The following is a 138,595-nucleotide window of genomic DNA, read 5'->3' as shown; positions in this document are numbered from 1 at the left end:
ACTTCAGCCCCCGGCTCCTCAGACCGGGCTGGGGGTCCCTGTGACCGTGCAGCAAACGTGTTACAGGGCAGCCTGTGCTCTGCTCCAGGGAGACTGTAGAACAGACGTACCGCTTGTCAGCCAAAATGTAGTTACTGCCAGGCTATATAAAATAAAGCAGCACTTTATTAATATTTCTGGTGCAAAAATCATGATTCGTGGTTGCTGACCTATGCAAATGTCTGTAGGACCTGGAGCACCAGCTCCCGGAGGTCCTCAGTTCTTGGGTGAAACAGGACATCCTAAATGGCAGCCGCAAGGTTGCAGTTCCAATTTCTGACCATATTTCATGGTGGAGGCTCCAGGTAGGATGTGACTGTGCAGATTTGAGAGCTATGAGCTGAAAAGCGCTGCCAGCAGCGCGTGTCAAACCAGGAGGAGGCAGGACGGGGGCAGGACGGGGGCAGGATGGGCAGGACGAGGGCAGGACGGGGGCAGGATGGGCAGGACGAGGGCAGGATGGGCAGGACGGGGGCAGAACGGGCAGGACGGGGCAGGATGGGCAGGACGGGGGCAGGACGCACAGGACGGGGGCAGGATGGGGCAGGATGGGCAGGACAGGGGCAGGATGGGCAGGACGGGGGCAGAATGGGCAGGATGGGCAGGACGGGGGCAGGATGGGCAGGACGGGGGCAGGACAGGGCAGGACGGGGCAGGAAGGACGAGGCGGGTCCGCCCCACACGCAGGTTGGCTTGGGTCAGACCCGTTGGGTTCTCCCTGTCTGCTTCCTCCTGTGAATGGGGTTGATGCCTTTGCTTGTCTTCATAATGTCTGTCAGACTTTGACATGCTGATCTGGGCAGAGCTGTATAAGCGTATATTAACGTATGGGATGTTTGCATTTGGTAATCCATTTGTATCAGGAATTTCTGTGGGTTTTACACAGACTTGCGTTCAAGTGTTACTTCTTCTTTCACATATACCAAGCCAGTGTTTGGTATTCGTGGGTCACTGCGTGGGTTCTGTGTCAGTTTGCCCATGTGTGGCTGTTAGAAGCCTGTCACAGGTTGCTGTGCCCTCACTGCCAACACTTACAACACTCCATGGCTTTTTTATTTTTTAATGCTGCTGATCCCCTATTTTTGTGGTACAGGCTGATCAATGGGCGTCTCCTTCGGCAGACAGAAATTGTTTGGTGAAGATGAATGTATAGTATATACAATATAAAGTAACTTTTCTAGCAATCTAAATTTACTGTGAGCAGATATGGATGAATATGTAATCTTAAAGCAATTAACGCCTCAAGAGCGTGTCCCTTCAACTGCCACGTGCAGGCGTTCCTGTGCAGGGGATCCAGAACCGTGTGTCACCACAGAAAAAGCGGATAATGGTGTGGGTTTCCGGAGCGCAGCGCTCGAGCTGTTCGCGGCTGTGTCTTCCTTTTCCGTGTGTCTGCTGTCCTGAGCAGGGTAAGTCCTTCAAGAAGCTTGTAATGCAAAGTACCATCCCTCTGCTCCTTCTCACGTCAGTAAAACAGTTCCGCGGGCAGTTAAGGCGGAGTGACTGGCTGCGGCTGAGCCCCAGGGCCAGTTGCTGTGAGCTGTTTCCCGTCCATCACTGTTCTGATGGAAAAGCCACGTTTATTGATAAGATCCACTGTTGGAGGTTGTGCTGGTTTGACTGAAAACAAGTTAATTTTCTTCATGCTTGGCTGCAGTTGATGGTGGAGAGAGTCAGCAGTAAGAGGAGGGTTTGGAAATGGGCTCATTCCAACCCTGTTTCGTGTCTCGTGGAGCAGCAGGCAGTTTTCCCCAGCGCTTCAGATTCTGCATCGCTCGTAGAACTGAAGTAACATCGTTGTAGCCGTGGCCGCGTGGAGCTGCCCGCACGGGGCCCGCGGGGACAGCCGGGCACCGAGGTTACCGCGGTGGTAGATCCCCTCTCGATCCGCTCTCGATCCCGTCTCCGCGGCCGGTGCTGCCCCATGGGACGGGCTGCAGGCCGCTCCCCGTCCCCAGGCCGTCCCGGCACAGCTCGCTGGCGTCGGGCAGGGGCTGGCCCGCCCCCGGCGCACGGGCCGTGGTGGGAGCTTCCCGTGGCCCTGCGGGCAGCGGGTGTGCTGCGGCGGGCCGGTCTGGGTGCTGGTCTGGGTGCTCAGCCGCGGGCGGGCCGGCCGCAGCATCCACGTGTGACCGATCACAGTGTGGAGCACAGACACTGCGTGAGGTTTGCGGGGCAGAGGGCTTGTTAAACAAGGCTGAGAGGTGGCGGGGTGTAAGTAGGTGTCCAGCCGTTGCTGGCCATGTTCGTGTTGAGTGATGGAGTCCTGGCAATGATTGAAAACATTATGAATTTTCTAGGCAAGATGGGACCCTCAGGAAGGGTATGGGCTTCCATTGCATCCTCTTACTTGGAGGAACACGTGGGAAAATGTTGCAGAGATATCACCTTCATCTTGCAAAAGGAAAAGGAGCTTCTGACACTTTTAAGAAGTAGGAGTAACAGGTTTCATGGGGAGTTTGCGCTGTCTCAGTGTACCAGCTTCATAAATGCCCTGGCAGTGTGGAAGCGAGATGGACTTGAAGCAGTTTCCCACGTTGGTGATGACCAGGGTGCGTGAGCCCACAGCTGCACGGACCCAAGCGGCGGGACCAGGGACCGCTCCTGGGAAACATGGCTGATAATCCAGAGCTCTCCCGGGACGCGCCGCCCGGGGCCTGGGGAAGGCGCGGCGGCTCATTGCCAGGAGACTGCTGATGTTAGAAGGCGTAAACGCAGGCGGCAGGTGGAATGCAGCTTACATAAGTGCAGCTTTCCTTTTAATAACGGAATTCCACAGCTCATGGCAGTTTGCTCTGCAGAATATCGTTAGACTGTATAATAGGTACTGACATGGGGCTGGAGAGCAATAACGATTGGAATTTCCTACCAGCGTTACGGGTGCTGTCATCTTCACTCTGAGTCACTCACCTTCGGGGCTCCTCTGGAGATCTGGGCTGCTCTGGTCTTTGCCCCCTCCCCAGTTCCCGGATGAACCACGCAGACTCGTCCTCAGCCACGGCTTCTTCAGAGCCAGAGAGTTTGATCTCCTTTTGCAAATCTTTCTGTTGTATATGTATATGTATACGTATATGTATATGTATACTAGGTCCTCTTCAGAAAGGACAGAAAAGCATTTACACGGCAGGAAGGCGTCAGAAGTTTAGGGGAAAGGAAATAACAGGAGCAAGAGAACTTGAGTTTGTTGCAGCGTTCACGTGACATCCCGTTTGGGTTTCCCTGTCTTGACAAGGGGTACAACAGTGACTCTCCTCAGAGGTGAGTTGTGAGCAGCGGTGAGCAGAGGCGCGGTGCTGGGGTTCCCGTGGGGGGCCGTGGCTGTTGGGCGGGTGGGGTGCCCCGGCTGTCCACCGAGGGCCCTCGCTGCCGTCCCGCTCTGCCAGTCCCGCCTGCACCCGAGCCCCCGCCTTCAACAGTCAGAGTTCTACAACAGCCTTTCACACCATGAGTGTCATATTTGGGATTATATTTGAGATAAGCGGCAGGTAATAGGGCTCCTCCATGAGTTCCCTCTCCATTAAACTGGGTTCTGCCTGTGGGGCCGTTCTTCAGTCTCCCTCAAGGTAAGCGTGGTCTTTGTTTCCAGAGAAGGATGCTCAGCACCGTGTGGTTTTGAACGTAGATTGATTCCCCCTGCCCCTTGCCCTTTTTGCTAGGGCATTCAAAGGACACAAACTTGGCAAGGATGGAATCCAAGATCACTGGAGTGCAAACCGTAGAGTGATGCTGCAAGGGATTTTTTTCCTTTGAGCACTGTTAGTAAACAGTCAACTGCAGGAAAATACTTGTCCGTGTCATCCTGTGGTCATCATGCTGAACTCTCAGAAGCCTGTGAGCGCTGGTGTCATGTTTGGGAGATCGGTACCCGGAGGGAGGCTCAGCTGTAGGGTCGCTGGCTGCCCCGCGGGACGCTGAGCCGCCCGAGCCGCCCGAGCCGCCCGAGCCAGCGGCGCAGCGGGACGTCGCTGGGGGGCGCGGGAGCCTGCTGGGGGAGCGAGAGCTTACAGGGAAGAATATTTCTCTGGTCAGAAATGCGTTGTTTCAGCCCGCTGCCGTTGGCAACAGGGCCGTGGGAGCGCAAGAGCCGGTGCGCGGGGGCTGTTCCACCGCGCCGGTCGCAGCGCCTGGGCAGTGTTCCTGCAGGATCCGCGCTGGCACTGCGGCTTTGCGGCAGGACTACAGCTTCTGACAGCCCTCTCCATTTAAATCAGCTTTTCCTTGGGGTGCGTGTGTTCTTTCTTTCGGTGAAACGCAGGTTGCTGTTCTCTTTATGCTAAAGGCAACCTCCCACACCCCAAAAAATGAAACGACCAAGAGGAGAGGCATCCTGTGCTTCTCGCGGAGTTAGCAGCTGGGCATGCCTTGGGAACCAGCCCCACTGACCTCAGAACTAACGGAGCGTTGCAGAGGCGTGGAGACTCGGGGACCTGGAGTTGGGTAGGGAAATCATGTCTTAGTCATAGTTATTATGTGGTAGCATAAAGTGCTATAAATCTAAAGACCTGCAGATTTGGAGCTATTCTTGCTCTTGTTGAGTACGTTCAATATTAATGCTCTGAATAAAATAGTTGCTTAATTAAGGTAATGTATTGGCAATACTCTAACTTGATCTGTTCTATCCTTCAGTCTTGTCACTGGGTTACATATGAGCTAATTTAATTGAGAATTTATTTCTTTTTCCTCAAATGCTGTTTAATAGCAGCTGCAGGAGTTCAAGGGTATGCTGTAGCCTCCATACATTGTGTAAATATTATCCTTTTTGTACCATAATGGAGCTGAAGAGTGAACAGCGTTTGTACATAGACTGCTAGAAATGAAAGGTTGCATAAAACGACATCTCAAGCACTCAGAACGAGACGTTTCAGAGGTTGCTGGTCACCGAGCAGGTGGAGAATGTCGTGGTCTTTCTAAACAGTTTAGCTAATCAGTGATGAGGAAATGAGTCTTTAAGCACGGGGGAGATGTCCCAGCCTGGCCCGTGGATGGTGCTGCAGTGACCACCCACATCTGGACCTGCACTGGTGCTGCAGTGACCACCCACATCTGGATCTGCACTGGTGCTGCAGTGCAGATTTACACCTACTTGTTACTTTCAAAGTACAGTATTTGGTGTTTCTACTGGAATCCTCTGAGCTTTTCTGCCCACCAAAATGAAGACAGGATTCTAAGTAGTCTAGTCAGTAACAGCCAAAGACAGAGGGACTGCCGTTTCATTTATGCAGGAGAGGCTCGGTCCGTACTGGCACACGCTGACTTCTGGCGGGATCCGACCGATTTCAGCTGAAGCTGGAATAGGTCACCTGTCTTCATTATGCCATGTAGATAAACTATTCACATTCAGTGACTTGTATCATAGGTACCTAAGAGGCTTTGGAGCTGGTTGGTTTATGGTAAGAGTAGAGATGAAGAGGAAAACACTGCTTTTTGTGGCAGCAGTGAGCGAAAAAGCTGAAGACTGTGCAAAGAAATCCGTGTACCATTTTAGACTTGAAATGGTTGGGTCTAAAAGGCCAAGGAGCTCTGGTTGACTGCCGCCGCGGTTCCCGCGATGAGCCTGCACCACTGTTTGCGGGGTGCCGCGCACACGTTGTCGTGCCGGGCAGCGTTGGGAGCTCGGGGACCCGGGGACGCGGCAGCGCCGGCGCTTGTGGCCTCGGTGTCACAGGTTTCTCAGCACAAGCGCTGGTGGCGTGGCTGCTGGCAGCAGTGGCCGGCCGGCTCTGCGGGGTTGAGTTCCAGAAGCCATCAGCTATCGTTCAGCTGTTTTCCACGCTGAACGTAGTGTAAACATCTGCTTTACAACAAATCCTTCCTCCATGAAGGGCTCGGCGGCAGGTCCGGCTGGGCACCTTCGCAGAGCTAGCGAGATGTGTTTGTCTTTTCTAGGTCTTCACTAACTACTTAATTTCCACATATTCTTCCAGAGTTTTCTTGTGTAAAGTACCATGAGAAGGTGTGGGAAGATTTTTTGTGGTGAACTGAGGGACAGAAGGTCAGGTTTATCATTTTATTGTCAGTCTGTACTGTTGGTTTTATCGTATGTCTGTACTGATGCAGGAGAATTGTGAAGGTTCGCTACTTTTTCAGGAGTGAAATTAATTGTGAAGTGTGAAGCAGTGATCTCGCTGCCCGGGCTGATCCCATGGCCCAGTGATCCCGCTGCCCAGCTGATCCCATGGCCCGGTGATCCCGCTGCCCGGGCTGATCCCACGGCCTGGTGATCCCACAGCCTGGCTGATCCCACGGCCCAGCCTGATCCCACTGCCCGGCTGATCCCATGGCCCGGTGATCCCACAGCCTGGCTGATCCCACGGCCCAGCCTGATCCTGCTGGCCAGCTGATCCCATGGCCCGGTGATCCCACAGCCTGGCTGATCCCAGGTCCCGGCTCGGGGTGCAGCCTGGGCCACTCGCTGCAGAGCTCGGGGAGCCCCGCAGGAGAAACGTTGTGCTGCTGGTGTTTGCTTGGCTTTGGTTTTAATCTTCAAAGAGTCTCTTATGCATCCTTCATAACTTCACAGTGAACAGCTTCAGCGCAGACTAATCTTGTGAGATTAAACTTAAACTTGTGTTTTAAACTCTCCTTTCAGGACTTCAACCTTCTTTGGAAATTCTAACTGATTTAATGCTGTAACCCAGGGATCCCGTTGCTCTGAGACTTTGAGGAAGCGAATTCTGATGGTAACGGGTTGCCGGGAAGATGCGGAGCCGTGTGTCCGCGTGGGCAGCCGTGTGTCCGCGTGGGCAGCCGTGTGTCCGCGTGGGCTGCAGCGGCCACCCGGCAGGGCGGGATCCCGCGCTCCGTGCGCGCCGCTGGGAACGCGGCTCCGGGAACAGGCGCCGGTGCCTCGTGTCGGATGCTCCGGTTGGTGTGTGAAAGGCGGCCGTTTTCTGAATTTCTCTAAATAGAGATGAAATTCTAGGAAGATTTTAAAAGAAAAGCTCAATTATTTGAAATAGAAGCAGTTTGTGCAGTATGCGGGGTCTGAGTTACTGTGAAATCGCGTTTCACTCGTAGCTCTTTTTTGAAGCGTACGTGTACTTTCTGAAGCAAGCTCGGCGCCTCGGCTGCGGTGTCCCTGCGTCTCACCGCGGCTGCGGTTACTGCACATTGCCAGCCCCGAGCTCCTCGGCTTCCTTCTGCTGAACGTGATGGCGAGATCGCATGACCACCCTGTCCCAGGACCTGAGAGGCTGAATCACTTGTGTGTACAGAGCGGTGCCGATGCCTCGGCAGCTTTGGTAGTGGTTCAGCTAGTTGCTGCACAGTACTATAAACCTTCTTTCTATTAATTTAATTGCTGAAAAATTAGTGAACAGTATTTATATCATGTTTTACAGAAAGGGCAGTAAATTGCACTAGATCCTTTGTTATGCCATGGAGAAGCAACAATTATTCCAGCGGCTCGGTGGATATTTTGGCTGAAACTCTATCTGCCAAAGCAGAAATCAGTTCTGTATCTAACAAGGTGAGGCACTCTTGTGCAGTTGTTCAGCAGAGCTGCTCGGAGAGGGTGTTTCCATGCGCTACTCCTGCCGGCCCCTGGGCTGCTCCGTGCATCTGTGTGCGCTCTTTGTTGTCTCACAACAAAGCTGAGCTGTCTTCAGCTCGTCAATGACAGTTTTCAGTAGAAATGTGTGGAAAACCTCCCCTCGGGAAGCAGAAAACAACTGGGTACTTTCAGAAAAGTTCTATTGTGCGCTGAGAGGGCAGGTTTGTGAATGGGGAGGGCGGTGGAGCGGTTGGGGTTGGTACGGAGAGGGCTGGCGAGCCCTGGCTGCGCGCGGCCGCGGGGAACAGACGGCGCTTCTGCTGGAGTTGGCCCCGGAACCTCAACCCTCCTCTTGTAAAAGCTGCCGAGCGTCCGTCCCGATGAGCTGCGCTGACGCTAAACACTCTGCTGTCGCTGCTCAGTGGGCGGCGTGATGGTGCCGGGGGTCGGTGGGGGACGCCGTGAGCAGACGGTGTCACCGCCGGGGCAGGCAGAGCGCGCGGCTCGGGGGACGCTGCCTTCGCCGCTGCGTTCCCAACCTACTGATTGAAAGTCACGCAAGTTTAAGAGTTTATCTGAGCTGACTGCCACAGTCTGGGGTTTCAGAAGTGGTGTCCCCATGGGGCGGTGGTGTCCCCGTGGGGCGGTGGTGTCCCCGTGAGGCTGTACTGGCGTGGCACGGCCGTGCAGCTGCAAACACGACTTGCCAGCGGTTTGAGAGGTGACCTGAGCTGTGTGCTCGTTGTGACCCAGGTGGGACCTTATTGTCCGTCTGAGCAGTCACCCTACTGAATCCCAGTCAGAGCCTGTACAGCAAATTGAGAGTAAGAATGAATTAATTTGTATTAGGATCAATGCATCATTACAGTAAACCTTAGAAATGTACCCACCTGAGCTGGGACAAGGTTCCCGTTACAAACCGATGGCAGTTGCCGCTCGGTGGCAGGGGCCGCTGTGGGTGCGCTTGCTGGCTAAACCTGAAGCGCATTTATTTCCGAAAACTGTAAACCCAAGTGAGTTAAGTCAGAAAAACAAGCTTGCGTTTCCATGTGAGAGGAGCAGGAGGAGCACAAGTCGTCGTTTTTAGGCCCATCTTTTGTCGTGACCAGATTTCTGCGGGTTTCCGTCCCGGCGGGCAGCGCTGGCGCTGGTGCTGGCGCTGCAGACGGGCCCCTGCCCGCGCCTGCTGCGGGCCCAGGGAGCGCACCGCGTCTGGGACCCGGGAAACCGGAGATGCGCGGGGAGGTGTCTCTCAGACTGAGTATAGATGAGTGTGGTACAGACAGCCAGGCTGATTAGCAATTAACAGAACATAATCCATGTGAAAACATGCCTTGTGGATCAATTAACATCTCTTTAAAATAACTTTCTTTTTAAGAATGGATCTGTTATGAATAGATGGCAAACAGTTGTCTGGCTGCAGAGCACCAAGCTGTGAAGGAGCTTTTCTCGCTTCTCCTTCCCTGGAAGAGTAAATTACCCCCAGCCAACAGCTTCCCAGAACATACAGGGTGTGCTTGCCGTGCTTGCTCAAGGCCTAAAACCAGAGCCTAGTCCTGGAGCGTTTCCCCAGAGGGCCCGTTCCTGCCGTCACAGTCGCTCGGGCCGCGTTCTGCCCGTGGTGCTTGGTGAGCGGACCGGCTCCCCCGCTGCCCGGCAGGCCCGCTGCCCGGGGGGACGCACCGGGTAAACGGCGCCTTTTAGCCGTGTCTGCAGTCCGGCAGCTCCCTCTGCTCCCCCCTGGGCTCCCTAAAGCTCGCGGGGCACGGGCCGGGTGACGGGCGTTGCGTTTGTCTCCCTGGGACTGTGCAATGCGGGGCAGGTTTGGAATGGACCTGCAGGGACCTCCTGAGCTCGTGCGGGAGGCTGAGCCAGCTCCGTCCCAGAGGAGCAGATCTGAGGCCGCATCCTGCCCGGAGCTCTGCGTGTCGCTCACTCGCCCGCGCTCCTGCTGGAAGAAAATGAGCGGTGCTTTTCTATTCCAGACTGTGTCGGGGTTTTCTTTGTTTCTGTGTTTGTTTTAAATAAACTTCTGAGGCCATTGACAGCAGATGTATTTTGCTTTTTGGTTTTATTCTCCTCCAGAAAACAAGACTTTCAATTCAGGTGTGTTCCCGACAGGGTCAGCGGTGCTGTATTTCTAGCAGGCTGGGTGGCTGTTGTGCAGCGCACTCTTGCCGTGCTCGTTCGGAGCTGCAGTTGCTTTCTCAGACACACATTTGGGGCTCCTGCCAAGGCACCCAGGGTGCTGCTGCCTCACGTTACGGGGTCCTGCTGCGTGCGCGCGGTGCCGCGGTGCCGCGGTGCAGCCTGCCGGGCTGGCGGAGCGCTGCCGGCTGGCCCTGCCCGCGCCGCCATGGACGGCTCGCTGCCGGCCTCCCAGCGCGTACGTCTCGGGCTTCCTCTGCTCTCGTGCCGGGCTGTGCGTGCGCTGCTTTGCTGGGAGGGACCTGGGTCACCCGCGAGTGCCCAGGCTCAGCAGTTCTGCTCGCTGCTGCTGCTCAGGTTTGCTGGTTAGAAATCAGTCTGCCAGCTGCTGCCTATTGCGACGCCGAAGGGGTGAGATGCACTGTCTCCTGTCTGTCCTCTCGAGACCGGGCTAGATTTGTTTCCCTGCTGTTGCTCTATAGTGGGCAATATCCGTGGCCCAGCTTGGGCTCGGTATTAGAAGAAGGAAAATGCTTGCACTGCTGAACTGTTGTTTGTCCTTTAAGTGTTTGAACTGGTCTTGCTGTGAGGGGAAAGGTTTTGTGTTGGGACATTCCCTGTGGACTCAAAGAACCTGATTGGAGTGATTCAGTGATGAGAAGAGATTTCTAATACCAGAGGTCCGTGTCCTTTGGGCGCCGATTCGAGCCCCGGCGGTCGTGGTGGCTGCTCCGCGGGAGCCGCGAGCCGGGCTTCCTGCGGGCTCCGCTCTGCAGAGGGTGCTGGAGCTGTCCCGGGCAGCACGGAAGGGAGAGAACTCGTCAGCGGGTGCTGTGTACCGGCTTAGAAAACAGCAAGGAGCGTGAACAGCAGAGGAAGCGTGGCTGAGATCAGCTTTTAATGTTGTTTGGAATCTCTCTAGCATTTAACGATTGTATTTTATCAGGACAGTAAGGCAGTTTGATGAAACTCCCTGTTACTCAAGACAGAAATGCACGTTTTTGAAAATCTGCCTGCACGTCCTAGTTTCGCTGTAACTATTTTGGTTGACTTTAAAATCAGGTACTTCATTAAGAAAACGGTGGTGAACCGCACAGCGGTCCCTGCCCTTGATCCGGGCGAACCCCGTCGGTGCGGGGCTGCTGGTGGCGCTGGCGCTGTGGGACTCCTGCCCTGTGCCGGCCGGGATCTGCTCCAGGTTCTGCTCCAGGTTCTGCTCCCGGGACCTTCCCTGCGGGCACGGACCCACAGGGTGACATCCTGTGCCGTGCCGGGTGACGTCCTGTGCCAGGTGACGTCTCGTGCCGGGTGACGTCCCGTACCGGGTGACGTCCCGTGCCGGGTGACGTCCTGTGCCGGGTGAGTCCTGTGCCGGGTGAGTCCTGTGCCGGGTGAGTCCTGTGCCGTGCCGGCTGCACACGCGTGTTCCCAGAGGACAGAGCTGCATTGTTGGGACAGGGAAAAGTAAAATACCAAAAGCATTCAGGCTATCTTCGTTTCACGTGGGGAGCCGTTGGTGCTGCGGGCCGTGCTGAGCAGCGGCCAGCACGAGCGCCGCTGACGGAGGCTCAAGGTGAGCTGAGTACAGAGAGATCCTGGATCTACGGGCTTTGCTGTTTCGCAGCTCACGGGAAGGGGGGTTATATTTTGTATGAGGCATTATCACAGCTGGGCGGAGGCGCCCGCAGGACCGGTACAAACGGTAAGTGACGACTGATCTACTTAAAAGGAGAAAGTATTTTTAGTCAATCTGTGGTACATATTCCACTTCAATGACTAATACTTTGGGATTTAAAAATTCCGCTTTCTCGTGTCGTCAGTTTGGCTGCAGTTATCTGGGTCTTCAGAACCTCTCCACAAAGCCAGGGAAGATCAGATTTTCAGCTGTTCCTATTCCTGCAGTTGAAGGAAATGTGGGTTAAAGGGAAGGGACATGTTCAGTGTGTTCTTTTATAAGCTGTCAGTGGAAAAAATAGCACAGTGCTACATGTTTAAAAATGTTTTTGTACGTCATCTGCAAGGCAGATTTACATATTTGTTGTTGAAAACAATTTTGAGTTGTGGGAGCTTCTCTTTTTGTAACACAGAATAAGGGGTTTTTGGGGTTTTCTGGGTTGTTTGTTTTCTTTGGGTTTTCTTTTGTTTTTCCTGCTGCTCTGACATTCTGCTTTCACCAGCAAGTACCAACCCAGACGAGCATTCAGAAGCAAAGAAACAGAAAAGGAAAGCATTCTGCTTTCCAGAAGAGTACATGAGCACATCTGGGAGGGACTGTGGACGTGAAGCTCCCTCAGAAATCAAGAAGCTTGTTCTGAGAGGATCTTTCCCTTGGGAGCTGAGCGCAGAGCTGTCAGGTTCCCTGTGTCCCAGCAGTTTTAGTGAGTTAACAAACGAGCCGGTGTCAGCCCCGCTGAGCTGACCCGTCCTGCCCGGCGCTCGCTGCGCGCTCAGAGCCCGTTGAGAGGCGGGGAGCGGCGCCTTAAACCTCCACCCACGTGCTGCCTCGCGATTCGGGGCGCGGACTCTCCTGCTGGAGCTGCTGAGGGGAGCGCAGGGTGATGGAGGGTCCTGAGGGGAGCCCAGGGCGAAGGAGGGTCCCGAGGGAAGCGCAGGGCGAAGGAGGGTCCCGAGGGAAGCGCAGGGCGATGGAGGGTCCCCAGGGGAGCGCAGGGCGAAGGAGCGTCCCGAGGGGAGCGCAGGGCGAAGGAGGGTCCCGAGGGGAGCGCAGGGCGAAGGAGGGTCCCGAGGGGAGCGCAGGGCGAAGGAGGGTCCCGAGGGAAGCGCAGGGCGATGGAGGGTCCTGAGGGGAGCCCAGGGCGAAGGAGGGTCCCGAGGGGAGCGCAGGGTGATGGAGGGTCCCGAGGGGAGCGCAGGGAATGTCCCATTTCATCACTCTGCAGTTTTTAGGTTGCACTTTATTGGTAAACTTAATCCTTTAGGCGGACTGGGCACTTTGCCTGGATCGTGGCTTCTGCTGAACCAGAGGGGTGTTGCACAGTATGCTAAAAGTATTTATTTTGTATTTTACCATGTTTGGAAGATGGAAGATACTTTTTTCACATGGAGGTTTCTAATAGGTTAACCAATTATTGCTTATTTAAACAAAAGAAAAAGACTGGAACCACTGAAGACCATCACCTTCCTCTTGCTCCTTCCGTCTCGCGTTCAGCGCTGCAGAAACGTTCCGAATGTCGTAGGAAAAGTGCTTGGGGAAGGGAAGGGCTGCTTTGCTTGCCATGGTTGAAACTGAGGCAAGAAACTGAACAGTAATGAGGGGAGCAAGTCCTGTACAGAGCATCCTGGAGCGAAACCTTCCGAAGGCAAATACAGTGGAAAGTGACTTTATCCCGGTGGTATACAGAGGAGGGCAGCTCTGGTCTGTGCGGCGACTCTGAACTCTAGGAGCTTAAATTAGAAGGTAAATGTTAAATAATGCATTATCTTTAAGTGCTTCTGATCCAAATGGTACCCTATGCCATTAGGTTATAGCAGCTTTTATCATTTTTGGCTTGTATATGCCAGCAAGAATGTTGAGGTGGCTTCAGCCCATCCCTGGGCAGTGAGCACAGGGACAGTGTCGGGTCCCCAGCTGGGGCTGGTGGGGAGCAGGAGCAGGAGCAGGAGCAGGGCCATGGAGCAGGAGCAGGGCCGTGGAGCAGGAGCAGGGCCGTGGAGCAGGAGCAGGGCCATGGAGCAGGAGCAGGGCCGTGGAGCAGGAGCAGGGCTGTGGAGCAGGAGCAGGGCCGTGGAGCAGGAGCAGAGCCGTGGAGCAGGAGCAGGAGCAGGGCCGTGGAGCAGGAGCAGGGCCATGAAGCAGGAGCAGAGCCGTGGAGCAGGAGCAGGGCCATGGAGCAGGAGCAGGGCCGTGGAGCAGGAGCAGGGCCATGGAGCAGGAGCAGGGCCGTGGAGCAGGAGCAGGGCCGTGGAGCAGGAGCAGGAGCAGGGCCGTGGAGCAGGAGCAGGGCCATGGAGCAGGAGCAGGGCCGTGGAGCAGGAGCAGGGCTGTGGAGCAGGAGCAGGGCTGTGGAGCAGGAGCAGGGCCGTGGAGCAGGAGCAGAGCCGTGGAGCAGGAGCAGGAGCAGGGCCGTGGAGCAGGAGCAGGGCCTTGGAGCAGGAGCAGAGCCGTGGAGCAGGAGCAGAGCCGTGGAGCAGGAGCAGAGCCGTGGAGCAGGAGCAGGAGCAGGGCCATGGAGCAGGAGCAGGGCCGTGGAGCAGGAGCAGGGCCGTGGAGCAGGAGCAGGAGCAGGAGCAGGAGCAGGGCCGTGGAGCAGGAGCAGGGCCGTGGAGCAGGAGCAGAGCCGTGGAGCAGGAGCAGGGCCGTGGAGCAGGAGCAGGAGCAGGGCCGTGGAGCAGGAGCAGAGCCGTGGAGCAGGAGCAGAGCCGTGGAGCAGGAGCAGGAGCAGGGCCGTGGAGCAGGAGCAGGGCCGTGGAGCAGGAGCAGGGCTGTGGAGCAGGAGCAGGGCCATGGAGCAGGAGCAGGAGCAGGGCCATGGAGCAGGAGCAGGGCCGTGGAGCAGGAGCAGGGCTGTGGAGCAGGAGCAGGAGCAGGGCCGTGGAGCAGGAGCAGGGCCATGGAGCAGGAGCAGGGCCATGGAGCAGGAGCAGGGCCGTGGAGCAGGAGCAGGGCCGTGGAGCAGGAGCAGAGCCGTGGAGCAGGAGCAGGGCTGTGGAGCAGGAGCAGGAGCAGGGCCGTGGAGCAGGAGCAGGGCCATGGAGCAGGAGCAGGGCCATGGAGCAGGAGCAGGGCCGTGGAGCAGGAGCAGGGCCATGGAGCAGGAGCAGGGCCATGGAGCAGGAGCAGGGCCATGGAGCAGGAGCAGGGCCGTGGAGCAGGAGCAGGGCTGTGGAGCAGGAGCAGGGCCGTGGAGCAGGAGCAGGGCCGTGGAGCAGGAGCAGGAGCAGGAGCAGGGCCGTGGAGCAGGAGCAGGGCCGTGGAGCAGGAGCAGGGCTGTGGAGCAGGAGCAGGGCCATGGAGCAGGAGCAGGAGCAGGGCCATGGAGCAGGAGCAGGGCCATGGAGCAGGAGCAGGGCCGTGGAGCAGGAACAGGGCTGTGGAGCAGGAGCAGGGCCGTGGAGAAGGAGCAGAGGCTTTCCCATCTGTTTGCTTATGCCAACCATTGTAAATTAATTTACTGTCTAGATACCATTACATCTTGTTAATATACATTGTTAAGTTTAGAGGATATAAATCTCGTTACTAAGTGTTGCCCTTCCTAAGGGATCTGTAGAAATTTAGCGAAATTATGAATTCAGAGTTAACTATAACCAATTTCTGTATCTGGACAAAACTTAGACCTGAACATGGAGATCTTTGAGAGCTCTTAAATATTTAATATCACTTATTGGAGAAACAGATGCAAAGATTCAACTAGGTTTTTTAACACAATTATTGTGAAACTTCCTTAGTTCCTTCCGATACCTGCCAAAGTCCGATCTCATGGTTTTCCGTGTTCACCGGGGCAGGGAGGACATCCATAAGTGCGCTGTGCAGCAGGTGTCCTGTACTGCTCGTGTCAAAATACAGCCCTTTGGGATTTATCTAGGGGAGATTTCCTAGTTCAGTTGGGAGAAAGCTGAGCCTGTTACGTGTCAAGCAGATCAGGAGAATTATGAATTCCGTGGAGTTGAGAAGGAATGTCGGCTGGTGAGGCGCGGTCCCGCTGGGCTGGCGGCGCCGGCCGCCTCGGCGGGTCGGGCTGGGTCCGCGTGCCGGTGCTGGCGCGGCTGCCCGGCTGAGCCGGCGGGAAACCACACCAGACAATGAAGATTATTAATCAGAGAACTACGATGACATTTGCAATAATTTGACTATTTTACAATTGCAGGTGGATAAAACTAATGTGTACACTGTACAGGTCACATGCGTTGTGATAAATACTCACATTATGTCCATTATGTCTAGCTTGGATATGAAAAAGTATTTACAATGTACAACCACAGATTTAGTCAGGCACAAAAAGTGCATGATGGAGAAAGTGTTTTAACTTACAAAGCTTTCACTGCTGTGAGCATCAAGAGTTAAGAAAACGAAAACTTAACATACATATCCCTGCATGGATGGGACACCTGTGTTTTATCCCTAAACTTCTTGGTTTTAAGGGGTCTTGGAAAGAGTTCTCGTCTTGTTGTAAGGGTCATATGAGCATCTAATCGCTAAGTTTTTAAGCTGCATCAAAGCTCATTTGCCTTCCCGCTCCGTCCCTCCTCTCTGCGCTTTCACCAAGTGTTGCAGGAAGGCGGTGCAGCGGGAACCCGCCGGGCTGCCGCGTCCCCTCCCGGCCCTTCTCAGCTGCGCTGCCTGGGAGGCTTTTTCTGCGCCGGACTGGCACACCTGGGAACACCTGTGCGCCCCGGGCACTGCGGCTCGATCCCGGGGCCGGCTCTGCGGGGCCGGCTCTGCGGGGCCGGCTCTGGGGGCGGCAGCACCGCGTCGTCGCAGCGCTGGGACCCGCACAGCCCACGGCTGGGCCGCCACTGCCTGAGCTGGGATTCTGTTTGCACAGAAGAGTTGCTGTCAGTGTTTTCTGGTGGTGTTTCTGTCCATTTGTGAGTATAGAAGTCTACTTTTAAGAGCACCAGTGCCAGTCGCTGCGCTTTGCGAGTGTCACACACTCTGCTGAAGAATACATGCGTTCCTCTTCGGTGAGGAGCGGAGCTGGTTTCTGTTAATGGAGGTGATATTCAGCCTGGTAGGTTGGTTTTGGTCTTAATACTTTATAAAGCTTGTGAAGGCTATATGACTATATTAAATATAAAAATTAACATGTTTTCATGGATTTGTTTGTTGCTTTAAATGGTGAAACGGTCTGTCTGAACAGCAGTAGAGTTCCCACGAGTCATGCTACGTTGTGTCCATCATAAACTGCTTCCTAAATACGGCTAATGACGTTTGTGCAAGAAATTTCCCTTCCCTTTCACCTCTGTCAGATGGGATCTGCTGTCATCATAGGTAAAGGTCTTGCAAATCTGCAGGTTTCTCAGTATATATACTGTTTTTTCAAAAGCAAAATCTGCCGTAAGAACGTAAACCAATTCCTTGAAAAAGTGAATTGTGACCCTATTTTTAAAATGTCTTGTCGTTGTGTTAGATTGTGATGCAGAATCTAGCGTGTGCCCTGAACTCGCACAGTTACAGAAGTAGTTTCAGTTTCTGTATTTAGCCTGGACAGGCTTTTTTAGTGGAGCTTTCTCACTGGACTCTTGCAGCAGGGCGGACGCCTTTGGGCCTGGGTCTTGCTGCTGCCTGGCTGGGGCAGAGCCGGTGGAGTCCGGAGCTGTTGGCTGGGGAGCCGCGGCGGGCAGTGCTGCACTGGGCAGTGCTGCGTTGGACGGTGTCACAGCGGGCAGTGCTGCACTGGGCAGTGCTGCGTTGGACGGTGCCGCAGCGGGCAGTGCTGCACTGGGCAGTGCTGCGTTGGATGGTGTCACGGCGGGCAGTGCTGCATTGGGCAGTGCTGCGTTGGACGGTGCCGCAGCGGGCAGTGCTGCACTGGGCAGTGCTGCGTTGGACGGTGCCGCAGCGGGCAGTGCTACATTGGGCAGTGCTGCGTTGGACAGTGCTGCGGCAGGCAGTGCTGCACTGGGCAGTGCTGCGTTGGATGGAGCCGCGGCGGGCAGTGCTGCACTGGGCAGTGCTGCGTTGGACGGTGTCACAGCGGGCAGTGCTGCACTGGGCAGTGCTGCGTTGGACGGTGCTGCGGCAGGCAGTGCTGCACTGGGCAGTGCTGCGTTGGATGGAGCCGCGGCGGGCAGTGCTGCATTGGGCAGTGCTGCGTTGGACGGTGTCACAGCGGGCAGTGCTGCATTAGGCAGTGCTGCGTTGGACGGTGCCTCACGTGGCTGCCAAACTCTTCTGTGTGCCCAAAGTGTCTGGCTGTCTCGGAGATTTTGCAGGTGTGGGGTGGATCCTCATGTGGTAGCTTTGCTGGGTTGAATTCCGTGTGCCGTTTGCTAGAGCAGTGCTCTCATGATCAGAGAATCTCAGCATCTAATAGTCCCACGTGGTAATCAGATTTTGGAGACTTACCATTTAACGCTGAGAATATCTATGGAGAACTGGTAATACGAATGTCAGCTGAATTAGAGTTCCTGTAATTTCTGGGTTTTGCAGTCATTTTCGTGGCACTACCTTGCGGTTTTGAGTAGATGTCAGTATGGTCAAGTTACATTGTTTTCATTTTTATTCATTCTGTGCATGTTTCCACCTCAGCCCCTGTGGTGCTTGGGGTCCCTGCCGACACGGCTGCTGAACAGGACCGGCTGCGGGGCGGCTGTGCCGCAGCAGTGGTACCGGCCGGGTTCGGAGCCGCTGCCGCGGGCACAGCCGCACCGGGGCCTGTTGTGCGCGCCGGCGCGAGGCGGAGCGGCAGCCGCGGCCGGCAGAGCCCGGCGCCGTGCCAGGCGGGGTTTGGTGCTGCAGAGCCGCACCGTGAGCCCAACTCCTGCCTGTCACTGTCCCTCCGCGTCCTGCTCGCTGGCGTCACACAGCGCTCCTGTGGACGCGTTCGGTATCCGCACACAGCGTGCCTTGCCTTCTGCGTGAATCTGACTGCATTTTCATGCTCAGTGTAACGTTTTCATTCTCAATTCCTGCTGTACCTGCCCCTTACCATGTACCTGCTCTATCAACATAAAGCTTTTCCAGAAATGCCATCTGACATCCTAGTATAATTTAAGACAGTGGGGTTTTTAGCTGTTTTTCCTCTAATCCTGGTTCCTGCAAAGCACATTTTCAGGTTTTAATTCCTCTTTTTTGTATTTTCTAATGAAAGCTGAATTTTGCTTAGTAATATTTTCTTCCAAGCTGCCAAGTTAGTCAAGAGTTTCTGTGCCAGTGAAAGGGACAGGGAGCTCGAGGGGGGCAGTTCGGAGGTGCTGAGCTTTCGTCCTGCGCCAGTGGCGGCTGTGGTTAAATGGTGTTGCTGCCTCTGTCTTATCCAGATCCTTCCGAGACAGTTTCAGCTTTCCAGGCAATCACATTAATCACTGAACATTTTATTTAGTGATTATTGAATAGCCGTGTGTCAGTCATGCTACAAACAGAGCAAGTAGTTTATAGGTGATGCGTCTTTCACTCTCCATTTTCGACTCTGAATCTCGGCACTGCGTCCGTTCAGTGCGTCTGAGGAACGCGGGTCACAGCAGTGCGGCCGGTTCACTCGCAGTGCGGCCGGTTCACTCGCGGTGCGGCCGGTTCACTCGCGGTGCGGCCGGTTCACCGGCAGTGCAGCCAGCCCGGATGGCGGTGCGGTCGGTTCGATCGCGGTGCAGCCGGTCCGCCGGCGGTGCGGCTGGCCCGGATCGTGGTGCAGCTGGTTCGCTGGCTGTGCGGCCGGTTCGCTGGCGGTGCAGCCAGCCCGGATGGCGGTGAGGCCGGTTCGCCGGTGGTGCGGCCGGTTCGCCGGGGCTGCGGCCGGTTCGCCGGCGGTGTGGCCGGTTCGCCGGGGCTGCGGCCGGTTCGCCGATGGTGCGGCCGGTTCGCCGGCGGTGTGGCCGGTTCGCCGGCAATGCGGCCGGTTCGCCGGGGCTGCGGCCGGCCCGGCTCGCGGGCCGCACTTGTGGCTGGACGGTGCGGGTTTTGCAGCAGCGTCATGCGCTGCAGGAAGGAGAAGCCGTGTGGCTTTAAATGCCGCGGGCCCGGAGCTGCGCGGGGCGGGCGGCGGAGCCCGGGGCGGGCCGGGCCGGCGGGCGGATGGAGCCGGGCGTGCGGCGGAGGGAACCGGGGGCGGCCGGGCCCGCGGGCGGCGGGACGCGGAGGGCGGCCCCGGCGGAGGGCGGTCCCGGCGGCCCCGGCGCGGGGCGCTGCCCCGGGCCCCGGCATGTTCCTGTGCTGCTGCACCTGCGTGTGCTGCCCGCGGGACTGGGGCGAGCGCGGCAAGGTGAGGCTGCCGGCGGCCGCTGCCCGGGGCGCTGCGCTGTCCGCTCGTGTCTGGGAGGTCTCGGCCCGTCCTGTGGCATCGGCCCCGGGAACGCTGCGTTTGCCCCCGACGCTGCTGTTGCATTTCTGGGGTGGTTATTTATATGGCTTTTCTTCACTTCGCAAGCTGGGAAGTATGGAAGAGGCTCCTGTCTGAGTGAGTGCTGCGAACCGTAAACAAGATGAAACGTGGTGCTGTTTTGGGGGCTTTCTGTTTGTGTTATTTTGGAATTTGGCTTGTACGATACAATGAACAATGACAAGTAAATGCAGCCCCATGTCAGACAGAGATGTTTGGATTAGTAGCTCTTTAAATGTGGCCTCTTGTTTTGCTGTTTTAGCTGTGCAAAATGTGTGGCCAGCAAGTAGTAAGCAAACTGCAGAATCATATTTTTCCTCCAGGTAAAAAAATAGTAAGTGTCCTGTTTCCGTGGGCTGGTGACCTTCAGGCGTGAATAAGTACTTTTCCTTGGTTTCCTTTGGCTGTATAGCTGGGCACTGCCCTTTCACAAGTCCGAGTTAATAATAAGCTGTATTTTCCCCACATTTTTTAAATATTGAAGAGGGACAGTAAGGGCTTTGACACTCTGATGGCCAATGCAGAGTAGGAGATATTTCTCTGTGGGTTGTTGCCGTCACCTCTCAGGGCGTTGTGGCTCAGTGTCTGGGGAAAAAAGAAACATGGGATCCAGACTTATTTTTGCTATTTGCCATAGCTGAAAGTTTGCCCAGGGTCTGTTATCATTTGCAGAAGGTTTGGTTGAGAAATAGCACAGCGTTACCATTGTTTTTGAAGCATATATGTCTAATCACGTTTATTTAAGAGACTCATCATTTTCTGCTGGGAAGACCTGGATCTCAAGTCCGCTTTCTCTCCCCACGTTCCTCGGTGCCCACGATAGAAGTGGCACAGGCGGCTCTTGGGAGCAGCTCTGCGGTGCCGAAGGGGAGGAGGTGTGATTCAGAGTCCACGTTCCAGGCTGACAGACGCGTACATGTAACGTGAGGCTAAAGCCTCCCCTCTTGCAGCCGGGGAGCGCGGTGGCGCTGCCGCCGTGTCTGTGCCGCTGTGCGCAGGGCGCCCGGCAGCTCCCGCTGGTGCCGCGGGGACACTGCTGCGGGAACGGGGCCTCGGGATGGGGTGCTGCGGGAACGGGGCCTCCGGAGGGGGTGCTGCGGGGACTTCTCACTTTTTGCAAGAACACTGAAAGCAACGTAGTGACTTCAGTGTTCAGTGACGGCAGTGCTTGCGGTGGGTGTCCGGAGCAGTGCCCTGTCGCCTCACCCTGCTGGTGTACGCCGAGCGCACCTTTCCCTTGCATGCTCGCTGTTGAGAGTTTGCAGGTCGTGCAGGCACACGCGTGCGTGTCCCCGCGCCGCACTGCTCCCGCGTGTCCGCGGCGGCGCAGCCTGCCCCGTGGGAGGGCTGGGGTTCGGCAGGGCTGCGGGCGCCCGGCGCAGCTCCCACACAGCTTGCTGCAGGTGGCAGACGAGCTGCTGCGCTGGGTGAATGTTGTATGAGAAAGGCTTTAGGTAAGGGAACAATATGTCGAGAAATGCTATATGGGAATGGCGAGGAATTTGTTCACAGGAAATGTGAACCGTGCTGGTTTGAAATATTTCTCTTTTTGTGTAAACTTTGATTGGATCAGCTGCTCCCAGGATGAATTTCGGTTGCAGTCACTCTGGGTTCTACTGCAGAAAATCCCACAACTGAAAATAAATGCAATGACATGAAGTAATTGTAGCAGTGCAGCTGCTGCGCTCGTGTGCAGGTGCGGTGCCCTTTGGGCAGGCGCCCGCAGACGCTTGCGCGTGGAGCCGCGGCGGGGGAGGCCCGGAGCCCTCGCTCCCAGGCGGCTGCTCTGCGCAGAGGCGTTTTCTCCCAGACCAGGTTGGTTCCAGTGCCTTGCACGCCAAATTTAATGTGCAATCTGAGGATTAAACTCTGTTCTTTACAAACGAATATGTAAGAGGTAATAATAATCTGTGTTTATCAGATAGCAGCTCAAAGTGTAAAAAACCCTCAAAACTGCTCTCTGGGAAGCATTAACCATCATTTTGCATCTGAGGCAGTAAGATGTGACTCACATGTATTGGGGAAACCAGAATGAATTTTAAAAAAAAGGGCAAAAAATCCTTTTCTTTTACAGTCACTTTCCAATAGAAACTTGTATAATTTGTTTCCCAATCCACCCTCTCCGCCCAGTTCCTATACTTAGCTTCTGCTCAGCTTTACCTCATTTCCTGTCCTTATTATTGTAGCTTCTGTCCTGATTGGCAATCCCCTCTTGACTAAAAGTCTTCAGCTGCTAAGATATACATCAGTGAATGTTATTTTGGCCGTATCTTTTGCTGTGTCATCCTTTTTCACCTCAGAAATCAGGTTCCTGTGAGCCCTTGTGTGTAATTCAGTTCTTTCCCGTTTTTCCGCTCGCTCCTGTCGTGCCTGACCCGTAGCGGTGCTGTCGCTGCCCAGCCTGCTCAGCGCCACCGCCGTTTTCCTCTTGACGGGTCTGTAGCTTTGCCAAACCATTTCTGAATAGGTTAACGTTAACCAAGCCTTGCTCTCTTGCATTCAAAACCATCTTTTCTCAGGGTTTCAGAAGTTTGGGGTCAAGAAGGCGACGGTCCTGACCCGACGGGCTGTCCGGCAGCTCGAGTGGGGGTGTGCGGCGTGGAACCGCCGCCTGCGGTTCTTGCTGGTGCAGCCACGCGGTGTCACCTGGCGGCAGCACCGGCCACCGGTCCCTCCGCCCCGGCGGCCCCTGAGCTCGGGCGTTGCTGGCAGACAGGAGGAAAATACAACTGTCTGCTGTATAGGTAAACTCTGTTTCTGCCCCTGGAAGAAGCAGCACATGGAGTCACATCTTCGTTTCCTATTGAGCTGGGTGACAGGGTCGTGGCAGTCAGGCTGCGACTGGCTTCACCAGATTGACTTTGGGGCCCGCCGTCGGTTTTGCAATGGGCCAGTTTTGAGGACACTGCCCGCCCGGTGGGGCCGGTGCCACCGCGGCTCGGGTGTCGAAAGGTGGCACACGGGGACGTGACTGCTGGCCGATGACTGCGTTTGTCTGAATACATTGAAGGTACCTCATGGTAATTAGTCATCTTTAAATATCTCAGTTGTACCTCACGAGATTCTGTACCTGGCGTCACACAAACATGCGTTTAGATGGTTTAATGCAGATCTGTAGCGGTACTGGGGCTGAAGGGCCTCAGCATGTTTTGCATTGTACAAGTGCTGAGAGAGAGAAATGAGGAAGAGCAGAGCAATGAGAAACTACAGCGTCGTCACGGGACGCGGTGGCTGACGGGCCCGTCCCGTGTCCGGCGCTGGGGGCTCCTGCAGCCGCTCGGCTGCGTTCCCGTGGAGGCGGCTCTTCCCGACGTGCGCCTGAGGAGCCAGCGGGAGTCTGGGGCTCTGGCAGCGCAGCGGAAGCCGCAGCAGCACCCGGGACTCCCCGTGCTCTGGCGCGGGCCCTGTTGAGCAGGTGCTTGTGTCCGCGCCACCTCTGCGGGAGAGCCGTGGAACGCGTTCTGCTTCGGCCTCCTTTGACTCCTCAAATAAGAAATATTACCAAGTTCTCAGTGGGATGGAAACAAGAAAATTGAAGCTAAATCTGAGAACTGTGCATTCTAATTAATCTCAGGTTCCCCCTTTCTATGGATATCTTCCTGCTCACAAAATTAATTGAATCTAAAGGGACTTGATCCTTAATATTGCCCAAATATACTTTCTGTAAACCTTCTACTTGGTGCAATTTGCAATCTTCTTTGTTTTAGAGGGAAAAACAATACACGGTGTTCCACGCTGACATCCAGGAATAAGTGGGTTGGACACGGGGGGGATCGCCAGGCCCGCGCGCCCGGCTGCGGTTCGCAGCGCAGCAGCAAGGGAGAGTGCAGCATTTCCCTGGCACCCGGTTCCTGCGTCGGCAGCAGAACACGGCACCTCGTCACGGAAAGCACCTCCCGAAAGAACTCTGCGCCTGCCTCTGTGGTGCTGCTGGCTGCTTTCAGAACTCGCTGTTCTGTTTCTGCAAAGAACTTTCTCAGGCACTTTTAATTTTCACTGTTCTGTTCGTTTGCGTTATTTTATGGTGGGTTTCTCCCCCCTCCCTAAAAATTTCATGTAAAGATGCGTTAAACAGTTTGTCAGCGTGGCGTTGAGGCGCAGCTCAGCACACGGGGCAGGAGGTAAATAACTCTGTGTGCAGCTGCAGTGTGCAGGGCTGCGGAGCCGGGAATGATCCCCTCTATGGAGCGTTCGGGTCACAGCCGCGGCGACCGCGCGGCACGGCTGGGGACACGGAGCACGCGAGGCCGTGGTGCGAGGGACGAGGCCACGAGGGATGCCCTTTTTTCTCCTCTACTGCTTATTCCACGTGAGGTGTCGAGATCTTGCTGATTCTCGCACCGGCTGCCAGGCACTGCAGCTGCCCGGCGGGTGCCGGTCCCTGCTCCTCACATCCCGGCAGCCGCGCCAACCATGCTGTTAATGAGGTTAATGAGGGCGTTTCCTCGCAGGAAGCCCCAAGTGCGTGACTCGCTGTGAGGCCCCAGACGTCTCCGCGTGTCGCGGTGCTGCCTTCAGCCCCCGCGTGAAGGAGCTGAGCAACCGGTGGGTGTTTGGGTGGTGAGTGCTCTGGCACGGGGTGTGCAGTCAGAGGTGTGATTAATCACCTGATTAATCCCCCCCGGGCTGCTCTGCACGGGCGTCGCCCTCCGCTCCCGCCTGTCCTTGCCCTTGTGCAGGGTGGCGCGTTCCGGTCACGTTCCGGGAGCTCGGGACGGGAGGGCAGCGGGAGCCGAGCGGTCTGCGCAGCGGGCCTGCCCCGAGCCCGCCGGTTCAAACCCACGGCGTCCTGGTGCATGACTGCGGTGTGCGCCTTTGCTGGAGCGGTTTTAATAGAAGGACGAAACACCTTTAAAGGAGCTGTTGTGTTTAACCTGCAGCAATGCCAGAAGGCTGTGTGTCGCAGAATAGATGTTATACATAGAAAAACTCGTACAGGAGGGAAAGCCTGATGGTGTTGCAAGTGCTGGGGATGTGATGGGATCTTGAGGGGAGAAAGCACGAGGTCCTCACGGGATTTCACTGGCCTCCTGGCAAAGCCGGCGCGGGTTCGGGCCGGCGGGCCGAGCGGTCCGTGCGGTCTGCCCCGCGTGCGGGAGCTGCGGTGCCGCCGGAGGGACTCACTGAATCGGTACAAACATGGGCCATCACGGGATTTGATTTACCAGCATCGCCTCAGGACAGCTGCCAGTTTCCTTACGTTAATAATATCACCGCCATTTCCCAAGGACCCGGATTGTGCTGAGTCTTCCCCTTCTACAGCCTTGTCAATATGGAGAAAGTACTTACGTTATCTCAGTTCTGTTCCAGAACAGCACTGTAGCTATTCAGTTTATCTTCTGTCACAGATGCGGGAAGATGACCTGAGGAGGTAAGCTGAAGTCAATTTAAAAGAGGAGAAGATAAAGTTTATACAAAGTTTTTCTGCCACAAAACTCATGTCTGAGAAGAAGAGTGTACTATTTGTGTAATTGATAGTAATTACACACACAAACACGCTAATCAGACCCAAGTGGGAGTACATCAGGCTGATAGGAGCTCCTTATTGCTCGTGTTGAACCGCGGGAGCTGGTTTTCACTCCGCGTGGGCATCCCTGTGCCCACGGGATCTGCGTCCTTCAACACCACACGGAAAAGCCGGGTCCGGCAATCCTAGGAGAGTCTTAGTGAAACTGCAGCTGTGGGGAAGGGGCACCTTACCGAACCTGCGCCGCTTCCAAACACACGTCCCTGGATCTCAGAGGCAATGTGTTCTCTGTGCAGTACTGATGTCGTGCATGTTGTTGGTCCCAGTGATTAATATGAATTCTCGGCACTGACTTTCCATTAAACTATCCAGAGATATCCAGGGTTTCTAGAAATAAACCCGCTTAAGAGAGCAGTTGATATTTCTGCAGTCGCTACAGACTGGAAACTGATATTCTGTGGTTTCCAGCAACTGAACTCCTCCAGAAACTGGATCAGTCGGGTTTTCTGTGTGTCTGCTTGGTTTTCCCATGGTGTGATGGGGGCGCGGGGCAGGACTGTGCTGTGTCTGTGTTAAACCAGAACTGTGGAGCGTTGAAACTAGAGAAGGGGTGCAGTTAACTCTAATAGCATTTTTTTGTTTTGTAAAGTATATGTTCACAAGACAAATATGGAAACGTGTTCTGCGTTTGGGGAGCGAGCTGTGCATTGGCTGGTGGTGGTGTAAATGACACAACATGGGATGCCGCCCGGTGTGTAAGTCACGGTGTTGGTTCTGCGAGGATTAGAAATGAGTACCACGGAAGCTCGTTTGCTAAATGCGTAGGACGTGAATCACAACCTGTTTATCCATCGTGCTCTAGGGCTGTTTTCTGCATCTAGAGAAGCCAAGATGTGTATCTGGTTTTGCGTGGCTGAAACGCGGTTGAAACAACGGTGGTTTTTGATAATGTAAATGGCGGCAGCACCGGGCGTCGCTGCGGGACTTCGCCGTTCGGAACAGCGGCAGGGCTCGGGAACCGAACCGCGGTGCGGGAGACGCGACGGGGCCTGAAGGGGCGTCTCGCCGGCCGGGGACCGAGGGGACCTTAAGGGGCGGGGCTCCGAGGGGGCGGGGCTGAGGGCGGGGCTCCGAGGGGGCGGGGCCGGGCCAGGGCCAGGCGGCGCGCGGCGGAGCAGCCATGCCGGAGCCATGCGCGGGGAGCGCGCGCTGCTGCCAGGCCGGGCCCAGGAACCGCGGGTACGGCCGGGCCGGGACGGGCTGGGCCGGGACGGGCTGGGCCGGGCCGGGACGGGCCTGGCTGGACCGGGCTGGGCTGGGCCGGTCCGGGGGCGCCGCGGGGTCCCCGCGGCCGCAGGAGCGGGGTCGGTACCGCGCCCGGCCCGCCCAGCGCGGGGTCGGTTCCGCGTTGGCGCCGCTGCCCCCTCCCGGGGCGGCCGCTGTCGGGCTCTCTCCGCGCTGTCCCGGGAGGGAGCGTCGCGGGGCGGCCGCGCTGCCGGGTTCGGCTTGGCGCTGGTGTGCGCTGACGGCGTTTGACCTGTCCTGGCCGAAACGGGGCTTGTCCTTTGGACCCCGCTTGTGCTCCCGGAGCAGCTGCCGCGGGTTGCGGGAGGGCGCTTTGGCAGGGCTGAGCGGCTCTTTGTGCCGGGTCTGTGCGGTACCGGGCAGATCTCTGGTTTTCTGGTGGGTTTTGTCACTGCTGGCTGTCACACGAGCAGGGGAAGCACTGGGAATAACTCGGGTTTGCTGTATACTTGATCTGCGTGGTTTCTGTTACCTTCTCTGTCTTCTTACTCGCCAGTTGATAGAACTGCTGACTTTGTACCAGAACTTGAGAGCTCAGCCTGCCAAACCTGAGCGCCCGGTTGCGCTCTGTGCTGGAGTTTTTGGTTGTTTGAAGCCGTTAAGTTGGCTTAAGTATGAGAGGTTTGCCCTTTCCTCAGTTTTTACAGATGTTTTTAAAGCACGTGAAGCTCAGTTTATGGATACTGTACTCTGGCCAGCTGAAAAAGATGCAGAATTGCATCAACTTGTCAAGCTGATTGGCATAAAGAAGGGGGTTTCTGTTGGGGAAGCCGGTGCTGAGCACTGACGCCTCTCTCTGTCCTTGCCCAGATCGAGCGGCTGGAAGTCAGCAGCCTAGCGCAGACCTCCAGTGCGGTGGCCTCCAGCACGGACGGCAGCATCAACGCAGACTCTGTGGATGGGACCCCGGACCCGCAGCGCACTAAAGTGGCCATCACGCACCTGCAGCAGAAGATACTGAAGTTGACCGAGCAGATCAAAATCGAACAAACAGCCCGTGATGACAACGTGGCAGAGTACCTGAAACTGGCCAACAATGCAGACAAGCAGCAGAGTGCCCGCATTAAACAAGTGTTTGAGAAGAAGAATCAAAAGTCAGCACAGACCATCTTGCAGCTGCAGAAGAAACTAGAACACTACCATCGAAAGCTGCGAGAGATTGAACAGAACGGGATCCCTCGGCAGCCGAAGGATGTCTTCAGGGATATGCACCAGGGCTTGAAAGATGTTGGAGCAAAAGTCACTGGCTTCAGTGAGGGAGTAGTGGACAGCGTGAAAGGTGGGCTGTCCAGTTTCTCCCAGGCCACGCATTCAGCAGCAGGAGCTGTGGTTTCCAAACCCCGGGAGATTGCCTCCCTCATAAGGAACAAGTTTGGGAGTGCAGACAACATTGCTAATCTGAAAGACTCCTTAGAAGAAGGCCAGGAAGATGGGACAGGAGGCAAGGCTCTAGGTGTTATTCAGAACTTTCAGTCAAGCCCAAAGTATGGCAGTGAAGAGGATTGCTCCAGTGCCACATCAGGCTCCGTGGGGGCCAACAGCACGACAGGGGGCCCTGTGGGAGCTTCCAGCTCCAAAACAAACACTCTGGATATGCAGAGCTCAGGGTTTGATGCAATACTGCATGAGATTCAAGAAATTCGAGAGACACAGGCAAGACTGGAAGAATCGTTTGAGGATCTTAAGGTTCGCTATCAGAGGGATTACTCGTTGATAATGCAGACTCTGCAGGAGGAGCGGTACAGGTACGTGCTCTTGTACTTTGTGTCAATACTAAGTCCCCGGGCCGCGGCGCCCGGCCGTGCTGCTCGGCAGCCGGTCCCGCAGCCTGATTCGGACGGGGTTTGCAGCTGCCTCAGGATTTTGCCCTCCCAGCTCTGTTGTTTGTAAATATTGGTATTTTGCTGCTTGTCTCCTTTTCTGCACAAGAAAAAAATAGCAAGGAAAAGTTATTTTGGAGCGTTTTCAAAACAAAAGGTTGAGCCAAAATGTTTAGAAAGATGTATCAAAAGACCAGGAGTACATTGATGCAGTTACTGCTATCCAGCCAGTGCTTTGCCCCGCAAAAATCCTGTGGAGGTTTGGGCCAAGCAGGAGACAGGGGACATGTGGGCAGTATCCTGACCCCTCGAGTCCATATCTGCCAGAGAAAGAAATATCCAGCTTTCTTGGGGCTCTTCAAGAAGACATGATCTTGCCATGCGCCAAAAGTAGGATCTGCCCTTCCCTTCTCTGCTCAGCCCCACAGGGGCAGGGTTTGGTGAAATGAAGTGAAATTAAATGTCAGATATTGGCAGTGCTCTTGTCCTGGGGACCGTGTGGCCCCGGGGGTGAGACCCCTGGTTCCAGCGCCCTTGCCCTCGCTGCGCCCGGGAGAGGCGCAGGGGTCGCGGCAGCGCGGCCTGTCCCTGCCCCCAGGCCCGGCGACAGCTGCTGGGGCCTGTCCCCTTCCCCTCCCTCCGCAGGCTGCCCCTAGGACACCGTGTCCCGTCCCGCGCCGGCGCAGGGGCTCGGCCGCTCCGGGCACCGCAGTCCTAACCCACAGGACTGTTCAGCTCTGCTCTTTAAACTTGATGTAGCGAATCCGGGGCCCCGCTCGTGGTGTGGTGGGGACAGCAGGCTCGTGTGACGCGGGCGCTCGTGGTCGGCGTGCGCGCTGGGGCCCGGCGCGCTGGCCGTGGACAGCGTGCTGAAGCGCCGTGTGCCGCGTACTGCCGCGGTTTGCCCTGCAGCTCTTCAGACACGCTGGTGCCAGATCACTGGAAAAACAAGTGAAAAGGCCTGACCTGCTAGGATCTGGTAGAGACAACAAGCTTTCTGTGCGCTTCGCAGAACTTGGGCAGACAAAGCCAGACAAACGCCACTTTCTAATCCTGCTTTGCAACAATCAGCGATTTGACTGAAAACAGAGCCCAGCGCAGCAGATTTGGTTCCCCGTGCCTCATTGTCATGAAGTCACACAACAAAGCGGTGTCGAGTTTGGTGTCCTGCTCCCCAGCAGAGGGGCTCCTGCTGTGTGGGGTTGGTCCCACACGTACAGCGCCGGGTGTGAGCGCAGGACAGCGCCCGTTCTCGGCGCAGCGCTGGCTGTGAGCGCAGGACAGCGCCCGTTCCCGGCAGAGCGCGGGGTGTGAGCGCAGGACAGCGCCCGTTCCTGGCGCAGCGCCGGCTGTGAGCGCAGGACAGCGCCCGTTCCCGGCAGAGCGCTGGGTGTGAGCGCAGGACAGCGCCCGTTCCTGGCCCAGCGCCGGGTGTGAGCGCAGAGCAGCTGAAGGAGCGGGCTGCGTGCGGCCTGGGGACTGATGTGTGCATGAGTTCAAGCGGCCAGTTGTTCCCTGGGGCTGCGGAGTGCCCAGCCAGGCTCACAGGTCCTGCCACCGCTGCAGCACGAGGTCAGGCCTGTCCTGCGCCATCAGCCGCTGCCGAGCGCTCCCCGGGGCGACCCCAGAGCCCGGCCACTGACCGGGGCAGCCTGGAGCAGGAAGGTCCTGGGACGGTCTGTATTGGGCTTATTAATGCTTAAAAGGGTAGTAGTTTAGACCTGCCACTTGGAACGTTGATGTGAGTTAATTACAGAGGCCCGTTAAAGCCCATGGAGTGCCATTGTCTCTGCAGGCCTGCGGAGCCGAGCAGGGAACTGCACAGTCCACAGGGAGCTCAGGGGTTAATCACAGCCAGATTAATATCTTTTTCTACAAAATGGGTTCTTGTTGGAGAGCTTCTGTGTTTTAGAACACGAAGGAGATGAAAGGCACGTGGCCCCGCGCGGGGCGGGCTCCGCGGCGCCCGAGGGCCGAGCGGCTGCGGGAGCAGGGGCTGTGCGCCTCGGCCCCGCAGGAGCGGTGGGAGCGGAGCTTGTGGTTTGAAGCTGGGGGTGCAAGTTAATCATAATTAGCTTTTAAAACCGTAAATGCCTCATAACTCCACTCTGTTTCTGGGAAGCTTTCAAAAACAAGCACTGAGTTCAGTTAGAACTTAAAAAAATAAGTATTTTGGAGAAGCCTTTGCTTGTAGGGCAGCGCTGAGTATTTGTGCCTGGAAGCTGGAACAAAGCACACTCGTGACATTTGCTCAGCTGGTCTTGGTCCATTTCCCCTTTTGTAGATGTTCTACTTTTTTGCGGGTTCTGATAGTTTTTCCTTGTGTGTTTGTGCAGATTCTGTGTGTCGGCTGCGGTGTGTCCGTGGCCGCCTCAGTCTCCTCCTCTCCCCGCTCCCAGTCTCGCCTGTCGCCGGAGCTGCTGGTTGGGAACCAGCGCCGGGGCAGGGACTCACTGGTGCAGTCGCTCCGGTTCTCCCGCCCGGCGGCACCTGGCGAGGCCGGGGTGGGCAGCGCTGCCCGTCCCATCCTCAGCCTGTTCCCCGCCCGTCCCCTGCCCGTTCCCCGCCCGTCCCCTGCCCGTCCCCCGCCTGTCCCCTGCCCGCAGCCCGTGCCAGCCAGGGCACCACGCGGCTGTGCCGGGGCCGAGCTGCTGAGCAGGGCAGGTCCTGTTGGCCTCTTGGCCATGGCGTGTTCCTCCCGCAGCCGGAGCAGCCACTGAAACATCCCGGTGCTTATCTCATCGCCTGGGAGGTGGTGGTTGTTTACTGATGGGAGTGGGGACTTTCTGTGCTATCGAGACCGAAATAAAGTTCCTGCTGAGTATTTTCATCTTGTGTGTCCCCTCAGGAACCCGTTTGTACGCGGTGAATCATGAGCTCACGTATTTGGAGCATGGCCAGCCCGGCGGTTTGGGTTTCTTCCCTGGCCCAGCAGCCTCGGAAGGGGCATTTAGGTCTCTCACACTCCTGTCAGGAGAAACCCATCGGCCAAAATACCAGACGCCGGTGCCTTCGTTTATCTGATTTTTGCTCCAGTCTAATTGTTGGACTCCAGTCTGTTCTTGTGGTTTATTTTAAATAGATCAGACGTGCGGTCTTTGAGCTGTGGATGCGCTGAAGAGGCGTTTGTGGAGCACACGGGCCAGGGCTGAACCAGCACCGACCCCCTGTGCCCGCCGGAGCATCCTGCTCATAGATCCTGCCCGTAGCTGTTCCTCCTACTGAAACCGGTGCGCTCGGGAGCATAACAGGTGTATTTGGATGACAAATAAAGATCAGGCAAAATGTTGTATGCCATAGCTAGAAGAAGAAGGTCCATCTTGAGCGATGCTTGAACAGAGGCGTTGGACTCGGTTCACAGTGCCGCGTCAGCATCAGTTTGGCCAGAGCACTTACGGAGTGCAGCTAAAACGCCTTTCTCATCCCATCTTCCCTCACACACGCTGTATGAGCCGCATATTTTGCAGCCATTACTTTAAAATATTGTAAAGCTCTTAAAAAACAAAACAAAAGAGATGGCCACAGTTGTGTTGTGTGGCCTGTTTCCTTTTTCCAGTCTGTTCCCTGATGCCGCGAGTCACAGAAAACGTGTGGAAATCTGACAGGGCTTTTTCAAGTGAAGTGTCCCCGTCCCTGTCCCTCGTGTTCTCGATGCCTTGGGGGCGGTGGGAGCAGGACATCCCTGCTTTGGGCCCCCGGGTCACATAAACCTCTCCGGGCTTTTCAGATTTGGACACCAGTAGAAAACAGTAGGGAAAAAGAAATGTTTCCTAAATTGCAGATAGTGGGACAAAGAGTAAAAAGGAGATAAATTGAGGAAGTGTAATTTCAAAAATAGGTCTGGGTAGGTTGTAGGGGAGGGGTTTTTGGGTTTTGGTGTTGCTTTTTTGTTGGGGCGTTTGTGTGTGTTTGTTTTAAATAACACAATTGCAGCAGTTGCCCAGCAGCGGTTTCTGACAGCGCAGGCGATCCCGGGGGCAGCCGCAGGAGCTGCGGGGACGCGGGGTGTGCGGGGACACGGGGTGCGCAGGGACACGGGGTGTGCGGGGACACGGGGTGCGCAGGGACATGGGGTGTGCGGGGACGTGGGGTGTGCGGGGACACGGGGTGCGCAGGGACACGGGGTGCGCGGGGACGCGGGGTGTGCGGGGACACGGGGTGCGCGGGGACATGGGGTGCGCGGGGACGCGGGGTGCGCGGGGACACGGGGTGTGCGGGGACACGGGGTGCGCAGGGACATGGGGTGTGCGGGGACACGGGGTGCGCAGGGACGCGGGGTGTGCGGGGACACGGGGTGTGCGGGGACACGAGGCGTGCGGGGACACGGGGCGTGCGGGGACACGGGGCGTGCGGGGACACGGGGCGTGTGGGGACACGAGGTGTGTGAGAGTGATGGGAACGCGGGGTGTGCGGGGACGTGGGGTGTGCAGGGCTGGTGGGGACATGGGGTGTCCGGGAACACGAGGTGTGCAGGGACGCGGGGTGTGTGGGGACGCGGGGTGTGCGGGGACACGGGGAGTATGGGGACGCGGGGTGTGTGGGGACGCGGGGTGTGCGGGGATGCGAGGTGTGCGGGCCGAGCCTGCCCCGCTGCTGATGGTATCGTGCCGCAGCCCTGACTGCCCGCGTTTGCAGCCTTTCCTTATGTTTCCTGTAGATTGAGATAGTTTTGACGTTATTAAAATACAATTGTTTCTTGTTAGAGAACAGGATTTAAGCTGCCTGGCAACAGCTGTTTTATCAAGGGCGTTTATGTGGGAGTAGGTTAAAGGATCATGATATTTTCAGAAATGCTTAAGTCCCTTTTTGTGTAATAAACTCACTGGAGAATGTTGTAATATATTAACAAGCTGAATATATTTCAAGTAATTGATGCTGCCGTTGGGACTCAGAGTGGGGTTAGTTGGGATTTCTTGGTTGTTGGCAAGTGGGTTTAAGTAGTGTGGGAACAAATGGCAATGTTAATTATCTGGGCTCCTTCTTCATTAGCTGGTCCTCACATGGCCATTCCATTCCCTGTCTGCAGCCCGTCCTTCCTGGGAAACCCGTTCTGCCGCGGGTGGGAGCGGCTGGCCAGGCTGAACTGGGTGCTGAGCTGGGTGCTGAGCTGGGTGCTGAGCTGGGTGCCGGGCTGAGCTGGGTGCCGGGCTGAGCTGGGTGCTGGGCTGAGCTGGGTGCTGAGCTGGGTGCTGGGCTGAGCTGGGTGCTGAGCTGGGTGCTGGGCTGAGCTGGGTGCTGGGCTGGGTGCTGGGCTGGGTGCTGGGCTGGGTGCTGAGCTGGGTGCTGGGCTGAGCTGGGTGCTGGGCTGGGTGCTGAGCTGGGTGCTGAGCTGGGTGCTGAGCTGGGTGCCGGGCTGAGCTGGGTGCTGGGCTGAGCTGGGTGCTGGGCTGAGCTGGGTGCTGAGCTGGGTGCTGGGCTGAGCTGGGTGCTGGGCTGGGTGCTGGGCTGAGCTGGGCGCTGGGCTGGGCGCTGGGCTGAGCTGGGCGCTGGGCTGAGCTGGGCGCTGGGCTGGGTGCTGGGCTGAGCTGGGCGCTGGGCTGGGTGCCGGGCTGAGCTGGGTGCCGGGCTGAGCTGGGCGCTGGGCTCAGCTGGGTGCTGGCCTGAGCTGGGTGCCGGGCTGAGCTGGGTGCTGAGCTGGGTGCTGGGCTCAACTGGGTGCTGAGCTGGGTGCTGGGCTGGGCTGGGCGCCGCCCGCTGGGCCTGGCTGCAGAGATAACGCCCGCGGTGCCCCGGGATGGGACGAAAACCCTCCTCGGACTTTTCACTTAAAAACAAAACCCCAGAACTGTTTTGAAAGTCTGGCTTTTGCCTTCAGATTCTGAATATTTAGCTTGAGAAGCACCAAAAAAACCTTGGAAAAAAAAACCAACAACCCAGAAGCAGGACTTTTACCTTAGTTTCAGAACTTGTAATTAAATTCTTTGTTCTGGGTAAATATTGTTTATTAATTTGGTGTGTATGTATGAAATAAATTCAGATGGAGTCAGAGGGAAGCTGAAATGAGACCGAGCAGTCCTCTCCGGCCGAGTCCCCTGCGGTTTCCCGGTGGCCAGTATGAAGGGTTGGGTACCGAGAGCCGCGGTCCAGCCGCACCCGCGGCGCCGCTCGTGCCGGTCGCGGGGCAGAGCCCGGCGGACTCGGGGGCGCGGAGCCGGCGCCCAGCTCAGCGCTCCCTGGGGCTGGCGGCCTCGCTCTCTGCCCACTTACCTTTGGGCAGCAGCAGAAATACCTGCCTGGCTTTGAAAGGGCATTGGAGCATGAGTTTCCTGTGAATTTGGACTGGAAAATCCGAAAATGAAGTGCTACGTACAAATGCAAAGTATCCCTAGCGTATTTTAAAAGCGCTCAATTAACGTCAGGGAGTTACCATTGAAGTCAATTGAAAACTCCTTCAACGAGAAACAAACCTGTGTGTCTCAGAACTGCCATCCCTCTTTTTTGGGCAGTCCTCCCCTCGCTGCTCCCGGCCCGCTCACCGGTGGCAAACTGGAAGGTAAGCCTGCAGGTTAATGATTCGCGTGCCCTCCAGATAAATAATATGATGATCTTTGCTTAGTTGAGCTGAATCATGAAGATAAAGAAAAAGTAAGTCAAAGATACCCATGTGACCGCACATGTAAAGGAGACATGGGTCCCATTTGATCACTGTGCCATTTTTATGTCCGTTACTATTCCAAGTGTGGGTGAAAATGTGTAAGAGCTTATGGTATTAGAAGGGAACTAGTTTAAACAAAAGTTTGGGTAATAACGCATTGTATTCTAATTCTGTCCTTGATCGCATGACTTGGCAGTTGCCATTTAACCGGTCTGTGTGTTTTCCTCGGGACAGGAGGAGGATTAACGTGACCTCACCTGGCAGAAAGGGTGTCCGTGGTCCCGGCGAGGGGCCCCAGCGCTGCGGCGCGAGCTGCTGGGAGGGCTGGGGCAGCCACGCCAGTTCGCACTGAAATGTCCGTCGTGCTCACTGGGGTGATTTTGCCATCCTCGTTAAAGCTGCTGTGCCGTGTGTGTCACTTGTAGATGTGAACGACTGGAGGAGCAGCTCAATGACCTGACTGAGCTCCACCAGAACGAGATCCTCAACCTGAAGCAGGAGCTGGCCAGCATGGAGGAGAAGATCGCCTACCAGTCCTACGAGCGCGCGCGGGACATCCAGGTGGGTGACAGGGACAGGGGCTCTCGATCCCGCCTTCCCCCGGCTCTTTCTTAACTCCTCCGCTTTTGAAATGCTTCTGTGATGCAATGTTTGGCTTTCACCCTTGTAGCTTTATTGCTAAACTGCATATTGGAGACTTCTGCAAGGGCCTGTTCCCCACTTGGGCCGGTGCCCGCGCCGCGGCGGCTGCCGGGGCCGTGCCGCTCGCCCGCGGGGCCGCCCGCTCGCTCCGCAGCCGATGCCGGCGGACGGCAGACTGGAAACCTGCATCCGCTTTGTGTGCAGGGTTTGTAGCGGATTAGAAACGAACAGGCCACGACCCGAGGACATTTTTACAGTAGCGTTCCCAGAAAGTGACCCTAGGGTGTGTTTCTGTGTCGCTAATTTTAGAGCCATGGCCACATATGTCTAAGGAAAAATGCTTTGTGCGTCCACTGCATTGAGTCGGGAAACAATTTCTGTTGGTTTTGCCCAAATAAGGAGGTGTGATTTAAAAGATAAGTTTCCTTCAGTATGTAAAAGACCAAAGCTATGGTAACAGAAATGATGAGGTTGGAGGGTCTTCCGCAGAGCAGAAGACCTGGGAAATGATGTGAGCAGCCTCTAAACGTTGCAAAGAAAGGCCTGTTTCAGACAGGAAGATTGTCCGTTTTGAACACTTGTGCTGGTTTTAGCAGGCGTCTCGGTTTCGGGTGCTGACGTGAGGTGTCCGTGGCGTGAGCAGAGGGCGGTGGGTCGGGGACGCTCAGACGCAGCCGCGAGTCGGGGGCGCGCGTCCCCCTCCGCCGGTGCGGCCGCTGAGGGGCTGCACCCGGACTCCGAGGGGCTGTGACTGAAGAGGAGCCGTCGTGTGTCAGTGACCTCCCCAGATATGATGCAATGGCAGAGAAATGTAACAGGAGACAATGACCTTTAAGTTAGTTAAAATAAATCAGAGTCTGTGGACAGGGGTGCCGTGGCCTCTGACACAGTAAACAGGAGGCTCTCCCTTGGGGCAGTGTTACAATATTCGAGTTTTGTTCTCCTCTAATTTCACACAGCAGGCAGAAGTTAGGTTGAAAACTTAAATTGAAATGGGGATTTCTTAATAGTTTTTTTGAATCTTCATGATTCAGCACTTTCAGTGTAAACTTGCAAATTGGGACAGGCGATTCCTCAGCATTGCCGTGGAAGAAGCAAGGGTTTTCTTGCATACGGAGCTGGTGGGGAGCGGTGGGGCGCCGCGGGGGACAGACAGCTCAGTCTGGAGGCAGGAGCTGTGATCGCTGCGTGTTACCCCAAGGTGGCCTCCAGGTCTCAGGCCTTTAGGGCTGAGAAAAGCAGCTCTGAGGAGGATTAATGGAGATTGTAACTTTGTATCTCCAAGAGCAGAAGTGTCCCATTGCATTAATTACCTTAAAAACCCTGCTCCTCGTCCCCCGCCCACCTGTGCGTGTGGCCGGTGGTGTGCTGCCGGTGGGCCGGTCGGCTGGAGGTCCAGCGTGGTGAAAAGGCCTGAGAACCTTCACCCCTGGGTCAGTGGCGCTTTAGAGGTGTTTGTACAGGGTAGTCCTCTCCTCCCACGTACTTCTGCTTTGCCTCTTCCTAGAGGCAGTTCCACAGACCTCCCTCTCCTTACCCTCCTCCAGGCCGTCTCCTTCCTGCAGCCCTCGCGGTGTCTCCAGGGGTGGTGCTGGTGCGGTTCACAGCTGTGCAGGCTGGGGACAGCGCTGTGTGTCCCTCAGGCCGTCCCTGAGCCTGCAGCTCGGTGCCGTTCACAGCTGTGCAGGCTGGGGACAGCGCTGTGTGTCCCTCAGGCTGTCCCTGAGCCTGCAGCTCGGTGCCGTTCACAGCTGTGCAGGCTGGGGACAGCGCTGTGTGTCCCTCGGGCCGTCCCCGAGCCTGCAGCCCGCGGGCTCCTCGCCCTGTCCCGGCGACGGCTCCGTCTGTGCGCCCACACCCGGGCTGGGGCCGCGGGGCTGCTGGAGTGCGAGGAGCACGGCCCCTCCAGCCCAGCCGAGGGGCAGCCCGGGCTGTCCGCAGCCTGTCCCCAGCCTGTCCCCTGGCTGTCCCCCTGGCTGTCCCCACGCTGTCCCCTGCCTGTCCCCAGCCTGTCCCCATGCTGTCCCCGTACTGTCCCCGTACTGTCCCCATGCCTGTCCCTGGGCTGTCCCCATGCCTGTCCCAATGCTGTCCCCGTGCTGTCCCCATGCCTGTCCCCATGCTGTCCCCATGCCTGTCCCAATGCTGTCCCCATGCTGTCCCCATACCTGTCCCCATGCCCATCCCCATGCCCGTCCTCCATGCTGTCCCTGTACTGTCCCTGTGCCTGTCCCCATGCCTGTCCCCGGGCTGTTCCCATGCCTGTCCCCGTGCTGTCCCCGTGCTGTCCCCGTGCTGTCCCCGGTGGGCAGGCGTGCCGGCCGCCCAGCGCTGTGCTCTCGCGACAGGAGGCACTGGAAGCCTGCCAGACGCGCATCTCCAAGATGGAGCTGCAGCAGCAGCAGCAGCAGGTGGTGCAGCTGGAGGGGCTGGAGAACGCCACGGCCCGCAACCTGCTGGGGAAGCTCATCAACATCCTCCTGGCCGTCATGGCCGTGCTCCTCGTCTTCGTCTCCACCGTGGCCAACTGCGTCGTGCCCCTCATGAAGACTCGCAATAGGACGTTCAGCACTTTATTTATCGTGGTTTTCATTGCCTTTTTGTGGAAGCACTGGGATGCCATCACCGGCTACTTGGAACGGTTCTTGTCTCCCCCCAGATGATGGCAGCGGGAATGGGCTGCGGCGCCCTCCTCCCGGCGCCCTCGGTGAGCAAGCGTGGCAAAGATTAGTCAGCAGCTCCTCTGCTGAAGTTTTAAGTGTCCGAGTGAATTTGTTTACATTTAGAATAACGTTTTTTCTCTGCGAGATGCATTGCAATAGTATTTTTTAGATTTTATTCAAGAACTCTTTTTGGCGAGAATCCTGGATAATTTTTATGTAGCATGGTTCTCTTTGAATGCAAATCTTAAGAGTCTTTAAAGTGTACAAAAGAAATAAAATACAGAAATTTGGAGCATACCAATGGGCAGTTTAAATTGTGGCTCGAACTACTGTACTAAACCTGTCAGGAGGAGGAGAACGTGATTAGCGTAAGACGAGCAAAGCTAAATCTAGTGCACAGCCTCAAACGATGGTACCACAGCAAACCTGTAACACTAAACCCGTACTGTGAAGTCTGCTCACATTCCGTGTCCAAACGTGTGCGCTCGAGTGGTGTCTGTCCCCGACACGAGGACGACAGCGTGCGGGTCTCTGCCCCAGCGCCGCGCCCGGGTGGCCGGTCCCGCTGCCCCGGCTCGCGGTGACGTTTCCAGGCGTGGGGATCGAAGCCTCTTGCGCACGCAGCAACTGCACGGTCGTGCTACAGTATTTTGAAGTAGTCCTTGACATACTTACCTTTAAGCAGAAGCCCTTGGTCGCACTTTTAAGGTTTTTTTAATATATGTATATTCACAGATTAAAGAAAAATCCAAACAGCATACTTGAAGAGTGTAATACTCAAACTCTCAGTGCTTCCTTATTGTTTCTAATAGGATTTTTTATTATAATTATTATTATTATTGGGGTATTTTTTTTGGAGGGCGTTGGGAGGGTCATTGCTTTTTTTTTTCTTTTAAATAAAGAAGTGATTTTTTAAATGAAGAAACGCGTGAATAGTTGTGAGCTGTCTTGTCCCGAAGCAGTCTGAGGAGGGCAGAGGTTTCCAGTGCCAGCCTGTGCAGCGCAGCGCCATTCGTCCGCCATCGTCTGTCCCCCGGGCGTACAGATGCAGCGTCGTGAAGAACATCTGTCTTCTCCACACCTCTTTGTCGTGCAGGGTTTTTTTCTGTTTCCAGATGTGAAGGAGAGTGTGTTTATATCTCTCATTTCCGTGTCGTCTCTCACTCCCGGCCTCAGGATAAGAATAAGAAATTTCTCTCCATTTCTTCCCAGCCAAGGCAGGTTCTTTCAAGGAAAGAAATTCCAAATCAACAGTTCACTTACGAATTCTTGTCTCAGAAATATCTTTGATTTAATTTTTAAATAAATCCCTACAAAGTGAAACCAAAGTTTTCCTCCTGTCGGGCTCCGGCAAGATCATCTGTGTGTCTGTTCCACAGTCTCTGTGCACCGCGTCTGTGCCATGGGAGCCTCCTCATCCCCGGCTTTGGAACACTCCTCGTCCCCGGCTTTGGGAACATCCTCGTCCCAGCTTTGGGAACATCCTTGTCCCCGGCTTTGGGAACATCCTCGTCCCAGCTTTGGGAACACCCTCGTCCCAGCTTTGGGAACACCCTCGTCCCAGCTTTGGGAACACCCTCGTCCCTGGCTTCAGGACCCTCCTCCCGCACGGGCGCACTCGCCGCGGGTCCCTTTGGCGTCGGGTGGAACCGGGTCCCAGCCCCAGGCTCCTGCTGGGGACCCGCTGGTGCGGGCAGGTCCATCCGTGTCCTGTACCTGGTGTCCCGCTCACCACAACAGCGCCGAGAGTCAGCTTCCTTCCCCATGAAATCCAAAACCGCTCCAGGATTCTCTTTCAAAACCAGTGATGGTATTCAGTTACATCTTATGTTTTCCTTCCTTCCAGGCTTAAGCTCCATGTGGGAGCCAGTTGTTGCCCAGGTGACCTAAACCAGCTGGAATCAGACATGGATGTATGTGGAACGTGTGCACCAAATACACCCATGTGAGCCCTGGGGCGCAGGTTGGGGTTGCTGCGTTGCCGCGGCTGGGTCAGCAGCCCCGGGCTGTCTGGGGCCGGCGCAGGTGAGCGCTCAGCTGTGCCTGCTCCAGTCCGCCTGGCTTCCCGTGGAGCAGGAGCCTCAGGGACCCGCCAGGGATCCAGCTCGTCCCATCACACGTGCACTGATCTGCCGTCCTGCTTGAAACACAGATTGCCAATTGCAACTGACTTGAGCCAAGAATGATTCCGCTTTCCAGAGCTGGACAGCAGAGGCTGTGTAGACCTTCCCTCCCCAGACCGCGCTCCTGGCTCCAGCAGAGCCCTGTTCTGTTCACCACCCTTCTCTGGCTGATCCAAGTCACAGGGGCAACCATCGCCTTCCCATTACATGTGTTTTGTCAGAAACAAAGGTGTGAATAACAGTAAGAACTGATTTGGCTTATAACTGAACAGCTTGCGTGCCTTTATTTCTGAAAAACGACCCTCGTGCTCTGCTGTTCTGCGCTTTGATCGCAGTAGAGCTGCCCGTGGTAGGTTTAGTGTGGTGGAAGCAGGAAGGAGTTGAAAGCCGGTGGTCTGGGCACTCGGTGCCGCTGTCTGTAGTGCTGGAAGGACGTGCGTCCCTCGTCTTTATGTCCCGGTTTCATTCAGTGTCTCAGCTCTGTGTTGTCCTCAGTAAACACCATTCACTCATTTGCCGGGAGGCGCAGGCTCTGTAGAGCGATCACCTCGGGGCTGTGTGGTGAAGGTTCTGGACAGTGTCTGTCTGTCTGTCTCTTTCTCTCTTGACAGTTTCTTCCATTCCAGAAAGTCGTCTGCAGTAACACCATCTTGTGATGCTGCATCATATCCCAACACAACTGTGTGCTTTGCCTTTTGCATTAGCAGAACATTCTGGGGTTTCCTCCCTCTTCTCTTGGAAGGTCTGTGATGGTCTCTGGTAGCTCCATGATGATGTGGTTGGAAACGTGACTCTAGCTGCACAGCTCCCTTCCTCCCGAGCGGCGGTTGCTCTGGGGGACCCGCAGGGGGCCCCCGTCGCCCCGTCCTGCCAGCCTGGCCATGACCACGAGTTGCAGAACGTTTCCCAGTCAGAGCTCAAACGGCTCTGAAATTGCTTAGATATGACTGGCACGTATCAACCTGGTATATGGAAAGGGAAGAATGTAATGGACTGTGTTAGTTCAGAAAGCAGCAGCTCTTCATTGAAACTCTGTGGTTCAAATGAAGTTCATCTGTTTTCCCAATTCGCTTTCTCAGTGTAAAGAACGAAAATCTTGATGCAAAAAACCCAAACCCATTTGGGATTTCAGAAGTTCTCTTTTCTCTCAGCCTCATTAGTTCAGTTTGATGATACTCGACATGCTCACAGCCGTTACTTCAGTGGTTTATGCCAATCCGTGGACTCTTAGGGTCTGGTCAGATTAAATGTGGGGTTCTGTACGTGTTGCACTGGGACTGAAAAGCACTGTCTGTCAGCTTTGAAAATATGCATTTTTTAAATGAAAAAGCAGCATTATAACAAAAGAAGCCAAGCTACAAAGGGGTTCGAGATTGGGTAATTCTGCCAGTTTTTAAAGTGAATTCTGAATGTGGCTAAAGAGTTAAAACCCTGTGTGTCTGTGTCGTGTGTGCCAGGTGGTATAGTAGTAGGCTGTTGACTTAGCTGTAAGTGTGGTTGAAAAGTGTAAAAATTAAACAGAAAAACTCACTTGCACGGGTTGAAAAGTAAGAAATGACACTTGTGAACGTAACACTGTAGTTTATAGATCTTAAGCTGCTAATTGTTGAGAGAGATTTACATTTGTCTTGTCTGATTGTCGCAGTTTTATCTGCGACACTTTTACTGTATATAAAAAAACTTTAAATAAAGACCTCAGCTATTAACACTGGCCTAATTTGGATGTTTCCACAGGGCTGGGGGCACGGGTGGGTCAGGAAAGAAAAGAAGGGTATATTAAAGCTGTGCTGGGCCCTAAAAGCTTGAAATTTGAGCTAGTTCTCCATAGATCTGACCATCAAACCGCATCCTGTGATCAGCCACGCAGCACCTGGGCACAGTGGGAACGAACGGGCTGCTGCGCTTGGTCTCAGGCAGAGGAGACGGAACAGCCGCAGGAGCAGGAACAGCCGCAGCAGCAGCAGGAGCAGGAACAGCCGCAGGAGCAGGAACAGCCGCAGGAGCAGGAACAGCCGCAGGAGCAGGAACAGCACGAACAGCCGCAGCAGCAGGAACAGCCGCAGGAACAGCAGCAGCAGCCGCAGGAGCAGCAGCAGCCGCAGGAGCAGCAGCAGCCGCAGGGGTCCCACAGGTGGGGCCCTTCCTGGAGGAAAACACCTTCAAGGAAATACCACAGCGCTGATGCTCCTGCTCCTCCCGTGCATCCCGAGGCGCTGACAGAGCGTGGTGTGGGCACAACAGCACTTGCCCAGGCTGCTCAGCAACTTCGGCCGTTTCCGTTTTCCTTCCAAAAACGTTCTTTTTGAAAGATCTTCCACTTATTGCAAATCGACTGCTCCTGCGGTGCTCACATCAGCATTTCGCCCCCTCTTTGGAAACAGACTGTGAGGCAGGTACCTGCTGGTGCTTGTGTGTCCCGTCCCCCGTGTCCGGCACGGCCCGGGGGTGGCGGGTCTGGACCCTCGTGTCTGCAGCGCAGGGGCCGAGCGGACGCGCCCGGGCTGCGCGCAGCTGGGCGGGAGGCGGAGGCCGCGCCCGGGACACCGGGGAGGTGAGCTGAACCGCTCTCTTCCAAAGCCTTTTAATTACAGGGGATTCATTACATTTTAATGGTTCTAATCTGATTTACACTGATCTGAACAACGCGAGACCTTCCCCAGCAAAACCCTCCTGGAGCCCCCGGGGCGGCAGCGCCGGGTCCTCCGCTCGGCCCCCCCAGCGCCGGCCGCCGGGGCTGCTCCGGGCAGCGGCACCGAGCGGCCCCGCCCCGCTGCGGCCACGCCCACTCGGCCACGCCCCTCCCGGTCTCCGCCGCCTGGCGGTGCCGGCTGGGACTGCGCGCTCGCGCCGCGCGCCTCGCCCGCGGTCTGTGGCGCCCCCTGGCGGCCGCCGCGCACGCCCTGGGCGGGACCCCCGGGCCCGTCGGTGCCGCAGCGGCTGCGCCGTTCGCCGGTTCCGCCCCGGCCCTCGCGCCCCGGCTGCGCAGCCGTGCGGGAACGGGCGGGGGCACCCTGGGCCCGCACTGCCCGGCTCGCTCCGCGTGCGGGCAGAACCGCCGCGTTCCGCGGCACAACCGTCCTCTGGGTTTGTCGTTGCTGTTTCCCCCAGGGCAGCACTGGGGAGCCAGAGGTGACACAGAGACCTTGCCCGCTCAGTTAAACAAACACCGCGTCGCGGTTGCCCCGGGCCGCAGACAACCGAGTCCCTACACAACGTCCCGGCCCGTCACCGGGCCACGGGCGGCACATCAGGGACCCCGAGCTGCTCCTGTTGCACGGGAACCCCGTGCTCAGCGTCACCACGAGTAACTGTGGTTGTCACTGCTTGCGTCCGCTCCTGTACCCGCTGTGACAGGTGAGGAACAGCACCTCGGTGCGCAGGGATTCCCCTCCCGGTCCCGCGTGTGCCAGCACAGCATCCCGGCCAGCGCCCAGCTCTGCTGCTGGCGCGGAAAGGGATCGTGCGGCCGGGGCTGGGGCTCTGCAAAGCGCCATTGCCCCAGCTCTGCAGGGGGCTATTCCAGCGCGTAATTGTTTATGGCGCATGCTGATGGCTCCCAAACCAGCTCTCGGGTCAGGCTGACTGCTCAGCTGCTGCGTTAAGCATGGCTGACTCTGATTACAGCGCAGATCAGTCATCCATCTGATCTGGAGCTTCCCACTCCCCTCCTCACAGTGGGGCTGGAGTCACATGAACTTCATGGCGTGCGCCTTCCCGCTCCAAGCGCCGCAGCCGGAGAGCTGGGCACACAGGCCTGGTCCCGCTCCCGGTTCCGGCTGCGGTGGCGCGTCTGCCCGCGGTCCTGGTGCCTGCGCGTGGTGTCTCCCACAGCTCCTGGCCAGCACGGTGTCCTCTTGCTGACTTGCCCAGTGGCCCAGGGGAACCGCGGGACCCGGGGCTCCCCGGGGCCTCAGCCCTGCGCTGGTGCGGTTGTGTGCCCAGGAGCAGGGGTCACACACAAAGGCGCCTTTTCTCAGATGCAGGGTAGGCTCCTAATGGAAAAAGAGATTTGGAGGTTCTCTGGGGACAGGACAGAGAGCACAGGAGCAACAGCCACATTGATGAATCCCCCACTGCCCGGTGCCGGTCAGGGAAGGAGGGACCTCGGCAGTGGCAGCGCTGCAGAGCGCTGGGGCTGGAGTGGCAGCAGTGGGGAGACGTCCCACGAGGGGATGTCCCACTGGGAGACATCCCACAAGGAGACGTCCCACAGGGAGATGTCCCACAGGGAAGTGTTCCACGGAGCGTGCAGGCACGGGCACCGCAGGCAGAGCTGGCAGCGATGAGCTGCCTGCTGCCCTGGGGCGAGATACGGCTGCGGAGGTTCAGCCTGAAGATGCTCTCTCCTGTTAGCAAAATGCCGTTGTCATTCTGCCACATCCCTCCCAAGCACGGCTCACAGCCAGCGCCTTCTGCCAAGTGCTAATAGTGCGGTTAATTACCAGGGATGGGAGGCGGACACAGGTGGCCCTGGGCCGGGCACGGTGAGCAGGCCCAGGGCTGCCCGCGGTGCGGAACAGGGCACGGCTGCGAGCGGGGAAATGGCTTTTAACGGGGCTGCTAAAAATCCTTCCCCCTCTCCCCGTTAGCGAAAGGAAACCTGGGCCTCCCCTGCCCTGGGCACTCGTTCTGCTCTGGCGCACCGACAGTCGCGGGAGCTGCTCAGGGACCCCACACAGGAGTTCACCGGCTCAAAAAGCGAGTGAGCCAGGACGTCCCATTGACCCCCGGACAACTCACGTCCTTCTGTGGGGCTGTGTGAGGACAGCCCGGCCCCACGGCGCGTGCCCCAGAAAGCCGATGAGCAGAGGCTTGAGTCTGGGGCTGAACTCGGTGGCTCTGGGGACGGCGGCGTGCCGGGGCAGCTGCTGGCAGAGCCGGCACGCACCAGGCGCCGGGCGGTGCAGCCGCTGCTGCCACGGGCACTGCGGGAGCTGGAGCCGGCGGCCACCACGCGCGGTGCCCGCGGAGCATCTGCTCTTCCTCTGCCGGCTGACGAGCACACAGTGCGTGAGGAGAGGCCAAGATGGACTTGCCCAGTCGCCACGTCTGATACAGAAACACGGCAAGGCTCGGTTTGTAGGTCAAGATAATAGCTATTGCCAGGCTAAACTAAACACGTTTTACACACAGACGGAGCAATCAGCAGGAGTGATAATGGCAGCAGAGTGGATAGTGCTACTATCTGGGTTACAAAAGGGCTTTTATTTAATTATGCTCAATTCGCTGCCTCTGGATTCCTGCACTGCCTGCGAGGCCGGGGTGCCCGGGGACCCGCTGGGGTGGCCGAGCAGCCTCGCGCGGTGCCACGCCCTGCCGCGCCAGCTCCGCGGGCTGTGCGGGGTGACGCCCGCGCTCCTCCCGGCCCGCTTGGCGCGAACCCCGCGCTGGTTTATTGCGGCTGTGGCACCTGGCAGAGCTGGCGCTCGCTCCACTGCCTGCTATTTTTAGTCTTCCCTTGGAGCGTGTGTGTGTGGCAGCTGCTGTCCCGCGGATCTCGCCGGGGTGAGGGGCGGCGCAGCTGGCGGGAGGCGCTGCCCCGGGCAGGAGCAGCCGGCAGCCGCGGGTCTGCCCCGCAGGCAGCCGGGACCCCGCAGGCTCCCCCGGCCGCGCCACCCGGGCCAGGAGGCTTCACGCTGGGGTTTCCCTTGCTGAGGCGTCACCCTGACGGGGTGCGGGATGGGGCGGGGGGTCTGTGCCCCTGCGTAGTCAGTGGCCCTGCCGAGGGCCCCGGCGCTGCAACAGCTCATGGAGCCCGCGGGGGACTGGGGACACAGCGCTGGTGCCTCCCGCAGTGACACCGGGCAGCCACCCAGGCTGAAGGTGCAGATGGGACCAGGACGGTCCCGCGACCCGGGGCTCTCTGCCCACCGGACGAACCCCGGGTTTGCGCCCCGAGCTGTGGGGCTGGGTCCCAGCCAGGGTCTCATCCCGGGGGCTTTGGAGCGGGGGCTGCGGGGAGCACGGAATCACTTTATTTCTCGCCTTTCTGTTTCCTCTGCGCCTGGCCATCCCTGCAGTCCAAAGCCAGACCGCGGCTTTCAAAGGTGCTGTTTTCTTCCCTGCAGCTCTGACTCACTTCCTTTCCCACCGCCGCCGCCTGCAGCAGCTGGAGGAGCTGAAGGAGGCTCCTCCGTCGCTCCGCGGGGTCCGTGCAGGAGGCCGGGAGCAGCTCCCGTGTGCTCTGCTCCGCTCCCCTGCAGCTCCGACACCCGGCCTGGGTTCAGGATGTGCCTGCGCTCCCCTGCGCCCTGTCCGACACCCACAGCCGCCTTAGGAGGAGCAAGCCAACACTCATCAGTGCTCATGTTCCTTTGCTTGCTCTTATTGTTGGCTTTGAGCTTCTAGGCTCTCACTCAGACTGTTTGATATTTTGTCTGGAGCATCTGGAAACCCTGAGAATTGCAGACAGTGCAGGTAGTTGTCACGACACACAAGTAATCCATCTCTGCCCTTTCAAAGGAGGATCTGGGGAGGGCTGAAGTTGTTCACCAAGGAGGCTTATAACAGATGCTTGAAGCTTTGGCTGAGGATGCACTAATTAATCTCAGGGCCTCCTGCCAAGCAGCCCGGCAGAGCAGCGTGCCCAGCCGGGCACAGGCGGGTGCGCTGACATCCGCGGGGTCACCGCCGGCAGGGTGGCAGGTCTGGGGATGGGAGTCTTGAGCCCTCGGGGCCACTGGCACGAAGCTGGGCTGCTGGTGGGCGGGTGCGCAGGGGACCACGGGCGCCGGGGCTCTCACAACGTGCCCGGGCCACATACTGGGTGCTCCTGCTCCAGCGTGGGCAGGGGGTGCCCGGAGCCCCCACATCCCTCTGGTGCGGGGATGGGCACCCCCTGGCCCCAGTCACGTCCGTCTCCAGCCGCTGCCTGAAGTCTCCTTGAAAGGCCGCAGAGGTTCTGAGCCACCCACCAGCACACCCTGTGCCCCACGAGCCGCGGAAAACAATCACGTGAAGCCTGGTTGCTTTTCCACCTTGATTTACTATCAGCTTTGACAAGCACTGTCTCTTGGCTCCTCTGATACTGCCAGCCGTGTCTAATGCTGTTGATTTGATAATACATCTAATCTGGCTCTCTTGGAAACGCCCAGTATCTCCGAGCTGCTGTTCTTCTACTGGAACCATCTTCCTTCCTTGCCTTCATTCTATCTTTCCCAGCTGGGGCCAATCTGTCCGGGAAATAGTCCAATTTGCTTCCATCTGATGGGAGCGGATCCCAGCTCCGTTCCCTTCATCTCCTCTGGAGTGGAAATCAGCCTGGGTCATTATTTTGAAATCCTTCATTTTCCTCCTCTGCATTTTTGCTGCTGCTTTTCTCCCTCAGCAGAGGCACTGGTGACAATACCTATAGATACCGCTTCCTTCAGGGTGTTCCGAGAGCAACCACCACCCACTTGGTGCAACACGGATATTTGAGAGCTAGACAAGATATTCCCCACTTTTTAGAACCTCCCGTGGTTTGAGGGGGAGCACCAGCGTCCTGTGTTAGATGCAGCTTAAACTAGTGGGTCTGAGCCAGGCCTAAATCTCTCTGCAGGCATTCTCCAAGGGCTGGGGGCAACTGACATGCACGGAGCCCCTCAGCCCGGCACGCGGTGCCCTCTGCCATGCACCCCGGCTGCCAGCGCTGCGCGGGGGCCGGGGTCTCGTCACATTGCAGAGTGTTGCTAAGGGACCTCTTGCCCCCCCGGCTCCGTCGCACTCTCTGGACAGGGCCAGGAGGGTCTATCTGTGCTCGCTGTCGTGCTGGGTGCAGGTTTGGTGCTGGGTGCAGGTTTGGTGCTGGGTATGACAGGCCTTAACGACCTGAGCAGCCGCAGCTGGGGCCCCCACCCGCCCCCAGGCAGGGCCCGGGAGCTCATTTAAGCCCAGGGCTGGGCCTTGGTCTGGCTTAGGCAGAACTGTGTGAGCTGCTCTCTGGATATCCCGTAGGCACCTTGTCCCTGGGCTGGGTCCACTGACGGAGGGCTCAGCTTGCCTGCAGTCTTATCCTTAGCCTTGTCTCCCAGATGGGCTTTGGACCTGTGCTGTGGGCTTGTCTCTGGTCCTGTCTTCTTCCCTTGGATGGACCCTGGACCTGATGCTCTCCAGTGCTCAGGATGGGGAGAAAGGCTCACTGCTTCTGCATCGCTGGCATCCTTCCACCTTCCCTGGTGCTCAGCTGGGGCTGCAATCGCTTGGCTTGACTCTCCCCCCAGACAGTGACTTAAGTGGAGCCATTAACTCAGCCCGTGCCAGGTACCCAGGGTCTCTGCTGTAACTTCAGGCTGAAGCAGGTGCCATCTGTGGTGTAAGAGACCTTGGTGCTCTGAGTGCCTGGGGTGGAGTCCCCCAGATGGAAACACTGCAGGTGTTACAGCCACACGGGAGCCGCACCCGGAGCGTGCCCTTTGCTGCGAGACCTGGGTGTCCCCTGCCGCTGCTCAGTGCCCTGCTGGGCTGCGTCCGTGGATCCACAGTCAACCGGTTGATCTGTCAGCCCTGAGAAGCATCGTCAATGAGATCAAGGGAAACTCCCTGTACCTGGCTCTGAAACACAGCTCCACGGGTCGGGGACGGGGCCGGCTGAGGAGCGCGGAGCCCCAGGGCCGTCGGCGGGGGAGCTGGACACGGCCCCGGAGCGGCGGGAGCTGCAGGTGAGGGGCGCGTGAACGCTCGAGCGGCTGCAGGGACGTCCTTCCCTTGCCGGGTGGGTCTCCAGGCGCCCCAGCACCGCTGGTCACCGGTCCCTCTGCCGCCTGGGGAACTGAAACCGGCACAGTCCCTGAGGAAGTGCTCCCAGCGTGTGCCGCGGTTTCCTGAGGCTGCTGGGCACCGTGAGGTCCTGCTGACACAGCTGCGGTCAGGGCTGTGCCCCGAAACCTGGTACAAGCCTTGTGTGAGGGTCATCCAGGCAGCGAGGCTCCCAGCACCCTCATCTGGGCGCGGGGGGGTGTGGGGAGCCCAGCCTGGCCCCTGCTTTGGGCACTGAGTTCAGAATGATCCTGGCAGCACGTGTGCGTCGGTGTTGTGGAAATGAGGAGTGGGCAGCGCAGCTGCCCGGGCGTGAGGGTGACTGGTGTCCGTCTGTCCTGCACCAGGAGAGCCTCAGGCTGGTAGGCAGAGGAACGCAAGCATGCCGCAGAGCCCGGCCCTGCTGGAGGAGCGGGGTGGCGGGGCCAAAGGCGGGGAGAGCCCCACGCCACGTGCGTGTCCCCGCGCGGCTGGAACGTCCCCTGCAGCATGGGGGTCCCTGCGCTGCGGCTGCTGCGCCCTGAGGATGGGCTGGCGCGTCCCGAGCGGGCACCGAGCTCTTTCTGACCTGGTGGTGAAAAAAGAATTGCAGCGTAATTGGCTAGTTTATAGATCCACCAAGTTAATTAACCGTGATTGATAAGCCACTGCCAAAATGCACCATGCTGCAGGCTTGTCTGTGTAATCCTTGTTTGTGTGTTTAAAGACTGATAGAGCCAAAAAAAAAAAAGCAGACAAAAAGATAGGGCTGAACATGCATGGTGGTGTCTTGGAAATTTAATTTAGCAGGGAAAATATCCCTTTTAAAACGACATTATTAACTGCTACCGTGACCGCCGCTCGGCCGTCCCGTGCTGCGGGTGAGCCCAGCCGAGCCGCGTCAGACCCGCGCTGCTCGCCCAGCCCCGGCCCCGGCGCGGCGCGGGACCCGCGCGATGGCTCTGCCGTGGGCTGCGCGGCTGTGAATCACTGCGGTTTGTCTGCGAGCCGCCTTCGCACCCGCATCTCTGGAGGGAAAGTGCTGGGGGGCGGGCGGAGAGGGGATGTCGGACGTGACCCCCACCCCGGTTCTTGATGGAAATATTTCTCCCTCTCCCGCAGCTAATGACTTGTCCTAGTTTAATAGAAGGGGGTGAATTGGCCAACATGAAACGTGTGTTTTGTTTTCACGTTGGAGTCTAACATGGCCGCGAGTCACAGTCTGAAATGATTGGGGGTGTTATCAGTCACACAATCTGACATTTTGCCAAAAGGTCTCTTTTGTCTCTTCTCTGAAGTGTGAAAACAAGGGATGCTGTTTCTTGTGTTCCGCAAAGAAAAATGTGGGTTGCAGGGTTTTAAGGAGCCATTAGATGGAGGAAACCAAAGGAGGAAATAAAACCCAAGACTTTGTCCTTCCAATAATCACACAAATACTGGCCCTCCAGGGACACTTAATGGAAAACATTTTTAGGAAGCACCTGAAAAACTGCCATGGAAATTCCCAGCCCAGCCATCATATTGTGTCCTGCATCCTTTACCAGGACAATATTGAGAAAAATCAAAGAATCAGGTCATCACTTGATTTTTTTTTTTAATATTTATTTATTCAGTTGCCATTAATAACAATAAAACCAAAATTACCCACCCTGGCTCTGGGCTCCCTTGACACTTAAGGTACACAATCCTGCAGAACAGGCAGAGTCCCACTGCGGGTTATCCCAAGCAGCAAAAGCACGAGCCAGACATGAGCCCCTCCACAGAGACAAATTACTCACCCGTCACAAGAATTACTCACTGTGGACAAGTAGACTTTTACGAGGTTGATTTTTAAGTGTGCAGATGAATGTTACAGCTGGTAGGAATTCATTAGTCAATGAGTCTGCAGCAAAGGGAAAGATGAGGAGACATCGATTTGTTTTTCCTAAGTGAAAAGGGTCTTACACTGTGCCCCTCCAAACTGAAATGCCCTGTTCTCTCCCTTTCTCAAACCGGGAAGGTGTTGAAGCACGTGTTTAGCTTTAAGTTCAAAATTAGCCCTCCTGGAATGGAAAGAGCAGTTTTCTTCAATATAGTTGCATTGTAGACGCCTTGCGAAGACAAGAGCTCCCTGCCAGTGGGGCGATGAGCACAGAGGGATCGTAAAGCTGTCTGCCCATGTGCCATCACTTCTCTCCCGGTCCGTGCAGCGCTGGGGTCTGTGTGCCCACCTTGCGGGTGGCTTTGGGGCTCAGTGCCCGCTTGCCGACATCGGGGCCGATGGGCGTCCTATGGAAACCCGTCCTGAGCCAGCCCAGCCCTTCAGCTCTCCCCGCGCGTCGCTAATCTGGCCTCGCGACAAGCAGCTCCCGCAGCAGCCTCGCCGCAGTCCCGGTAAACAACAGATGTGAGGATGAGCCGGGGAAGCTGCCGCGGAGGCATTTGCTGGTTCTGGATCCCAGCGCGCAGCCCCGCCAGCAGAGCCCCCCGCGGCAGCACCCGCAGGGCTCACCCCCGCGCTGCGTGCTGCCGAGCAGCGTTCACGGAGCCAGCCTGGCTCCTGCACCAGGCCCTGCGGAGACACCGCTGACCAAAGCCGCGCTGGGACCAGCTCCCTCGCGCGCTCGGTATTTCCCAAATCCGCCCATTCTTTGGTCGCTGCGCCTGGCGCTTCCGCAGTGTGTGTCGGTGCAGGACACGCACGCGCGGGGCAGAACTGGCCCCTGGGGAGGAACTGGGCACCGGCTCTTTTCGCCTGATTGTGGAACAGAAAGCTGCAGCCGGGGCTGCTCTGCTGTCTTTGTGTAAGACAGACGCAGAGTTTCATGCAACAAGGGAAGTGGCGTAGGGAACAGATGTATTTTTACCTGCTGTCCTTGCCCAGCTCCTGCGCGGGACCAGGGCTATCTGATCTGGAGCTGATTAAGTGTGAGACCCCAGCACGGTAACAGAAGTATTGGCCACCAGTTTCTTAATGACTGTCTCGGAGCTGGAGTGCAATGTTCCTTTGAAATACAGGCCACAAAGGGGCTCTTCCCATTTTTTTCAATCCCCTCTCTCTCTGCTTTAGAAAGAATCAAAGAAAACCAGGTTTGCTAATAGTGTCAGATCTGGAGGCAAGAGGTACATTTACAGTCAAAACTTTGCATGGACGTCCAGCTGCAAGAGTTTCCAAGCAAGGCACGAGCTGGCGGGCGAAAGAAGAGGGACAATTACACTCATTTGTCTGCCTTGTTTTCATTGAAATAACTCAGGCAAGGCCAACTGCGTTACTTGGAGTCTCTAAGGTATAATTTAGGCATGAGATGTTTACAATCAACTCTCATTTGCATCAACTGGGAGGAAAACATGGGGCCTGTTGGATATTTCAAGTGGCAGGTTAATTACTAGTTTAACCGCTAATATTTATTCCACCTTCTCCATCCAAACAGCCAGGGGGCCAGATCCTGCGGTGCTGGCTCCATGGGTCTCATGCCAGCGGGTGCAGGACGGGCTGTGTGAGCACAGCTCTAGTTTTGCTCAGCAGAGCTGGTGCCGGGGATGGGCGTCCGGCTGAGCGCTCAGGGTGTCAGATCAGGTCTGCAGGAACAGCTCTAGGAGCGTCAGGTCTATGGGGAACAGCTCTAGGAGAGTCAGGTCTGCAGGAACAGCTCTAGGAGAGTCAGGTCTGTGGGGAACAGCTCTAGGAGCGTCAGGTCTATGGGGAACAGCTCTAGGAGAGTCAGGTCTGCGGAAACAGCTCTAGGAGAGTCAGGTCTGTGGGGAACAGCTCTAGGAGCGTTAGGTCTGCAGGAACAGCTCTAGGAGCATCAGGTCTGCAGGAACAGCTCTAGGAGAGTCAGGTCTGCGGGAACAGCTCTAGGAGCGTCAGGTCTGCAGGAACAGCTCTAGGAGCGTCAGGTCTGCAGGGAACAGCTCTAGGAGCGTCAGGTCTGTGGGGAACAGCTCTAGGAGTGTCAGGTCTGCAGGGAACAGTTCTAGGAGCGTCAGGTGTGTGGGGAACAGCTCTAGGAGTGTCAGGTCTGCGGGGAACAGCTCTAGGAGCGTCAGGTCTGCGGGGAACAGCTCTAGGAGTGTCAGGTGTGTGGGGAACAGCTCTAGGAGTGTCAGGTCTGCAGGAACAGCTCTAGGAGCGTCAGGTCTGCGGGGAACAGCTCTAGGAGTGTCAGGTCTGCGGGGAACAGCTCTAGGAGTGTCAGGTCTGCAGGGAACAGCATGCCCTCCCTCCTCGCAGTCCCAGGACTGAGCTTACAAAAATGCTGTTTACTGTGGGCCATGCTCTGTGGTCCCTGCTAGTGATGGTGTTAGACTGCTTAGCAAATAGCTTGTTAAAATCAGCGGGACGTTTGTGAGATGGGAAAGCTCCCGGTGTGCGCGAGGAGCTCCGGGACCGGCCCCGGACCCTCCGGTGAGCGCTGCGCAGAGCAGTCCAGACATGGCCAACAAGGCTAACACGAGCAAGGCGACTGATCGACAGTTCTGATTGAAACCAGGAGTAAGTTTTGCAGTTTTTTTAAAGCCAGGCTTAAATAGACATCACTTAGAAGAAGAACATTGATTGAAAGATAAACCCAGTGCATGAGCAGACCCTGAAGGTGAAAAGTGCCATTAAGTAGGTTAAAGGAGCCTGCCCTTGTATGACAAGCTGTTCTCTGTGCGAGAGGACAGAGAGCAGCGAGGGGAGATAAGCAGATTAGGAGGTCAGATTCCAGGTTACAGAAACCGCGGTGGCTCACTCGCTCCATCCTGAGCACCTCCGTCCGGGTTGCCGTGAGCACCTAACGAGCGCCAGCTGTGGTGGCTTTGGTGCTGCCCCCACCCCTGCTCCGGGAGCTGACCCAAACCTGGCAACCCCTTCCTGCGTGCCGGCGGCTCTCCGCTGGAGCCTGTTTGGGTGTTCGGCCTCCTGGCCTGAAAGGACCCGCTGGCCGGGAGGACAACGGCCCCGTATTTTGTGACACGTCCTAAAGTCACCCAGTGAAATGTGTGTTTTCTACCATGACCCCTGGCAGGTCCCGGTTGCCTTTCCCGGGCGGGAGGACACGGAGCCAGCCCTGCAGCAGAGCGGGGTGCTGCGGGGAGGACACGGAGCCGGCCCTGCAGCAGAGCGGGGTGCTGCGGGGAGGACACGGAGCCGGCCCTGCAGCAGAGCGGGGTGCTGCGGGGAGGACACGGAGCCGGCCCTGCAGCAGAGCGGGGTGCTGCGGGGAGGACACGGAGCCGGCCCTGCAGCAGAGCGGGGTGCTGCGGGGAGGACACGGAGCCGGCCCTGCAGCAGAGCGGGGTGCTGCGGGGAGGACACGGAGCCGGCCCTGCAGCAGAGCGGGGTGCTGCGGGGAGGACACGGAGCCGGCCCTGCAGCAGAGCAGGGTGCTGCGGGGAGGACACGGAGCCGGCCCTGCAGCAGAGCAGGGTGCTGCGGGGAGGACACGGAGCCGGCCCTGCAGCAGAGCGGGGTGCTGCGTGGAGGACACGGAGCCGGCCCTGCAGCAGAGCGGGGTGCTGCGGGGAGGACACGGAGCTGGCCCTGCAGCAGAGCGGGGTGCTGCGGGGAGGACACGGAGCCGGCCCTGCAGCAGAGCTGGGTGCTGCGGGGAGGACACGGAGCTGGCCCTGCAGCAGAGCGGGGTGCTGCGGGGAGGACACGGAGCTGGCCCTGCAGCAGAGCGGGGTGCTGCGGGCCGTGGGGTGTGGATGGCACAGGTGGGAAATCCCGGGTTCTGGTCTGGGGGGACACAAGCTGATGGAGCCCAAATGTGACCCGATGGTGGGAGTGAACCGGGTTTGTCTCCCTCCAGCCCGGGAGCGAGCCCTCCCGACAGGCGCCTCGCGTCGGGCGGCAGCGGAGCTCAGCGCCCAGACCAGCACCGTCCGCGCAGAGCCAGCGCCGGCAGCTCCTTAGTCCTCGTTGTTATTAAAGCTCATTATTCCTCTCTCTTCAGATCAGCGCTGTGAAACGAGGGTTGCTGCCATTTCCCTGGCCTTTCCAGGGCTGAGCAACTGATTTAATGCAATGAAGCTATTGCTCTGCACCCTGTGTGAGAGACGACGTCACTGTCATTGAACTCAGGTAAGATGACACTATTATTTGCGTGATTCCTTCTGCCCCCATGCTGAAAAAACGAGTGTCCGCTGTGACATCCACAGCCCCTGAAATACACTGCACACCCATGGACAATGTGATCTGTGGAAATGAAAACAGCAAAAAGACTGCTGCCTAGGTGGAAAAACGAACAGCTGACTTTCAAGTTACGGCAATTCCCCAATCTTTGACTGTATGGTGTTGACATTTTAAAACAGTGCTGAACTGGTTTTAACTATTTAGGCTGGTTTACTACCTTATCTACTTTCCGCTCAGTCCCATTCACTGGCAGGTGAAGCACTTTGGGTGCCGGTTCTACTGACTTATCCAGGTAGTCCAAAGAAAAAGCTGTTTCACTGGTATAAAGATTGACGTGAATGTTTCCGTTAGTACGCAGTTTTGTGACATCACGTATTTTGCGTCATAGATTTTGTGGTGAGTTCAGACGATATATATGCACGGAAGCATGCAGATTGTACATAGACCGTATCTTCGCAGGCTAAACCGAAACTGCCTGATTGCTCTCCCTTTCTGCTAACAAATTCAAAATGCTACAGCTAGTCCAGTACAGGACTTGCTGACATTTTAAATGTGCATGTGCACACATCTTTTTTTTATACATATACGTGTGTGTGACTTTTAGCTTTGGCACATCTCTGAGATTAATGAATGTGTTGACTGCACATGAGGAATGTGTAGACCTTTAAGACTGTTTGGGCCACCAGGGAAACACCAAGAACGAGATCACACTGTTTACAATATGTCCAAAAATATACACCACCAGATGACATCCCACGAGTGACATTATAATGAGAGACAACTACCAGAGGCAACAGCAAACACGCTGCTGGACACTGCGCGTCAGGGATGTGTCTGGAGGTCGCGGGTGGCAGCCTGTGGAGGGGCGCGGGTGTGAGAACGTTTTGGGTTTGCCGGTAAAGAGCCGTGCGCACGTACTGTTGGTAACGGCTGCTGGTAAGTTACCCCGAGGGGCTGCCCCTGCCCCGCGACCGGAACGCCAGGCGTGGGGCGCGGCGAGGCTGTGGGGCACGGCGTGGGCTGGGGGCAGGGGTGCAGGCGTGGGGTGCTGGCAGGGGTGCAGGCGTGGGCTGGGGGGCAGGGGTGCAGGCGTGGGCTGGGGGGCAGGAGTGCAGGCGTAGGCGCTGGCAGGGGTGCAGGCATGGGGCGCTGGCAGGGGTGCAGGCGTGGGCTGGGGGCAGGGGTGCAGGCGTGGGCGGGGGGACAGGGGTGCAGGCGTGGGCGGGGGGCAGGGGTGCAGGCATGGGGCGCTGGCAGGGGTGCAGGCGTGGGCTGGGGGCAGGGGTGCAGGCGTGGGCTGGGGGACAGGGGTGCAGGCGTGGGCGGGGGGCAGGGGTGCAGGCATGGGGCGCTGGCAGGGGTGCAGGCGTGGGCGGGGGGCAGGGGTGCAGGCGTGGGCACTGGCAGGGGTGCAGGCGTGGGCAGGGGTGCAGGCGTGGGCACTGGCAGGGGTGCAGGCGTGGGCGGGGGGCAGGGGTGCAGGCGTGGGCACTGGCAGGGGTGCAGGCGTGGGCTGGGGGACAAGGGTGCAGGCGTGGGCGGGGGGCAGGGGTGCAGGTGTGGGGCTGGAGCGGGGACGGCGCGGGGGTGACGGTTGGGGTGCCGGAGTGGGGAATCAATGGGGCAGGGCTGGGTCAGCGGTGCTGGTACCAGCCTGGGCTGCTGATGGGAGACTAGAGATGCTTAGGGCTGGACACACCAGATACAGGAGCTCAGTGCAATGCGCTGTGTCTTTTAAAGCAATTATGAGATTTTAACCAAAATGCTTAGGTTTGTATTAAGATGTGCCAAACAAATGATAGTTTTACGATTAACCACATTTAGCCCTTTCCCTTCAAAGCACATTATGAGCATTGACAGTGAGGCCTCAAACAGCCCAGTGAAGATGAGAGAGAACAATGTTGAAGCTACTGAGGTAAGTCGAACTGGCTGGGACAAGGTCAGTGTGGGCTAGGATGGCGTATTTACAGCCTGGTGATTATACTGTGGGAAAGAAGGGAGGGGGATTAAATCCCTGTTTAGCTTAAGCTGCATTCTAGTGCAGCCCGTTCTTCAGCAGTACGCAGTTAAAAATGTAGTCTGTCAAATTCCGCTGACATATTTTGGCAATAGATATTTCCTCTAATTGAAAGCAATTGTTGTGTTGTAAGCTCTCCCCCTTTCCCATTTGTTTCGGTTAACGGGTAGCGGTGGCCTGTCTACTCAAGCACGTCTCGAGCAACTGCTCAGTGCAAAGTTAGCATGTTGTGAAGAGCGCGGCACGATCCTGCCTGACTTCACAAGGAAAAGCTTCCTCCAGGCTTTGGCGGAGGATGTTTGAACAGAGCCGGCAGGATCAGCCTCGCTGGCGGTTATTGCAGGGCTTTGCTGTTTGGGTCAGCTCGGGCCTTCATGTGTGAATCCCGGGGTAAAAACCAGGCTCGCTTCCAGCGCAGCCATGCTTTGTTTTGAACGATCAGCATGGCCCCCGCTGCGAATCCCACGAGGGGATGCTCTGCTTTATGTTGCGTTCGCTTCCTTCGCTCGGAGCCAAGTGCTGCATCCTCCGCCGCTGGAACGCCGTCAAGCCGCGCGGGGCCGGCGCGGGCAGCCTGATGCGGACTAGACGTGACAGTCCCTCTCGCGCTGGGCACAGCTGCCGCTGCAGCGGGCGTGCGGCCTCCCTGCAGCCCCGAGCCCTCGCTGGTCCCGCGCCCGCGGTCCTGCGCCCTGGGCTGCGGTGTGTCACGAGCTGGGCGGTGGTATCTGCGGCTCTCGGGGCCCGGTGGGGAGCAGCTGCCCAGCCCCAGGGGGGTGTTGGGGCTGGTGCTGGGATGGGACCCGCAGAGCAGGGCTTGTGCACTGGGGTGCTGGGAGCCTCCCGTCTCTGTGCTGTGAGAAACGTGCTGGTGCTGTCCTCGCAGAACGTCACTGGGGCACTTGATCTTTATCCGATACCCCTCTGACGCTCAGAGAGGTGCCATGCACCTCAGTTTCCCCAGAGATCAGCGCAGGACTGGATGGAACCCTCCTTTACCCTGTAGTTGCATCAAGTCTGATCGTCTGGCCAGAAACCCCCTGGGCTGGTGCTGGTGGGGGTCCCGCGAAGGGACTGGCTGTGCCGTGCACACCTGTGGCGCCCGCGACGCCCCGTGGTCTGCACGACAGGGACACGTGTGGCCGAGAGACCGTCAGCGTAGCCAGGCCGGGGCCCGAGGGATTCATCCAGCCGCCAGCCCCAGCACGTGCTGCATTTCCACAGAGCAGAGCTGGAGACCCACTAGAGCGCACAGCCACGTGTCCACCCCGACTGCTGTGGAGCTGGGGGAGTGAGTGCCGAGCCCTTTCTAAGCCTCTGAAGAAAATAAAAGCAACAGGTCACCGAGGAGACCTGTGGGAAACTGGGAAACCTGGTGCTTTTGCATCCCAGCTTCCCACCCGCGGTGCCCGGGTCAAACCCCAGCGCAGGCTACAAAAGATACGGGTTTTTATTGCCTTGTGATAAACCTCCTGGTCTGGAAACTCCTGCCATTATTGTGTGTGTGAACTTTCACCAGCACCGCATCTGTCATTGACCTAGAAGGAGACCTTTCCATGCCCACAACCTCTGTCTGCACAGCCCCTCTCTGGGGGCGAATCGCTCACAGCGAACGCGTCAGCGGCTGCACGCTGCAGACAAGGTTGTGACTGCATGACGCACTCTGAAGGGAGCGACGCTCTGTGTTACACTGCGAAACGTTCGTCTTTGAACACAAAGCGGCCTGAGGGAAAGAAGTGTGATTTGACTCAGGAAGTTCCCCGGGTCCCCATAAATCGCCCTCCCCTCCTGCGCAGGGCTGGGGCCAGTGGCCGCGGAGCGCACCGTGCCGGCGCGGATCCTGCCGCAGCCGTCGGCAGCAAAGCCCGAGACCACACCGGAGCGTGTTTAGATTAAAAGACGTTTGGGAAGGGACCTTGCCCTAATCTTTCTGCTAAGCTCCTAGCAGACTCCTGGCGTGCTAAATCATTAGTAATAGCGGTAATGGCAGTCTGACCTCCTGCTCCATGAGCAGTGCCTGCAATACAGATAATAACAATAAAACAGGGACTTGGTCCACGCTCATCCAAAACTATACCGAGGGTGGCTCATCAGCCTGTTTCCAAGCCCTCTGTTATTTCTGAGTGCCCTGAAGTGCTGTTGCAAGCACTTTGCGGACGCATCCAGCCTGATGACATGGTCCCTCACAACAGGCTGGACAAAGGCAGGGTGGCAGGCGGACTGGAGAGCACCAGATGAGTGTGGTCATCAGGGAACGGCTCTTGTTCAGGCAATGATTTCCCTGTGTCTAAGTGTTTCTCTGCTTTTCCTCAGCTGCCCTCGCGTTTCCCCGGTGCCAGGTTCCTCTCTGTTTGGAAATGCCCCTCCAGGAGAGCCCTGTCCTGGCCGGCGCTGGGCTGGGCTGGTGGGGACTAAGCAGGACGGCTCTGCTCTCGCCTACGTCTTACCCTCTTCTCTGGGGTAGCGGCTGGTGGCCTCTCAGGATGGGGAACAGGCATGAGCTGGACCCCTGCTCTGCTCCCAGAGCTGTTCAATGGCTGTTTTCCATCAGTCCACGTTTCTGAGGGGGAGTGCAGGCAGCCAAAGGATTCAACACACGTGTCTGCTGAGCGTTTGTGAATGCACCTTACGGTCTCTGCCAGCCTGCCCTGCAATCATGTATATAGAAAATGACCCAAATAGCACACTTAGAGGCCAAGAGTGAAGCAGATGAAAAGCAAGCAGCGGGCTGGGAGCGGAGGGAGCGCCTGACCCGCCGCACGGCGCAGCCGGCTGCGCCCACCGCAGCGCCGGGGCGGCCGAGCCGGAGCCGGCGTGGAACCTGCTTCCCAAACCCGCTCACCGCTACCTGCGCACGGACCCTGCTAAATAAATAGGTGTTTATACTCCCTGTGTGGAAGTGATTAGATCCTGGGTTTTGACAGTGTTGAGTCAATATAACCTGAGTAATTGCATGAGTAACTCATGTTTGCCCTAAAGGGAAACTGTTCTCGTGTAAATATATTTATTAATAATTAAAGGGGTTTTGAGTTCTTGCGCACAGCCCCTCTGCCCCCAGAGGCGTCTGAAAGACTGTTATCTTTAGGCCCGGGCAGGAGTCACACAGGAGGGGATTTTGGCTGGGGGTGACGGTCTGTGGCAAGAGCCATGTGGTTTCACTTTGACCTTTTTTTCTTCCTGAATGAAAAATAATGGTGAGATCTGTGTATTAGATATTTAAAAACCTCTACTGCTCCATTAGAAATACTCACCGCAGCTTCTAACAGCCCAGATAATAGGGGTAAGAAACCATTTCTGGAAAATATTCCCCTCAAAGCATCTTACCAGAGGATTGTTTCCTAACAACAACAACAACAATAAAACCTTTGTCAAATAATCCTTCAATACCACCAACATTTGTCTTTAATTGTATCTCTGTAGATAACTGCTGGGCACAGGGAATGGGGGCCGGGGCTCCTGGGGGCAGTTTCTGACACAGCCCGTGCCAGCCCCTCTGGGTAAGTCACACATTTTTCTATGTTCTTTGGCCTATTTTTTTAAAAACTGACTGTAATCTGGAACCTAATTTGATATGCCTTAAAAGGCTGATTTTACATGGAAGATGCTCTACTATCAGGATAAGCAGCCATAAGAAATCCTAAAATAGGCAGATTAAGGGTTTGGGATCATGGGGGTTTATTTCTATGCAATTAAAGACATGATCACATTTTAAAATTGCTAACTTGTAGTTTAAAAAAACCCAGCAACTGGGAGTCCCACATTTAAAAACAGATAATAACTCTATTAATTAAGTATATGATTAGCAGAGACAATGAGTTAGATAGCACGAAAGCACAGCATTTAATTCAATGCACATTTTGGTGGACATGGCGTGGCCAAGGCAGTTCTGTATTAATTAGTGCTCTGAAGAGGGCGAGGAGGACAGGAAGGGAGTGAGGGAAATTGGCAGGTGTAGAAATGAGATTAGACAACAACAGAGGATTTTTCTCTCCGGAACAGCAGTCGTGCAGAATCCTCACCAGGCTCGCTAGCTTATTTTGTGTAAATGAAGGCAGGTGCCGTGAGGGCAGGCGGGGCAGCGCTGGGGGTGGGCAGAGGGAGCGCAGCTCACCTGCGGAGCATTCCCGGCTGGTTGTGACCAAGCACCAGCTCAGCTCTCTGCCCTTGGCTTGGCTGCTGCTGGCTGTGGCTGGCAAGGTGCCTCCAGGCTCAGCCCGCCACGGAGACCCGTGCCACGCTGATGTAGTGCTGCAGCTGCACGGGGAACCGAGCCTACGGGCTTCCCCTTCGCTTCCTCCATCACGCGGATGCTCCAGCTCGGCCTCTGCTCATAGTGGGAACTCAGGCTTGAGACAAGGACACTGTGCCCATGTCCTGTAACCACCCCGTCTGGCTGTCGGCTCCGCCATCGCCTTGGCTTGATGTGTCCATGCAGTGCTGCGAGCACCACGACCAATGTGCCTGCAGGGTGCTGGAGCCCCGCTGTGCCCCTCTTGCACAGGGACGTGCTGCCCAAGGAGCTGGGTGGCTCCTGCGTGGGCTCTGAGCTGTGCCCTGTGTCGCGATGGCGCGGCAGGAGGTAGGCGCTGGTCTGGGCAACTGCCTGGGGCTCTTTCACTCAGCTACGTGGGCAAACCAAGCACCTGCTGCAGAGAGCGTGGCCTTGCACATTCTCCCGTCCCAGGACGGATCCTGACTTTGCAGAGCTCACCTGGTAGAGCTCCTCGGTGCGGGAGCGTGGTCCCCTCCACAGCCAGGGGGTAAGTTCACGTGCCTGCTGACAAGGGAAGAACAAGAGCTGCAGAGACGTGAGTTCGCACCTTCACCCACACGGGTGGAGCGTTCCTGCGCGATAGGGAGGGTGGATCAGAGGCTGCGCTGTCTGGGGGCTGTTCCCCTCGTTGTGCATTCCAGTGGGTGGAATTGGGAGTATCATCACTTCTGTGTCTTTTATTTTTATTTATTCTTCCTCCACCGTTAAAAAGAGCCCGTTGGAGGGCAGAGGAGATTCACGGTCCTATTTTGAACTCGGCTTTTTGCAAGGCGAGCGGGCAAAGCTTCTCTGGGGGTGGAGCCCGGCGGGGGCCTGCGCTTCCCCCGCCCCATTCCCCGGGGAGCTGTTCGGGGGTGCCCTGGGGCTGTGGCCGTGCGGGCGGCGGCCGGGGGCCGCGCTGACACCCCGACCCCCGCGCCCTCCCCAAGCGCTCAGCCCGCAGCGGCTGGGGCGGGCCCGGCAGCCATGGCGCGGCGGCCGTGCTGCGGGAAACCGGGGGGACACCCCGGGCACCCCCTCTCCGTAAGTGCTTGGCACATTTGTCCACAGGGTGCCAGCCCCGGGGACGCCCAGCCCGGCTCCCGGGGGCGACGGGGGGATGTCTATTCCCGCTCTCCGTGCTGCTCCGCAGCTGCGAAAAGTGCTTCTTGCCCCGCCCGTCCCCCGGCCCGGCCCGTCCCGCTCGAAAACGGCGGAGCGCCCGGCGGAGCCGCTCCCGCGGAGGGGGGGGCCGCCGTCCCGCGGGGTGCGCTGGCGCGCGGACGCACATCGGTAACTTCGCGGCACTCACATGACGGGCCCGCACCGAGACCCGTGAGTAGCGCCGAGAGGGCGGGGGCAGGGGCGGGCGGAGGAGGGAGGCGCGGCCGTGAGCGCGCCCCGCCGCCCCCCGCCGCGCAGCGCCGCGCACCCGCCGCGGCCGCCACTTCCCGCGGGCGTCGCTCGGCGGCGGGCGCGCTGCCTCCGCAGGAAGCGGCCCCGCGGCCCGGCCCCTCCCGCCGCTCCGGCGGGCTCATGCACTCTGCGGCGCGGCGGCGCGGGCGGCGGGATGGCTCCGGCGGCGGCGGGCGCTGAGCCGCGGCCCCCCGCGCTGCTGCCGCTGCTCCTGCTGCTGCTGCCCCTGCTGCCCGGCCGCGCCGCCGGCCTGGAGGTGCAGCGCAAGTTCCTCTCGCCCACCCCCACCAACAACTTCGCCCTGGACGGCCCCGGCTCCCGCGTCTACCTGGCGGCCGTCAACCGCCTCTTCCAGCTGTCGGGCGGCGAGCTGGCGCTGGAGGCGGAGGCGGCGGTGGGGCCGGTGCTGGACAGCCCGCTCTGCCACGCTCCGCAGCTGCCGCAGGCCTCCTGCGAGCACCCCAAGGTGCTCACCAACAACTACAACAAGATCCTGCAGCCCGACCCCGAGCAGGGCGTCCTCGTCGTCTGCGGCTCCATCTACCAGGGTCTCTGCCAGCTGCGCAGCATGGCCAACATCTCGGCGGTGGCCGTGCGCTTCCCGCCGGGCGGCAGCGACCCCGTCACCGTCTTCCCCAGCATGCTGAACGTGGCGGCCAACCACCCCAACGCCTCTACCGTGGGGCTGGTGCTGCGGCGCGGCGGCGGCGGCGGGGCGCGGCTGTTGGTGGCTGCTACCTACACCGGCTTCGGCAGCCCCTTCTTCCCCCGCAACCGCAGCCTGGAGGACCACCGCTTCGAGAACACGCCCGAGATCGCCATCCGCGCCCTCAACGCCCGCGGCGACCTGGCCAAGCTCTTCACCTTCGACATCAACCCCTCCGACGACAACATCTTCAAGATCAAGCAGGGCGCCAAGGCGCGGCACAAGCTCAGCTTCGTCCGCGCCTTCCTGCAGCGCGGCGCCGCGCCGCCCGCCCGCCGCCCCTACGCCTACCTGGCGCTCAACAGCGAGGCCAACGCGGGTGACAAGGAGAGCCCCTCGCACAGCCTGCTGGCCCGCATCTGCCTGGGCGAGCCGGCCGAGGCCACCCTCAACGGCAGCGGCGAGACCAAGAAGCTGACCGAGTCCTACATCCAGCTGGGGCTGCGCTGCGGCGGCGCCGCCGACGCCTTCACCCGCCTGGTGTCCGTGTTCCCGGCGCGGGCGGTCTGGCGCAGCCCCGCGGCCCCGGCCCCGCCGCCCGCCGAGGAGCTGCTCTTCGGCGTCTTCGAGCGGGCCGGGGCCGGCGGCGGGGGGCGGCCGCAGTCCGCGCTCTGCGTCTTCCGCTTCGCCGAGATCGAGGAGACGATCCGGGCCGCCCGGAACTCCTGCTTCGTCAGCCCGGCCGCCGGCATGGTCACCGTGCTGGACAGCGTGGTGCAGGGCACCGGCCCGGCCTGCGAGAAGCGCAACATACAGGTACGGGCGGGCACCTGCCGGCACCCGGGCGGGGACGGCGGGGACGGTGCGTCCCGGGACGGGACGCGCGCGGGAGCCGGTGGGCGGCGGGATGCGGCGGCCCCGTCCCGTTCCGCCGCTGCTGCCGCCGCATCCCCCGGGCGGGAGCGCGAACCGCGGGCGGGCGGGTGCGCTCTGCTGCTCTCGCTCCGCTCCCCGCGTTCCCCTCTTGCCGCTCTTCGCTCCCCACGCTCCGCTCCCTGCTTTCCTCTCCACGCACTCGGTTCTCGCCGCTCCCCGTGCCTTTCCGCGCTCCCGCGGGACCCGTGTCGCGCCGGTTGGGTCCCAGCTGCTTGTTCCTGCAGCCAGAGCGTGCGGCGGGGATGCAACTACAGAGAGAATGTCGGTGTGTCTGTTGGGGGGAGACCCCCCCGTCTGTCCGGGGACGCCGCTGTTCCCCCGCCGCGGTGACTCACGGGCGCGCCGTCCCCGCTGCCCCGGGTGTCCCTGCGCGGCCGGCGAGCATCGCCAGCCCTGCCGGTCCGTGCCCACGGCCCGGCCCGGCCGGACAGCCCTGCCGGGGACGCGCACATGGGCTCTCCGGTTCTGGTGCGTTCGGGTAAAAGTTTGCCATTGTCACAATTTGTTACCGAGTCGCCATAAATGTTAACGCCAGGTAAAGATGCCTGTTTTCCCTTTCACTAAAGATATGCGAGGCTTGGGGGAAAAAAGTAAGAAAAAAAGGCTGCTTTAACTCTGCATTTTTCCCTTCCTCTGGGAACGACACATAACTCAGCTCCATCAAAGATCGTAAAAACATCTGTTTGGTTTCAAAGGCAAGATAGAGCGTTTGGGCTTGGGCTTCCCTGTGCAATGCCAGTGGCAAAGAGAGAAAGGTTTCCCATGGTAACCAAAGTGTTTAGTGTGGCATCTCCACACTGTCTTAAAATATGTAGTCTTAATGCACTGGTTCATAGACCTACTCTAGCGAAGTCGAATAGTTTTTCCCTGGTGGCAAAGTACAAGTTGCCTGACAGCCAGGAAATCTGGTAGTTGTTCTGGCTTTTGACTTAATTCCACAAAGACTCTGTGTGTTAACACTGGGAACCCAGTCAGGAGCCTTGGCACGGTCACGGCTCTCGGGCGAGTCACTGGGGGCAGGAGTCCCGCTTACAGGACGGGAAGGCGCCCGCGGCGCTTGCTGGCTGTGGCTGAAGCTCAGCATCCCCGCGAACCAGCCCCGGCAGGATCCAGCGCTCTCTGCCAGGCGGGGCAAGAGGAGGAGCTGTGCTGGGACTCGGTTAACGGTGACAGTTGTCCTTGTCACTGAAAGTTAATGGCAGCAGCACACCCACTTCCCTTGGGCTTCCTCAGTGCTCCAGGACTGTTGGAAGACTGTGTCTTTTCCAACTTTTGTTCAGTAAGGAAAATAATAATGAGTAACACTGGTCTATTAAATGCAATTGTTTAAAATATAAAGCACTGTCTCCAGTAAGGTATTTAGACAGCAAATTCCTTACTGACTCCAGGAAGACAGCGCAGAAATGAGATTTCGGTCCATCCTTGGGCCGCTGTAGAACGTGCCCCTTCTGTCTGCTCCCTGGGGGGGTGGGGAGCGCGACCAGAGGTGCTGTGTGTGTTGGTGCCACCAAAGCTGCCTGTGGAGGGTGCCCGTGATCGGGAAGCGGGGGCGACGGGACGGGAGGTTCAGAGGAGCAAGCGGGAGCTCCCTGGGCCTTGCCAGTGCTGCGGGAGTCAGCAGAAGCCCCCCGTGTTTAGCACTGCATGAAATCAGGCTGTGAGTGTGTTCGGATGGAGACAGCAGGGTGCTCGGTGGTTCCATGGGGTGAGCGGAGAGAACCGGCTTGTGGCCCCGCCTGACGCTGCTGCTGCTGCTGACCTTGAGCCGTCCTGTAACCTGAGGTGCCTCCGCTCCTCACTTGCTTTACTCCTGTATTTATTAGTGTTACTGAGAAACCTAACTTACACGTAGTGTAAAATTGCATTTGTAAAGCTATTCTGAGCTCCTTTGATGTCAAGTACAGCAGGATACAAATGAAGCATACAATTAATATTCGTTCATGCCTAATATTTCTATACTTCCCATTTATTTGAAGCGTATTCCTCTGAAATCGCTGACCAAGCCTGCTGGGAAACCTTCTTAGCAGTCAGAAGGAGAGCTTTGCTTGCTTGCTTGCGTGCTTTCTTATTTTTGCTTTTTACTTAGCCATTAGAACTGCCAACAAGTTAACAAGCTGTTTTCGTTTTCAAGCCCCAGAGTGGCAGTGTCAGGAGAAGAGTTGTAATACTGTGTTGCTTTGTGCTGCAGAAACCTAACATCAGTTTCCACCTTCAAGACAATGAAATACTCCAATACGTTTTGTGTCCCAGCCCTGGGAACGCAGCAGGAAAATGTATTAAAGCAGCAGCTGTTCCGGTGGAGCAGATCAGCATCTCGCTGCCTTCCCATTACGAGCTCCACTTCTCCACCCATTGGTGGGTTTCCAGGTTTCCTTTTGCCTGTGCATCGCTGATGGATGCTCCAGTATTATCAAAATTGTGGTTCATTAGCTCTTCCTGTGGACTAGGTGGTTGGGTTTTAAGCTCTTTCTGGAAGAAAAAATAAACCCGTAATGATGGCCTGATTCATTCCGAGCGTGCGTTGGGCTGGAGTAGTGGGTTGTTACAAATGCGGAGCACGGGCTGTTAGGCGTAATGTGGTGTGAAAGGAAAATCATTGCCCCCTTGTGTGCTCTTCTCCCTAATTGAATGCTCCTCTCCTGCAGCATCGCTGTGACTCAGCCGGGGAGCGGCAGACTCGGCTGCCAGCGGTGGCTTTGGGAGCAGCCCCACGGCGTCCCGCGGCACTGCTCGCTGATGGGAGGCCAGGCTGGTTGCCCATCAGTGTCATGACAGGGTCGGGTGAGGCTGGTACCAACGGAGGAGCTTCATCCCCGGGCAGGGCAGCGCTCCCGGGTGGTTGTGGTCGGTGTGGTGGCAGCCGCTTGTTCGGCTCCCGCTGCGACCGTGTGGGACCGGCTGTGCAGGAGGATGCGAGGGCAGGTGAGTCTGGGGGCGCCGCCAGTTAGCCAGGGGCGCGGCCGGTTAGCCTGCATCCCCAGGCTGGGAGAAGGCCTGTCTCTTTGGTGGAGTTGTTAACTTGCAATTAAGCACATGCTTAACGGCTTTGTGAGACCTGGAGAAGACACGCGGAGGAGCATGGTCTGGGTCAGGAGGGGGGGCTGGCTGGTTGTGTCAGTGAGTGCTGCTGAAAAGTCCCTTTCCGAGGAGGTGAATTCGCAGCGGCAGCTTAGGGGAAGGAGGATGTATTAGGGAAGGATTTAGTTTGATTGGGTTCTTATACCGAGAGTGAGTGGGTGAGCACTAGGATTGCTTTCCCTCAACAAAAATAGCTTTTTATAATGAGTTTTGTATCAAATACTGGGCTGTCTTTGTAACACATGCAGTTATAATGAAATGCTCGTGAAGTCACTGCTGCATTTTGCCCACTTGAAGCCCAGGTGGAATCTGGCCCTGAGCCCCAGGGGAGCAGAGGAGTCTGAGCTCTGCCCAGCCTGTCTGAGCGCTGTTTGCGGCGATGTGCCGCTTGTCGGAGCCAGGGACCCCGAGCGGGTTTGCTCTGTGTTTGAGCTGTTCCGCCCCAGCAGGACTGTGGCGCGGTGGCTTTGAAGGTCACACCGGCGGCGTGGCTGGAGCGCGGCACTGCTGCGGTGCACCAGAGCCCCTGCGGAACAGCCGGGGTGGGACCCGTCCTGGCTCCCGATGGCCGTGCGGGGTGTCCCTGCGGGACGTCCCTGCCCCGGCACTGCTGACACTGCCAGGACAGCCGGTCCTGCGCTGTGGACAGCTGTGCTGTGCTGTGCCACCGCTGTGTCCCCCATGGCATCCTCTCGCCACCTCTCGGGGGGCAGAGCGGGCACCTTTGTGCTGCTCCAGCCAGCAGTTGCTCTTTTGGCCAGGAAAGGGGGTGGCTGCTGGGCAGTCCCAGCCCCCAGCCCCCTGCCCCAGCCCCCGGCCCCGGCCGTGGCTGCAGCACAAGGGCAAGTGGATGCGGGTTTCCAGCCATCTCTTCAAACCTTCCCACTCCGGGGGTGCACACAGGGGCTGACACAGGGGTCTAACACAAAACAGAACGCACTGCATGGCCAACAGGCACAGCTGAGGAAAAGTGGAGCTGGTAACTTCATCCCAGCGACGCTGGACTCTGTGGTTCCTGTGCTGAGCCCCATGATCTCCTTCTAAACTCTCCTGGAGAGGTAACGAGGGCAGGCACACTTGTATTCATTAGACTTACATTTGCTGGCCAGGGATCTGCGTCTCTCCTGGGAAATGTTTTGGGGGCTGCGACTCAAAAAAGGCTGAAAATCCAGTTTGTTTCCTGTGCTGAGACCCGTGGGCACGGCGGCCTGGGATAATGATGCGTTTCAGCATTAATTCTCAAGTTTCTGGCTCTTGTGGTTTTGTGTCAGATCCTGCATGCTCGTTGAGCACAGTGTTCTGTGGTGTGGTGATGAGATACCCACCAGTGAGCTTCACTGGAAGGGCTGGTTAGATGAAACGAGCTCCTTGGGCAGGCTGTGTAAACAGTCTCCGCGGATCTGTGTGCCTGGGCACAGAACTGTGGTTTGAAACCACTCAGAAAATGTTCCCAAAGAAAAAAAACCCTCATATACACGTGGGAATATGACTAAGCAGCTACTTACTGTCCAAATATACTGTGGCATCTCCATGGGACTGGGTTTTTTAGGAGCTGAGTTACTTTGAAGTGCTGGTTTATAATAATTTAGAAATTCCAAACATGAAGATAAATGTGCTCTAACCTTACATCTACTCAAATAAATCTGAAGGATTAGCCACAGAAAGGAAACTGGGAATTTACACTTAATTTGTACATTAAAAATGAGGCAGGAGCTCTCGTAGCAGACTCAGTTTCTGCTTTTTGCAGGACGTGTTGTGTTTGGGGTCGCTAACGTGCCCCGTTGCTGCACAGCTGGATCAGCCATCGTCCCGCACGCGGCCGTCCCCGCGCGCTGCCCAGGACAGCGGTTCAGGACAGCCTGGGCTTTGCTGGGCTCCGCACTCGGACCCCAGCGCCGCGTACCTGCCCTGTGTCTGCGATGAGCGAGTCCTGACCAGCTGCTGGGTGTTTCCCTGGGAGTTCACGTGAGAACACGAGGTTCTGTTTGCAGCCAGGGCGAACGCAGGCAGCTGGGGCAGGAGCCGTGAGCCTCGTCCCGGTGGGGCCAGCGGGCTGGGCTCGGGGCTGCTGGCGCCCGGGGGCTTCCCCTGCACCCGGTGCCGTGCCGTGCCGAGCCGCCGTGCCGTGCCGAGCCGCGGTGCCGTGCCGAGCCGCGCGGCTCTGGGAGCGGCTGGGGTGGGTGGTGGGAACGGGCCCCGGGGCTCCCCCTGCTTTACATCTCAAGCTCAAACAGATCCCACGTTGTGGAGGGAAATTCAGAGCGGCGGTTCCTGTGCCTGGAGAGCAGCAGTTGTGCAGCTTCAGGTGGGAGAACAGAAAGCGGCTGCTGGTGCGGGTGGCCGGTGCTGGCCCAGGGGGCGAGTGCCGCGGCTTTCTGGAGAGCCGTAACCACAGCCGACTGCGCAGACCTTGTTATTCTGGGTAGCCAGAAATTCAGATTAATTTGGATCCACTGAGCTCATCAAATCTCCTGTAACTGAGTAATGGTTGAGGTGGAAAACAGGAAAAGGATCATTTTGGCGAAGTCCAGTGTTGCTCGGGGAGGCACATCCTGGCAGGAGGACACGCAGCTCATACGCGCAGGTGCTGATCCTGTCCTGGCAGCAGCCCCTGAATTCAGGGGTTTTCAACCACCTTTATTTGTGTATCCCCAGACATTTTCCAGTCTGGGCATTTGACTCCCACCCGTGAACACAAACCTGCTCCCCAGAAGCCCCCGTGGGTGCCAGCTCAGCTGCAGGGTCCTGGTGGGTGGAAATGAAGGGACTTGCCATCTCTTTTCTGATTCTTTGGAGTCTATTTTGCGGTATTTGAGAGAGAAGATTGGTGGGGCTGAGGGCACCTGGAGAGCTGAATAAGCCCCTGGAGATGTGGACGGATGCCTGGGGACGCTGTACAAACGCCTCACTACGCCTTGAAAATCCCAGTAGGCGTCTGTTTAAACTGGAAGGCAGCCGTGCCGGCGGGTGCCGCTGCTCTGGTGACCTCTTCCAGCAGGTTGCTGGAAACATAATAGGTCTGAGCCCCTGGCTGTGGTAATTTAATGCAAACACAGGGCAAGCCAGGACCAGCAGCGGTTGGAAACAATCAATTAGAGGCACCTGAGCGCGGCCACACGCTGCCCACTGCGGCAGCTCCCGGCGCGGGCTCTGCGCGGCACGTGCGGGCACCGGTGACCACCCCCCGGCACCGAGTGGTGAGGGACGGGGGTGCAGTGCTGCTGTGTCACCGTCCCCAGCACAGGTACCCAGGGGCACAGCGTGGTGATGAGCTGATCCCTGCATCTGCAGGAGGACTCTGCTTTGCCTTTTGTTTTTGTTTGGTTGGTGAAGAAATGGTTGCAAGTTCTTGTTTTCTTCCGAGTTGGGCTGTCACACCGTGCAGCGAGTGCAGAGCTGGCGGGCTGTCCCTGGCAATCTCCCACGCGGAGAGAGCGGTAGAACGTAGTGATGTGTCTGAGCGGAGGGAGCAGCGCTGGTTTCCAGCATCTGGAGAGCAGCTCTGCTGGTGCTGCCGCGGTGAGCGGGGCCGGCGGGGCGAGGGGCGGCTCGCTGCCCAGGCACCGTGTCACACTGCCCGCTCGGCCCCGGGAGCCGTGGCACGCTGGTGGGCAGCGCAGATGTGAAGGCCCGTGATGATTTCACCTCGTTTTCTGCTGCATGTCAGCGTGGGAGCATCCGCCGGCTCCTCGCACGCAGCCGTACTGGGGGCTGGGACCAGGATGTCCCCGGGGCCAGGAGGACATGGGGCTGCGGTGTCGTGCAGCGGTGACGGCCCGCGGTCTGAGCAGAGCCGCTGTGCTGCTGCCAGCCCCGTGCCTTCCGCCTCCGTTCGGGGCGCGCGGGCGCTGGGAGGAAGGGACGCGGGGATGGGCACAGCCTGGCCGGCGAGGGCTGGGACGAGAGGTGCATCCCCTTGGGCTCTTCTTGGCTGGGGGGTTAACTTGAATATTCAGGGTTTTTCTGTCTCAGGGTCGTTCTGCTGTCCCCTCCACGGGCAGCACACCAGTCGTGTCTCTGGGTCTGCTGCTGCGTGGTGAACATCGGCCGCGGGAGCTCGGGGTCGCGGTGGGGCTGGTGGAGCCCAGGGCGCAAACCCTGAGTCTCAGACCTTGGCGAAGCCGCAGGCTCGTGTTTGGATTTTGGGCGCCAGACCCGCGCATGTCTGCCTTGGACCACATCTCCATGCCTTGGTCACTCCTGCATTTGGGGTGCTCGGTTAATGAGCCAAAAGGCGTTTTCCATGTCTCCGTGGTGCGGTGCTGGGTGCTGGCGGGAGCCGCCGTTGCTGTGTCTGGATGGCGGTGCCGGGGCTCGTGCGCCATGGTGCCCGCGCACCAGCGCTGCCTCCAGAGCCGCGTTTTACTGGGGATGTGTGCACGGGCAGGGGGTTCTGCTCATTATCTGAGTTTAATTGATTTGGAAGAACTAATGAGGAAAATGCAGGAAAACATTTGCTATGAACTATTGCTAAATGAAGCAGACTTGAACCGGCACATGCAAAAGACCAGTTGTGTTAGGTAAGAAGTTGTTACTTTAATGGACGCTTTTTCCAGCCCAGATCGCACAGATACGCTGTCAGAGCGCTTGGAGCATGGGAAGTGCTAAGTGTTAGTAGTAGCGATAATAAAAATATCTAACCTCTGAAGATCGAACAGCCCAGCTCACGGCTCACCCTGGACTCGTCCCTGAGGGAAGGAGTTCGTATAGTTTGAGGTTGGTTACTGAAGCCAAAGCTCAACATAAATGAGAAACACAGCTTGAGCAGTGGAAGGAGCAGCTGAGAAAGTACAGCCTGAACAAATCAGGCATCAGACTCGAGAGGGTTTAGAGGGGGACAAGTTAATTTGGCTTTCAGAGCAGCATGAGCGTCCTTGGGACAGCGGCTCGGCTGCTCCCTGCCCGCCGCGCTGGGCCCGGGCGGAGGCGCCGAGTGGGGTCAGTTGAAAGGACAGACAAGCTCTCGCTGCCGAACTACAGGCTGTTCTGACTGTGACAGCCCCTTTGGAGCCTGTTGTTCGCTAATCCCTCTGCCTACCCGTTCCTGGGGGATTTGATCGTATAATCTGAAGTATTGTATTTAATGCAGGATGAAGGCTAACATAATAAGCTTGACCAGTCTTCCTGGCAGCATGAAGGATGTGCAGTTTCAGTTAAAAGGCTGCTACTTTTGCCTGTTTCCTGCTCTGAGCATTCCCCGTGCAGTTGCACGTGCTGTTTCAGCTCCTGGCATGTGCGTGGCGAGCAGGGACCTGTGCAGGGCTGCCCGGCCGGGGAAGGGGTTTTGGGGGAGGTCGGTGCAGAGCAGGTCCTCTCAACATTGCCCTTGGCTTTCTCTACCAGTGGTTCAGCCTCGGGGCCAGCACGGCGGGGCTGGGGCTTGCGGAGCGATGGACAGGCGTGGGTCACCGGTTCCCGCAGGAGGAGGTGCTGGAGGAGTTGGAGATGGAGGAGGTGCTGGTCACACCATCTAACCGCCAGCTGGAGCCTCCAGGGACTCCCCGGAGCTCCTGCATCCTCCCCAGCGCCCGAGGAAGGCTCCCGTTGTGACACCCCCACCCTTTCCTCCTGCACCTGAGGTGACGCAGCACAAGACGGGTGGCCACAGGAAGCCCGTGTTTGTTCAGGCGGTTGCCGGGCTTTGGCCGCGCTGTCACAGACCGCCTGGCTCTGCCGCAGCCTGGCTGCTCCCCGGGCCCGTCCCGGTCTCTCGGCGCGTCTTTCCCCGCGCTGGGCTCCTGCAGGCAGCAGCTGCGCTGCACGCGAGCTCTGCCGGGGCTGCGCTGCTGAGCAGCAGCCAGAGCCTGGGCTTTGCCCTCCCAGGTGAGCCGCGGTGCTGAAGCATCGTCCGGCACCTCCGCGCGGGTGGCTCCTGGGGCACGGGCACCGTGCAGGTGTGCAGAGCACAGGAAACCGCTGCTTTCTCGCTCTAGAAACTTGTGGCCTAAGTAAACAGTGAAAGCAGGTTGCAAATCTCATTGTAAGCCTTTCTTAAAGGATGTCTCCTGTGCTGGGGGGAGCTGATTACTTAGTGTGGATGGTTCTTGAGAAAATTTCAGCAAGATTCATTCTATCAGAGGTTCTCAGCCCGAGTGCCTCGACTGGCCGAGAGTGCACATTGATCTGCCTCCCGTTGCCTCAAAAATGTGATGGGAAGTTAGAAGAGCTCTGTGCTAATTCCTGCCCTTGCGGCAGCACTACAATTAGAGACCACTTAGATCTCGAGTGCCTGAACAGTGGAGGCCTCTTCTGCGGATGGCGTTTTCCTGCAGGCGTCCCAAGGAGCCTGTTTTGACAGCTCTGGTAGCCGGGCTGCGGCAGATAAACGCGTGATTGTGTGCACAGGCGGCGCGGGGCTGTGCCGGGGCCGCGGCGCGGGCTGCGCTGGTTGTGCCGCGCCGGCCGGCGTGCTGCCGCCGCTCCCTCTGCCGCTTTCCTGCCGCGCCTGTGCAGCCCTTCCATGTCGCTTTTTAGTCTCTCCAGTTCAACTTTGAGTCCATGTCCTGCTATTCTCTTCGGACGGTATCCGAATTATTTTGGATATTCTCTCTGCAGAGATTTCCCTGAGTCATACCCAAATGTTAATAAAAGCCTAATGGTTTATGTTAAGCAAGGCAAGAGATAAAACCAGAGCCGTTTTATCACAGATTTAATGGCCTCAAAACGTCAGTTGTGTGGGAGCAACTGCCAAATTTTGAGCGTATGAAGACGATGGCTAAGTCCCACAAATCAACAAGTTTGGAGCGGATTATCGGGTGCTGGCTGTGTCATTTTCCCAGGACTCCGGGCGCGCTGGGGCCAGCGCAGTAATCGCGGTGGCGCGCGTGCGAGGGGCCGCGCTCGGCGCTGCGGACCCGCGGCACCAAGGCGGGCGGAGGGAGAGCCGCGGGGCTTTGTTCGGAGCTGCAGCCTGCTTTTGATTCAGAAATAAACCCCATCTTTGCTTCAGGACTATTTTTAAGGTCACAAACACAGGATGCAGAAGTCAGCGCATTCCGTGGTTTTCCTCACCACTCCTCTTCCTCCCTCTGTTTCCAGCAGACTTCCTTCCCGCGGGGACATCCTGCGCTGGGGCGCAGCGCCCGGGGCCCGTCATGGAAACTCTGGGAAATCGCTTTTTCTGCTCCTTTTAGGCCTGGGATAAAGAACTGAACACCATGAAAAGAGCTGAACTCTTGAGCTCTGATGTGGCTGGGAATCCTTTACCTCTGTCCCGCTTTGTTTTTGCAGTGGGGTTGATCTGACTGACTCTCCCCTTAGGTGGCTCCTTGGTTTGAATTAGTCGCGTCACTTGTGACGTTCCGCGGAAGCGCGGAGTTCACGTCCTGCACGCAGGGCGGCGGGGGCGCTGCGGGGCGGCGGGGGCGCTGCGGGGCTGCGGGGGCGCTGCGGGGCGGCGGGGGCGCTGCGGGGCGGCGGGGGCGCTGCTGGGCGGCCGCAGCGGGGCTGCCCCCGCTCGCGCCCATGCGGCTCTTCGGTGGCATCCAAGTGGCAGAGTCAACCCTTTTGGGCGCAGAAGGATCTGAATCTGGACCCACGCAATATTTCCATGAGTTACTGAGTGTTCAGCGTGTGTAGCAGAAAAATAGTGGCAAATGCCCACAGGGCTATTTTAAAGTGCAGGTGATAGCAGGAGATTGGCTTTGGAAGGGAACTTAGCGTGCGCTGCCCCGGTTCGGGGTAGGCAGTTTGGCTGGGGATGGAGCAGGATGGGGCCCGTTCCACGGGGAGAGGCCGGTGAGCGCCCCGCGGTGCGGTGTCCGCGTGGCCCCGCGCCCAGCGCTGCGGGGCGACGTGACTCGGCCGCATCCTGTTTACTGTAACGTGGCGCAGTGCGGTGTCCCCTCGGTGCCGCGGTCACAGACAGCAGCTCAGCGCGTCACCCTCCCCCAGGACCCCGAGAGGGACACACCATCTGTCTCCTGCGCGTCGGTCGGAAGAGCTGATGTAATTTGAAGAAAGGTGTTTCGGAGGAAGGATGTGTGTGGCCGAAGTGCATTGACAGCGCTGGCCTGTCTGAGAATAGCTACGTCCTGTTTACTGTGGAAAACACTCTGTGCTGATACGAGGTCTGAAGCGTGTGATTTATACACAGGCGCAGCAGATAAGGAACTTCCCGTGATTTTGGCCACCTGCGAGAGGAAAGGGCCGAGTCCCTCGGGCTGGGGGCGGAGAAGCCGCTGGCAGAGAAATTCTGGCAGTGGCTGCCCCGGGAGCCGCTGCCGAGACGGGGCTGAGCGCCCCCCGTGCCTCCGCTTCTCGGCAGGAAGGAGCCCTGTGCGCCCGGGGTGGTTCGTGTCGGTAAAGGGTGCTGAAGGGGGGCTGGAGATGATAATCCCCAAGACAAATAAGTAAACCCAAGTGCATTTCTAAAGGTCTGGCTGTGAATGGAAGGGACCATTAAATCAGAAACATGAATGGCTTGCCATATCCTCTGTGCAGTATAAAAAAATCGCGTTGCTCAGCTATAGGGGGAAACATACACACTTAAGAATTTTGGCTGCGATTTTATTTTTTAATACAATGAAATGCTGTAAACCTGCAAAATCCATTTAGCAAAGTCACTTGCATCCGCAACACTCAATCCTTTCATCTCGGTCCCATGTGAACCGAGCTGCAGCTCCGAGCGTGTCGGCTCCTGCTTGGCACTGCCTTGAGCAGAGGAAGGTTCTCCCGTCTGTCTGTCCACGTGTCCAGCGGTCTGGTGTCTGCTGGGTGCAGGGCAGCGGGGTCGGCTGGTTCTGTGCAGAGTACCCGCTCTGCCGCCCGGGGCAGCACGTTCGCTGCCGTGCTCTGGGGGTGCAGGGAGCGAGCCCCGCCATGCAGGGGTCACCAGCCCTGCCATGGTCTGGGGGCACAGGGAGCGAGCCCCGCCATGCAGGGGTCACCAGCCCTGCCGTGCTCTGGGGGTGCAGGGAGCGAGCCCCGCCATGCAGGGGTCACCAGCCCTGCCATGGTCTGGGGGTGCAGGGAGCGAGCCCCGTCATGCAGGGGTCACCAGCCCTGCCATGGTCTGGGGGCACGGGGAGCGAGCCCCGCCATGCAGGGGTCACCAGCCCTGCCGTGGTCTGGGGGTGCAGGGAGCGAGCCCCGCCATGCAGGGGTCACCAGCCCTGCCGCGGTCTGGGGGTGCAGGGAGCGAGCCCCGCCATGCAGGGGTCACCAGCCCTGCGGTGGTCTGGGGGTGCAGGGAGCGAGCCCCGCCATGCAGGGGTCACCAGCCCTGCCGTGCTCTGGGGGTGCAGGGAGCGAGCCCCGCCATGCAGGGGTCACCAGCCCTGCCGTGGTCTGGGGGTGCAGGGAGCGAGCCCCACCATGCAGGGGTCACCAGCCCTGCCGCGGTCTGGGGTTCTGTCCCCCCACCTGCGGGGGACGCCGCCCTCGCTCCCCGAGGCACAGCCTGGCTGCTTTGCGTGTGTGTTGGGTTTTAGCAAGTTTCTTCCCCATTTTTTTCCAGGGACATGTTGCTGTAATGTGACACCAACCCGAGACGTGTGGTTGTGGCCGGGAGGGGGGCGGGGGGTGCACCCCAAACGGGGTCTGGGCTCATAGGACATCCTGCCTGGCTCTCACACACTTGCTGCAAAACCTGAAGATTTGCCTGATCTCCTCGGTGGTCTGAAGAGAGGGGAGAGCTGAAGATTTAGTCTGGTTCTATGAATGAAATGATAACGATAATAAGGGAATTAAACTAGAGGCCCTGGTGCACTCAGCCCAGGGAGGAAGGAGTGTCCTGAGCAGGCTGGCTGTCAGCTCCTGCTGCCTGCTGCAGGCATGCGGTCCGCTTTCTTAACACATACAGCCTCAAATCCCTGCGTTTGTTCTGCTTAAATTAGCACCCCTGATGATGATTTTGGAAGGGATATGCACGTTATGTCTGAGTTCAGTAAGGTGTAAAATGCGCTCAGTTCTAGGGGCGTGGGTTGCAATCCGCCAGTGGTCTCTTGTCCCGGGTTTTGTGTAAGGACTTCCCGCGGCCAGGGCCCGAGCGCGGTGCGCTGCGAGCGGCCCGCGGGCACCGCGGCGCCGGCACGACGGCCCCACGCGGGCAGGGTGACAGCGCCGGGCAGGGTGACAGCGCCGGGCAGGGTGACAGCGCCGTGGTGGCTTCTCTCAGGATGAGCTGGAGTGGTGCTGGAGATGATGCGGTAATGGCCCTTGAAACGTGCCCGTCATCTGCGGCTGCACTTGGTAAAAGCTGCTGCAGGAGCGACTTGTTGGCAGCGAGACTGTTGTGATATTCAGACGTCGTTGAATCCATCCGCTTCGTCTGAGCAGAAATTACAAGGAGAGTCTCGGAGGATTCAGGGTGAGAGTGGTCATAAATCTCGGGTGCGTCTCGGCCGGGTAGGAGGAACGTGAGGCATCAGTCCCATTTTCAGTGCTGCTGTCATGGAGCAACTGTGCTAATTAATTTAGCACAGGATAGTAAAGTCTGTTGTCTTGCTTTAGGCCAGATGAGCCAAATGCCTGCTCAGAGGCAAGGCTCACGCATGAGGAGTCCTTGGCAGTCATCCCCTGCCCTCTCCCCTCGGCACCTGGTGGCAAATCGACGCGGGAGCTCGATGCCAGCCCCTGTCCCTGGTCACCAGCCCTGGCGCGCGCGGCGTGTCCGGTGGGACAGCGCTGGCTGGGGCTGCAGCGCCCGCCGTCCTGCTGGCTCCGGTTTGACTGCTCTGCAGCAAAGGCAGCTCCTGCTCCCCTGGAGCTTTGAGGAACAGCTTGAAAGCAGAAGCCAGAAGCAAATAACAAACATCTTGTGGTTGTGGGCACAGGGCACAGCTGTACTTGCCCCCTGGGGCATGGTGAGCGGCTGAGGACTGAGCCTGGACGGGGTTGGGGGCCCCAGCATTTCTGGGCAGTTTTGCAGCCGCTGCTCTTTCCTCCATGTCCCACAGCACAGTGCCGCTGCTGCTCAGCACTGTCCCGTCCCATCCTGTCCCAGTGTAAATTCTGCTGTTGACTGCAGTAGCCGCAAGACCACAGCCAGGATTTACAGTCCCGAGAGTCTCCAGCAAGCTGCTTTTTTCCTCATCCCTTGGCTCTGTTCTCACTTCTTCACTTGGGGAAAAAATATTTTGAGTTCTTTTATTGGAGAAACTTTTTGCTTCGCCTGTTGCTTGAGAGGGAAGGAGCCAGAGATGTCTGCTGGGCTTGCACCCGGCTGAGCGCAGCTCTGCGCTGATCCTGAGCGCTGATCCTGAGCAGCGATCGCGAGCGCCGATCCCGCGTGGGGACCCGCAGCAGGGGAGCCCTGGCAGCGCCGGGCGGCACACGGGGCCAGCCCGCGGCAGAGCCGCCTCCTCGGCGGGGAGGTGGTCTCGGGCTGGGAGTCACCCGGGCGCAGCACCCGAGGGGCCTCCAGCGCCGTGCTGGGGAAGAGCCCGCTGCGTGCTGCAGTGGGACAGGGGGACAAAGAGCCCGTTGTCCCCGTTACACCATCACACCAGCCTTGGTTGATGCGAGGGTGCTGCTGCAGCAAATGGGCCTTTGGCTGGAGGAGCCCTCGCGTGCCCCACACCTGGTGGCTCCGGCAGCGGTCCCGGTGCTGCCTGGTCCTGCTGTGGCGCGGCATGGGCAGAGCTCGCACAGCTCATCTCCAGCACAGCCTGCCCTGTGTCTGGCTCTGAGGGCGATGTGGCGGTCGGAACAGGCTCTGTTACAGCTCCTCGCTCCCGTGTTAACCAGCCACGTTCTCCTGTTGTGTGACCCGGCAGTGAGGGGTTTTCCCTGGGCACAGCAGGGCTTGGTGGTTTGTCCACACCGAGCGGTGCTGCGGGGACCCGCGGGTGTCGGCTGCAGCCCCTGACGCTCGTGTCTCGTGTCTCTCCGCAGCTGCAGCCGGAGCAGCTGGACTGTGGAGCCGCGCATCTGCAGCACCCACTGGCCATCGTCAACCCCCTCGCCGCCAGCCCCGTCTTCACCTACAGCGGCCTGACGGCGGTGGCCGTGGCCAGCGTCAACAACTACACGGTGGCGTTCCTGGGCACGGCCAGCGGAGCCCTGCTGAAGGCAAGTGGGGCCCCGGCGGGGACGGGGGTGGGGGTGGCGGGGACTCCCCTTCCCGCACCTCTGGGTTGCGCAGGGGACGGTGTCTGTTGTCGACTTTATCTGAGCACCTGCTCTCGTTTGGCAGTGAAGAAGTAATTGGATGCTGCTGTAATCTGTACAGTGATTGTGCTGCCTGGTGACTGGTGGCCGTTAATTACTGTTCAGGGCTGCCGTGCGAGCAGGGTGTTCTTGATGAACCCTATGCTGGAAACATCATTGTGCAGCGTTTAATTATTAACAGCTCTTCTAATAAATTCTCCCTGTGAGCTGATGGTTTTGAAGGCTCCGTGTAGACAGGGGAATCACCGAGAGGTGCTTCAGCACAGCTGAGTCCAGAGCAGGTGTGAATCCACGCATCTGATGGAGTTTCTGTTTGAAATGCTGTGCCAAAGGCAATGCAGGGCAGCGCAGCACTCCGGCTCCAGAGCCAGGATGCAAGGCCAAGGTTTCAGTGACTTTAGCACTTGAGGTTTGCCAGAGGAAGTTTTGGTGGAGCCAGCCCCAGCAGCTGGGTGTGCGCTCAGCAGCAAGAGGCCCCAGCGGAGACAGGCGCCGGAGCAGGCGCAGCGGATACCTGCTTCGTCCCAGCCTGGGGGGAGCGCTGCGTAATGTGGAGTATTGGATCAAAATGCTTGGAGAGAAGAAAACTAATCTGATCTCTTCGCTTGCATCCAAGTGCTCCTGGCAGAAACGTGGGAACGATCACAAAGAAGCGCCTTGCTTTGATTTTTGCCCGGGGGCAGGTAAATCAGGGGGGTGGGAGGAAACAGCCCCCCGGCCAGGTGCAGGGGGCAGGATCGGCACATGCCACACGCAGCGCAGCCCTGTTCACACGGCATTAACAGCTCTGCTTCCATTATCATCTCCGAGAAAGCAGCCTTATCTGCTGAGCCTCCATTAGGGAGAGGCTCCTGGCTACCCTTTGCTGGGATAATTTGCTCAGATAGCTCTAATCTAATTCTACAACACAGCTGCATAACCAGAAGCCCTTTTACCTTTGGGGCTCCTTGTTATTTGGCATGGGATACGAGATACTTTGCGTGAGTTATCATTCAGATTTGCTGCCTGAGAAAAGGCAGCAAAGGGACAGAAATAGTGCTGGAGCAGCTCCTGCAGCAGCAGTGACGGCTGCCAGGGTGGGGGTGGGCATGGGGGCCCTCACCAGCGCCACGTCCAGCAGCTGCTAGCGGAGAAGCAGCGCTTGGGTTGGGGTGCCAGGCCATGGGGTGCCCGGCTGCTGTGCCCGCGAAGCGGACGGGGGCAGAGAGGTCTGTCGGGTGAGTCCCGGCGTGTCCAGGTCTGGCAGTCTGTGGACAAGGTGCTGTGATGGGCTGACCAGGACTTCAGCCCCTCTGCCCTCACCGGTGCAGCCCGTGTACTCCTGCAACACCCGGCTCTGTCCTGGTGTTCCCTGCACCACCACGGCTCTGCCCCGGCAGAGACCAGTGTTCCCTGCACCGCCACGGCTCTGTGACCGGTGTTCCCTGCACCGCCACGACTCTGCCCCAGCAGAGACCAGTGTTCCCTGCACCACCACGGCTCTGTGACCGGTGTTCCCTGCACCACCACGGCTCTGTGACCGGTGTTCCCTGCACTGCCACGGCTCTGTCCCGGCAGACTATTGAGCTTCTGGCTAGCCAGCATTTAAAATGGGGATAATGCCAGTTCCCTTCTCTTTCTCCATGGTAGCTTGCAGTGCTTACATACAGTTCCTAGCACAGGGAAGCCCTCTGCTTTGAGCTCATGCTATCTTACTAGGACATGTTGGTGCTGCTGTAGTGTAAGAATTAATTAATCCTATGTTAATTAATTAATCCAGACTTTAGAGAGCAGAGGCATGCTTGGTCCTTACAATTATTGCCTTCCCTGCTTGTAAGGAGGTAAGAATTTTCCTCACTCCCTTTCTGTTTCAAGCTGAAAAGTGACTGTCATGCAGAATCGTGTAGCCCTATTGTTATTACCTCTCAGCAATGCCACATTTAATTTGCTGAGTTTTCAAGTCAAATGCCAAGACATTCTGGGACGTGAAAGGCAGGCTGATGCTCGCCGCCTCCTCCGTCACCGCCAGCGCTCCAGCTGGTGATTCATGGGGCAGGGTAGGATCTGGCTCTTGCGACAGCCGCCGAGGGCTTCTGGAGTTAGCGGGGAGACAAGCTCCTTGTGGCCAGAAGTGACAGCACTTACTTTTCCAATGCGCAGGGAGCAGGGGTGCCGTGTTGTACGGCCCTGTTGCTGATTTTGGCTGTTCTTCGTGAAGCTTTGGGAATGCCGTGTTCTCGGTAGCAATGCACACGAGTGTGTAACGAGGGCCAAGGGCTGGTGCCGCTTACGGGAGGGTGAAGCCAGCGCAACGCGGCCGTGTTCACTGGAGTCAGCCGTGCGGTGGGGAGAGCCGCACCGGCGGTGTTCCGGCAGCGCCAAACGGGCTTAAAGAGAGGGACTGAGGGCCGGTCCCGCCGAGCCGGGGCTCCTGTGCCGTACCAGACACCTTTTCACCGCAGCTCCCTGAGGAGAGGTTTGCAGTGCTTGGGAATATGGAACACAGTTAGATACCACTTTGATTCTTGTTTGTAACTGAGGAAGAATAATCTTCTCCCCATAGTGTTTGAAAAATGGTCTCAGTGAGCGGCTTCTTGTCACTACAGATCAATCTGGACAGTGCCATGAAGGTTATTAGCAGGAGATCCATCTCGGTGGCGTACGGAGAGCCCGTCCACCCCGTCATGCAGTTCGACCCTTCTGATCCCACCTACCTCTATCTGATGACCTCGTATCAGGTGAGAGCGTCGGGCTGCAGCAGAACAGTCCTTGGAGCATCGCGCGTTTGATTTGGCAGCAGCACTAAGCTGGGAGTAGGAAGGGGCAGGGAAATTTGCTTTGCCGTTAGTGGGCAGAGGCAAGAAGCTCAGAGCTTTGGCGGGGGTGTTTGGGGGTACCTGTGCCTGTCTGTTCTCCCCCTTGTCAGGCGTTGTTGTCTTTGTGGTGGCAGCTAAAAGGGAGAGTGCAAGATATCAAAAGGGATCCACTTACAGGAGTGCAGAAATGAGCAGAGGTTGTTCCTGTATAGAAACCCCCCAGTTGCAGTGCTCAGTCTTCAAGAAGGCTTTTAGGAGGCGGCAGAGGGCTGGGGGCGCAGGAGCGGGCGCTGGGCCGGCACCGACGGGCCGGGGCGGGCACGGGAGGCCGGCGGGAGCCGGGCGCTCCGGCGCTGTGCTTTGCTCTGAGCTACATCTTCACCTGTCAAAACAGATGCACAGCCACAAATGTTACATGTTGCATTTGTATTTTCCAAGCCTCGCTCCCTGCAGATCGGCCATTATCGTTTCGCAGACCCCCTGGGATGCCTCTTCAGCCAGCGTCTCAGCCGGCTGCGCCGTGCACCTCGCTGCGCTCGGTCAAACGCCCAGCGCGGCACTGGGGACCCTCCTCTCTCCCCTCTGCAATGGGCGCCCACCCAGTGGGGGCTCAGGGCTCTCAGCACCTCACGTTGTCAGTCCCCACTGTGCCAAACGACTCCGTTTTTCTTCCTAAATGCTTAGAAATTAAGGGAGGAAAAAGCAGAAGCCGACACACTTTCCTTCCAACTGCTCCTGCTGAGCAAGTCCCCTGGGGTACTTTGATTTCTTTACAAATTAAGGTTTCCAGAGTGGTTTTGCTTTCTGGTCATTTTGTAAATAGCCAGATAGCGTTCAGCTCTGTCTAGAACGGCGCTTTCTGCAGTGAGAGCTTTTCACAGGGAGGGACAAGCTGTGAAACCATCTCCATCTGACACACCAGAGAGGTGCGGTGCTGCTCCGCAGCCTGGCTGGCGCGGGCTGCTCCCGCGGTGCCGGCTGAGAGGGAGCAGCTCCACGCTGTGCGCACGCTGTGGTGACCGCACCGCCGCCAGCAGCCCCGTCCCTTGGGCGTCCTTGCGTGCCCAGGTCAGGCGGTGCCGGGCTGTGCAGGGGGCGGGCAGGACACGGGCAGGATACGGGCCGCTGCCTGTGCTGGTCCCTGCGGGCAGGTGGTACAGAGCACCCGCCTCTGGGCCGGGAGCAGGGTGCGGTGCTGGGCTGCTCCTCATCGTCCCTGTGGTGGGCTCGGTGCAGGCTGAGGGGTGAAGCAGCTCCAGAACCGGGTGTCACGTGCGGCCGTGCCGGCGCGTGGCGGTTGGGCTGAGTGTTTCCGCGGTGGTGCTGGACATGTGGAAGCAGTTGTGCTGTGTCGTGCAGATGACGCGGGTGAAGGTGGCTGCCTGCGACCAGTACTCGACGTGCACGGAGTGCCTGGCTGCTGCCGACGCTTACTGCGGATGGTGCACGATGGAGACCAGGTAGGGCTGGCTGTGTCCTGGGGCGCTTTGCTGTGTCCTTTGGCCCTCAAGCCCGGGCAAGAATTTCTGGTGCCTTTTATATTTCCACACAGTCACACTGCCTTTAGTCTTTGTCTGTTTCTTATGAAATATATACTTTAAAAAACAATTGCATCTGATCTCAAATGGTTGAGATGCTCTTCAGAGCCAGGATTTAATTGTGGCTGCATCGTTATGCTGCTGCCAGCGCAAAGGATATCTTGCAGGCAGCCAGCCATGGGGCCGAGAGCGCCAGCACCCTGCTAAAGACCATCCTGTGCCGTTGCAATTAGTATTTATGAGTAGGAGACAATCAACACTCAAAGAGGGATTTACAAAATCAGACTCTGTGTTTACAAATGGAAGAGGTCAGGCAGAACGTCACCTTCTGGTCCCAGTGCTGGGCGCAGGCTGGCCTGCTCTCGCTCAGCCCGAGTCCTGGTGCGAGAACGTGCTCTTATCCTGGCAACCAGGCACTTCAAATATAGCAGCAAAGCTTTAGGCTTAGCTGCAGGGATGGAGAAAAAGATGCAGGCACAGGATTTTCTGAGGATCTTCCCTCACAAGGAAGTCAACACTTTTATCACCAGTTTTAAAAATAATTGACCCCGACTTGATGCCCTGTTCGTTGCAGGTGTTCCCTGCAGCACGAGTGCTCGAACTTCACCGGGGCCAACTTCTGGGCCAGTGTGAGCGAGGGGGTGCAGCAGTGCCCGGCCATGACCATCCTGGAGCCCGAGATCAATATCGACAAAGAGAACCCGGTGCGTTGGGCGTGAATACCAAATTAACCTGCGCTGCATCTCGTGGGGTCGCTGGCTGCCCTCGGGGCTGGTCAGTGTCTGTCCCGTGCTGCAGCACAGCTCCCCGCGGCTCTGCTGTGGGCCTGGGGTGCTGAGCGCTGCTGCGTGGCACCACGTCGGGCCCAGGGTCTCGGCAGCGCCAGGAGGTGACTCCAGCGCCAGGAGGTGACTCCAGCGCCAGGAGGTGACTCCAGCGCCCGGAGCCGCGGGGCATTGGCCGCTGAGCCTGCGGGTGAGCGGGGCTGTGGAGATCTGCACGAGTGCGGGATACAGATCAGCTGCAGGCAGCTACATCAGCTCATTTTCTGGCTTCGTATTGTTGCTATTTTTAACAATATTTTAATGATATTTTAAATGTTTTCAGCAAAACATTGTTTGTGTAAAGACAGAGCCTCTCCCAATGGCAGCAGTCCCTCCGTGCCAAAGTTCTCGACCAGCCCCAACAAGGGGAAATGACTAGTGAGCTCCGGCCGTTGGGCAGATCCCGGACGGAGCTGGGGGGATCCCACGGGACCCTGGCACCGCTCTGGCTCTGCCACGGGGTCTGGGGTCCCCAGGGCATCCCCCGCTGGCAGGGACAGCCGGCCAAGCACACGCTGTGTGAGTCACCCTCCTCAAGACCGTTCTTTCTGCAGCGCTGCCATCCCTGCCCCGCGGGGGCCGGCGGCAAGAAGGAGCCCAGCAGCCAGCCCTGTGTGCGGGGGACGCTGGCGGACGGCTGCTCCCCACCCTCCGCACAGGTCCCGCCAGCCCAGCGCCTCCCCGGTCCAGCCCTGGCATGGGCTGGTGCAGACTGGGGGGGTTAGGCACTCCGAAACAGGAATTAATTGTATTCTGCTCTTCCTCCTCTCTCCCCAGAGCTTCGGGAGGGTCCCTGCCCAGGCGCTGCGGGACAGGGACAGGCAGGGACAGGGACAGGCAGGGACAGGGACAGGCAGGGCTCTGTGCAGGCAGGGGGCTCGGGGACAGCCCGGGCAGCCGGGGGCTGAGCCTCCGTGTCCTCCTTCCTCCGAGGGTCCCCGCGGAAGCCCCGGGCTGGGATTTGGTGCCGGCCGGTGACCCGCTGCGGCTGTTGGGGTCCTGGTGCAGACTCTGCTGAAGCAAGGGCATGTGTGCGGGCGGCCGGGGGAGCCCGGCGTGCACAGAGCGAGAGCGAGCGGCTCTCTGGACTCAGTCAGAGCTGCTGGCCCACGAAAAGCTTGTAAAACACTGACAAGTTCCAAGTATCATTTTCTGTCATAATAACAGATTTTTTTTTTCTGTCCAAATATAGGCCCTGATAATACAAATAAATGGGACTATCCCAAACCTGAATGGAACGAATATTTCATGTGACTATGGAAATAATATCCACACCGTAGCCAGAGTTGCTGGAGATGATGTAAATCAGTTTATTTATTGCAGTTTACTTCCACGCGAGAAATATCCGATGTTTCCAGACGACCAAGGTACAGAGGAAAGCGAGCTCGGTGCATTCTGACCCCTTCTGTGGACTTCATTTTCCATGGGTTTCGTTTCTTTTTCCAACCGTACGTGTAGAAAATGCATACGGGGAAAAGAGACCCAAGCTGCTTCTGCTTTATAGGGCATATGACTTCAAAGCGTGGGAGTTCACCATCTTAACATGAATTGACAAGATTTCAAATCTATCAATTTTAGTTTTAAACATCAGATTTTAAAAGCCAGTTCATGTACTTATTTTTTTAAGATTTATCTGCTTAGAGCTTCTGGTTTAGATTTAATAAGTACTAAAAAAAATGTTTTAGCCCGGGGAAATGAGATGTTGCTGCTTATATTGATATTTTCAGTACTTCTGTTCAATTTCTCCCGAGCACACGCGGCCTTTCGGGGGCTCTGGAGAAGAGCCCGCGGGGCAGCTCAGGACCGCCCTGTCCTGCTGGTGCAGTTAAAGCCGGACTGAGGGGTTCTAGTGCTCCCACTGGCAGCGGGTACCGGGGGTGCCCAGGTTTGGGGTGGCCAGCACCGCAGAGCCGGTGGGAGCCCCCGGCGAGCTGGCCAGGAGCACCGTGGAGGTGCCCGTGTCACCGCTCCTGCCCAAGAGCTCGGTGCTTCGCTCCAGGCTCCAGTGTTAAATCTCCGTCTCTCGGGCCTGGGTGAATGCCCTATTGAAGATGGTTGACTTCAGTAGGAGGAGAACGAGCCAGTCCTTTTGAAAACCCCACTTTTCATGGGCAAGTTTATAAAGCTGCATTGTTTTTCTGCCCAGCTATCCAAAGAATGGGAGATCATTAACTGTTCTGTATTGTTGGTTACAGCAATGTCCGAATGAATTTCTGGAATCCAGCGCTCTGATTTATTGTACATATTCTGAAAGAGGCATTGTCCCTTGTCCCTGGTGCTTATATGGCAAAATTGCAAAGAAAAAGAAATAAAATTCAGCAATTTTGGGGGAGGGGAGGTTAGTGTAGAATGTTGAGTCGCCAAAAAGGGGTTTCCACTCTTCTCTGTGGGTTTGTTGTCATGGGGAAAGTGAGCGGGGTTTTAAAACATGATAACTAACATGTTTTAATTACCACATTTTTTTAAAATATCATTTAGCACCAACTGTAAGCAAAGACAATAATTAACTCTGCTAATTAACACTTGCACAACACGCTGGAATTTTGTGCTGAAAGTCGCAATGTTCCTTTCTGGTGAGGGTGATGTAAAGCGTTGATTTAAGAGGGAAGAGCTGGAAGTCAGAGGGCAAAAGACGAATGGTTCGAGCTCTGCAGTGCAGCTCGGAGGAAGCCCTTGAGCAAACAAATCGCATTTAGCCCTCGTTGTCCCAAGGGTCTGTCTTGTCTTCTGAGCGTGAGTGCGAGCGAGAGGCTCTTGCAACCCAATATTCTTTGGCTTGGTTCTGCAGACCACGTGGTTGTCGAAGCTGCTCTCCGGGTCAACAGCAAAAACATTATCCGGGCCAATTTCACCATCTACGATTGCAAAAGGACGGGGAACATTTACCCGAAGAGAGCGTAAGTGGCCCGGTGTGCGGGGCGGTGGCGGCCGCGGGGGCACCGGCGGTGGGGCAGGTGGCGCGGGGGCCGGCGGGGGTGCGGGTGGCACTGGGGGGGTTCCCCGCGAGGTGCAGCCCCAGCAGCGCGGGGGCCAGGGCAGCGTTTGGCAGGGGCGCCACGGCTGCTCTGCCAGGGATTCACATGGGAGGGTCCTCGCCGTGTCTGGAGCCATCTGGACATGTTGGGATTTTTTGAAATATGAATAATATTTTGATATCAAGCTCATTCTATTAACCCTTATGCAGCGGAGCCGGCATCCCCAGCGATGCTGGGGGGTCTGCAGGCGGTGAGGGAGGGGCACAGGGGGTCCCATGCAAACTGGGGGGAGAGCCTGCCTGGCTCCACGGAGAGACACATGAGGAAAGAATGTTTTGGGCGAAAAGAGCAATTTTCACACTTTTCAGTAAGCAGGGGAGGGCGGCTCCCTGTGGGCTGGGGCCAGACGGTGGCACCGAATGCAGTGGCACCGAATGCAGTGGCACCCTGGAGCTGCCCTGCGGTGGCACTGGGGATGGTGGCTCTGCTGCATCCCCACCAGCTCCCATGGGAGGACGAGAGGGAAACCAGCCCCTGCAACCGCATTTTCTGGGCACTGTTAAGGACTGAGCACCATGTGTAAAGATGGATTGCACGGCTGAGCTGTGGCTGCCCTGAGCAGCCTGAAATCTGCTTTTCTCACCACACCTTTGCTGTTTCAGATGCACCAGCTGCCTCTCGACGCGGTGGAAGTGTCACTGGTGTCCCTCCACCTACACCTGCGTCTCCAACCACTCGCAGTGTGCCGACGCGCTGCAGATGGAGGTAAGGCCCGTCAAACCGCTGCCCAGGAGACCCCCCCCGGCGTCGCTGCGCTGTAGCTGTTGATTGCCCTCTCCCAGGACGGAGGCAGATGTCCCCGGCTCGGCAGCGCTGTCCCGGCGGCTGGGGGACAGCTCTGGTGACGGTGCTGCTCAGCATCACTGACATGCTGCCTGGTCCTGGGGAGTCTCTGTGGTCAGAAATGCAGCGATATGCATCTTGTTGCCAAAGGCTGGGCAGATGGCGAGCTGGAGGGTCCCTCTGCCGTGCTGCTCTGCCCATGCTGTGCTCACAGCGTCCGGCACCGCGGCTGAGCCCGGCTGGGACCATCCCGCCTCCAGCTCCCCAGGCTGAGCCTCGCTCTGTTCGGTGACCCTGGGTGTCTGCGGCGCTGATGCTCAGGTGGTCTCAGCTGCTGCTCGGCCTGTTTTGGGTCCGCTCCAGCAGCAGTTGGCACTTGCTGGCCATGGTAGCGCAGCCACGACTTGCACCGGGCTGGGGATGGGGCACCCTCCTCTGCCGGTGTCCCACGGGGGGCACATGCGCAGCAGGTAAGCTGGACCCGTGCCATGCCATGCTGTGCCATGCCATGCTGTGCCGTAGCGTGCCGTGCCATGCTGTGCTGTGCCGTGCTGTCCCGTGCTGTCCCTTGGCTCTCCATCACCTGCCAGGTCTGGAGCGACGCCACTGCTTATCTGCATTCTGGGGCGCCAGGGTTTGAGTTACACAACAAACATAGCAATACTCCACAATTCGTTTAGCTTTGACTAGGCTGTTGCGATATGTTAATAATTTGCTGGAGCACCGCTGCTGGTGCTCATCTAAAGGAGAAAATCGCCCCTTTCCAAATTATAGCTTCCAATAACCCAGAGGCTCAGTGTGTTCCTGCTTCTGAAATTTAAATTGAAGTTCATTTAAATAAAATTGGTTTTTTAGCAATCAATCTGCCGTAGATCCAAGCCAAGCTTTTACACTGTAAATTGAATATCCCTTTGGCACCGGTGCTCTGCTCTTGTCTCGGCTCTTCCAGCAGTTCCCTGTGCTCGTTACTGGCAGGAGTTTGGCCCTGTGTCACACGTGCCACCGTCTCCCTCCTGGGCTGGCCCTGGCATCTGCTCCCGCTGCGAGCGCCGGGGATGGAGGCGGCGCCGGGGCCACCACGTCGCAGCTCCGCGTGGTCGCAGCTCCGCGTGGTCGTGTCTCGGGGGAGCCCGGGCCGCGCTGCCCGTCCCTGCGGGGTGGCAGCGGGCGGCAGCTCCCGGCAGCGCTGCTCTGTCCCCGGGCTTGTGCCGGCTGTCCGGACGGGCTGTGCTGTCCTGCGGCTGCCCGGGCCGCTCGCACTGCGGGGGCTGGCGAAAGCGCCGCCCGCCTCCTCAGCTTCCCAGGTGTCAAAAAGCATCCAGTGTTTTCTCTTGCTGCCTGGATGGGGTGAGCACTTGAAAACCATCGCTGGTGGGGGACCCACGTGCCGAGGCTGCGTGTTGGGGTCTGCCCTGTGCTGGGGGCTCGGTGGTGTCAGCCCCGCCGGTGGCACTGGGTGACAGCAGGGGACCGCCACAGACGGGCCCTGCATCCATCTCTTAATCACGGCTGGTTCGCGGTGTTTCTCATTAAATCTGAAGGAGGAGCTTGGATTGTGAGAGGACTCTGAATGTCCCAGGTGACTGGATTGATGTTCTCCTTGACAAAGCGCTGCATGGCCTGCAGCTGGGCTGGGATCGGTTGTGTCCTTCACCTTAAGCGTAGCTGCTCTCGAAGGGGAGGGCCAGGGCAGGTTTTAGCAGGGAGGTGTGCGCTCCCCGCTCAGCCCGGGTGTCCCTGCCAGACCCTGGCTGGGGAGATGCTGGGGCAGAGCTGAGAATCGCTTTCTTGCCTGTTCTCCAGCTCCGGAGCTGCAGTTCCGCTGGGCGCTGCACCTGCTCTGGGCACATCCCTGGTTTATCTCTGCTTTCCGAGCTCTTCCCGCTGGTTTCGGTGGGCAGCCAGCAGGACGAGGTGCTGGTAGCCCTGGAAACACGGTGCCTCGTCCTGCAGTCGGAGCTTTCAGTAAGAACACTTGCTGGCACGGCTGCACCTGAGCGCTGCTCCGCCGGGAGGGCAGCGTCGCTCTGGCTTCATCCGCAGCATTTTAAACATTCTGAGCCTTTGCCCGATCCAGACGTGAATGATACAATCAGCTGGAAAGCTCTATTTCTAGCTGCTGATGAACAGCGGGGAAGGGGCTGCGAGACAAGTTAATCAGTCCTCTAAAGTGTATTTACCCAGGAAGCCGTGCCGGCTGCTGGGACATGCAAGGACACACCAGGCCGTAGCAGCTTTTGCATGAATTTTCCGTTGTAGCCCTGCTGGTTTTATTTTAACTCTTTTGATTCTCCTAGAAGAGGCTTGGGACTGAAATCTCTCTCCAGTGCTTTGCTTTGTTGTTTTACTTCTCTTATCAGGTACATCTTGTGTTATTTAATCCCCTTGTTTAGGCGGCACCAACTGTGCTTGGTTAAGATGAGTGTCCTGATAGAAATGAAGCGTGTTTTCCACAGTTAAACAGGCACCTCCAGGTGGTTCCCTGGCCCTGCTGGGTCTGGGGAAGGCGGGAGAGAAGCCTCGTGCTCACTGTGTGTCCAGCACCGGGACGCGTCCGGCACCGGGACGTGTCCTGCCAGGCGCCGGGAGGGCAGCGGCTCCTCTCGCCGGAGCAGCAGCGCGCTCATCAGCACACTGGGCTGACCCTTAGTGCGAGTGAGAGGCAAACCTTGCCCGCTGCAAATTATTCTGCATAATGGACCAAATATTTTGTTGTCTTTTACCCCAGTGGCTCCACTGTCAAAGGCATTAATCTGGATATACCCTGGGGCAATGGAGAATCTGGCTTCTTTTTTGCTGTAGTTCTGCAGTGTGATTTACATCTCATGAGAGAACAAGATAGGCTTGTCATAGAGACTTGAATTCTGAGTCAGCTCCAGCATCTGAGCCATCAATTTAAAGTGAGAACAAAAGTAGGGGGACGGATGACCTTTTAAAATCATTTTCAGCCTCGTTCGGGCCTTTCATTTCAGCCGTCCTACCACCGCAGTCCCTGCGCCGAAGGCCCTGCCGCTCCTTGCACCCTTTCCTGTGCGCACAGAGCCCGCGCTCTGCGGGCAGGGGGCTGCGGGCAGGGGGTCTCTGCAGGGCGGCGGTGCCGCGCTGTGCCGCGTGAGGCGGGGGGCGCTGGCACAGCGGCCGCTGTAGGCTGCACAGCCGCCTTTTAGCGTCACTCCAGCCCCGACTTCTCACAAACGTTTGAGTGTGTGCGATTCTGTGAGGGAGCTTCCCAGTGGCAGCTGAGGAGCGCACACGCGTGTGCTCTTGGCCTGGGAGGACAGATCTTCCAGTGCCGGCAGATGGAAGCGCAGGCTCGGCCGCCCGCGGGCTGCGAGCTGCCGGGTCGCTGAGCCGGGGGAGCCGGGCAGGACCCGCCGTGCTGCGTCCTGCGCCCGCCGCGGTGCCGCTCGTGCCTACGGACGGGCCCCGGCAATCCGGCCGCGCGCTGCCGCTGCCTGGGCACCAGCGCAGGGGTTCCGGCGGCGCCGTGCTGGGCTTCCCGCTGAGACTCGGCTTCCGTGTGGTGTTAGCGCTCCGTGCATCACGGTGCCATCTTGGCATTCACTTTCTTGGGTTGCCGTGTGATCTGACTTTACAGATGTACTGAAATTAATCTTATCAAGGGTCCCAGTGTGTCATCTTGCCTTGTTGGTGAGGCTGCTCAGCATGCACCCAGCTAACCTCTTTTTTGTCTTGTTTTGTACCTAACAGAAGAAAATCGACTGTCCGCGAATCGTACCTGCCTCATTGGACCCCATGCCCACAGGAGTGTCTCGGGACATTACGATCTCACTGGCCAACGCCACTTTCTCCAAGGTAAATGAGTTCCGGAGCTGGGGAAGCCGCAGCCGAGCCTGGGCGGGCGTGGTGGCCCCGCCAGGCGCGGGACGCTGAGTACGGGCCGGTGTCGGAGGGGCTGGCCCCAGGCTGTGTTGGCTGAAGTCGCTGGACTGGCCGCAGAGGCTGGTGGAAAGCAGCCACCCCGACCTGAGTGGGGTTGCAAGGCAAAGCCGAGGGAGATGATCTTGGTGTCCCGGTGTTCTCCAGGGGTCTCGCACAGTTAGCGATGGGCTTCTTGCATTTGGTGGAAAAAGGAGGTTTATGGACCTTGTAGAACAGTCACTGGAACAAAATGTTTTGGGGAATTAAAGCTCCCAGTTTCCTGTGGTGTTTGCTGCACCGCAGAGCTGCCGGCGTCGCTCTGCCGGCGCCGGTGCCAGCCCCGAGCCCCGAGCCCCGTCCCGAGGTCGGACTGGCGGGCAGAGCCCAGCGCTGCGCAGGGGCCTGTGCTGGCCCGGCCTGGAGTGCGGTGCCGAAACGTGTTCTAACCTGACTTCTGGTCACCCCTGCAGAGCTCTTTTGTGTGTGAAAAAATCCTTTCTGAGAAATGTTCTGGCTTGCAAATTGTAAAAGGGTGAAAAGTGGGAGTGGACGTCAAATGGTGCGTTTGGAGATGTGTCCCACACCAGGAGGAACCGGAGGAATTTGAGGCAGGGAAGCTCGGCACTGGGAAAATCTCTGACTAAGCTCTGGTGTTTGTAGACAGCTGCCCTGTGTCGTTTTGGGTCAGGTCTTCAGTGGGGCCCGGGGGTCCTGGTTCACCATGCCCCTGCGGAGGGTACCGGGGACGCGGCTCCTCATTCTGCAGGGAAAGGAGAAGGTTGGAGGCGCCGGTGGAGCTGCCGGATTCTGTGCCGGGGCTGCCGGGCACTGCGGAGGCTCCGCTCCCACCGGAGCCCGGCACGGCAGGATGTGCCCTCCGCAGTCAGCAAACAAGGGTGAGAAGCCGCTCTTCCTCTGCGGGCGCTGGAGGCGGCTGAGGAGGAAGCGGTTCCACATGTAGGAAATGGAGGCAGCAGGAAGGGGCCAGGCAGGGCCGCTGCCGGTGCTGGGGCGGGCCCGGGCTGTCCCGCTGCCCCCGCAAGCTGTCCTGGGGCACCCGCGCGATTTCTGCTCCGTCCTGCTCCTCTTCTTCCTTTCCTCTCCACAGCAGCTCGGAGCACAGGCCACGCGTGTCCCGTGGGGGCTTGGAGCACAGGCCACGCGTGTCCCATGGGGGCTCGGAGCACAGGCCACGCGTGTCCCGTGGGAGCTCGGAGCACAGGCCACGCGTGTCCCATGGGGGCTCGGAGCACAGGCCACGCGTGTCCCGTGGGGGCTCGGAGCACAGGCCACGCGTGTCCCAGCAGGGGCTGCGGAGCCGCCCGGGCAGGCTGTGGGGCCGGGACCGGCCGGCGCAGTGGAGCTGCCGGGCACAGGCGATGTGCTGGGGATGCCGGTTCCCCCTCCCACCGTGTTTGTGTTCCCTGAGCCAGCAGCTGCCTGCACCAGCCCGGCGCTTGCTTTTATCTTTTATCAGAGCCATCAGTTCTCAAAGGGTGGTCAGAGCTCAGCAGTGGTGGAGCATCAGCCTGCTCAGAGATGGCATTTGTTCCTGCAGGACGGAGGCACAGCAGTAACGCAGGGCAGGCTATCATCCTTGTGTATCAGGAAAACAGCACAGAAAGTCTGCCTTTGAACACAGTCCCAGCTGGGTCCTCATTTGAAGTAGAGAATTGCTCTGCGCAGTTGTTGGGAGAAGAAGGAAGGTGGCTTTGAGCCCAAATCATGGGCTTATTTGGTCTGGTTTGGGCAAAGCAGCCTGGGGCCACGTTGGCTCTTGGTCTGCACCACAGCATGAACTGCGAACACCCCTGGGCCAGAGGAACCCGGGTACCCGCTGGCACGTCTCCTGGCCCGCACGTGCTGTGGGTCAGACGCGTCTCCTGGCCCGCACGTTACTTGGTCTGCACGTGCCACATGTCCCCGGCTTCCGGAGCAGCGCCCCGCTCCGGTTGTGACGCTGTGCAGCAGCACGCTGGGCGAGAGCACGGACAGGGCCTGGCTCCGGGTGCGATGCTCAGCCTACAGCGGTGATGTGTGTGGGGATGTAATTAGGCACAGACCCCAGCCTTGCTTACAGTATCGGGTTCTGATCTCCTGTTTGACTTGAAGCACGGCTCAGGTGTTGGTGGCAGGAACAAGGTGAGACGTGGCACCTGCCGTGTGGGTTGGCTGAGGTGCAGAACTGCACTTAAACGACTGTTGCAGCCATTCTGCTCTTGTCTTCCCTCTCCAGGAGACTACTCTGGAGTGCCATTTTGGGACGGACAGGTCGTTTGAAGCCCGGTGGGTGAACTCCTCTGCCGTGGAATGCATTCACGTGCTGGTGAGTCGGGGGAGGCCGCCAGCCCCTGCTCCCCGCAGCGTGGGGCAGGTCCCAGGGCAGGGAGGGTCTTGTCCCCAACCTCCCACCCAGCAGCTGGGATGCCACCTCCCTCCTCCCCCTCTGCTTCCAGCTGGAAAAAGCTTCAGCCGGGCTCTCTCTCCCCTCCGGCGCGGGGCTCTCCCCTCCGGCGCGGGGCTCTCCCCTCCGGCGCGGGGCTCTGTGCGTGCGCTGGTGCTGGGGGGCGTTCACGGCACCGGCGCTGCGGCGTCTGCTCCGTGGGATCCGCAGCAGCTCCAGCCCCCGCTCCCCTGGGCTTTGGGACGGAGCTGCTTGTTTACCTTTCCAAATGGGAAGAGTTCAGTTCAGGCAAAAAAAATTGGCCACCTCTCAGTGTTGCTATTTCTGTAGCTTTTATTCTGAGCTGGGAATTGGCCTGAGAAAATGCTCAGCCGCTCACCAAAGAGCGGTGTGTGGTTGTTGGAGGGAAAGCCGCACCTCTGAGCTGCAGCAAGCGTTTGGGCCCCACCGATGGGAATACAGCGAGCAGAAGCTTCAGAGGAGTGCTCTCCCGCCATGTTACCTGCACAGCTGTATTGTGGCCTGGTCCTGAACATGCACAGCCTTGCCGCTCTGTGGGCTTTCCCGTCCTTTGCGCTGAAAGCAGCAGGCAGGGCTCTGCTCCCCCTGCCCCGCGCCCTTCGCCGCGACCTCCGCAAAGTCGTTAAGACAGAAAGCAGCGTTCCCTCTCTTAGCCCTGCTAAGAGGAGACCCTCCTGTCCCGAGCAGCAGCGTTCAGAGGAGCCTCACGAGGAACGTTAATCTGTGTAGGGTGCATATAGATTCTTGTATTTTACTGAACTTCCTAAGCTTTTTTTGATTTGTTTTTTGTGCGCAGCTCCACACCTCAGAAAAGAGCCATCTCTTCCCCGTGAACCTTCAGCTGAAGGACAGACCAGACAGATTTATCGACAGCCCAGAGATGATGACAGGTCTGAGTTGAAAGCATTTTTATTCTGCTCTCATCTGGTCAGCCCGAGTGACTGAAAATCCTGGCAAAGTGTATAGATTCAGGAGAGACACCCCGGCTCAGCTGGGCACATGCAAAAAATGTATTTGCCTGGAGTCGCATGCCTGTGAACAAGTGCCCAGGAGCCAGACGGACGCCCACGGACAGACGTCCCCTTGGCACCGAGGGAAGCCAAGCCCTGTCCTTGAGCGCAGGCAGCGGTGAGGTCTCTGGGACGGGTTGTGCTGGTGCTGTGGGTCACTGCGTGTCACAGCAGAGATGTGGGGTGTCCCCAGGCCCAGGCAGGAATTCCCTCCAGAGGAGATAAGGGACGAGGGAGGGCTCTGCCCTGAGCTCACAGGAGGTGACATCGAGGTTCAGCGCGCTGTAAAAATTGAGTCTTTAACTCCTGCGCTGCGAAATGCGTAAACACATTTCAGGCCGCCCGCTGGTCTCTGGAGCAGCGCTCAGGTTCCCAGCAGAGCCCTGGCTCCACCAGCGGGCCGGGGCGGGCGAGGAGCAGACCGAGTGCGCTCAGCCATGGCATTTAGACGGGACGGGCCCGAGAGCCAGCGCTCGCCCCGCGGCCAGCGCTGCCGGGACTCGCCGGCGCACCCACGCTGCTCCCGCCGTGGGCACCGGCGCTGGGGGCTCTTCCTTCTCAGCAGTGTCAGCAGCTGCAGAAGAAGGAACTGATTAGCCCTGGGAGCACATGAGAGCTGGATGCCCGAGTAAGATTTCCTGTGGCACAGAGCTGTAAGGGGCAGAGGGACGTTAGCACCATCAGCCACCGACCCAGGGTAAAAAGGTTCCCCATTGTAAATCCCAGTGTAGAGGAGACTTATCTTGCAATGCATTCCACATTGGTGAAATAACCTCTGAAACAGCAGCACGGGTGCAGGCATGAGGCACAGCTTCCGTGCAGAAAGAGGAGGGCGACTGTACTTCTGAGACAGAGAGGTGGGAGATCTGAGCTGAGCACGCTCTGACGAGCGAGCGCGGGCTCCGGGTTCCCGGCGTGGGTGGCGCTGGCAGCGGAGCGGCAGGAGCGCGGAGCCCCCTCCCGCGCACAGAGCTTGCGCACACGGGCTGTGGTTGCATCGATCCGAATGTGCCAGAATATTTGGAGCTCCTGTGGGACCTTGTGCTGCTCCAGCTCCTCCTCGCCTGGAGCAGATTGGTGGAAGTAAAATGAGAGAGGCTGACTTGCAAGCGGAGATCTGCAGGGCCAGCGATAAATGGGTGCATCTTTTATAGTGTCTTTAATGGAATTACTGTTATTAGTGTTTATTATTTCGGTGTTTATTAGCTTTTATCGTAAACTGCATTTTGGTAGTCCACTGAAGGAGTCACAGCTCCTTGCTGTTGGGTGGAAACCAACCAGTGTAACTCGCTGGGTGGACTCAAGATGAGGTGGAATAAGCTCTTTTTGTGTGGAGAACGGGGGAGCCCTCGGTGCCAGTGCCGTTTAGTGAGCACGAGCACAGGCAGGCCGAAGGCTGAGGGATTTGTCAGCTGCTTATGAAGCACCGTGAGACCCTCCTGTGAACAGAAGTGCAAAATGTGACTGTTTCTTTGTTTTATGTTCTCCTGCAAAGTCTCCTCTGGGGAAAAGGGTGTGAAAACCACATTTCCTGAGTGTTTGTGGCTGTTTATCTCAGCGGATGCCCACACTCCATCAGCGGAGGCTTAGGCTGGAGAGGAAACGTAACCCAGGGCAGCAGCTAATGAGGAGGTGCAGGAAAATGATGTGGAAGCTGAGCTGAGCAGATCTGAAGGGAGAAGTCAATGGAAGGGGCCCGTGGTCGCCGGGGGAGGAAAGGCACTGCAAACACTGCGCAAAGCGCCGCAGCCAGCCCATTTCTGTCAGCGTGGAAGCAGCGTTCCTGCTTTGCTAACACCATGGAGCCAGCTTTGCCAAGCGGCTTCCCATGTGGATGCTGAGAGTTGGAAACATGAAGCATAAATTGACAAAAGGTTCCGAGTTTGGGTGTTGTTTGTTTTTCAAGAGGAAGAAAAAGGAAAAGAAAGTGCTAAATTACATTGCAGCGAGAACAAGCACCCAGTCCTTCTGGGAAATGTTCAGGATGGCAGCCAAGCGCTGCCTCGTCTCGCTGTGTGTGCAAACTGCTCTGCTCATCCCCTGGGTTTCAGATGTTACTGGGATTAATACAGCCAGGCTGGGGAAGGGAGTGGGAGTGCCTCCCGCTGAGCAAAGCTATGGAGTGGGCCCAGGAGCTCACGCCGTTGTCTCTGCGTTTCAGTGGAGGTGTACAACTGCGCCACGGGGAGCGCCGACTGCTCGCAGTGCCTGGGCAGGGAGGACCTGGGGCACCGCTGCGTCTGGAGCGAGAGCAGCTCCAGCTGCCGCCTGCACGGCGAGGGGATCCCGCTCTCCGACGTCTGCCCCGCGCCCGACATCAGGAAGGTGAGACCCCAATGTGACATGCGGGGTGCTGGTGGCCGGGCAGGGGTGCGCAGAGCTGAGACCCGCTGCGCTGTCCCCACTGGGGACACAGGAGGGACCACGCTTTGTCCCGGCACGAGACGGGGTCACAACCAGCACTGAATTACTCACTGACTTCCATGTTGTTGAGTAACCTCATGCCAAGGACATCTCGCTAGTGACAAGACCCAATCTTTATCATGTTAGTGGGGAAAAACAACAGCAGCACAATCAAAATGTCCCAGAGTTCCTGAGGCTGGTAAAAGCGAGAAAGATTTGTAGGGTCGGCTGAAGGACTTATCAGGAATAGTGTTTAATGGAGCATAGCTGAAACGGGAACGCCAGCCCTATCTCCCGGCACATGTGCTCTGCGGTTCTGCTGAGATTAAGAGTGGCCAAGGGACGTTTTGCCGTTATGTATTTTGAAATGAGTTTTATTGAAATTGTAGTTGAATGAATGTTTGTTGGGGGCATTTGGATCTGGGGTTCTGCTTAGAGGTATGGCATGAGCCAAGCGGCAGAGAAGGGATAGAGAGCAAATCCGAATATGAGCTCCCTGGGAAGGGAGAAGCTGGAGAGGCAGAACAGCTAATGCGAACATCAAAATCCTCGAGGATGTGGGATTTGTGTTCTTAGGGAGGTGTGTAGCCATAGCTGCTCCAAATCCGGGTGCTGCGCGGAGGGATGGTGGGACGGCAGGGTCCCCATCGCCGGCCTCTTCCCTCGTCACCGTGGGAGCGGGGCTGGCCTGCGAGCCTGCCTTCCCCACACACCGACTGTTATCAGCACCTCACCAGAAAATAATGGAAGGAAACCACAGTTCAGGTCACAGAGCATCGCAGAACTCTGTCGCTATTTCCTTGGCAAACAGTAGCTGGTAAATCCAAATCCCCTGTATTCACGCGAGCAAACCAGCGCTCGTGGAGCTGTCCCGGGGGACGCGGCGGGCTGAGAGGGACCAGCGCTGGCTGCCCGGTGCCAGCAGGCACGTCGTGCTGGCTTTGTGTGCCGCTGCCTTTGCAAAGGGAAAAGAGCCATTTGTCGCGCCTGCTGAACAGTGCAGGACCCTGCGCAGGGACGCTGCCTGGTGAACGGTGTCACACCAGCTCCTGTCCCCTGGCAATGGGGGGCAGCTGCCGCTGAAAAAACCGCGGTGCGGAGGACGAATGGGGAGCAGCCGCCTCCTGCCGTGGTGCCGGGCTCGCCCCGCGCCTCGGGGTGCCGCAGCGCTGCTGTCCTGGCCGTGCCTCATGCCTCAGGACGTTTTGTCTTGGTTTTGTCCTGAAAGGTTCTATTAGGGACAGCCCTTAAAAACATGGTGCTCGGGCTCTCTCTTCCCGGCACACCAGCATCCCTCCTCTGGGTTCCCGTGTCTCCGGCTTGGTCTCTGCCACAAATCCATTCGAAACAGAGGTGTGGAAGGTGTGGTGCTTCACCCCAGATGTGTTTGCAGCTGGAGTAATTGCTGCCCAAACCCCGGTACCAAACACAGTGGTGGCTTCTCATGCGCCAAGCTGCGGCGAGGGAGCGCGGTGGTGGGTGTGCTGCGGGGAGCGGGCCTGCGAGGAGCCAGCCTGGCGCTGCACGGGGACAGTGGGACGTGGGCACGGGCACAGCCTTGGGGACGCAGGCAGGAACCTCCTGGCGGTTCCCTCCACCCTGTCCCTCGGTGCCGCAGATCGAGCCGCTGCGGGGGCCGCTGGAGGGGGGCACGCTGCTGACCATCCGCGGGAGGAACCTGGGCCGCCGCTTCAGCGACGTGCTGGGCGCCGTCAGGATCGGCAGCGTGCCGTGCGCGCCGCTGCCCCGCCGATACATCGTCTCCGAGGCGTGAGTGTTGTGCAGCCAGGAGAGCCCTGTCCCTGCCCCTGCCCCTGTCCCTGTCCCTGTCCCTGTCCCTGCCCCTGTCCCTGTCCCTGCCCCTGTCCCTGTCCCTGCCCCTGCCCCTGTCCCTGCCCCTGTCCCTGTCCCTGTCCCTGTCCCTGTCCCTGTCCCTGCCCCTGTCCCTGTCCCTGTCCCTGCCCCTGCCCCTGTCCCTGCCCCTGTCCCTGCCCCTGTCCCTGCCCCTGCCCCTGCCCCTGCCCCTGCGCCTGTCCCTGTCCCTGCCCCTGCCCCTGTCCCTGCCCCTGCCCCTGCCCCTGCCCCTGTCCCCCATCCCTGTTGCTCACCCGTTCTGCCTGGCGCGCTGGGTGCCTGGGCAGGAGCACCGGTGGGTGCTGCCCGGCCACCCTGCAGGAGGAGGGGCCGCGGGCTCTCCCCTGTGCTCCGGCGGGGTGGCACAGCCGCCAACCGCCCTTTGCCATCCGCAGGATCGTGTGCCGGACCGGAGAGGCTCTGGAGGCATTTTCGGACGTGGTGACAGTCAACGTGAGCCGGGAGGGTCGGTCCAGGGAGCGATACTCCTACGTGGTGAGTAGTGTCCCCCGGGGTGTGTCTCTGGCGGTTCTCCCACAGACGCTCCCTGCCCCTTGAAGCAGCCGCAGCCCGTGCCCCCGCGGGCTTCGACAAACGGTCTGCAGCAGAACCGCCAGGGCCCTGGAGGAGCAGCTGGCGGTCGTTCCTCACCCGGGCCGGGTCTGGCCAGCCGAGCGCCAGGGGCAGCGCCGCGGCCGGGAGGAGTCCCACACCTCGCTGCCCGTCCCAGCTCCTGCCGTGGGTTGTCACTTGTCCTGGCTGGATCATCGTTTCTCCTGCTATAAAAAGGAGCTCATTTTTTCTTCCTCCTCTTTTGCTGAAGTGCCGGTAACAACTTGTGAGATTTTTTGAGACCCGCAAAGTCTCTTTGTGCTATGTAAGCTGTGTACTGTGGGCTCACGTTTTTTAGAGCTGATACTTTTTGCTGCAGAGATTGTCTTAGTTTATGCATGAGAATAATGTGTAGGGATTAAAGTTGAGCTAACCCTGTGCCATTATACAAAGAAAAGCCCTTTATGGCTTTGTACTGTACCATCTCACAAAGGTAACTTTCATCTCCATAAACCTAAAAGAAGCCCATGCAGCTCTTCTCTTTCCTGCAAGCACCCTGTTCTCTGCCCAGACGCTATTCAGGGCAGCCCCACGTGTCCAGGGCAAACGGGAGGATGGTGCCAGGGGACACTTGAGCCCGCCTCTGTTGCTCGGCGCGCAAGGGGCAGCCCTCTCGGGAAACGCTGTGAAGGCTCAAGCGCTGAGCGGAGCCGGAGGAGCAAAGGCGGTCGCTGAGCCCGCGGCGGGTCTGGCCGCTCGTGCCGGGCGGGAGGGGAGCTGTGTCTGCCTGACTCTGTCTCAGCAAAGCCTTAGCAGCGATGAGACATGTCCTGCTCCGTGCACGCGTGTCAGGGAGTGAAGCTGCACAACATGTAGCTGCTGTTTCACACCAAAAGTGGCTTCGGCACCGTTTGCATGCCAAGCAGCGCCATTCGGTTGTCTTGACTGTCCTCTCCCATGCGGTGACGTGGAGATGAAGCAGACTGCACCATGCAGGGCTGGTCTTGGTGAGACCTGAGCTTGGGCGTTGATAGCAGTTTACCTGAAAAAGTCTAAAAGACTTGTAGAACTGCCCTTCCAAAGACGGTCCTTTGTAAAATGCCAAATCTTATTTGTGTGCTCTATCTTTTAAAAGTCCATGTTGGATGTATTTAGAAGAAACGGTATTCAGCTGTAGTTCTGCAGAGGAGGAGGGAGAATCATGATCAGGAGTCTTCTCCAGGACATGATAGCGGGCGAAGGATGAGCTGGATTTGGCAAGTGAGCTGAATGTGCAGCAGTTGCGACGGGGGCCATCAGTGCTGGCAGCGCAGCGAGAGCAGCAGCCCCTGGCTCTTGCTGAGAGGAAGAGCTGGGAGGCTTTGGGGAACATGAATAATCCTCTTTGCTGTTGTTGTAACTGCGGATTTGAATGTGCAGGTCAGGGGCCAAGGGCAGGAGAGAGCTGCCTGCAGACACTCAGAAATACAAATTAACGAAAATGAATCCTGTGGAAGTGGGTAATGATCAGAAACAACAGAGGAAATGGCTGCAGAGAAATAAAGCCCTCTGAGTGCAGGACAAGGGCAAGGATAGCTATTAATAAGCGTGTTTGTGTGCTGGGATTGACAGCAAAGGGCATCGGCACCAGGCGTGCCGCAGCTCGGCGCGTTCGCTCCGCGGCTGCAGCCGGGGCCGGGCCATGGCGTGAGCGGGCGCTGCGGCCTCCAGGGTGTGTGTGTTTGACAGGGAGTTACCAGCTGCCTTTCGGAAGGGCCCTGGAGTCGGTGTTTGCTCTGGCGCGGTGTCCTGTCCAGCCGCACGGTGCCCAGCAGCCTCTCCCAGGGCACGCGGGTTCGGTGCTGCTTTGTTATCAAAGCCTCGAGCTCATGAACCTCGGGAAGGTTTCCAGGGGCTGCGAATGCAGATAACACATATGCTGATTGCTGCTGAAAATGGCCATGGACAAAGTAACTTCTCCCTTGGTCCAAGAGATTCAGATTCGAAGCTTCCTCAAGGAGGACTTCGATATTCAGTTATCCGGACTCAAGTGGCGTTTTTCACAGATCGTCATCCCGGGGGGTTCGTGTGGGTCCGGAGGGCAGAGGTGGTGGAGCTGCAGTGAATGGGAGATTTCCTTTTGTTGGTGAACCTTGAGCTGTCGCCAGCTCTGGACCCTCCATTGGAAATCTCAAGCGACTGGTGGCATCCTGGGCTCCAATCTGGACTCAGGTCTCGTTTGTTGCCATAATTCAGGGACTGCAGAGAGTCACAGAGGTTTTGGATGATCTCACTCTTCAGCACATGTGCCTCTCTCCTTGTTCTGAAACCTTGCCAGCAAAAGCTTATGCTGTGCTGCTGTTTCAGAGCCTCACAATGCTGGGTACTTAAATCTACTGAAGCAATTCCCATGCGCAGTGTGGAGTATCCAAATGTGAATTTACCGCAGTAGCAAACATTTCCCTTTTGTCCTCAGCTCCCCGTGGTGCAGTCCATAGCTCCCCTGAACGGCCCGAGGGCGGGAGGAACCAGGGTGACCATCCGAGGCAGCAGGCTGGATGTCGGCTCCGAGCTCCGTGTCCTTGTCAACGGCTCCAGGCAGTGCACTGACCTCAGGTGGGACACTCTGGGCTGGCACTGAGCTGGTGACAGGAGCCAGTGCCTTGGGAGGGGTGATATCGTCCCCTGGGAGATCAGGAGGAGATCAAGCGTGAGCTCCGTGCCCAGAGCTGCCGCGGGCAGAGGCACCTGCATGCCCAGGGCCGAGCTGCTGCAGGAGCAGCCTCTGCTCTGCGTGTTCCCATCGCATCGGCGGGAAGATGTGGGGCCTGCCCTTCTCCTTTGGCTGTACAGGAGATCAGCCTGGCAGCCTGTGCTGCTGTGCGCTCAGGATTGCTTGTTAGTAGGCAGCATAATTAATAGGTGATTGGCATGTGACTGGGAGCGCCCTCTTGCCTGTCTCTGCTGAACGCCTTCCAGGGGCTGGGGTCCGGGGGGCTGGGGAGATGGGGCGGGGGGCCAGGGGCTGCGGCTGCTCTCCTGGTGCGGTTTCCCACTGCTGACGTGCCTCTCCCCGCGCAGCCGCAACGACAGCACCATCACCTGCACCATGCCGGCCGCCGAGCTCACCGCAGCCGTGCTGGTCTGCGTCCAGTTTGAGAACAAGTCTTGTACCAGCCACAACATCACGTTCAAGTATGAGAAGAACCCGATCATATCAGACATCAACCCCAAAAAGAGCCAGATCAGGTGAGGTCCCTCCCCCAGCAGAGACACATGAGCCCGCCAGCGTTTGTGGCCGTTGTTGAAATCGGCCTCTGAGCTTCTGCGGAATGCAGAGTGAGCAGAGCAGTGCTCTCCCACGGGGAGCAGGGGGCTGCCGCGGCCCGGGGCGTCACACGCCGCCTTGCAGACGGGTGCCAAAGGGCACCGCAGTGCTCCGGGGTGCCCTGGCGCTGGAGTAGAAGAGGTCGCACACACCAGCACTGTCTGTAGCTCATTTCAGTGCATTTAAGACACGGAAAGAAGTCGGCATTGGTAACTGTACTGTGTGCACCTGGTGGGTGCTTTAGGGGCGTTCAGGTCAGGGGCTTTATGAGACCCTGAAGACTTTTCTTGGCAGTAAAACTGCTGGAGGATAAGCTGAGATTTGTAATTTTGGATTTCAGCCTTCCCCGAGGTCAAAGTATTTCATTTTTAAAGCGTGTTGCTTTTAATTTCGTGTCTCTCTGTGGAGCTCTCGGGCTCCCGTTCCTCTGGATGCCCTGGTGAAATCCCACCTTCTCGCCGCGAGCCGGGAGCACCCAGGGCTCTCCAGGAGCTGTGGGCTCTGGCGCGGTGCTGCAGGAGCCGAGGGCAGCTGGCCAGGACGCGGGCGCACAGGGACTCGGGGGTCCCGGCGTCCCCAAGGCCGCGGCAGAGGCTGTGGGCAGTTAATGACAGGGCAGAGCGGTGACTCACAGCGCAGCTCCTCGGGCTGCCAGTGGGGCTGAGCGGCGTCCAGCACCCAGACAGCGGGACTGCTATGTCACTGACCATATTCACCAGGGAAACCCCGGGGTGTTTCTCCATCACTGTACTCGGCTTTCCTAGCATTTACAGCAGTTTCCAAATTTCAGCCACTGGGAATGTGACGGGCGGCTCGGTGGCTCCTGCAGTCTGGCTGCCCCAGCGCACTGCTGTGCTGTTAGCCGCGTGGGGTCAATCGCTTGGGTAAAAATGTAGCTGAATCTGATGTGTCTTACCATATTGCTAAAATAATCTGTGTGAGCAAAGTTTAAAACAAAACAGCAGTTGTAAACTAGTCTGCGGATTCAACAGGCTCTTTGTTAGAAACTTGGATCATAAGTACATAGCGGTATCTACAGCATTGTAAAAGATTTCAGACAACCTGACTTTCAAGGCCTTGGACCCAAAGTCACTGTCGGGAGTAGTCTGGAGATAATGGGATTTGTAAGTCCTGAGTGGTGTGACAGATACTCCGAACGCGACGTGCAGGAGGGGGAAGGTAAGCGCAGGGTCCGAAGCGGACAGGCGATGCTGTTCTCTGCTCCATGCCCTGCCTAGCAGAGCCGTCTCGTTATGTCCTTAATTGCCTGCACATTGAGAGGCCCATATTGCACATTCCCCAGGCAGCAGATCCAAAACACAAAACTTTCACATTCTAACCTATGCCAAAGTGTCTGGGAGGTGCAGGATCCCTGTCAGCCTTAACGGGTCTCGCCCTCTCCAGGGCTGCGCGGGGCAGGGACAGGTAACAGCTCCTGGCCCCCGCTTTGTGTGGTCAGAGTGGCCTGGGCGACCTGCTTGGTACCCGTGGGGTGTGGGAGCGAGGGGACAGTTAGTGCTGCTGGAGGAGGCTCCCCGGTTCCAGCACAGCAGCTGCTGCTCCTCCGTCCTGCGCGGTACCGGCAGCAGTGTGGGTGTGCTGCAGCGGGGAGGAAGGCTTCGGCTGTTGGGCTGCATCTTGTGCTCAGACGGCTGGGGAACACCCTGGTAAAACGGCAGCAGGTGACACCCAGCCGTGGCACCTCGCTGCTCCGTGCTGGCCTCCCCAGTCACCTTCTCTTTCTTCCTTCTCCTCAAAGCGGTGGCCGGATCATCACCCTGGAAGGAATAGGCTTTGAGCTGGTCCAGAACGTGTCCATGGTGGTCCGCGGCATCGGCAGAGAGCAGACGGTGGGTGTCCCTGCGCGGTGTCACTCGGTAGCTGGGAGCAGGGCTGCGTCCTGTGCCTGAGGGTGTTCAGGGCGTGAAGCGGAGGCCCTAGCCCGTGTTCAGGCTGGGCGGGGAGCAAGGGTGAGGCTGTTACCGTCGTCAGCTCAGCTGAGCGACAGGCTCATTTGTGCCCACACAGCGATTGTTGTTGTCAGCCGTGTTTTGGGTGCTGTCAGTGTGCCTGACGGTGCTGCCTGGGGGCCCTCAGAGTGTCTTGTCTTTGACGTGCGTTGCCTCCTGTTTCCAGAGCTGTAAGGTTCACACCGACACCATGATCACCTGCCCCTCTCCCGCTGCCTCCAACACCACGGCGGGGAGCAAACCCGCGCCCGTCGACTTCTATCTCAACGGCCGCCGCTACGCAGACGCGCGCCCGGCGCCGGACGAGGAGCTGTACCCCGAGGAGGCCCTGCACCTCAGCAAGTTCAGCATGGAGTACTACGCCGACCCCCAGTTCTCCACGGCCAAGAAGGAGAAGTGGATCAAGCACCACCCTGGCGAGCCCTTAACCCTGGTCATACACGTAAGAGAGTGGCACGGTGACTGGACACGAGTGCGGGAGGGAGACGGGGGCAGCTGCAGAGGGTATGCAGGAGCAGGCAGGAGCAGGCAGCTCTTGCTCAGCCGCTGCACCTGCACCAGGAGACACAGACCTGGGGTGCCCTTTGAGCCATCACGGCAGAGCCACGTTTGAAGGATGTAATAGCAAGAAGCTAAATAAAATACTGAACGTATGAAAAAGGACAAGAATGCACTGGCCTGAAATCAAGCAGGTACTCCAGAAGGTCCTGACAATAGATATTTATTCCTGCAGAAACAGGTCACGCATTCTTCTCTTTTGGCTACTGAATTCAGCTCGGTTAGCAAGGAAGTCATGGTACAGCAGCCCAGTGGCTCGGACAATGCGCAATAGTCATCCAAAGGCCATTGTTCACCGCAGGATATCCTCACGGGCTGCACTGTGCTTGCGGAACACGGCCCCTGTTCTCAGGCTCGCAGCCGCGTCCCCCGGCCGTCTCCTCCGCTGCACATCCTTCCCCTCCCAGGTGCGCGCTCAGATTCTTATCTGCGCTGCACAGCCACGCCACATCAGAAGCAGATTTTTCCAGGTTCCACGAGGGGCTTGCGCATCCTGTGCCCCACGCAGAGCGAGGAATGGGAAACAGGACAATGGGGACTGGCCTGGTTCTGGGTTTCCTGCAGAGTGCAGGAAAAATGTCCTCGGAGAGGGAGGATGCCCCCAGGTCTGAAAAACAGCAGGGAATACGGAAAGTAAAGCAGGAAAATCTGTTGCAATCTGACTGCTACTCTAAAGACTGACATCCTGATTCTATTTTTGTCATTAGAAAGAGCCTGACAGCCTGGGCCTGGAAAGCACTGAGTACCAAGTGAAAATTGGCCTAATCTCGTGCGAGATCCAGATTGTTTCGGACAAAGTCATCCACTGCTCTGTCAATGAGTCCCTGAGCACCTCGGAAAGACAGTTGCCCGTGACGGTGAGTGCCAGGAGCCGCCGTGCCCTGAGCGCGGGCAGGACCGCGGCCCGCTGCCCGCAGCCCGGCGGGGGCGGACGGAGCACGGACAGAGCGGGCTGTGCCCGCGGCTGTCGCCAGCGCGGTGCGGGCGTTGGTGTCGGGGCTGCCCGGTGTCACGGGAGAGCTGCCACGCTCCGTCACGGGCACCGCAGCTGCTGGCAGAGTCACGGTGCTGTGGCTGGGCTGGGAGTCTGTCAGTTCTGGTAAAGCTGTGAAATCCCGGGCATCTGAGTCTGTGTCACTTGCAGTAATTCCCTTTCTGGCGCTTGCGAGATACGTTTGGGGATTTCCACACAGTTTTCGGTCAGCTGGGCTCCTGCTGCCAGCAGAAGAGCTGCCGTGGCCGTGAGAACTGACCCTTTCCGGGCTGCAGAAAGCCCCTGGATGGAGACGGGTCCCTGCGGCGTGAGCAGGGAGGGCAGGAGGACACAGGGCTGGAAAGTGTCGTGGTGCTTCCCAGGGGCCGCCGTTCTGTCACTGTGGAGATTTCAGTGTTCAGGGCCGTTGCTCATCCTCCTTTCTGCAAAATGCACAATTCTGTCTTACTGTCCTTTTTTCCATAGAGGGCTTGGCTTACCGCTCTTCTCACCCTCCGTTTCCCACACGTGGTGTGCAGCGCGTTGCCACGCAGGGACGTGGCGATGGCCCTTTGTACCTGGAGGGAAAATGCCTGTTTCCATGGTCTGAGGCCCTGCAGCCCCCTCCCATCCACGTGTCAACAGAGAAGCGGTGGAGCCAGCAGCGTGGGCAGCGAGGAGGAGGAGGAGGAGGCGGGCTGGGGATGGAGGCAAGGCTGTGTGCTCGTGCTGCCCAGAAGAGAGGCACGAAGATGTGCCACCAGTTCAGTGACGGGGTTGTCCAGTTTGCTGGTTACAGTCTGTCATGGATGAAATTCTGTTGCAAACTGGAAATATGGAAATGCAGAAGTAGCAGAATTTCCCGAGTCATTTAAATGGAAATTTTAAATGGGGTAATTTTGGTTTAAGTGAGAACTGAGAAACAGGGAAATCCCTTTGGGGAAGAAGAGGAATCTATGAGTTTGCTGGTCTTGATTTGACATAAAAGATTCAGGGCAGTGCCCTGGTAGGTCCCTAGGAAGCAGGAGAGCGATACCCAGCCCTGAGGAGTCATGTAGATATTAGGAGTGTCCCAGCAGTGAGAGTGCAGCTAAACCATCGTGTGCTCGGGTCTGTGTGCGCTCATTAAACCTCCTGCGTGGTCTGAGTTATCGCCTGCTGGCCGTTCCGGAGGCAGCAGCTGCCTTTGTGACCCGCTGGTATGAGCTGTGCTGGCGCGGGTCGGTCCTGCGCAGCGGTGCCCCCGACCACGGCCGGACAGGCTGGGGCTGCACAGCCTGCGCCCGCTGCTGCGCGTTCCTCTGCTGCGCTGAGACGCCTGTTGTTGTGACTCCCCACTTTGTTCTTGTGTAGGCGGTAGAGCTCACAGCTGCGGTGATCAGAGCACAGAACAGCCCTTTAAAACGTGGCTCGCTCTCGGTCTTCAGTCCGACTGTGATTTTGAGTGTGCCTGTTCTGGGGCCGGGTCCGTGTCACTGAGTCGCACAGGGCAGCAGGAGCTGTCTGTGGAGAGAAGGAGCTTGAAGATGGGGGTCCTGAGCGTGCCTGTGTTTGGGGGGTCACTTTCAAGTAGCTCTTTGGACATCCCTACCAGTGCATCTGGAGCTTGATTTTGGTTTAGTTTAGTACCGAGGGGATCCCGTTCACACCATGGGGCTCAAGGGCTCGGATTTCCCGGTGGGACGGAGCTGTGCGCTGTGCGCTGTGCATGCTTGGTGCGTGGATGTGGTGGGAAGGCCCTGCTCGTGGCACTGCTTTGTCCCGGCTGCTGGGAACTGGCTGTGATTGAACCAGTGTGCACCTGTCCCCGCGGTGCTCCGTGACACAGGTGTAACCATAAGATTATTCCATCTCTTTCCTACTTAGTTTCAATTTTTTGCTCAAGTTCTTCTCACTTCTCAGTTCTTGAGAGAAGTGAAACTTGCATTTCCAGAAGTGAAAGACTTGCATGTCATGAGCTTTCCTTATCAGATGGTGCTGTCGAACCCTTTCATCCCAGGGGCCTAGAGAACCCTTTATAAACAGCAGCGAGTACACTCTGCAGCCGGCCTGTGACGTGCGCTGGCCTCTTCCTGCTGGGCAGGAGACCCGGGGACTGAGCTCGAGTGGCTCGTGCTTGGTGTCACAAGCAGTCGGGGCTGGGAGCAGAGCCAGCACCCTGACGCCCAGTGCACTGCTTTAGCTGCACCATCCTTGCTTGTCTCTGGCCTCGTTATTTTTTTTTCCCTTGCTTTATTTGTGTTTCAAAGACTTTAAAGTTTCCTCACCCTCCTCCTGGGTGGCAGCAGTTCTGCTTTAGGAGGAGGAAGCAGCTGGGATTCAGGGCCGTCCAGAGGCTCAAGAGCTGGGAGATCAGTGGTAGTGGTTTCTCGCCGAAGCAGAGCAGGCAGCGCTGTGCGGTGCGGCCGGCCCTCCAGGGTGCTCTCGTGCTTGGGGTGGGTGCAGTGGGGCCGTGGCACAGGCTGGAGCCCGTGGCTCTGCCACCAAAGCCCTGGGGTGGGCACCACCGCAGCCTGCCGGCAGCTGGGCTGGGCGGTCACCTGAGCACGCGGGAAGGGAATTGGGCCCTTTTGGGACACACAGAGTCCCCGAGGTGCAGCTGTGACAGGGACAGCTGGGGCAGCACGTCCTTGAGCTGCTGAGCGCTGCCTGAGCCCTGTCCCCGCTCGGCTCTGGGCGCTTGGCACCGCGCCACTCAGCTCCTGCTCCTCCTCCTCCTCCTCCTCTCAGATCCAAGTGGGGAAGTTCAACTACACGATCGCAATGCTGCACCTCGGGGGAGGAGAGACCGCGATCATCGTCTCCATCGTCATCTGCAGCATCTTGCTGGTGCTCTCGGTTGTAGGTAAGGAGACAGAATGAGGAGTTCTGGCTGTGCCAAGGGTTTTGCTCACAGAGTGCAGATGGCTCACATATAGGAAACCTCTGAGTGCTGCAGTTGTGCAGAATGTGAACCTGAACCTGTGTGGGTGCAGCAAGGAGCTGCTCATCTTTGTACAGGACCAAGGCGGCACCCGGGATGCAGTGTCCTGCAGCACAGAGCTCATGCTGCTGAATCCATAGTTCAGCTGTTATTAGAGCCTGTGGTATTTATAAACATACCCTTGCCCGCAAACACTTAGTAGCTGTTATAATACAAAATACAGAGGGTGTGAGAAAGGTCTAGGACTTGTCCTGACTTGAACAGGGCTGGCTCGCTCGCGTGGCCGTCCTGGCTCCAGCCGGGCCAGGTCCTGTCAGCAGCGGCAGCCGGTGACAGGCGCCTGGCACGGGGGGACAGCGAGCGTCCGGAGCCGCGGGGCTGGAGCCGCCGCAGCCTTCGCTCGCCAGCTGGAAGCTGTGCCGCACACCTGCGTCCTCTGGCTGCGCCATCTTCTCCTCGCATGCCCAGAATGGCTGTGCAGCAAGATGCCTCTCGGTTCACAGCAAATGAGGTGTTTCTAATAGGGATTTAATTTATTTTTAATAAAGGTTATAATGCACACTATTTATTAAATCCACCACCCATCATTAGAAACATATTTGTGGAGGCATAGGAAGGCTGTCAGACACAAACACTGTAGTACAGGTGGTAAATGTCTTAAAATCTGTATTCATTAATCAGCTGGAAAACATTAATATACAGTAAAGCTGAATATAGGCAGCCCAGACCTAAATTGAGGATGACAGATACAGCATGATCATTAAATTCCAGCTGGTTTTACTTATTTACAGGTAATCAACAACTGCCTGATCAGATACCAGTCTTGTTGTGGGTGTTACGCCCGCACTGGGTTGAGCTCTCGGCACCCTGTCAGCAGAGGACCGCTCTGCTCCCGCCGCAGCTGCTCCCAGCGCCCGGTCCAAAGGCTTCTTCCCTTCCTCTCTTCCAGCTCTCTTTGTGTTCTGCACAAAGAGCCGCAGAGCAGAGCGCTACTGGCAGAAAACCCTGCTCCAGATGGAGGAGATGGAGTCGCAGATCCGGGAGGAAATCCGCAAAGGTGAGTCACGGCGCGGGGCCCGGGGAGCAGCCGGGACTGCGAGGAGGTGCTGGAATAGCAGGGGTGGTGACAGCGGCGCGGGCACATGTCCCCGTCCCGCAGAACCGTCCGGGGCTGCTCTGCCGAGGTGGGAATGGTCTGTGTCAGTGCTGCAGGACAGCATGTGCGGTGCTGGTGGTTAAACCCTGGCGGTATCTGCTCTCCTCGAGAAGAGCCCGTGCCAGCCCGCCGGAGGCAGAGGCGAGCCGCGGTTCCGGGTGCCAGCCTGCGGCTGCCTCAGGCGGGGATGCCGGAGATCTTACCATCTGCGGGTCTTTTTGTGTAAGGTTTTGCGGAGCTGCAGACAGACATGACAGACCTGACCAAGGAGTTAAACCGCAGCCAGGGGATCCCGTTCCTGGAGTACAAGCACTTTGTCACCCGGACCTTCTTCCCCAAAGTAAGGCAGCACCGCGTCTCACGGGCACCCGATAGCTCCCGGGTCCTCCCTAACCGCATCAGGGCCCTTCTTTCCCTCTGCTAAAGGCCTGTTATAGTGTAACAAAACCATTCCACTGTTATATATTTAGTTGTCATGTATTTCAACCTCAATTATCATCAAAAGTGGAGCCGCAGCTCCTGGGGTGTGAAGGGTTTGCTGGCACAGGACGGGAGCCCGGCGGCGCGGTCCCGGGAGCAGCTCTGGCTCGCCCGGGCGATGCCCTGCATGCCCTCTTCTGAAAGCACGCTAAGTGCTGGGGGTTGCCCCTTCCCCAGGGCCCATGTCACCCCAGTGTCATCTCGCTCCGTTCAGCGGGGGCTGGGGCTGAGGAACGTTCCATGCAGTGTGCCACCAGGCATTCCCGGCAGCGCTGCCCGTCCTCAGGAGCTCGCTGGATCAGAGATTCATAGACTGACAGGATGTCTCTGTCTCCCTTTCGTCTCCTCTGCCGGGGGCGGGCGCGCGGTGCTCGCAGTCAGAGGCCCCGGGTGCCCAGTCCCGCTCTGTCTGCCCAGGCTCCGCTGTGGCTGCGGCAGACGCGCCGGTGCCGTAATTCCCATCACCGGCTGCTCCGCCGTGTTGCTCTGCGCCCTCAGCAGCGGCTGTATTTCACCCCTGAGGCAGCTGTATTTCAGTGCTGAGGAGTGAGATGATGATTTATGGCTGCGGAGTGTTTCATTAGTAGTTATTACTCAGGTTTTTAAGTCATCCAGTCTCTATATATCTGCACACTAGAGTCTTGAAGGTTCAGGCTGCTATGTGAATGTTAGAGACTTAAACATTTTTCCCATCTGTTTCAAAAGTTACATATGTTAAATCACCCAGTACTGCTCTATTTTGACTTAGTCTTCTACAACGCTTTCTCTTCTGGGATTTTTCTAGCTGTCAAGTTGGTCTATTTGCAGTCTCCCTACCCTAACAGCCTCGTGTCTGTGCAGACATCTGCCTCCCCCCGTTCTTGTGGTGTTTGCTCATTCAGGAGGCTCTTGCAAAGCGTTTAAGGCTTCGCAAACCACACCAGTGCGTTTCTGCATGCTGGGTGGTCCTCGTGCCGATGACACGTCTCTGCCTGGTCTCGGGCAGTGCGCGGCACACGCGGAGGCCCGGCCGCCGTCCCGTAACGCTGTGCTTGCTCGCAGTGTTCCTCGCTCTACGAGGAGTGCTACGTCCTGCCGGCCCCGCAGCTCGGCTCCCCGGTGGGCGCCCAGGTCCAGGAGACGCACCCGCTGCTGGTGGGGGAATGGAAAGTGAGTAACCCACTAACCAAACGACTGCTCGGGTGGTTGCTAACCAGACTGGCGTGTGCTGACAGTGCCGTGCGTTTTCTTGTGGTGCCGGGGGGATGCTTTTGCTCAGAACAATTAGCACAGAGCAGCATCAGCTCAGCTTTGGCTGGTCGCAGAAGGCGGCTCTGTGGATCTGTTCTGACACGCAGGATTCCTGGCCTGGGATCCTCCCGGCTCTGCCGTGGGCTTTTCTTGTGAGTGCACCGCGTTGTGTGTCGCTTCGGTGCCACGCGCAGCGCGATTCGTCCCACGAAAGGGCTCGGTGAAAGCTGCTCGTGTCCCAGAGCTGGGTGTCGTGTGGGCAGGGTTGGAACTGAAGAATCAGAGTCACTCTGCTCTGGTTTGCCAATATCCATTTCATAGCTGGGAGCCCAGAACTGGCCCCAGAGCTCCAGGTGTCCTCCCAAGTGCTGAGCAGATAGGAAAGGGCACTGTCACTGTCACTGCCCCCCTGGCCGAGCTGCTGCTGCAGCCGCAGCTGCGGTCGTGCCCTCACCAGGAAAGGCCTGAGCCAAGCGGAGGGAGTGAAGTGTCAGAGCGGGTACCTCTGCGTTCAGCAGGGCGTCTGGCAGGCGGGAGGGTAAAGCTGGAGGGAAACAACACGGAGGGTTTTTCTCACTCTGTTTTCTACATTTTTCTTCAGATCCCTGAAAACTGCAGACCCAACATGGAAGAAGGAATCTCACTGTTCTCCACCTTGCTCAACAACAGGCACTTTCTCATCGTGTTCGTCCACGCCCTGGAGCAACAGAAGGACTTTGCTGTTAGGGACAGGTATGAGCTTCAGAATCAAAGACCTGGCAGCTGGAGGAGACTGATTTATTCCTCACCTGTGAATAGTCCAGACCGTGCCCAGAGCTCTGCATTTCAATTGGAGGTTGAGTTATACTTGCCTCCCACTTTTCTGTTAGAAACGGATGGCTATAAACCTCGGTCATCCTGAAGAGCACCAGCAGGGTGACTGCTTGTGTTTGTGTCCCTGGACATGTGGGTCCCCAGTGAGAGGGTGCGGGCTGACCCGAGGTCCTGCAGCAGTGAAAGGGGGGTTGAAGTTTTAACACCTTTGAGAAGGCTCATGAAAATTGTCTGAAATGCTGCCTTTGTGTTTTGGGGGTTTTTAGCACCAGTTGGGGGTTTAATCCTGTTAATTGGTGCTGGAGCCATAGATAATTCTGTGTTTCAGATGTAACCTGGCCTCCCTGCTCACTATCGCATTACACGGGAAACTGGAGTATTACACCAGTATCATGAAGGACCTCTTGGTGGATCTAATAGATGCATCAGCTTCCAAAAACCCCAAGTTGATGCTGAGGAGAACGGAGTCCGTGGTGGAGAAGATGCTCACCAACTGGATGTCCATCTGCATGTACAGCTATCTCAGAGTAAGGAACCAGATCACTGTGTGCAGCGGTGATGGGGGCACAGGTGACAGCTGGGGACATGAATGGTCACTGACAGCTGATGAGCTCCAGTGCATTGAAAGGTCCAAGAGTGGAAAAGCAACCTGAAGTTCAGCTGCTTTTCCGCTTCTGCCTGCGGAGGTGGTGAAGGAGGCTGTGCCAGGCCGTTCCTGGGGCCCGAGCACAAAGAGCGTTTTCACCACGCCTAGCAGAGAGCTGCGGGGGAGCTGAAAAGTAACCAGAACGGCTGGAGGTTTTGGAGACGGCTCCAGCTATGCGCTGTTCTCTCTGACCAGCTTGCGCAGCCGCACTGGCGGGTTCAGCATCGTCTGGCCCGGGCCGGAGCCCCGGCTGCGGGGGCTGGTGCTGCCGGCGCTGCCGTGTCCCGGGGCCGTGCGCACGGGGCTCCTGGCGCAGCGGTGTCCTCGTGGTCCCAGGCTGGCCGGGCGGGTCTCAGAGGAGAGGGGGCGTCTGTCCCAGAAGCCCGAGTGTCTCCCAACGGTAACGAAAGGAATATATTTGGCATGTGAGAGCACATCAGCAGTCCATCTGCTCAGTGCTTTATCTCCAACATTTGCCAATTCTGGTTGGAGTTTCCCAGAAGAATTGAGCAATAACTTAATTGATTCCATGGCAGTTAATTGGAGGACACCCCATTATAGCCACAGGGGAGAGCCTGGAAAAAAGCCTTTGAAAAATCTCTTTTCCCTAAGTGTTTGCTATAGGCACAGAAGCAATGCTGCATTGTCCTCATAGGTATCGTAATGTCTTCTGATCCCAGCTGATGAGCACTTTTTGTCCTAAGGCCCATGGTTTTGTAGTTCATAATCTTTCATTTTAGCTCACATAATTAGCCAGTATAATGAAGGAGAAGTTAAAGGAGCGAGTGCGGATGGCTGTGCCCATGCAGCACCACTATCCAGCCTGTCAGAGCAGAAAAGACTGAATTAGTGCATTTTTTTTAATCTTCATTTTTTGTGCCTGTAGTTAAACCATTGGAGAAAAAAAGTGCTGAGCTCTCCTTTTGGAGAGCGGAGACCACATGTGAGGCATCTGATCCAGCTCTGGTTTGTGCTAAAAATGGACATTGTGCAAGAAAGCTTTCTTGGGGAAAAGGAGAAAAAAAGAGGAAGGAGAGTTGGGTCTTATCACGCGGGCCTGAAGCCTTGGGCACATTACAGAGCTAATTAAGGATGACGAGCTCCGGGAGCGCTGGCGTGCTGCCCTGCCCGGGCGGTGCCCGTCACCCTGGGCTCGTCCAGGGCCGGTGGCGGGGTCAGTGGCACGGCCAGTGACAGGGCTGGCGGCCGTTCCTGCAGGCAGGGCGGTGCGGCCGGTGCTGGTGCGGCCGGTGCTGGTGCGGCCGTGGCCGGAGGCCGAAGGGCAGGGTGTGCAGGGAGCGGGGCCGTGGGGTGGCCGTGGCCTTTAGCAGAGCTGAGGGGCCACCCCCAAACCTGCACTTCCAGCCGCTGGTGAATTCCGGTCCCTGGCAGGTGACGTGGCACCCGGGGGTCAGCCCCATCTTGCCCGCATGCTCGGCCTGGCGCTCTGGCGGTGAAGCCGTCACAGCACGTTCTGCCGCAGCCCATTTCCCACCTTGGAAAAGCAAACCGTTTCTGTACTAGTGCATAAGAAAGAGTTGGTTTCCAAGAGGCTTCCACATGGCGTGTGCTCAGCAGGGAGGGATGAGGGGGACCTGATGGAGGAGAAGCCATGCTGCCTGCCGAAATACAGCTGAGGAGCAGGAGTGATCAGACAGAAACGTGCGGAGAGCCCTTTGAGCGTGCCGGGCGACACGAGCGCGGCTGTGCAGGGCACGGGGCTCTCGGTGCGGGGCGGCAGAGCTGGGACCTGCCGCGCTGCGGTCAGACCCACGGCACCTCCGCAGCGCGGCTGGATGCAGCTCAGCGCCGTGATGTAAATGCTAGCGATAGTCAAACGCCTCCCGTGTGCCTCGCGTTCCTCTGGATCAAACTCTTGTTGCCCTCTGAGAGGCATTTCTTGGGTAAAAAGCAGGCTGCCCGCCTGCCCGTAGCACTGCTCTGTCAGACGTGTGATGATGGGTCTGGTTTTCATTCCCGAATTATCCCCATTAATCACAACGTCTATTCGAAACAGCTGCTGTGAAGGTCCCTGCCGTTGTGCAGTGGAAAAATTCCAAGTGCTTGTATTTTCCCTTGTAAGTCAGCGCTACATGCTCAAAACATTTGTTTCGTATTAAAGCTCTGCCTAACAGTCCGTCCATTTGTGTTTTGGGGGAAGATGATTTGACGGAGCTGTCTTCAGCTGGGCAGGGCTGCAGGCCCCGCTCTCATGGCCGGGATGTGAGGGCCCCGGGGGCGCTGCCGTCCCCGCACCGGCGCTGCCGCGGGGTTCGGCTCGGTCACTGCTCGTACTGCGTGCGGAGCAAACCCGCAGCATCGGCACCGCCGCCGCGCATCTCTGCGTGAGAATAGTGGATAAAATGATCCACGCCTGTGTTTTCTGCTACAGCTTTGATGAAAAACGCTGAAAAAAAAGGAAACCCTCCCCATGAGGTAGCATGTTGCTGCTGTGCCTGTTCCCTAATGGGATCAGGGCACGAGGAGTTAAAGGAACATTCAGCTTTTAGGTCGAGTCCAAGCTTCCAAAGCTTTGCGTGGGAGATGGAGCTGAGGTTTGGTTCTTCACAGAATGTAAATAGATAATCATCCCCAAACTAGCAGGCACTTGGGATAAGCAGCTGTTTTCTGTGCTTTTCCCACCCCAGCCTCACCAAGGCGTTTTGGAAGCGCCTGTTCCGTGTTCCTGGGAGGACATCTCTTAACGACTTGTCAGCCTTGTTAATAGGGCAGCAACATGTGAATCCGCTCTGTGCGCTCAACCTTTCTTTTTCCCAGGCATATAAAACCCGAGCCCTCCCACGCGCAGCGTGCGTGAAGCAGCTCAAGTCGTGCCAGCCTGAGCTGTGCTTTCCATTACTGCAGTTCTTTCAGTGCCCTGGGTAGCTTTAAGGGCCCATAACAGTTCAGTCAAAAATGAAAATGAAGTCTCATTAAAATACATTCACAATAGGAGGAAAAAAGGCCCCAGACTGTGTTTTTTTAAGTATTTTTTTGTCCTGAATCAGCACTGATCTCTTCTAGTTAAACTTCCTTTCTCCCAACTAGCCAAGTCCAAAGACAGTTTTGATTCGTTTCCAGATGAGTTTTACGAACAATGCTTGTGGTTTCCAAGTTTGCCATTTTATCTCTAGTCCCTGCCTGCCAGCCTGTCTTTCCCCTCTTTGAAACTTGCTGTCTGAGTAGCGCTTTTGCAGATTTCCATAACATCCCACAGTTCCTGAGCCCGAAAGCCAGAACAGAAATAGCATCTCGCGGGCACAGCGCTGTCGTCGTGTCCCGCACGGCTGATTTCCGGCTGGCGCTGCTCGTTCCCGCGGCGGCAGCTCCGCAGCGCTCCCCGGGGCTGCCCGGCCCCGCAGCCTCGCGCAGCCCGGGCCGGTCGCAGGGCTGCAGGGCTCCCGCTCGCGCAGCCCGGGCCGGTCGCAGGGCTGCAGGGCTCGCGCTCACGCAGCCCGGGCCGGTCACAGTCCTGCAGGGCTCCCGCTCGCGCAGCCCGGGCCGGTCACAGTCCTGCAGGGCTCCCGCTCGCGCAGCCCGGGCTGGTCACAGTCCTGCAGGGCTCCCGCTCGCGCAGCCTGCCCGGTCGCAGGGCTGCAGGGCTCGTGCTCATGCAGCCCAGGCCGGTCGCAGTCCTGCAGGGCTCCCGCTCGCGCAGCCCGGGCCGGTCGCAGGGCTGCAGGGCTCCCGCTCACGCAGCCTGCCCGGTTGCAGGGCTGCAGGGCTCCCATCTGAGCAGGGCTCGCACTTTCATCTGGTTGTGCCGGCAGCGGAGTCGCTGCCTGCAGCCCCTCGCCTCTCACTCGCAGCCAGAGCTGCCCACGGGGACAGGGCAGGCTCCAAACCCCTGAATTCAGCCCGGTTTTGTCCCTGTGTGTGCTCACACACTCCGACACAGAGTCCCTGTTCAGCAGAGCCAGCGTCAGGGTTTGTCACAGCCGGGCAGGGGCATCGCCGCCGGTCACCTTGCTGTTTGGGGAGGCCGGTGCTGCAGCAGGGGCTGTGCCAGCGCCGTCCCCTCAGCTCCTGTCTTGTCCTCCTGCCCATGGCTCAGAACTCACTCCTCTGTGTGTTCTCTGACACTTTCTGTCCCCAGTCCTCCACCTCTCTGCGTCCCCATGGCCTCACGTCTGTCTGTGCTTTCTGGCCGCGGTTGCCTTTCTCGGTTGCAGCGTGGCAGCTGCGCGCTGCGCCGGTTCGCGCCGTGTGCTGGGGCGAGCGTGGCGGGACGGCGCGGCGCCCGGCAGGGCCGAGGAGCGTCCCCGTGCCCGTGAAGCGCTGCCCTCGCGGAGCGGAGCGGCTGCGCCGCCGGCGCAGATGGCGCGTGCCCACCCACAGCCCTGCTGTAGCGGCTTATCGGCAACTGTGCTGAATGCAGCCGAATCAAAATCGACATCAAACTAATTGCTTTAGCAATTATAAGGCAATTAGAATAAAAGAATTACCAAGTCTTAATTAAGAAGCAGATTGAACAGGATTTAGCAGCTCCTAGCTGAGAAATATCAAAATCACTCGATATCTGTTGTCTCGAGTAGGATTTCAGATGGCAGGAATGTTTGTGCAGGGTGTGTGATGCTCAGAAAGTACAGAAATGTGCAGTAATTTGCACTTGCCTCGTTGGAAGGAAATGGCACATGAACGGTGGGGAGAATGGGATGTACTCCAGGACTGAAAAGTTTCTTAAGAAAATAGCTTATGTTTGACTTGCACATCAGCGCAGCAGACAGAAGTGGATCAGAAATCTGGCATTAAACCATGTAGCTGAACCGCATCACACATAGCTGGGCCCTGATATGCTTTCTGTTTTCATTGCAGCAGTGTCACAATTCACCTCTCCTGCAAGATGCAGGGTGATGGATGTGAGGAGTTAAATGTCGTGTTTGCTTGCTGCGGCCTGGGAACAGCCGCTGACCCTGATCCCCCGGCTCCGCTGCGCTGGGGCTGTGCTGGGCTGCGAGCAGAGTGGCGCTGGTTCCCCGCGCCGCAGGCACACGCGGCGGGCTGGCTTCACGGCTCCCGATGGAAACCATGCAGCGCAGCGAGGAGTTTGGCTGATGCCTTCAGGAGAAAGCCGAGCACCAAATATCTCTGTAGACCTGGATTTTTGTGCACATCAGCCCCATCCTCATGATGCTGAGCGAGTCCGTTGTGCACTATGCGCTGTCAGATTGAAGGAAGCGTCTCTGTACTGGAGCGTGCCAGATTCTCCCCGAAGTTCATGTGTAATTTCACATGTAAATTAATGCACATTTGTGTTTTGCTGAGCATCGTGCGTGCACGTACGCTCTCAGCACAGAGAGACATATGTCCAGAGCTCCTGAGCAGCTCTGCCTGCAGGCAGCAGGCCTGGCACAGCCCGCGGTGGCCATCACAGCCCGCGGTGGCCAGCACAGCCCGCAGTGGCCATCACAGCCCGTGGTGGCCAGCATAGCCCGCAGTGGCAAGCACAGCCCGCAGCGCTTGCTGCACAACTTGGCCGGGCTGTGCTGGTGCTGACAATCACCGCTCACCCTCACCGAAAATCGCCCGCAGCTGTTGTTGGCTGTTATGTCCTCTTTCCCATCTGCACTGTCACATTGCCACGAGTCTGAAAACGTCTGAGCAGCCTCACGGAGAAGCTGGTGGGAGCGGGGGGTGAGGGCACGGAGCAGTCCTGCACGAGTCCTGTGTCCCGCTGCACAGAGGCACAGCGGGTTTGCAGCTCGGTGTCCCTGCAGAGCCTGTCCCCGCTGTTACCACCACCAGCTCTGGTTTTCTTACCTGCTCTTTCCTTCCTGCAGGAGACAGTCGGGGAGCCCTTCTTCCTGCTGATCTGTGCCATCAAACAGCAGATCAACAAGGGGTCCATCGACGCCATCACAGGGAAGGCGCGGTACACGCTGAACGAGGAGTGGCTCCTGCGGGAGAACATCGAGGCCAAGCCCAGGGTGAGTGCCCCCGCTGGCATCGCGTGTCCCGGCAGGGCGGGTGTGCAAACAGCTGATGTGATACTTGTGCAGGTGCAATAGCTGTGTGTATGATACACCGCCTAAGCACACGACTGCAGAACAAGGCTTGTGATGTTGGTTTGCACGTCCATCCCTTGGGGGTCACCTGAGTCCCGCAGGTTAGGGGCAGGGGGAGGTGAGAAAACTTGTTCTGCTCTATTCAGAGCGTTAAAGCAACACGTTTACCATTCCCAGCAAAGGAGCGTCTTCAGGAGGGGCGGGAAGGCGCTGGCTGCGAAGCTGAGGGCTCTGTGCTGGCTGCTGCAGAAACCGCGGTGCTGGGAGCGGCACCGGGGGAGCAGCGCAGGCCGGGCTGTGCGTGTGAAGGGCTCCGCTCCCCCCGTGCCTGACACAGCGTTCAGCAAACGCCTTTCCAGGGCCTGGGTCAAATCGTGCGTTCGGTTCCCTGGCATGAATGTGGACCGGCTGCAGCGCGGCCGGCGGGTTACCCAGATGTGCATCACCATAACTCAGAGCAGGTTCAGGCTCCACATCCTCTGCAGATTCCTGTTACCAATTGACCTGTAAACGTACAGCACAGAGTGAGAGGGGTTAGCAGCAGGGCGCAGAGCATTGGCTTTCTCAGCAGAAATGGTAACTTCGTAAGTCTGAGCAGGAGAGATGCGACTGCTTCCTACTTCGTTTGCAAGAAGATGAACAAAAGCGAACAGGGGATGTTGCAGGAAGGAGAGCAATGCAGGGTTAGTGCTGACTCACTGGCAGTCCCCCCCATTGCTGGTAGCTGAACTCTGCTTTAAAAAACACCTGCACAATACACAATGTGAAAAAAACATCTTTATTTAGTGCTATGGAAAAAAATTGGACTTCATCTGTGCATTCACATTGTTCTCGTGGTCAAGGATGCCAAGCCTGTGTGCTGTACTTCAAAGCAGAGCTTGCAGAGTGGCTCCAGGCTGTGAAAACCCCAGCTGTAAATGCCACACGCCGCTGCTTGCTGTGGGGCGGCTTCAGGGCTGTGTCTGCCACCGAGTGGAGCTCAGCGCTGTCCTCGGGCGCGGGCACACCGGGAGGACTCAGCAGAGGCAGAGCCGGGGCTGTCCCGGAGCGAAGCCTGGCCAGGGGAAGAGGCCACGCTGGTGCCGCTGGGGGCTGCACGGCTTGCGAGGGGAGGGGGCGCCTGGGAGAGGGGGTTTTATGAGTCACTCTCATTGCCCTGCGGCTTTCTGTGGCACCTGTAGCAGTATCTGGGCATCCCCCCTCGCAGCTGCGTGTCCGGCTGTTCAGGCTGTTCTCAGCAGGCTCCTGGGGTGCTGGGGTTGGCTCCAGCGCTGCTGCGGACCCAGCCTGCCGCGCTTAAAGCTGGTTGAAACAAAAGAGCTGAGCCCATTGCGTCGGGGAGAGGCCGAGCACCGAGCCCTGGCAGTCCCATTTGTCACCTGAGCTGAGCTGAGGTGACTGGTGACGGGGTGACCTCTCCTCCTGCCCCCACGGTGGTCTCTGCGTGTCAGGGCTGAGGCCCATTAGAGAGGCAGCCGTGGGGAAGCTGTGGCCTTGCTGCCTGCGTCCTCCTGGCTCCATCAACAAACAGGGGCCTTCAGCCTCCGAGGGCTGTAAATCAGCGCCCCTCGCTAGCGGGAAAGCACAGGGAGCTGCGTTTGTTCAGCCTGATCCCCAGCAGCCTGCGCGGTCCCGGGGAGCCGGCAGAGCCGGGCAGGTCACCCCAACCCAGCCTCTGTCCGCAGAACCTCAACGTCTCCTTCCAAGGCTGCGGGATGGACTCCCTGAGCGTCAGGGCCATGGACACGGACACGCTCAGCCAAGTGAAGGAGAAGATTCTGGAGGCCTTCTGCAAGAACGTGCCCTACTCCCAGTGGCCAAGGGTGGAAGACGTCGACCTCGGTAAGGAGCAGATGCGTTGGACCGGCCGGTCCTACAGCCGGAGGAAGCGGCTGGTGTTGCGCGGTTGCTCGCGGTGTCTGTCCGAGGGCAGCGGGTGAGGCAGCGCTGGAGAGAGAGCAGACATGGAGGCAGCCTTGTTCTGAGGGTGTCTGCAGGGGATGGGACCAGATCCTTGTGGGCGGGAGGGAGCCAGGTAACAGGAAAGACGCTTTAGGAGAGCCCGAGCTGAGCAAAGGGATGCTTGGACTTGCACCCTTTAAAGCCCATAGTCTTAATCCCAAAACGGGGACGCTCTGAGCCTGCACGTGCCTTGTCAATACGTGTCTCACCATAAGCAGCTGTAAGGGAGCCCATGGGCTCCTGTCCTGCCACAGATGCAGGTCTGTCATTTATCTACCCAGTGCTCGACTTCTCATCCTGAAATTTAATAAGGATCCCAGCCCAGTGCTGGTGAGAGGAGCCCGTGCTGCCAGTGGCGCCCCCGTGCCCCGCGGCGGGCCGTGGAGCCCCCGACCCGCGGCACGTCCCTCCCCGGGCGCGTCACCTCTCCCTCCTCTGTGCGCAGAGTGGTTCGCCACCAGCACCGACAGCTACATCCTGCGGGACCTGGACGACACCTCGGTGGTGGAGGACGGCAGGAAGAAGCTGAACACATTAGCACATTACAAGGTAATCCTGGCAGGCTGCGGGAAAGCTTTGCTTCCTCGGAGCCTGCCTGGCCCCAGGGGCGAGCTGCGGTTCCCCTCCAAAAACAGGATTATCAGGAACAGGCAGGGAGGTTGCCATAGCTCCGCCAGAGCTTCCGGGGAATAGACATCTGCCCTGGCGAGAAGCTCGTTAATATTGCAACACACTGAAACTAATTAAACACTCTTCATGCAAAACAAGTTATTACTGACAACAGAAAGAGGAGGAAAAAAGCTCCTATTCCCAACGGCCACCAGCTTAGCTGATTAGTATCACTCTGCTCTTGATCCGTGCTGCTGAAATCACGGGCACAGTTGTCGCGGCCCGCTCTGAGAGCAGGGGCGGGGATGCCATCGAGGAGCAGAGGCCAAAGGGCGGGGAAAAGTGGCAAATCAAATTGTTTTCTCGACCGTTTTTCCTTTTAAAATTAAATGAAACCAGAAGTTCTTCTATGATTTCCATATTCCTGAGTATGCCTGGGAGCACAATCCTCACTGGTCTGTAGCGGTGCACGGAAAATCAAAACCGGAGCTGAGTACTTATTAATATGGTGATTAGTGTAGCAGCCGTGCTGCAGAGCCCCGGCGCTGGCCCGGCGCCCGCAGCGCGGAGCGGTGGCACCGGCCCGCGGCGCAGGCTGCGCGCGCTCCTCCCCTTCCAGGGAAAGGCAGAACACACCTGCGTAGTGCTCCTTCCTCTTCAGAATACCTGGTGTCGACATCCAAAGTGTATCTTGGACACACAGATTTGCCTGATTCCTGTCAGATTTGAGAATCTCACTGTCTTGCATTTGCATTTTAAAGACCATTTCCATGTAGGGCAGTGGCGTCACTGGCGGTTTCCAGGCTGGGGAGGGAGCAGGGCAGGCATGAGGATGTTGAGCAGTGATTGCACCAGTGTCCCTGGCCCCTGGGGTCTCCGTGGGGCCGTCCGTGGCTCCGTGGGAGGCACCTTTAAGCCCTGTCCTCATCATCTGCTTTTCCTTCCTCCGCAGATCCCCGAAGGGGCGTCCCTGGCCATGAGTTTGTCGGACAAGAAGGACAGCACGCTGAGCAGAGGTAGCGTGTCGCCTCGCTTCCCCATCGCCGCTGGCCGGGCAGGAGCGCTTGTGTTGCAGAGGGGTGTGTGGCCAGGGCTGCGCCCGCTGCCAGCCCCAGCCTGCGTGCTGGGCTGTGGTGTCACCGGCACTCACAGATCGCCCCGTTGTAGCAGGGTGTTGGGCAGAGCTGGGTGCTTTCCAGCCCAGTTACGCATGCAGTTTTTGGTCAGTGTATTTCAAGGTTTCAGGCCGTGCAGAGGGTCAGAATAGACCAAGGGAGACAAAAATTCACATTGAGCAAGGAGTTTCAAAGCCCCTCTCCAGGCTGTCTGCGTGGTGGGTGTCCCTGCGCCTGCTGAACACGGAGTTACGGCCCTGGTGACTGTGGGCATCGCGGTGCAGGCGTGTCCCTGTGATTATCCTGCTCTTGCTCCCTCTTGGGTGCCTCTTAAAACACCCTTGGGAGACCTCGAGTCCCCCCTCCAGTGCTTCCTGAGGGGCTCCCCATGCACCCCAGAAGGTGATAAACACAACCGACACAAAAACGCTGCGGTCGCGTGGGTGGGAACACCCACTCGGTGTCGGGGCTCTTGGGGAGGGCAAAGCAGCTCCTGACACGGGGCGTCTGGGGCGGGTTTGGGCCCCTGACTGAGCTGCCGTGTCTCTCTTGCGCTCCACAGTGAAGGACCTGGACACGGAGAAGTACTTCCACCTGGTGAGTGTCCCGCTGCTGTGGGGCTGCACGGTGGGGGCTGGGCTGGGCCATCCCACAGCGGACAGCGCGACGGGGTGTCCCCTGCTGCCGGGGGCTGGCAGGGACACGTTCCCCGGGACAGCACGGGGAGCGGGGTGACCCGTCCGGCCGCGGGTGCACAGCGACCCCTCGTCTCTCCTGCGCTTCAGTCTCTGCATCCTGTTTTTTCAGCACGTGTGATGAAAGAGGAGAAAACCTTCTCAGCCTCACTGAGATTAACTTAATTCATCTCCGTGGGCGGGAACGTCAGGTGTGATGAACAAGCTGCCTCGGGGCTCGTTAGTTTTCTTTGGAGAGGCGCACAGAGGCACAGAGAGGTTATCTGGAGACAAGCTTTAGTACAACGGGACATCATAAAAAATTACCAGGATGGCAAAACAATTGTTGTGCCCAGTGTAGCTGTAAGCAGCTGCAGGGAGCCAGGAGCACGGTGGGTGCCACCGGTAGCACTCACGGCAGCCTGGGTCACGCAGGGACCCGGGAGCGCGGCCGGTGCCGCCGGTAGCACCCACGGCAGCCTGGGACATGCAGGGAGCTGGGAGCGCGGCTGGTGGTGCCGGTAGCACCCACGGCAGCCTGGGTCACGTCCTGTGGGAGCCGCCGCCCCAGGGCTCGGAGATGAATGAGCTCTGCCCCTGCGCGCTGGGAGTGCCGAGTGCTGAGCGGTGCTAAAAGCTGCGATGAGAAAGTGTGATGGACAACGACAATATTTTGTAGCTTCATTTTTCTTTTCTCCGCTGAAGTGTCTGTGCTCAAATCAAGCACAAACACGATACACGCACGCACAGGCACGCGCAGAGCAAGGGGGAGAAGGGACAGGAAACCAAATGCGCACACGTGAAACAATGCCAAGATGGACTTAAATGGCCTGCTAGGTCATTGTAGAGCCGTAATTAAATGACCTGACCAGTGGAATATTTATTTTTGTTTTTAAAAAGGCCAGGGTAGAAACATTGGCTGATGGTTCTTGCACCTTTTCCAAACCCAAGCAAGCCGGTTTGGTTTCCGTGGCAGCTTTGTGCGTTGCTCCCGGGAGCCCGAGGTGCAGCCGAGTGCTGCGCGGCCAGGAAGGCGAGCAGACTAACGCGCGAAGTGAGATTGATTGTTTCATTTCTTTGTCTAGCTTGAGAGAGGCAATAAAGAGCGCAGGAGAAACATACGTCATGAAAACTGAGTATTATGAACCACTTTTTTAAAGCTGTATAAGAGTGTATGTGTAACACACTAACTGCTTTTTAACTGAATTTTACGTGCAGTTGCCATTCTATAGTTACAGGAGAGGTCAGTGTGACACCTGCAGAGGGGAGCGCTCTGAACGTGTGCTTTCTGTCGGAGCAGGTTCTCCCCACCGATGAGTCCGTTGAACACAAGAAGTCGCACAGGCAGAGCCACAGGAAGAAGGTCCTGCCGGAGATCTACCTGACCAGGCTGCTCTCCACCAAGGTGGGAGCGGGGGCTGGTGCCAGGAGCGCTGGGGGCTGTGCGGGAGCGGGGGCTGGCGCTGGGGGCTGGTGCTGGGGGCTATGTGGGAGCGGGGGCTGTGTGGGAGCGGGGGCTGCAGGCAGCCGCTCTCTGGGCGCGGTGGGGCCCTGTACGGGCGGTGGGAGCAGGTTCAGGAGCAGGTTCAGGAGCAGGTTCAGCAGTGCAGCCGGCTCCCCCCTCCCCAGCTCGCGCGTGGAGCAGTGTGTAGCCCCATGCCATCTCTCCGGGCCGAGCTGGGCTCTGTGCGCGTGATGCTGAGCGCTGCAGGGCTCACGATGCACAGTTCAGACCCAAACCCATCTCCTCAGCCAGGGATCCTGCTGGGAAAGTAGCTGGAGATGCTCAGCTCTGTCTGTGCAATCTTAATTCAGATTGGAACTTGCCCGCTCTGTGCGGATGCTCCAGCAGTTGGGCTCCCAGCCCATCTTTAATCCCAGCATGATGCCTCACTGGAGCAGAGATCACAAGGATGGCCAGCAGTCTCAGTCTTCTTTGTATTTACTGTGCAGAACAATCACAGATGTGAGATCCTAGCAGTAAGAAAGAAAAATCTCAATGCCAAAAGAAATTAAACCCAAATGCAAGCTAATTATATCGCTATGCACAAACAAACCTTTCCCTCCCTGCTTCGGCATCCCCTTTCTCTTCTCGTTTATCCAACGGGCAGCGAAGGCTTTCCCGTTGTGCGCAGCTTCGCAGCCCCTCGCGCCGTGTTCTGGGCTGGGTCCTGCGGCGCTCCCGGCCCCATCCTGTGCCCTTGTCCCGCAGGGCACGCTGCAGAAGTTCCTGGACGACTTGTTCAAAGCCATTCTCAGCATCCGAGATGATAAACCCCCTGTGGCCGTGAAGTATTTCTTTGACTTCCTAGAGGAGCAAGCAGAGAAAAGAGGGATCACAGACCCTGACACTATGCACATCTGGAAGACCAACAGGTTTGGAAGAGGAAATCTTCCTTTCCTTCTTTCCTTCCTTCCTTCTGTCTCAGGAGCAGCAGCTGCAGAGTCTTGGTGTCCCGGGCGAATCTTTAGGTTGCTAAGAGTAGAAGAGGGACTTGGAAAACAGGAGGGTGGCGAGGAGGCGGTGAAAGATGAGGCCAGGCACAGGCTTGGAGAGTTTTGAGCCAGCGGAGCTCAGGGGGGCGGCGAGCTGGAGGGGCAGGCGCAGCAGGTAGAGGGCAGGACCAGCTGGCACACTGATACAGTTACAGCAGAAACAGAAGAGACAGGACGGAGACAGCAGTGGTGGTAGCTCCGAGCATGGGGATCTGAGGCAGAGTCCAAAATCATGTCAGGTCTTAAAACACCATGGAGCTTTTAAAAGCAGCATATTTGGCTCCTTTTCACTTGCTTTCTGGCTTTTCAGCCCTTGGGGGCACTTTTCCTGAATTATCTGGTGAACAAAGCTGCGGCTGCGGGGTGTTCAGGGGTCTCCAGGAGCTGTGGCGGCGCGGGGACCGGTGGGAGCGGCGCTGGCGACCCCAGCAGCAGGAGCGCCCAGGAGAGGCTCCGCGCTCCTGAGGCTGCAGGGACAGGGGCTGCCAGCCCAACACGTGGAAATTAACACCAGATTTGGCTGGGATAGCAGGCGTGCAGACACAACCGCTGAGCTGTGGGTTTGCCTGCCCTTCATTACCTGTATTTGCCAGTAGAGCAAAGACGGTGGCTTTCACTCCTCAGCTGCTGCAGAGGGATGGCAGGAGTGGCGAGTGATATACTGAAATTGTGCTGTGGCCAAACGAGCGCTGAAATAACTGGAGGAGAAAATTATGAGAGAGTAGAAAAAAAAGAGGACACATGAAGTGCATTTCACAGGGCCAGGCTTACCATCAGAACAACGTGACAGTACTGTCAGGGAAGACGGAAAAGGAGCTGACACCATTGCTACAAAAAGCAGCAAGTGAGGAAGCCTGATGTGACAGCCCCGTGCGGGCAAACCTGCCGGTGTGCGTGCTGGCCCACGGCTGGCGCAGGGGCTGCACGAGCCAGGGACCAGGATGGGGTGCACACTCACCTGGGCAAGGACAGGGGTGCACTCTCCCCATAGGAGGCTGTACGTGTCTCCTGGCCGTGCCACACGCTCCAGCCTGAGGTCTCTCTGGGTGCAGACGTGTGCCTGCCCTCCAGCGAGGGGCTGATTAAATAGCTGAAACCGGCTCCTCATCTTTTCCTCTCTACTCTTCACTTTATTTCATGATCCTTCCTGCATTTCCTCCCCTCTCCCCTGGAGTACAAAAACCTCACGGGTGTGTGTTCTGGCTCCTTTCCCTCGCAGCCTACCTCTCAGGTTTTGGGTCAACATCCTGAAGAACCCCCAGTTCGTCTTCGACATCGACAAGACAGACCACATCGACGCCTGTCTGTCGGTGATCGCCCAGGCCTTCATCGACGCCTGCTCCCTGTCGGACCTGCAGCTGGGCAAGGTACCGGAGGGGACATCTCCCTGCGATCAGTTCTCCCCTTCCTTTTCCCCGCACTTGGCTCAGGCTTGAGCTTGATACTTGCACTGCTCCTGTCACAGAGAGCAGTTGGGGAGCGGGGACACACGGTCACCAGCAGGACGCACGAAATGCTGAGGCCCCAGCCCAGCAAGCTGGGTGGATGGAGCCCCGGCCGCTGGCTCCGTGTCCCCAGGCGGCTGTGTGAGCCGTCCCTTGGTCCCAGGAGAGCACCCAGCTTGGGGCAGCGTCCGAATCGGGCTGGTCTAGGGGACGGCAGCAGTCTGACAATCCCGTAACAGCTGCTGAGGGGTCACATGAACTGCAGTGGCAGGATGGGAGGTGCTGCAGCTTCAGGTGCAGGTTTGATCCCCGCGGCTGGTGGTTCCTGCACAGCCCCTCACCCAGGAGGAGCTCAGGAGGGAGCCGAGGGGCACGGGGACCAGCTGGGGCCGGCACACTCTCCCAGGCGTCGCAGGTGGGAGCGGCTGGCGGGCACGGCCGTGTCCCTGCCCGGGGAGCACAGGTGTTCCCTGGCGCAGTGTCCTTGTCACACGCTGGCTGCAGAGCCCGCACAGCGTCCCGCGGGGCCGGGAGGCAGCGGGACACCCAGCGCCCACGGTTCCTGCTCCCCGCGGGCTTGGCTGAGCGCGGTGTTGACGTTTGAAACTTCCCGACATAAACAAGTTTTACTAAGAAACGCTGTAAATCGTCCCCGTCCCCAAGGCTGGCGGCAGCGCCGTGTGTGATGTGGGGGACCCTGCGGAGCGAGGGCCGGGAGCCGGACGCTGCTCCGTGTGGCTCCAGAGCAGGGGCAGCAGGAAGCCTGTGCTGGGAGAGGTTAACGCTGGAGGAAGATCTAATGAGCGCTTGATTTTTTGTTTGTTTGGGTTTGGGACTTTTTTTGCATGTATTACGAAACAGCCACAATTCGTCCTTGTCGCGCTGCGGATGAGGGGAAGAGGGGTCAGCTGGAGTCAGACAGCAGATGGAAACATTTTTTAGGAATACAATAGCATAAGTGAAGGAATTGTTGAGTAATATGGGAAGAATAAATCCTCAGCATAAAAATCAGCTTGCATATACACGCACTGTATCACTGAACGTTTTCCAGGCTGGATGCGGCCCCTGGTTGTAGGATGTTGTTCTTAAAACTGCAGATGTGAGAGTGGGTTCAGATTCTGCACAGCTACAGTGTGCAAGCAGTTAATAAACCAGTACCCAGCTCTACAGAACACAGACAAATCAGACACAAATTAAAACATAACTTTAAAGAGAGGCAGCATGGGTTTCCTTTGTGTTTCCGAGGAAAAAAACCCACAAAACACAAACCAAGCCCAGCGTCATGAGCAGGCTCTGTAACTTGGCTGTATTCCTGTAGTGCCTTGTCACTGGGTTTGAAAATAAACTGCTGAGGGATCTGGTGCCACAGCCTGGTGCCCGTTTCCCGATTCCCCCGCAGCATTAGACACGGCACATATTGCAGCAGCAGATTGCAGCCGCTCCGGCTTCCCGATTCACTGCCCGGCGCAGCTGACGCTGCTGCTCCGCGGGCACAGCCCGGCGAAGCCGCTCCGCTCCGCGCCAGGGCAGCGGGACCGGCCCGCGCGCCACCGCGCTCCCCCGGGGCTGTTTCCCTGCGGGATCGGCCAGGTTCATTCCCAGGGCAATGATATCAGCGGGGCAGGATTGCCTTGCGGTTACAATAAGTCGTGCTGGCATTTGCAAGGAGCGCAGGCAGGGTTATGTCTTCACCGGTACAACCCGATCGTGTGGCCGGGAGGTTAAAACTGCTCTGTCCAAGCTGACATTAATCAAGAGAACTCAGTATTTTCTGTTAATTACTTCACACGCACTCAATATAGGCCAGGCAGGCTGAGTTAGCCAATGCAAAATAAATCAAAGCTACATGAAAAATCCAAGAGCAACATTTCAACTGACAAAGTTCAGCTTGTAACACAGCTTTGTTCTTCAGTTTAAATCAAGCTGGCTGCTCAAGAGACCCGAGTAAATGCATGCAGAAGCCCTTGTTACCAATTTCCACATGCAGAGCCACAACCACAAGTGTTTTATCCAACACTGTTGTGTTATGCTCATCTGCAGGGTGTCACCGGGCAGCAAGGCACCTCGCCTGCCCTGTGCACGCGTTTATCCTGCCCCTGGTGCAGAATGAGACCCCACAGACCCTCCACCCGCATGGCAGCTGCCGAACGTTTCGCTCACACCAGGAGGGCAGAGGGACGGGCCATGGCTCTGTGCACCGGGACGCGTTCCAGCAAGTGCCCATCATTAGCCAGACCAAAGACCTGGCTGTTGGTGACCCCACCGGTCATTGGGGTTGGTGCTTTGGTCAAATAGGATGAAAGGTTTTGAGCCAGGAAGAGTACAGTGTCTGATTTTGGTATCTCACTCTAGGACTCCCCGACCAACAAACTCCTGTACGCCAAGGAGATCCCCGAGTACAGGAAGATAGTGCAGCGATACTACAAGCAGATCCACGACATGCCCCCGCTCAGCGAGCAGGAGATGAACGCCCACCTGGCCGAGGAGTCGCGGGTGAGGGCTGCGGCGCGGTGGGCGCGGCTGAGCCGGCATGCGCCCGGGGCTGCGCCGCGGCGGGGAGCACCGGCCCCGCTCCGCGCCGGGGGCTGCAGGGAGCGCGGGAACGCAGGCTGCGGTCAGCTACGCTCAGGTGCCGGAAAGAGCAAACAAGAAAGGATATTTTGCCTCAAACTTCCAGGCACAAAATTCCTCTGACCTAATTCCAAGCATCTTCAATTAGTGCCAGAGCTGCAGTAAACACCCACGAGTTAGCTTGAACCTAACTTGCTTTGGCACCACGGGGAGCTGGAAGCAAAACTGAGTGCCAGAGAGCCAGGAAGTTGGGAGAAGGATCGCTGCACCCCCTGGCCAGCTGGCCCGGTGTGCAACGCCAGCCCTGGCACCAGCCACGGGAGCTGGCAGCCGCGCTCTGGCTGCACGTCCCGCCAGCGTGCACCGCAGCCTCCTCACAACCAAACCCCTGCCAGCGGCGTCCCGGCCCCAGCTGCCTCCTGGGGCTTTTCTGCCACGCTCCTCTGCCCAGCTCTTGCGCTGCCCCATCCTTTGGGACGGCTTTGAGCACCGAGGGATAAACAGCGTGACCGAGCGTGGGCACTTAAGGATGCCTTTAAAAATACTGACACTGTTTCTGATGTAAGCAAATGCACCTTCCTTAAAGGAGCAAGGCTAAAGCCTGGCTGCATCAATGCAACAGTAACAAAAATACCTAGGCAAAACCTTTTAATCTACTTAATGCCTGCTGTTTGGGTTTGAACTCGCTTGCTGTATCATGTTAATATTCTTCCCTTCTTTGTTCTGTCTTTATAAAGAAATACCGTAATGAATTCAATACCAACGTCGCCATGGCTGAGATATACAAATACGCCAAGAGATATCGCTCCCAGGTGAGTGGGTTCAGCTGCACTCAGGCTTCAGCATACCTGTGGAGGGAATAACAAGCAGGATAATAACAAACAGTATTTTGTAACTGAGCGGTCAGATGCCTGCATCCAGCCCCACAGAAAAGGGATTAGCGTTGTTTGCATAATCCCACGCACACATGTAATATATGCGCACACAGATGCACCTGCTCTCCTTGGCTGAGAAGGCCAGCTCTTCCTGGCTGATTTTAACAGCGTTTGGCTGGGCCAGACTGGAGCAGGAGGGCAGAGCACACTGACACGGTCCACTCCCAGAGGTGCCCCCGCTGTGCCGGTGGCGGCCGTGCTGGGTGCTGCCGCTGCCTGGGGCGCCTTCCCTTCCCAGCCCTGCTCGGGGCTCTCCGGGGTTCGGTCCCAGCAGGGCTGGCAGGTGGGCACCCCAGTGCTGTCCCCCCACCCACCTGCCCGTGTCCCCTACAGATCGTGGCCGCCCTGGACGCCAACCCCACGACAAAGCGCACCCAGCTCCAGCACAAGTTTGAGCAAGTGATCGCGCTCATGGAGGACAACATCTACGAGTGCTGCAGCGAAGCCTAGGCCGACCGCAGCCCTGCAGCGACCTTCCCGCAGCACAGCGCCATGGGGAGCCGCCTTCAGCCGCGGATTCACCACGGCTCGCCTCTGCCACGGTCACGCTCAAACCAGCCCCGTGGTGGGGTTGGCCTGGCTCGTGGCTGAAGGGCTCCCTCTCCCAACAAGAAGCCACGAGACACCTCTCTGAGCAGCTCAAAACCCCTCTGGTCTGCACTGTGGCACCTGTAATTTATTTGCTGTTGCCAGCCAGAAATGGAGACACGACACCTGCGGCCAGCTCAGTCCCCCCTTCCCCCTGATCAGCGCCTGGGCAGGCAGCGGCTGCTGCATCCCCGCTCGTGGTTCCTCAGGATGAGACATGGGGCTGCAGAGCAGGAACGACAGACGCGGAGCAGAGGGGAACCCAGGGAGCACCGAGCAGAGATGGCAAAGGCCACCGGAGCAACGCTTGCGCTCCCTTCTACACCATCCCTCAACATCCTTGTTTTTCCAACACCAGGGACTCTCAGCTGTTCACTATCTGCTGCATTCTGTGTATTATTGTGCCTTTTAATTTTTGTACTGTATGTGTAAACATAACCACTCCTCCATCTGAGACTTGGGCAGCACCGGGAACTTGGGGCTGAGAAAAAGCAGTTGCTTCCCAAGCAGCTAAACACGGCGCAAGCACTTTATCCCCCAACAGAGACGGCTGTTACGGAGCTGGGGGAGCGTGTTACGTGTCAGCCAGCATGGGAAGGGGTGTTCCCCCTCCCCGGGTCCTGCATCTGCCTGCACTGTGCACGGGGGTTGCAGCAGGTTGGCAAATGTCCCGGCTTTCAGGCGACTGGTCCCAGGCACAGCTTCTGCCCAGAAACCAGACGAGGTGGGAAAGGGAAGGGCTGGTGCCCCACAGCCCCCCGGCCGTGCTGGGCGAGCACGCAGCGTGGTGCTGCCCCGGCAACGCTGCCGGTGCCGGGGATCAGCTCCTGCTGACGGCCTCTGCCAGAGCAATGGGAGCCACGCGCAGGGATAACACAGGCAGCATCTCCCTCCCTCTGCCTCGTGCAGTCTCCTCCATCCCCCAAACAGGGTCGCTGCTGCAGAGGTGTCTTCCCAGAGCAGCCTGTTCCCCTTGCTCTGCACCCAGCCGCCGTGGCTGCCACCCAAGAGAGCGCGGTTCTGCGGCCTCTGCTCTGGGTTTGGCCTGCAAAGGCGCAGGGACCGGAGCCCGTCCCTGTGACCATGCGGTGCTCCCACCCGCAGAGCAGCTCCAGCGCCGCAGGCTGCAGGGGCAGCAACGTCCCGCTGCACGGACACAGCTCACCCGAGACAGAAACGTCCCTGCTGCCCCACGCAGCCGCGCTGGAGCAAGCCAGTCCTAGCTCCGTGGGCTGCCCTTTGGGGAGCCGAGGCAGCTGTGGCCATGCTGGTGTCTGCAGTCACACGGGCCCCTCCGCAGAGGCTGCACCGCAGCAGCGCCGCGTGCTCGGAGCCAGCGGCCCCACGCAGGCAACCTACCCGTGACAGTACACCCAGCGCAGCCACCGCGTTTCCCAACTGCCAAACAGAAAACGCAAGCTCCTACCTCAGTGCGGGCAGGGCCGGCGGGGGCTGCGCCGCGCTGCTCGTCCGGCTGGCGGGTGCGCCTGGGGCCCGCCGGAGCTCTGCTGGCACTGCCCGGGACCGGCGCCCTCCATCCCATCCTTCTCCGTGACGCCACGTGTGTCGGAATCGGAACATCAGAATTGCGTATGTGTATATAGATATCTATTTTAAAACAAATGATAGACTTTATCCAGTATGTTAAAAGGGGGGTAGGGAGGGGAGGGAAAGGGGAAGAAGAGGGTTTTTTAAAGCAAACTACAAAAAAAGTACATACACTGTGGAGGTTTCAATGTCTTTGCTGAGGATGTGGCTTCAGAATAGACACTCTAAGAATGTAGCTGGGCTACATTTTATTTTGAAAGTGATTTCACAAAAGATTCTTGAATTTTTTTGTTTTTCTTTTAGAAACTGTGAATAGCTGCCGGAGATACAGGCGGGCCCAGCACAGGGACAGCGAGGGTGACAAGGACAGGGTGGCAGAGGACGTTGAGCTTGGCTGGAGGTGGGAAAGGGCCATGGGGTGACAGCCTCGTGTTGTTAGAAGGAAGGGACACAGGTGAGCTGACAGGATAGTTTGCCTCCAGGTGCTGGGACCGGGCCACCCATTAGGGCCTATTGCTTTATTATTTAATTTTTTCCAAAGAAAAAAAAAGTAGTTGCTACAACCGTTTTAAAGAAACAACTTCAACAGAGCAGAAGCTTGAGGGTTTGTAGTGCTGTCTGGAACCCCCGAGCCCTTTGTAACATGTTTTTAAACTTTGGCACGTGTTGTGGGTGTAGTGCCCTTACCTGCTGTGTGGTGGAAGTGGCAGACTCTTGGAAAAGCCTATCTTTGTAATAAAACAAGGTGCTAAGTACGCGTGGTGCGGTTCCTGCCCTGCGCACACAGGGCACGCAGCGCGGGGAGCTCTGCGCGCACGAGCCGTGCCCGGCGGCAGCTCAGCCGACGCCTCCCCGCGTCCATGCGTGCCGGGTGTTGGCCCCGCGGTGCTGAGCCCCGGTGGCCACGCGCTGCTGCTGCTCCCCGGCACCGCAGCTCCTGCCAGAACAGGACCTGGCGCGAGGGGGAAGGTCGCAAGGACGCAGCCGGAGCCGTGACCCAGCCGCACGCTGTGCTGCCGCAGACCGGTAACACCGGCGGTGCCCGGGGCCGGGCACACATCCCTCATCCCTCTCCCAGCCCCGAACACCCGCCCCGTCCACCGCCAGCCCTCGAGGCTTCGCCTTCAGCCCCGTGCACCAGTGCAGCCCATAGGTCTTAATAGCTGTGGAATTGCTAAATCCTCACTCTTCCACCTCCCCCAACACAAGCTGCGCTTTCCAGACACCAGAGGGATTTTCTTCTCCCTCTAGAAAGTTGATTCTCAGCAAAGCTAAATCCAGCAATTAAATGATTTGGCCTCTCTCAAAGCAGAAGAGCCTCATGATCACACCAAGTGCCCGGTGAGCGAGGACACGGCTCCTGCCTGGTTGTTATGGAACGTTTCCACATGAGCAAGCAGAGCTTTGTGCGGATAACCATCGCCAGAGGAGCCGGTGGGCTCTGCTCCGTCATTACTGCAGCATCCCACACCCTGTCCCTGGGGGGACACGAGTTTCAACTCCATTAAAGATGGATCGACATGGCCAAGGCTGAAGTTTAAAGATAAGTTGGTTTGCTCAGCTCTTGCTTAAGCTCTGAAGCAAGGCCAGGAGCCTTGGAGGGCATTGGCAAGGCCAGCTGGAGATTAGCAAAATCCTCTTTAGGAAGAGAGTTTTACTTCCACTTATTTTCTCCTGCCCAGGAGGACGGTAACCCTTGGCATTATCGGGCTGACCTTCAGAAGGGCTCTGTTCCACACAGAGCAAGAGAAAAGTCAGGCATTTGAAGCTATTAAGTGGAAGTGCTCATACACCGACCCACAGGAGCTAGCAAGGCAGGTTTAGAGCTATGTTTGGGAGCTGTGCCACAGGTAAGAGCAAGAGTAACACAGCGGCCTGCAGCAAACACCCCAAACCCCTCATTGGAACCCTAAAATAGTCTGTGTTCCTCTTACCGTGAGCAGAGCACAGGCAGCCCCCCGGCGCGGGGACCCTCGCCCGTGGCACACACCGGACCTGCTGCCCCGGCACTGCCGTAATCCCGGCTCAGCCGGGCGTCAGCACAAGGGCAGCGGGAGCCTGGACACCCGCCCCACAGCGCGGGCACCGCGGCCCCACAGCGGCAGGACCGGCCAAGGCCGAGCTGCGCAGCGCCTGGAGTGCCACAGGTGCCACTGTGTCGTGGTTCACGGTCCAGGGCGCTCGGCCATTGCCCAGCACTGGGGCTCACCGCCTGCACACACGGACCCCAAAACCTGCACCCCGGAGCCCAGCACCGCTGGCTGGCCAGCTGTGCCGCTGCAGCTGGGGACACGTGGGACAGACAGGACAGCTGTCCCCGAGGCCGGCAGCTGCCGCAGCACAGCTCACCCCATGCCGCGTGGGGCAGGGCCAGGGCTGGGGGACAGAGACCCCCGAGCAGGGCAGCAGCCACGCCGCTTCACAAGGGGAGTGAACAAGCTTTATTAGTAGGCAAACATGAGTTAAAACTGTCCTGGGGACTAAAACCAACCCAAATCCTGAGGGCCTGGACCCAGCTGGGGTCCCACGGGCAGCAGGGCTGTCTGGGACCCTACAGACTCCTCTGTTCCGCAGGACGGGGGGCTGCCTTCCGCGGCCTGGCCTCCCCCTGCCCGGCTCCTGCCGTCACCCGGGGCTTCCTCGCCTTGCCCTTCGCCCCCTTCTCCTTGGGCCCGTCTTGCTGTGCCTCCTTGGGTACCTTCTCCTTGCTCTTTCCTGCTGGAGCCTTTCGGGCCCCCTTTGCCCGAGCACCTGCGGGGTTGTCGCCATGGCCCCCTCCTGCATCCTCAGCAGCTGGAGCCTTGGAAGGCCCTGGACGCCCTTTGCCGGGGGCCCGGGGGCGGCCAGCAGCTCGCGGGGGCTTCGCTCCGTCGCTCCTGGGCTTGGCTGCGGCTGGCGGCTGCACCTGGAGGGGACAGGCCGCTCTGGGCGCCGCCGTGCCACGAGATCCCAGCCCCACCGCCGGCCCCTACTCACGGCCACGGGCTTCAGCTTCTGCTTCGCTGCCGTCGGCTTCTCCTTGGTGGCGTCTGTGGGAGAAGGGGCAGCGGATGAGCGGGAGCAGCAGCACCTCCACGGGGCTGCAGCAGCCCCGGTGGCTCATGACACCCCCAGCCCTTTACCTCGCTGCTGCGCACCCGCTGCAGGGGCTCGGGGGGGCTTGGTGGCCCCTTTCCGTGCTGCCTTCGGGGGCTGCTCTCCGCCAGGGTCTGCCTTGCCCGGGGGCTGTTTCTGCCGCAGCTTCTCGGGGGCTAACTGGGGCGAGAGGGGGTGGAAGCGGGGCCGGGAGGCACCTCGGCCCCAGCCCGGCCGCTCTGGGCGGCAGCCCCTGCTCACCTTGAAGCGGCCGGTGGCCCCCACGGCCTTGGAGTTGTGTGGCCGCACCAGGTCCCCGCGGCTCAGCCCCTTGCTCAGCGCCTGCTTCAGCAGGTACTTGAGGCGGATGGGGTCCACACTGGGGTACTTGGCCAGGATGAACCTCTTGATGGCAACAACAGAGGTGCCCTTCTTCTCGTCCTGCGCCCGCAGTGCCTCCATGACCATGTGCAGGGTTGGGGGGTGCCGGGGCTGCCGGGCCAGCAGACCGGGGAGCTGGGCTGCGCCAGCGGCTTTGGCTGCGGGGAGAGACGGGAAGCACCTCTTGGAACCCGAGCTCAGCCAAGGCACTCGCACCACTAGGGGCTGCAAACCCCCAGAAACCAAACAGCCACAGCCCTGCGCACCTCTGTGGCCACACAGGGACCAGAGCCCCAGCAAAGCCCTTACCCGCCTGAGGCTCCATGGCAGCACACACCCCCAGATTCAACAGCCCGAGCTGCAGGCCCAGCCCTGCTCACAGGCTCAGCTCACCTCCAGCTCATTTATCTGATTAGCATCGCAACGGCAGGTGCTGGTTGGCAGCTGCTAATTGCTCTGGTTGCTGCCCAAGTG

The 138,595-nt window shown here is 58.1% G+C and overlaps 2 protein-coding genes across 10 annotated transcripts in view; both read left to right on the top strand.

Moving 5' to 3' along the window:
• TMCC1 (transmembrane and coiled-coil domain family 1) overlaps positions 1-41,985 on the top strand; it is a 68,466-nt gene extending 26,481 nt beyond the window's left edge. For 5 of the 9 annotated variants that reach the window (XM_080350676.1, XM_080350675.1, XM_080350674.1 and 2 more), the window contains 3 exons: positions 27,257-28,191; positions 35,287-35,422; positions 37,852-41,985. In XM_080350676.1, the coding sequence (XP_080206802.1) occupies positions 27,257-28,191; positions 35,287-35,422; positions 37,852-38,166 (1,386 nt within the window). In that variant the 3' untranslated portion in view covers positions 38,167-41,985. Of the gene's footprint in view, positions 1-26,300; positions 26,381-27,256; positions 28,192-31,321; positions 32,035-35,286; positions 35,423-37,851 lie in introns of those variants that run through there. The other 4 variants (XM_080350678.1, XM_080350682.1, XM_080350680.1 and 1 more) reach the window with 4 other exon arrangements.
• Positions 41,986-62,943: 20,958 nt separating this feature from the next.
• Positions 62,944-132,979, top strand: PLXND1 (plexin D1; the record flags this gene model as incomplete). Its single annotated transcript, XM_080350523.1, has 36 exons — positions 62,944-64,251; positions 79,285-79,461; positions 82,146-82,277; positions 83,715-83,815; positions 84,468-84,597; positions 85,910-86,084; positions 87,506-87,614; positions 88,355-88,457; positions 92,247-92,351; positions 94,654-94,743; positions 95,639-95,732; positions 98,014-98,177; positions 99,874-100,025; positions 100,505-100,604; positions 103,117-103,256; positions 103,722-103,889; positions 105,728-105,818; positions 106,105-106,380; positions 107,204-107,353; positions 110,200-110,314; positions 111,342-111,449; positions 111,776-111,888; positions 113,070-113,177; positions 113,860-113,990; positions 114,400-114,598; positions 120,498-120,644; positions 122,408-122,564; positions 123,130-123,233; positions 124,246-124,309; positions 124,971-125,005; positions 126,383-126,487; positions 127,295-127,458; positions 128,798-128,945; positions 131,376-131,516; positions 132,332-132,406; positions 132,863-132,979. 36 exons carry the CDS (start codon positions 62,944-62,946, stop codon positions 132,977-132,979), a joined length of 5,796 nt encoding a protein of 1,931 aa, XP_080206649.1.
• Between the last annotated feature and the right edge of the window lie 5,616 nt (positions 132,980-138,595).

This window comes from Nesoenas mayeri (assembly GCF_963082525.1).
Source record: "Nesoenas mayeri genome assembly, chromosome: 10".
Taxonomy (NCBI): domain Eukaryota; kingdom Metazoa; phylum Chordata; class Aves; order Columbiformes; family Columbidae; genus Nesoenas; species Nesoenas mayeri.
This window is presented reverse-complemented; position numbering and strand designations above follow the sequence as displayed.